We start from the raw sequence: 120,436 nt of genomic DNA on the forward strand, positions 1-120,436 counted from the left end.
TGTGTCTGTGTACATATACACATATATACACATATGGATCATATAGATATACGTTTGCACTCTAATAGCAAATGTCAGGATATATAAGAAACAATGGTTTTACCTTTGGAAATCTGAATAGGGAAGATCAGAGACAGCAAGACTTTTACTCCCTATTTTATGATCTTTTATACTAATATTACACTTTAAAAATACTGTCAAATTAAAACAGGGGATAGAAAAGAAGGTTGTGATTACAGTGTAGCAATTTTCTAACAAAGAATTAGCTATTGAAATATGCTTTGGAATCTTATTAAGCCTAGGTTGAAACATGAAGAACTATGACATTTATTTACTGGAGATGGAATCCATGGGAAAGAGCTATGATGGGAGAGCTTATATTATCACTGGCAGGTGGAATAGCAAAGCACCAGTATTTCGGCACTTAATGAAGAAACTCCAAAAGATAAACGAGTATATATGACTGTGGCAAAGGATATGGCGGTCATGGAGGCAGTGGAGGCTATCTATTTTCAGCTGAGACAGTTGTACATGTGTACCCTGCAAAAGAGTGTTTGTGGCATTTTAGGAGAAACCCTTTTACTTCTTCACAAGGTTGAAACAACCTGAGGGAAAAAGCCATACCAATGCAGGAAATACATGAGGTGCTCAGTCGACAGTGCAAATCTGAGAAGGAGGAACCAATCACTCCTGTTAGTGGATAGGGTGTCACCGCAGGAGGATGAAGCAAAAGAGGTGATAATGAACTCTCAAGTGTAACAGGTGGTGTGTCTAAGGGCTGTCCTGAGATGATCCTATATTCTTGGGGAGAATTGTTAGGAAGATGGCACAATAACCTTGGTGCACGACAGAAAGGGCTATCTGCTGTGGGAAAGAATGGTGTTTCTGAAGCACTGAAGGAAGAGGTAATGATTAGCAGGCTGCCATGACAACCGGGCAATGCTGGATAGATATCAATTTCTTATCACAATGAACTAAGCCCAGGAGAGTGATATTCATCACACATTTCCTGTGTATAATTAAAGATACCAGAGGACATGGCCAGGAATTGCTCTACAAGATCTGCAAGGCCTACTCTATGATGAAGACATCCATCAAGAACAGTTTTTTCTTGCTGCTGTATCACTGCTGCATATGTCAGAGGAATAGTATTCTCTGTTTTGGTGAAAATCAGGAATTAATATTTATAAGACTTCTGCAAAAACAGCTTTGAAGACCATTACTGCAAATTCTTTCAGTTAGAGAGACTAATGCAAGGGCAGTCACTGGACCTGCACAACTTTTCTGATCTGAACCTGGAAGCTCATATGTATGAACCCCAGTGGTTTCTCACTCCTTTCACTGTCTAGTTCCCACTCCGCATGGTCTTCCACATCATTGACTTACTGCTTTGTGAAGGACTGAACATAATCTTTCATGTAGCCTTGACTCTCCTAAAGACCTCAAAGGGAGATTTTCTGTAAGCTGAATTTGAAGGTACTTAAAAGTTCTTCAGAGCTCAGCTTCCTAGAGTTAATCAGAGATGGCAGAGTAGGAGGGAGGCTCAAGAAGGAGGGAATACATGTACCCATATAGCTGATTCGCATTGTTGGACAGCAGAAACTAATGCAACACTGTAAAGCAATAATTCTTCAACTATTAAAAAAATCAAGTTATTCAGAGATACAAGGCAGAGGAAAATTTAAGAAGGTTAATGGAGCAGGCTTGCGAGATTAAGGTATCAATCAACTAAGAGACTGAGGGAAAAAGAGAAAGAATATCAGACAATGTGAGAGTCATCTGCAACAGGAAGACCCAGTGGATCTATAGTTTGTATATTTGCAGGTAACTCTCCTCTTGGGTTTATACAAGGAATCTTCATAAGCTGAGAGAAAGGGAGGGAAAAGGAAAGAAAGGGGCTATCAACCACCTTCAAAAAATGAGAAAAAAGGAAAATGACAAAGTACTGCTTTAGCTGTGTATGGTCACATCCTAATCTACTTTATTCTTTTCCTTCATAGTGTATTATATCCTTCAAGATCCCAAAGAAAAGCAATGATTTAGTCAAATATTTGGTTAGATATAGTAACTAGTTATATTTGTTCAACTCTATCACTAGTAGTGTCAAGTTGAAAGCGCTCTAAATGTCCAATACTTAAATTTTAAAGCAGCTTAAAATGTTCATTGCCTCATACCAAGCTTCACGTTTACATGATGCATAAAAGTTATAAATGTCTGTAGTACTTGGAAACATTTAGTGTTGATCAATTTGCAAAAGTTTTTAAACAATTTAAAGAACTTTGCCAAACAAGCAAAGTATGCCTGATGGACTAAAAATGAATGAGAAAGGAAAAAAACTGAAATGGTAGAAAAAAATTTTCACACATTCTTTTTGTTGTTACTTTTCTTATATGAACTTTTCTTCATATATTATGAAAGCAAGGCATAACATTACAACAGAAAGCAAAACGAATATAATGTGCTCCCTAATTCTGTCTATCCACAGATATTAATAGAAGAATTTAACAATCTGGTAGAGCTTTGTTCCTAAACACACACTTTTCTTTCCTCTGAACACAACCATCTTTCATCCTAAGGAGTCCTGTCATTCCTGTCACCAGAGTCTTAATGTTATTAGTTTTTAAACCTGAAAGAGGAAAAGGAAGGCTGAAGGATCCAAAAGGAGCATAATATAAAGAGGAAAAATGACTGAAATGAAACTTCATACTTCACAATTTTGCTTTGGATTAATTCTGAGGCCTAAAAACTACCACATAGCTACTCAATAACTGTCAAACAAATAAACAAATATGTCAACAAGCAAAATCGGTTTAATACATATCTATTAATATTCAATGCTCAATTTCTCATAAGACTGTTATTTCTATCTTCAGGATAAAAATTCAAAACAGTTTTCAGCTCCTGACATATTTATCTTGGGCCTGACACTGTCCCTTTCTGTTTCGACTCTGTTATATCACCATACCTGAACCAACCACTCTGAGGTAACTAGCATGTTATCACTTTACACTTTCCTCACTTTCTTTATCCTGTAACAGACATGAATAATTTGTTTAATCCTATATACTTCAGTTGTTGCTCACGTGAAGAATAGATATTACTGGGATTTGGTTTGAGGGCAGAAATTCTATCACAGTAATTGGCTCAAAACATTAAGAATCTAGAAATGCCTTAAAAAAAAAAGCAGCCACTCCTCATCTATATCCCAAATATCACATGTTTTTATATAGTCTCCTTAATATTTTTAAACTTCTTTAAAAATGCTTTATTGTGCTCACATGGAAAAGAGAGGATAAAAAGTAACCCAAAATTAAGTACCACTGCTTCTTACCTCAAAGAATGTCCTCTAGATTTCCTATTGTTTGCAAACTGTATATATATAAAATACACATTAAATTCTCCAGTTATAGGAACAGTAACAATTATTTAAGAACTTCAGTAAGTAATACTTTTGCCTAATGTACAGTATAGCAATGTTCATTATAAATAAGTTTCTCCCTTTTTTAAAAAAAACCTTCATTTATTTATTTTTGGTTGTACTAGGTCTTCGCTACTGCTCACCGGCTTTCTCTAGTTATGAGAGTGGGGGCTCCTCTCTAGTGCAGTGCGCAGTCTTCTCATTGTGCTGGCTTCGCATGTTGTGGAGCACAGGCTTTAGAGAGTAGTTGTGGCACACAGGCTCAGCTGCTCCACAGTGTGTGAAATCTTCCCAGAGCAGGGACTGAATCCTGTGTCGTCTGCACTGGCACATGGATTCTCTCCCCCCCCGCCCCCGCGCATTTATTTTTACTAGTTGGAGGCTAATTACTTTACAATATGATAGTGGTTTTTGCCATACATTGACGTGAATCACCCATGGATTTACATGTATTTCCCATCCTGATCTCCCCTCCCACCTCCCTCCTCACCCCATCCCTCTGGGTCATCCCAGTGCACCAACCCTGAGCACTTGTCTCATGCATCCAACCTGGGCTGGTGATCTGTTTCACCCTTGATAATATACATGTTTCAATGCTATTCTCTCAAAACATCCCACCCTCGCCTTCTCCCACAGAGTCCCAAAGTCTGTTCTGTACATTTGCGTCTCTTTTTCTGTTTTGCATATAGGGTTATTGTTACCATCTTTCTAAATTTCATATATATACGCTAGTATACTGTATTGGTCTTTAGCTTTCTGGCTTACTTCACTCTGTATAATGGGCTCCAGTTTCATCCATCTCATTAGAACTGATTCAGATGAATTCTTTTTAATGGCTGAGTAATATTTCATAGTGCATATGTACCACAGCTTCCTTATCCATTCGTCTGCTGATGGGTATCTAGGTTGCTTCCATGTCCTGGCTATTATAAACAGTGCTGCGATGAACATTGGGGTGCACGTGTCTCTTTCAGATCTGGTTTCCTCAGTGTGTATGCCCAGAAGTGGGATTGCTGGGTCATATGGCAGTTCTAGTTCCAGTTTTTTAAGGAATCTCCACACTGTTCTCCATAGTGGCTGTACTAGTTTGCATTCCCACCAACAGTGTAAGAGGGTTCCCTTTTCTCCACACCCTCTCCAGCATTTATTGCTTGTAGACTTTTGGATAGCAGCCATCCTGACTGGCGTGTAATGGTACCTCATTGTGGTTTTGATTTGCATTTCTCTGATAATGAATGATGCTGAGCATCTTTTCATGTGTTTGTTAGCCATCTGTATGTCTTCTTTGGAGAAATGTCTGTTTAGTTCTTTGGCCCATTTGTTGATTGTGTCATTTATTTTTTTGGAATTGAGCTTCAGGAGTTGCTTGTATATTTTTGAGATTAATCCTTTGTCTGTTGCTTCGTTTGTTATTATTTTCTCCCAATCTGAGGGCTGTCTTTTCACCTTGCTTATAGTTTCCTTTGTAGTGCAAAAGCTTTTAAGTTTCATTAGGTCCCATTTGTTTATTTTTGCTTTTATTTCCAATATTCAGGGAGGTGGGTCATAGAGGATCCTGCTGTGATTTATGTCAGAGAGTGTTTTGCCTATGTTCTCCTCTAGGAGTTTTATAGTTTCTGGTCTTATATTTAGATCTTTAATCCATTTTGAGTTTATTTTTGTGCATGGTGTTAGAAGGTGTTCTGGTTTCATTCTTTTACAAGTGGTTGACCAGTTTTCCCAGCACCACTTGTTAAGGAGGTTGTCTTTTTTCCATTGTATATCCTTGCCTCCTTTGCTGAAGATAAGGTGTCCATAGGTACGTGGATTTACCTCTGGGATTTCTATTTTGTTCCAGTGATCTATATTTCTGTCTTTGTGCCAGTACCTTACTGTCTTAATGACTGTGGCTTTGTAGTAGAGTCTGAAGTCAGGCAGGTTGATTCCTCCAGTTCCATTCTTCTTTCTCAAGATTGCGTTGGCTATTCGAGGTTTTTTGTATTTCCATATAAACTGTGAAATTATTTGTTCTAGTTCTGTGAAAAATACCATTGGTAGCCTGATAGGGATTGCATCGAATCTATAGATTGTTTTGGGTAGAATAGACATTTTGACAATATTGATTCTTCCAATCCATGAACACGGTATATTTCTCCATCTGTTTGTGTCCTCTTTGATCTCTTTCATCAGTGTTTTATAGTTTTCTATGTATAGGTCTTTTATTTCCTTAGGTAGATATACTCCTAAGTATTTTATTCTTTTTGTTTCAATGGTGAATGGTATTGTTTCCTTAATTTCTCTTTCTGTTTTCTCATTGTTAGTGTATAGGAATGCAAGGGATTTCTGTGTGTTAATTTTATATCCTGCAACTTTACTATATTCGTTGATTAGCTCTAGTAATTTTCTGGTAGAGTCTTTAGGGTTTTCTATGTAGAGGATCATGTCATCTGCAAACAGCGAGAGTTTCACTTCTTCTTTTCCTATCTGGATTCCTTTTACTTCTTTTTCTGCTCTGATTGCTCTGGCCAAAACTTCCAAAACTATGTTGAATAGTAGTGGTGAGAGTGGGCACCCTTGTCTTGTTCCTGATTTTAGGGGAAATGCTTTCAATTTTTCACCATTGAGGGTAATGCTTGCTGTGGGTCTGTCATATATAGCTTTTGTTATGTTGAGGTATGTTCCTTCTATTCCTGCTTTCTGGAGAGTTTTAATCATAAACGGATGTTGAATTTTGTCAAAGGCTTTTTCTGCATCTATTGAGATAATCATATGGTTTTTATCTTTCAATTTGTTAATGTGGTGTATTACCTTGATTGATTTGTGGATATTAAAGAATCCTTGCATTCCTGAGATAAAGCCCACTTGGTCATGATGTATGATTTTTAAATATGTTTTTGGATTCTGTTTGCTAGAATTTTGCTAAGGATCTTTGCATCTATGTTCATCAGTGATAGTGGCCTGTAGTTTTCTTTTTGTGTGGCATCTTTGTCTGGTTTTGGAATTAGGGTGATGGTGGCCTCATAGAATGAGTTTGGAAGTTTACCTTCTTCTGCAGTTTTCTGGAAGAGTTTGAGTAAGATAGGTGTTAGCTCTTCTTTAAATTTTTGGTAGAGTTCAGCTGTGAAGTCATCTGGTCCTGGGCTTTTGTTTGCTGGAAGATTTCTGATTACAGTGTCGATTTCCTTGCTTGTGATGCATCTGTTAAGGTGTTCTATTTCTTCCTGGTTCAGTTTTGGAAAGTTATACTTTTCTAAGAATTTGTCCATTTCTTCCAAGTTGTCCATTTTATTGGCATAGAGCTGCTGGTAGTAGTCTCTTATGATCCTTTGTATTTCAGTTGTGATCTCTCCATTTTCATTTCTAATTTTGTTTCATTGGTTCTTCTCCCTTTGTTTCTTAATAAGTCTTGCTAACGGTTTGTCGATTTTGTTTATCTTTTCAAAAAAACAGCTTTTAGCTTTGTTGATTTTTGCTATGGTCTCTTTAGTTTCTTTTGCATTTATTTCTGCCCTAATTTTTAAGATTTCTTTCCTTTTACCAACCCTGGGGTTCTTCATTTCTTCCTTCTCTAGTTGCTTTAGGTGTAGAGTTAGGTTAGTTATTTGACTTATTTCTTGTTTCTTGAGGTAAGCCTGTAATGCTATGAAACTTCCCCTTAGCACTGCTTTTACAGTGTCCCATTGGTTTTGGGTTTTTATGTCTTCATTTTCATTCGTTTCTATGCATATTTTGATTTTTTTAATTTCTTCTATGATTTGTTCGTTATTCAGAAGCATATTATTTAGCCTCCATATGTTTGAATTTTTAATACATTTTTTTCCTTGTAATTGAGATCTAATCTTACTGCACTGTGGTCAGAAAAGATGACTGGAATGATTTCAGTTTTTTTTTAATTTCCCAAGGCTAGATTTATGGCCCAGGATGTGATCTATTCTGGAGAATGTTCCGTGTGCACTTGAGAAAAAGGTGAAGTTGATTGTTTTGGGGTGAAATGTCCTATAGATATCAATTAGGTCTAGCTGGTCCATTGTGTCATTTAAAGTTTGTGTTTCCTTGTTATTTTACTGTCTAGTTGATCTATCCATAGTTGTGAGTGGGGTATTAAGGTCTCCCACTATTATTGTGTTACTATTAATTTCCTCTTTCATACTCGTCAGCATTTGCCTTACATATTGTGGTGCTCCTATGTTGGGTGCATATATAATTGTTATATCTTCTTCTTGGATTGATCCTTTGATCATTATGTAGTGTCCTTCTTTGTCTCTTTTCACAGCCTTTATTTTAAAGTCTATTTTATCTGATATGGGTATTGCAACTCCTGTTTTCTTTTGGTCTCCGTTTGCATGAAATATTTTTTCCAGCCCTTCACTTTCAGTCTGTATGTGTCCCTTGTTTTGAGGTGGGTTTCTTGTAGACAGCATATATAGGAGTCTTGTTTTTGTATCCATTCAGCCAATCTTTGTCTTTTGGTTGGGGCATTCAACCCATTTACATTTAAGGTAATTATTGATAGGTATGGTCCCGTTGCCATTTACTTTGTTGTTTTGGGTTCGCATTTATACAACCTTTCTGTGTTTCCTGTCTGGAGAAGATCCTTTAGCATTTGTTGTGGAGCTGGTTTGGTGGTGCTGAATTCTCTCAACTTTTGCTTGTCTGTAAAGCTTTTGAATTCTCCTTCATATCTGAATGAGATCCTTGCTGGGTACAGTAATCTAGGTTGTAGGTTATTCTCTTTCATTACTTGAAGTATGTCCTGCCATTCCCTTCTGTCCTGAAGAGTTTCTATTGATAGATCAGCTGTTATCCTTATGGGAATCCCTTTGTGTGTTATTTGTTGTTTCTCCCTTGCTGCTTTTAATATTTGTTCTTTGTGTTTGATATTTGTTAATTTGATTAATATGTGTCTTGGGGTGTTTCACCTTGGGTTTATCCTGTTTGGGACTCTCTGGGTTTCTTGGACCTGTGTAACTATTTCCTTCCCCATTTTAGGGAAGTTTTCAGCTATTATCTCCTCGAGTATTTTCTCACAGCCTTTCTTTTTGTCTTTTTCTTCTGGGACACCTATGATTTGAATGCTGGGCCATTTCACATTGTCACAGAGGTCTCTGAGGTTGTCCTCATTTCTTTTGATTCTTTTTTCCTCTCTGCTTCATTTATTTCCACCATTTTATCTTCTACCTCACTTATCCTATCTTCTGTCTCTGTTATTCTACTGTGGGTTCCCTCCAGAGTGTTTTTGATCTCATTTATTGCATTATTCATTTTTAATTGACTCTTTTTTATTTCTTCTAGGTCCTTATTAAACATTTTTTGCATCTTCTCAATCTTTGTCTCCAGGATATTTATCTGTAACTCCATTTTGTTTTCAAGATTTTGGATCATTTTTATTATCATTTTCCTAAATTCCTTTTCAGGTAGATTCCCTATCTCCTCCTCTTTTATTTGACTTGGTGGGCATTTTTCCTGTTCCTTTACCTGCTGGGTATTTCTCTCCCATTTCATATTGTTTAGATTGCTGTGTCTGGAGTGGTCTTTCTGCATTCTGGTGGTCTGTGGTTCCTTTTTATTGTGGAGGTTTCACCCAGTGGGTGAGGTTGGACGATTGGCTTGTCAAGGTTTCCTGGTTAGGGAAGCTTGCGTAGGTGGTCTGGTGCATGGAACTGGATTTCTTCTCTCTGGAGTGCAATGGAGTGTCCAGTAATGAGTTTTGAGATGGGTCTATGTGTTAGGTGTGACTTTGGGCAGCCTGTATGTTGACACTCAGGGCTATGTTCCTGCATTGCTGGGGAATTTGCATGGTATGTCTTGCCCTGGAATTTATTGACTCTTGGGTGGTGGTTGGTTTCAGTGTAGGTATGGAGTCTTTTGGACGGTCTCTTATTACTTAATGTTCCCTGTAGTCAGGAGTTTTCTGGTGTTCTCAGGTTTTGGGCTTAAGTCTCCTGCCTCTGGATTTCAGTCTTATTCTTCTGGTAGCCTCAAGACTTCTCCAACTATACAGCACTGATAATAAAACTTCTAGATTAATGGTGAAAAGATTCTCCACCGTGAGGGACACCCAGAGAGGTTCACAGTGTTACATCAAGAAGAGGAGAGGGAAGAGGGAGATAGAGATGAGCAGGAGGAGAAAATGGGGGACTCAAGAGGAGAGAGACAGATCTACACAGTAATCTGTTCCCTAAGTGTTCTCCGTAGCTCAGACACCCGCAGAGATTCACAGAATTGGATTGGGAAGAGAAGGGGGAGGGAGGAAATAGAGGTGATCTGAGGGAGAAAATGGAGAGTCAAAAGTGGGAGAGAGTAATCAACACACACCTGAGTAAAAATGTGTACTGAATATTGGATTCTTAAATGTCCAAAATTGATATAAAATACTGAAAAACAAAGATTAAAAATCTAGAGCAGAGGTTAGACTCTTACAAATACAAGATTAAAAACAAAAACAAAAACACAAAAAATTTAAGAAACATATATGAAGTTCGGTTTAAAAATAGGGCCTCTTTTTTTTTTTTGCAAGGTTATAGTGAAATGAAATTGAAAATTAAGGTGCAATAGAGGAGTAATAGAGGACTTTAAAAGAAAATAAGAGAAAAAAAGAAAAAAATTTTTAGTTAAAAAAATAGTAAAGATATATGAAAATGAAAATGAAAGTTAAGGAGTAATAGAGGAGTAATAGGGAATTTTTGAAGGAAAATAAAAAGAAAAAATTTAAAAAAAGAAAAGAAAAAAAATTTTAATTAAAGAAACAAACAAACAGTAAAAATATATCTAGGAATTTCTCTGCAGCTGTTGCGGGCAGTGCCGGTTCGGTTCAGTTTCAGATAGCTCCTTGTTCCAGCTTACACTTTTCGATATCTATAGGCACCTTCCAGTGTAGTTGGTGTTACCCACAGGGATTTTAATCTGTTGCAGCAGTCACTTCTGAAGCGGTTCCCTTTGTTTATTTGGTTTCTGTTTGCAGGTCTTGTCAATGTCTAATTTCTGCCCTGACACAGGCAGGCGGAGGTGGTCTCTTGTTTAGGTTCCCTTGTTCAGTCGTGCGGCGGGGTGAGAGGGGCGCTGCAGACAAATGTCACTGGCCTGTGTGGGGAGGACCCGCAGTGTTCCGGCCATACTGGGTTTGCCCCTGCTCACGGGTGTGTGCTTTTCCTGTCTACACAGCTCTGTATGGAGCGGGCCCTGCGTTGTGTGCAATTCCAGTTTTCGGGTACTCCACAAAAGCGCATACTCGGTTGGGCCTGCATTTTGTGACTTCCCCGGCCCGAGCAGCTCAGGCAGCCAGGAGCTTGACAGGCACACTCTCCCCGGGTGTGGTGCATCTTATCCCCTCCGTGGTCCCAGCCTCAGTTTCCAGGCGGGCCGGTGCGGTGCACCTTGTGTCTGTTCTTGGAAGCTGGTCTCTAGCCGCGACCTTCCCAGCGGATGTCAACCATCCAGAATCTCAGGAAGTCTTTGGTTGGAAACTGGAAGCCTGTTTGCAGTTTGGTAGGGGGTGCCATCTCTGGGGCTGAGTTTACCCCTTTCCCCTCCCCCCTGCCTCTTGCCTCCAGTGGGGGATGGGCCAGTCTGACGCCACTGGCTAGCTCTTCTCTGGGATCACTCAGTTCTTCCTTTGTTCTGTGAACAGGCCCGCAGTGTGTTCCGGCCGGTTAATTTTTACTCTCTCTCTTGCTATCCCACAGTTTAAGTTGCTATCTCTTGTTAGCTCCCTCCGATTGCCCCCAGAGTATTCAGGCCCAGTCCTTGCCCTAAGCAATGCCGCCCGCTCCTCTCCGTTCCGCCCCCACTTGGTGGTGGCTGATGCGGGTGTCTGGGGTATTTTTCTGCTGGGAGTTGCTTTTAGGCATGTAATCTGTGGGTTTTATTTATTTTTCCTCCCAGTTAGGTTGCCCTCTGAGATTTGAAAACTTCCCCCAGACCTGCCAGTGAGAGGGTTTCCTGGTGTTGGAAACTTCCTCTATTATGACTCCCTTCCTGGGACGGGTCTCTGTCCCTAGCTCTTTTGTCTCTCTTTTTATCTTTTATATTCTGTCCTACCTCCTTTCGAAGACGATGGGCTGCTTTTCTGGGCGCCGGATGTCTTCTGCTAGTGGTCAGCAGTTGTTTTGTGAAGTTTGCTCAGCATTCAAATGTTCTTTCGATGAATTTGTAGGGGAGAAAGTAGTCTCCCTGTCCTATTCCTCTGCCATCTTAGCTCCTCCCCCCAGATGGATTCTTAACCACTGGGTCACCAGGGAAGTCCATGAAGAAATTTTAGTACAGAGGAGAACATTTTACCCTTCAGAAACTTTAAGAAAATATATTCTTCTTCAAGAACATTTAAGGTTTCTGAATGTTTGACTTTCAAACACCAAGCACAGATTTTAGCAGAACAGTTTTCAGTCTTTTTCCCTTGAGGATGTTACCTGGGAGTTCGTTATATATAGCCTTTATCATGTAGAGACAGTTCCCTTCTACCCCTAGTTTAATGAGGGTTTTTATCATGAAGAAACGTTGGATTTTGTCAATGCTTTTTCAACCTCAAATGACATACGATTCTCCTCCTTTATTCTATTAATGTGGTGAATTATACTGATTGACCTTTGCATGTTGAACTACACTTGCATTTCTGGGATAAATCCCCCTTGGCCATGGTGTGTGATCTTTTTAACATGCTGCTGAATTCTATTTGCTAGCATTTTATTGAAGAATTTTGTATCTACATTCACAAGGAATATTGGCCCATAGTTTTCTTGTAGTGTCTTTTTGACTAGCTTTAGTATCAGGATAATGATAGTTTCATAAAATGAGTTAAGAAGTATTCTTTCCTCTTCTAAATATTGGAATTTGAGAAGTAATTATGTTAATTCTTTAAATGTTTGTAGAATTCACCAATGCATTTATGTGGTCCTAGGCTTTTCTGTTTTGTGAGATTTCCAACTGCTAGTCCAATCTCCTTATTTAATATAGGTCTATTCAGATTTTTTATTTCTTCTTTAGTTAGTTTTGGTAGTTTGTGTGTTTGTTACAGGGGCTTCCCTGGTGTCTCAGATGATAAAGAATATACCTGCAATGTGGGAGACTCAGGTTCAATCCCTGGGTTGGGAAGATCCCCTGGAGAAGGGATTGGCTACCCACTCCCATGTTTGTTGTAATACTTTTTATTCCTGTAAAGTCAGTGATAATGTTCCCTATTTAATTTCTGATTTTAGAATTTGAGTATCTTCTATTTTTTCTTAATCTTTAGATTGGTCAATTTGTTGTTGTTGTTTTTAAAAGAATCAATTTTTTGCTTCATTGAGCCTCTCTATTGCTTTTCTAGTCTCCATTTCATTTATTTCTACTCCAGTTCTTATTATTTCTTTCCTCTTTATGGCTTCAAATTCAATTGAATATAATATACTCAGGAATTAATTTTTTCTAAAATGCCTAAAATGCAAGAATAAATAATAACCTCTGAGTCATCAGGTAAAGAGCAACCTATTTCTTAGATTTACTGTTTAAATCCATGTGAACAGCTCTTATGTAATTTGCAGAAGAATATTACTATGTCATTATGAAGATACTATATTTAGAAAAGGGTGAAGGTCAGGAGGGAAAACTACCATACTTTGAATGTCAAGGCTATCTTCTACTTTTTGAGACTTGTGCCAGGCTGAAAGAAACTAGTACCATGGGCCTCTGGGATGTTTACAGGAAAAACTAAAATCAAGCCTCTCATTTTTAGACCATCGTGTTATCATGAGACACATCAGAACATGGTCTGTTTCTGAAGAAAATAAGCATGACAAGGACTCTCATATCCCATGAACATTGACTTCTCCCTAGAGAGAAGAACATGGGTTGATGCCACTACTATAATATGGGTTTCACAACTCTCCCCCAAGCATATGGCTCCTATGTCCCTAAGACTGGCTCTACTCAGAAGAGTCACCTTCTGCCATGTATGACAAACCCACAGCTAATATCGTTTTTAACAGTGAAAAGCTGAAAGCATTTCATCTAAGATCAAGAACAAGACAAGGATTTCCATTCTCACCACTTTTATTCAACATAGTTTTGGAACTCCTACTCAAAGAAATCAGAAAAGAAAAAGAAATAAAAGGGATCTAAATTAGAAAAGAAGTAAAATTGTTTGCTTAAGACATGCTTCTTTACATAGAAAATCCTAAATGCTAACAGAAAACTATCAGAGGTAGTCAATAAATTCAGTAAAGTTGCAGGATACAAAATTAATACACAGAAATTCCTTGTATTCCTTATATACTACAATGAAAGATCAGACAAGGAAATTAAGGAAACAATCTCATTTACCACTGAATCAAAAAGCATAAAATACCTAGGAAGAAACCTATATAAAAAAGCAAAAGATCTGTACTCTGAAAACTATAAGATACTGATGAAAGAAATCAAAGATGACACAAACAGATGGAAAGATATACCATATTCTTGAAATGGAAGAATCAATAGTGTCAAAATGACTATACTACCCAAGGCAATGTACAGATTTAATGCAATCCCTATCAAATTACCAATGGAATTTGTACAGAACTAGAACAAAAACTAAAACATTTGTACAGAAACATGAAAGACTTCAAATAGCCAAAGCAATCTCAAGAAAGAAAAACAATGCTGGAGCAATCAGGCTCCCTGGTTTCAGACTATACTACAAAGTTATAGTAATTAAAAGAGTATGGTACTGGCACCAGAAAAAAGAAAACCACCAGAAATATATATCAATGGGACAGGTTAGAGAGTCCAGAAATAAACCCATACACCTATGGTTAATTAATCTATGACCAAAAAGGCAAGAATATACAATGGTGAAAAGATAGTCTCTTCAATAAGTGATGCTGGGAAAATTGGACAGCTACATATACAAGAATGAAATTAGAAAATTCTCTAACACCATACACAAAACTAAACTCAAAATGGATTAAAGACTTAAATGTAAGGCTGAACACTATAAAACTCTTAGAGGAAAACATAGGCAGAAAACTCTCTGACATAAACCACAACGGGATCTTTTTTGATCTATTACTCCTGGAGTAATGAAAATAAAAACAAAAATAAGCAAATGGGACAACTAAACTTTTTGTTTGCATAGCAAAGGAAATCATAAATGAAACAAAAAGACAACTGTTAAAATGGGAGAAAATATTTGCATATGAAGCAACTGACAAGGGGATTAATCTCCAAAATATACAAACAGTTCATGCAGTTCAATATCAAAAAATAACCCAATCAAAAAATTGGTAGAAGACCTAAACAGACATTTCTCCAAAGAAGACATACAGATGGCCAAAAAGCACATGAAAAGATGCTCAACATCACTTATTATTGTTACTCTATATTCTCTAAGTCATGTCTTACTCTCTCCAACCCCATGGACCGTAGCCTGCCAGGCTTCTCCAATCATGGGATTTCCCAGGCAAGAATACTTGAGTGGATTACCATTTCTTTCTCCAGTGGGTTGTCATTTTCTTCTCACTACTTATTAGAGAAATACAAATCCAAACTACAATGAAGTATTACCTCATATCAGTCAGAACTACCATTATCAAAAAAATCTACAATTAGTAGCACTATTTACAATAGCTCGGATATGGAGGCAAACTAAATGTCCATCGACAGAGGACAGAATAAACAAGATGTGGTACACATATACGATGGAATATTACTAAGTCACAGAAAAGAATGAAATAATGCCAATTGCAGCAACATGGATGGACCTAGAGATTATTATACTAAGTGAACTAAGTCAGAAATAGAAAGACAAATATCATATGATGTTGTTTATATGTGAAATCTAAAATAAATGATACAAATGAACTTATTTGTAAAACAGAAAGACTCACTGACTTCAAGAACAGACTTATGGTTACCAAAGTAGGAAACGTAGGGTGAGGGATAAATTAGGAGCTTGGGATTAATACACATGCACAAATATGTATAAAAAAGAAAATCAACAAGGACCACCTACTATACAGCACAGGGAATTCTACTCAATATTATGTAATAATCTATATGGGAAAGGAGTCTGAAAAGAATAAATGTATGTATAACTGATTCACTTTGCTGTACACTTGAAACTAACACAACATTGTAAACCAACTATATGCCAACATAAAATAAAAAATAAAGATTTTAATACTGCCCCCTCCCACCCAGAAAAAAGAATAGTGGCCTTCTCTCTGTTTTCATTTGCATCTCCCACTTGGCTGACATTTCACTTTACCTGACCAGGATCACCTCCATCACCAGGTATCTCATCCTACCCACTCACTTTCTAATTTTCCCAGTGTTTCCTATGCTTTATTAACTATGATCATTCAGAGACCCAAAGCCATACCTAATGGGTTGTAATCAGAAAATCACCATCTATGATTTTCTGTTATTCTCAGTAGATGATTTAAGGGAAATCAAGAAAAGCATGAAAGGATATCCTAAATGGTTAAGTGTGGTTAATAAATATCAATACTTACCCCAATTAGGAGGCTTTCTACAGAAAATAATGAAACATTGGTTTAAACAGTAAAGGCATTTATCACCTTAGATGACAAGAAGCTCATAGTAAGTATACTCCAGGTTTAATCCATCAGCTCATTAGCACCGTCTAAGACAGGTTCTTTTCATTTTCTTCTGTGTGAGCTCATTGCATTAGCTTTGTTTTCAAGCTGGCTCCTTTCTGGTAGCAAGATGATGTAGCAGGTCTAGTTATCTTCAGACATGCTTGTGTCCAGGGCATTTGCCTCCCCCTTGAGTGTATCTCTCTCATTTTAAGAATGAAGGTTTTTTAGATTATATTTAAAATTATTTACATCTTTGTGCTGCTGATCTTTTTCATCTTTCCAACCTTCAATGGCATCCATTAAAAACAAAATGTCTATGTAAAATACTTTAATAACATTCATGGAACTGTTGCTGAGTGAGGTGGGGGTTTTTAGGGGAGGGGTGGGCAGTGAGGTGCATAGGCTACTGGAAGGTGAGATGCTACTGGGGCTTAAGTCCAATAGGAACAGAATTTAGAACCAGGAACAAAAGTTTTGATTCAAAAGTTCTTGACCTCTCATTTTTCTTTAACCTCCTTACTTCTAAAAGATTTGTATTCTATAAATTACCTTGGTTAAGCTTTCTTAATCTCATATTCTAAAATGTCTCAATTAACCAATAACAACGACTGTACAACCTCCAAAATATCCCATTAAGCATTTCATTCACTAAATACCATTTTCTTTCCTTCCAGAATATTTTACTGTGCCAACTGCAATATTCCTCTGATTCAACAGAATCTCTAATCCATTGACCATTGACTGATCATCACTCCATCATTTGATTCTTTCTTAGACCCAAAAGAACTTTCCCAGAGACTTCCCAGTAGACTGACCTTCATATCTTAGTGGTTGGAACTGAATCATATGTTCTCCCTAAACTAAAACCATTAAGAAAAATAGAGTTACCAGGATTAGTTTAAACCAGTCAGGATGTTTTTCCCTGAGGTGGGACTAGTTTAAGCTTCCTGAGAGGCAACTACCTGCACACTGATTCCAAGAAAACATGGGGACTAAATGTTGCATAGTTAGCCAATAGTAAGTGCTCTAGTGGTGGTAGTGGTGGTTTAGTTGCTAAGGCGTGTTTGACTCTTGTGACCCCATGGACTGTCGCCCACCAGGCTCCTCTGTCCATGGGATTTTCCAGACAAGAATATGGGAATGGGTTGCCATTTTCTTCCGCAGGGGCTCTTCCCAACCCAGGGATCGATTCTGTCTCCTGAACTGCAGGTGGCTTCTTTACTGCTGAGCCACCAGGGAAGCCCAACAACTATGGTATTATACTATGTGTAAAATTTACTTTTTAGCCTCAGTTACAAGTGACACTCTTCACAGTCACTGTTCATTTGTCAGGAATATGATAGGCATTAAGTATAGCTCTGTTTCCATCAATCACATTCTAGAACTGGTTCTACCAAATGCTTGTCGGATGACTTTAGGTAAAGCATCTAACATCTTGATTTCCACACCCAAACATGATATAAATATTGTTCTTCATATGCCAGGGGATAGCTGGGGAAATAATTATACTGAACAAATGCAAAGCTATCTTATTTTAGCTTCCCATACTGCCTGTTCTATTTTAATTTATTTATTCATTCATACACCCTTAAAACAAATATTTGTTGACAGTATGCTTCATATAATATATGAAATAAATATTGGGGAAGCAAAAATGGTTTCACCATACCCCCTGCATCTAAGGTATTAACCAGTGAATGATTTAGCAACAACTACTTACTCCTGAAGTGCAGAAACAGTGAAGTATAATATGCCTTACAATGCAGTGTAAGATGTAAGACAAGAAAAGCAAAGTAGGATAATGAGAGGTGTTGTTTGTGGAACCATAATAGTTGCTTCAAATGGCATTTGATCCACCCTATTTACTAAAGTGACTGCAACCAAGTGTGTGGGTACAGAGATGCCTACATGGCTTTTCTAGCTTAAGTATTAACTGGGTTTTAATATTTACTGGTACATAATATAAGCAAAACAACAAGATGAGTTTAGGCTACAACAAAACAATGAACAAGAACTAACAGAAGACTGGTTATTACCTGGGCTAGTGAGAAAAAAATGAAATTTCCATTAATGGGCTAAGTAAAAAAACTGCCTTCCTGATGAACTAATAAACTTTTGTTCTGGAAGTTCCCCAGTTTGGAGCGATAAAAAAAAAACAAACTCATGGTTTCAAAGTCAGCTGACCAATTGTTTAAAAGATCCCACAGGTCAAAAATATTTTTCAATTTTGGAAAACTAACATTTCAGAAAAAATGTTAAAATACAATTGCTATTGTCTGTACTTGTTCTTAAAAAATATAAGGGAGAAGAATGTCAGACTCTTTTTGACCCCATGGACTGCAGTCTGCCAGGCTCCTCTGTCCATGGGATTCTCCAGGCAAGAAGAGTGGGTGACCATGCTCTCCTCCAGGGAATCTTCCTTAGTGTCTTTTGTCTCCTGTACTAGCAAGCGGGTTCTTTACCACTGGTGCCACCTTGGAAGCAATATATCAATATTTTGGATGGAGGAGACTTCTGGAGGGAATTATGCTTCTGGCATGTTGAAAGTTGTTACAGAACAGGACTAAAAAGTGAAAAGCTACAGATTCCCACTATTAATGGGAGTAGGAAAGCATAGAAAGAATACAGGCAATTTAAACTTATAATAGTTTTGTATCTGATTTCTCAAATAGTTCTGTGGATTCAGAACCAGTATTTGATGGAAGGGGAAAATTCCCAACATCAAAATCCTAGGATTTTGACAGGAGAACATCAGAAGAGAAGCTTTGCCACTGCCAAATAACTCCCTTAGCAGGGTATAATAGAGAAAGTAAAATAGCAAGTCACCTCCATTATTGCTGTGTCGTTCAGTGAAGTTCTATTCATCAGTTGAAACAACTTAAACAATTCACATTAGCTTTGCTATGCTGGAGAATAATATGGCGATGAGCTCCTTTAGAGCAAAGCTATCCTGCAGTCTGTGGAGCTTGTGATCCTTGCAGCATCTACATTCAAGCAAGGTTGAACGGACTGTGGTTGAAGCATGGACACCTCTTCTGTTGGCCTCTTCTTTTGCAGTAAAAAGCAAGTAAGCACCAAATCAATAACTGGCAAAGGAAAGATGAAACAGAAGGGCACTGAGATACTAGAGACAAAACTTTCTTGGCAAAGGCACAAGGTAAGTTGCTTGACGTAGCTGTGAGTTAATAGAAATCTATGAAAAACTGGCTACTTGTCAATTTACTTGATTAAAGGAGAAGCAATAATAAACATTTTAATTTTGTTTCCTCCCATCCAAGTACTAACCAGGCCCGACCCTGCTTAGCTTCCGAGATCAGACGAGATCGGGCGCATTCAGGGTGGTATGGCCGTAGACTTAATTTTGTTTCCTAATAGTAACTGATACTTATTTGGGGCCAAGAACTAATAAAGCATTTATGTAAACTGTTTCATTTAATCTTCTGGACAATCCGACGAGATAATTACTTTCCTCACTTTACAGAAAACAATTGAGGCAAAAGTTTAATTTATTTAAGATATCATAGATATTAAGTGATGGAGCTGGAATTTTAATAGCCAGGAATTCTAACTTTAGAAATCATATTTTTAATATTTACTGTCCTTTCAGAGACTATCCTTTTCCTCATAGAATTTAACTTTTTTTAAACCTTTACTTCACCAGAAAGCCATCTTTCATAACTTTTTTGGGAGGGGCTACACCTAGAGAATGTGGGATCTTAGTTCCCCAACTAGGGATCAAGCCCTCACCCCCTGCATTGGAAGCACAGAATCTTAAACACTGGACCACCAGGAAAATATTTTAATAACTTCTTTTAAAGTATAGTAGGTAGCTGTAATGTAAAATACTAAATATATGTCATCATGTAATCTTAAGAGTGGAATTACTTTGCTATTTTAAAAGTCCTATGTATAATCTGACAAAAATAACCTATTCTTTAAAGTAGTAGATTGATTAGAAAAGTTCTACTTAAGACAAATTAGAATAATGTAGAACAATAGAATTCAGGGTGTTTTTTTTTTTTTTTTCTTTTCCACTCTGACACAACAGATAATGTTCACTTCTGGATAAAATTGTATTCAGTTCAGTTCAGTTGCTCAGTCATGTCCGACTCTTTGCGACCCCATGAATCGCAGCATGCCAGTCCTCCCTGTCCATCACAAACTCCCGGAGTCTACCCAAACCCATGTCCATTGAGTTGGTGATGCCATCCAACCATCTCATCCTCTGTCATCCCCTTCTCCTCCTGTCCCCAATCCCTCCCAGCATCAGGGTCTTTTCCAATGTCAACTCTTCACATGAGGTGGCCAAAGTATTGGAGCTTCAGCTTCAGCATCAGTCCTTCGAACGAACACCTAAGACTGATCTCCTTTAGGATGGACTGGTTGGATCTCCTTGCAGTCCAAGGGACTCTCAAGAGTCTTCTCCAACACCACAGTTCAGTAGCATCAATTTTTCGGTGCTCAGCTTCCTTCACAGTCCAACTCTCACATCCATACATGACCACTGGAAAAACCACAGCCTTGACTAGATGGACCTTTATTGGCAAAGTAATGTCTCTGCTTTTTAATATGCTATCTAGGTTGGTCATAACTTTCCTTCCAAGGAGTAAGCGTCTTTTAATTTCATGGTTGCAGTCACCATCTGCAGTGATTTTGTACAGCCACATGCAATTCAAGTCTTTCATTTGGGTTGTCTCAGAGTCAACAACCCAAACTTCTGCTTGTTCCCCCTTTTCTGTTCACTACAAACCTAAGCCATTTCCACATTCCATGGGACTTAATTCCCATTCCCCCATCTCTTCAGACAATCTTGCCTCCTATGTCACTGAAGAAGGTGAGAGCATCAGGCTTGAAATCCATGAATTCTCTGCTGCTAGACTAACAAATGTATCCAACTGTGTATCCATCCTTCCAATCTTCCCTCAGAAGAGAAAGTCTCCTCTCTTTTTGGTCCAAATCAAATTTTCTGTCTGTGTTCTTGGTTCCACCCTCTTCCATCTCCTCAAGGAAGCAGAACCATGAATATTCCATTTCATCTCTTGTGGTAATTTGTCAAATACACTGCTGCCATGCCCACAGCCTCTTATGTGGGAAGGGAAACCATCCAGTCTTTAGGTGAGGTGAGTGGATTTTCTTTTTTTAGAAAAGTTATGAAATGATCTTTGATGTATGTCTTGTCTGTGGAGGTCATTCACTTTAAGATGAAAATTTATACTGCACAGTTGCTAGAGAACTAAGCATCTCAGCACAGGAGTAATAACAACATTGAACATTATTTATGGTAAAAATATCATTCATAGCAGTCTGTACGCTTTAATCATCTCTTATTCTCAAAGAATTCCTGCAGTGTAGGTTCTAATATTGCTATTTTCAGATAAGGAAACCAAGTCACAGAGAACTTAGGTAATTTTTCAAGGTTAATGAGTCACTGAGCTGGAGTCTGGATACAAAGCTTATGAAATTTCTGTTCTCTTCATGCTAGATTTTCCTAGCCAAAACATGAAGGCAAAAACAGTAACATGAAGTTAATTCTATTTTATCATTTGCCATTCTGGCTTGATATCAAAAATAATTGGAATTGGTTTATGTAACTATACAATCAGCATAAATGAACAGATGAATAATTAGAGAAAGACAAATAAAATCAAGCTAGGGGCAAATTTAGCATTTTGGAAGTTAAACAAGTTCTCTAAAGATTGTTGCATTAGGAAGGAGTGATGCTGTTAGAATTTCGTAGCTCCTGAGGACTCAAAAGATTGGTCATGAGACGTGATCATTATTTAGTTATTTATCATTGCACTGGGTCTTCAATGCTGCGCTTGGGCTTTCTCTAGTTGCGGAGGGCGTGGGCTTTTCATTTCGGTGGCTTCTCCTTGCAGAGCAAGGACTCCAGGTGCACAGGCTTAGTTGCTCTGCAGCATGTTAAGTCTTCCCTGAACAGGGATTGAACCCCTGTTCCCTGCGTTGGCAGGCAGATTCTTAACCACTGGACCACCAGGGAAGCCTGAGGTGATTATCAAATACATGTATGTATTAAGTAAATACATAATAAAATGTATGTATTTTATTAAGTAAAATACATTATGTATTAAGTAAAACATAGTGAGATACATCTGGCACAAATGTTTGCTTAATGGACCATAACTAACAAGGACCTACTGTACACCACAGTAAACTCTATTCAATACTCAGTAATGGCCTATATGGAAAAAGAATCTAAAAGAGTAGATATATGTATAACTGATTCATTTTGCTATACACCTGAAACTAACACAACACTGTAAATCAACTATACACCAATAAAATTTTTTTAAAAAAGGAAGTCCATAAAGAAAGAGTAGATGTTCGTTAACATTGATTTGAGCATAGCTCTGTGAAATATCACTGACATAAATATTCAGGCACTAACATTCCAAAACATGGTATAACAAAAAAGAATATATTCTAAAAATGGTTACCTGTCATGGTTCTTAAAATGTGAAGCATTCAAGTTGGAATCTATTCTTGATTTTACACCATTTTCCTTACTGCTTAACGTTCACAGGTACACGTTTCTGGACCAAAGGGGCACTTTTATGGATAAAAAGAATAAAGCTAGAGATGGACTTACCAAGAGCAATTACCAAAAGTGTCTTTGAAGGAAAAGCTACACTTAGAAAAATATAACCCAAACTTCCTCCTATTTGGATCATTCTATGATTTCTTGTGGAATCTTAGTTCTCAGACCAGGGATTGAACCCTGGCCCTTGGCAATGAAAGTATGGAGTGTTAATCACTGGACTACCAGGATATTTCCCAGATTGCAGTTTTAAAAATATACTTTATCACTATGGGATTCCCTGGTAGCTCAGATAGTAAAGAATTTTACTGTAATGTGGGAAACCTGGGTTTGATTCCTGGTTTAGGAAGTTACTCTGAAGAAGGGAATGGCAACCTACTCCAGTATTCTTGCCTGGAGAATTCCATGGACAGAGGAGCCTGGTGGGCTACAGTCCATGCGGTCGCTAAGAGTCAGACATGACTGAGCAACTAACCCTCATGACTTCTTTGGGCTTCCCTGGTGACTCAGTCACTAAAGAATCCGCCTGCAAAGCTGAAGACACGGGTTCAATCCCTGGGTCAGGAAGACCCCCTGGAGAAGCACATGGCAACTCACTCCAGTATTCTTGCCTAGAGAATCCCATCGACTGAGGAACCTGGCAGGCTGCAGTCCACAGAGGCGTGAACAGTCAGACATGACCGAAGCAACTGAGGATGCATACATAATTTCTTTAATACTCTTCTCTAGCTGGCATATAAACTAGGATTCAAGTGGAAAAGGACAGGGTCTGGTGGCTCAGATGGTAAAGAATCTGCCTGCAAGGCAAGAGACCCCGGTTTGATCTCTGGGAAGATCCTCTGGAGAAGGAAATGGCAACCCACTCCAATATTCTTGCCTGGAGAATTCCATGAACAGAGGCGCCTGGCAGGCTACAGACCATGGGATTGCAGAGTCAGACACGACAGACAGACTAACAAGTTGAGAAACCAAGGTACTGTTCAGATTTATGATTTCTGGAGTGAGTTCTGAGCAATAACCTACAAAAAACCTAGGGGTTGATTTGAGTATGTAATTATGTGGGAGGAGAGTCTGGACTCAAAGTGGCGGTAAATACAGACCTCGTTTGCTTCACAAAGATTAGCTCATACTTAATAATCTGTTGAACCATGACTCAACGCGCCTGAGTTATCAGGATTGCTGTCTCTACTGGCTAAACCTTCGCTATCAAGCCAGTACTTCTGGGATGCTGTCTCGCTGATGTCAGCTTTGCCGCTTCATGTCAAGAAAATACCAAAGGTTCAGGAATTTCCAGGAGAACTGAGCCTCTTTCCAGGTTCTTCTCTGCCTGCTGTAAAAGGGAAACTCAAATGCGGGAAAACCTTGGGCTTGGGAGGTATGCTGGGGCAGGATCCACGAATCTACATTTTCATCAAAGGCTTTAGGCAGATTTGATGCAGCTGGTTCAAACTACATTTTGAAAAACACAGTACAATGTTAAGAATGATGACACAAGAGCCAGCCGTTAAAACGTGTCCTGTTTTGGCAGCTTTGGAGACTAAGCCTGAATCTGGCTTCATTCACAACCAAGAGAATGAAAACAGCGGGGGAGTCTTTGAGTCAGTCCCTGAGGCGCCAGCTATGAAGAAACTCGCCCACATTCCAGGGCCAGGAGATGCAGGCTCCACCTTAGCCACAGGTCTCCGAAACTCCTCGGAGATTTCTGCCGGCTTCACCTGAGCCACGGGTCTACTGGGCTCCTCGCTGCATCTCGCTCGTCCTCCCGGTGCTCGACCACCCACTTCTACCTCTTAAGAGTCGGAGTGCCGAAAACTCTCAGTGAATCCCGGGGGCAGCGGCCGGAAGCGCCCTTCAGGCCCGCCCCCTGCCCACCGGAGCCGGAAGTCGGCGACCCAGTCGGTACGTCACCCTCCGCGGGTCGCAGCGCACCATGCCCCGCGGCCCGTGCTGCCTCGTCAGGGTCTCCGCAACGCCCGTCGCGGCCCTGGCTGTGGCGCTGGTCTCGTCGCTCTCTCGCTGCTCCCTCCTGGAGCCGGAGGACAGTGTGGTCTCCGCGCTCAGCCCCTACTTCGGCACCAAGACTCGCTACGAGGATGCCAACCCCGGGCTACTGCCGGACCCTGAAGCGCCGCGGCGGGACCCGGAGTTGTTAGAGGAGACCTGCACCCCAGTGCAACTGGTCGCCCTCATCCGCCATGGCACCCGCTACCCGACGACCAAACAGATCCGCAAGCTGCGGCAGCTGCACGGGCTGCTGCAGGCCCGCGGGGACAAGGATGACCGGACCCGCGCTGCCGGCCGCGGAGACCTGGGCGCCGCGCTGGCCGACTGGCCGCTGTGGTACGCGGACTGGATGGACGGGCAGCTGGTGGAGAAGGGGCGGCAGGACATGCGACAGCTGGCCCTGCGCTTAGCCTCCCTTTTCCCAGCCCTCTTCAGCCAGGAGAACTACGGCCGCCTGCAGCTAGTCACCAGCTCCAAGCACCGCTGCGTGGACAGCGGCGCCGCCTTCCTGCAGGGTCTCTGGCAGCACTACCATCCGGGGTTACCGCCACCCGACGTCGCAGGTGACCACCCTGGGCCGACTCCACATCCTGGACTTCCCCGACTCCAACCTCTCCTCACTTCCCTCTGACCCCAGGCCCCCGTCCTTCCCCGCCCATCCCGCGCCCATCCTTTGAACTGTTCAGCACTTGACTCTCTCCCTTCTCATACATAATATTCATTTATCCTTTTATCAGGGATGAATTTGGTACCTTCTACGTACAGGAAGCTGTAGTATACGTTGGGGGATCCAATAGTAAAGGAGACAGGCCAGGGCAGTTTTTGATCACCCATTCCCAAAATGAATTTCTCTCTGAGCACCAACCCTTGTTCCTTTCCTCTCTGACAGCGAGTTCTACAGTTGGGCAGGCTTTTTTTTTTTTTTCCTTAATTTAATACAATCTGAGTTTTTTCCTCAGGCTTTACCTCTGATAGTATTTGGATTTTATTTTATTTTTTTTATTAACAATTTTTTCTGATATCAGTTCTAGACCTACAACCTATTTTAGGAAGCTGCTCTAGGACTTTCTTTTCTGCTCTGCTTTTTTCTCTTTTGTTCTTGCATGTACTGTAGAGTTACTCTCTTTGTAGCTGTGGTCCATGGTCATGGCACAGTACTTTACTACTTTATTCCATTACTTATGCGTTTGGAAAGTTTGGGAGATCATCTAGCATCGCTCTTATTTCACAGGTCATGATGCTGAGCCCAAGAATATCCCTTGCTGATAGTCCTTTCTTAGTCTTAAGGACTGAGTCAGGCCCAGAATCCAGGCCTTCTGTTTCTCTGGAATGATGCTTTTCTCCTTAGAAAATGTTTTAATAGTCATAGACAACAACAAAAAATAATAATAGCAAGCACTTAATGCTTGCTGTGTGCCAGGCATGCCTCACACTTATTTCACATAATTTTTTTTTTTTTTTTTTTTTTTTTTTTTGCTGTTTTTTTTTTTTTTTTTTAATATTATTTTATTAGTTGGAGGCCAATCACTTTACAACATTTCAGTGGGTTTTGTCATACATTGACATGAATCAGCCATATAGTTACATGTATTCCCCATCCCGATCCCCCCTCCCACCTCCCTCCCCACCCGACTCCTCAGGGTCCTCCCAGTGCACCAGGCCCGAGCACCTGACTCATGTATCCCACCTGGGCTGGTGGTCCGTTTCACCATAGATAATATACATGCTGTTCTTTCAAAACATCCCACCCTCACGTTCTCCCCCAGAGTTCAAAAGTCTGTTCTGTATTTCTGTGTCTCTTTTTCTGTTTTGCATATAGGGTTATCGCCACCATCTATCTAAATTCCGTATATATGTGTTAGTATACTGTAATGTTCTTTATCTTTCTGACTTACTTCACTCTGTATAATGGGCTCCAGTTTCATCCATCTCATTAGAACTGATTCAAATGAATTCTTTTTAACGGCTGAGTAATATTCCATGGTGTATATGTACCACAGCTTCCTTATCCATTCATCTGCTGATGGGCATCTAGGTTGCTTCCATGTCCTGGCTATTATAAACAGTGCTGCGATGAACATTGGGGTGCACGTGTCTCTTTCAGATCTGGATTCCTCAGTGTGTATGCCCAGAAGTGGTATTGCTGGGTCATATGGCAGTTCTATTTCCAGTTTTTTAAGAAATCTCCACACTGTTTTCCATAGTGGCTGTACTAGTTTGCATTCCCACGAACCTATGGACAGCTTATCTTTGACAAAGGAGGCAAGGATATACAATGGAAAAAAGACAATCTCTTTAACAAGTGGTGCTGGGAAAACTGGTTAACCACTTGTAAAAGAATGAAACTAGAACACTTCCTAACACCATACACAAAAATAAACTCAAAATGGATTAAAGATCTAAATGTAAGACCAGAAACTATAAAACTCCTAGAGGAGAACATAGGCAAAACACTCTCCGACATAAATCACAGCAAGATCTTCTATGACCCACCTCCCAGAATATTGGAAATAAAAGCAAAAATAAACAAATGGGACTTAATGAAAATTAAAAGCTTTTGCACAACAAAGGAAACTATAAGTAAGGTGAAAAGACAGCCCTCAGATTGGGAGAAAATAATAACAAATGAGGAAACAGACAAAGGATTAATCTCAAAAATATACAAGCAACTCCTGAAGCTCAATTCCAGAAAAATAAACGACCCAATCAAAAAATGGGCCAAAGAACTAAACAGACATTTCTCCAAAGAAGACATACAGATGGCTAACAAACACATGAAAAGATGCTCAACATCACTCATCATCAGAGAAATGCAAATCAAAACCACAATGAGGTACCATTACACGCCAGTCAGGATGGCTGCTATCCAAAAGTCTACAAGCAATAAATGCTGGAGAGGGTGTGGAGAAAAGGGAACCCTCTTACACTGTTGGTGGGAATGCAAACTAGTACAGCCACTATGGAAAACACATAATTTTTACAACAGTTCTCTGAAGTTGATGGCATTTTCACCCATCTTAACAGGTGAGAAAGTTGAGACATAGAAACAATACTTTACCTAATTTCAAATGACTGGGTGTGGACCCAGGGAAAATGATTTAGAGCTTGAGCTCTTAACTGTTGCACTGTATGTACAACTTCTATTTGTCCTGTAACTTAAGGATAAGAATGAAAACACGACATTTTTGTGCCAGAGAGATGAACGAGTGTTAATACTTCTTGATTAGCTTTAAGGTCAAAGTTGAGGTGAGGCATCATTTTGCTTTAAAAAGCCCAAGTGAAAAATAAGTTAGAAGTAGACTGGTTTGTCATTTCTCAAATAGCACCCTCTCTTCAGCTGTTCAGCCATCTTCAAGGAGTTCTTCCATTGACACTGTCATGTCACTGCTCTGTGGGTAACTTATTTTGCTGACTTGTGTTTAGTCACTTGTTGAATTGCGCTTTTTGATTAAATAGCTAGACTTTTCCCCATTAATATGAGTGAAAATTTCTCACAATTTTTTTAAATTAGCTGAATGTTGGTATACACTAGTGTATACCAGAAAGGAACCACTGGACCTTCTGGGATGAATGAATTTTTGCCCTTAAATGGCATTGTGAGAATTAGCATTTGCCAGCCCTGGGTCAAAATAGTTCAGGATAAGCCACCCCTCACCATTTTCAGTCTCAGAGATTAAACCTTTTGCTTAGCTGCGTTATTATTATCTACAGACAATTGTTTTGCCTGTTTTGTACATCTGGGCTTTGGAGGGAAGCCACTGAATTGGATTTTGTATTCTTACAGAAATAGAACAATGCCTTTGTTTCTGTTTAAAGAACAGCAGTAATTAGATAATAGCAGGGGCGAATTATCCAGATCCACTTAGGAAATTCTGAGGCCACAGAAAAAGATGAGAAAGATGACTTATTTTCCTAGTCAAGATGTTTCTTAAGAACTGTAATCCAATTGCCAATTCAGTGGGCTTAATTATTCATTTCAGGATTTGAAATGAATACATACACATACATAGAGATATTTTCACAGACACATCCAAAAGACATAATTTTCTCATTTTAATTACAGAAACAATATTATATACTATTAGTACTTAGTGTTCTTGTCATAGTAAATTTTTGGAGAAATGACTGAAATCTGTGTATTTTAAATATGACTAAGAAAACTTAAAAGGCACCCCAGTAGTTGGAGCATGATTATGAATGCTTTTCTAGTATGTATTTGCTCCTTAATTGGGGAAATAATGTAACATATAAAATTCTAAATGGAAAGTTATGTAGGAGCTCCAATTAGAAAATAAACCAAATCAGAAAACATCTAGCACAATGAAATACATAATACCTGAAACTTTAATATATCTTGTGTTGTTGTCAATAGTTTTTGTCCAAAGTAGTCTTTTGTAAAGTAACACAGGTTTGAGAAAGTTAATTGAGAATATGAAATACTCTTTATTTAGACTTTGAATTAAAGTAGTAAAACAGAGTCTACCTTGAATTCTCTCTCACCTTGTTATTAGAAGCTTTGCTAATTTTTAGTTTGATTTCTCAAATTTTCTATGCCTGATAGAAACAGTACCTATGTAATACATTTTTGCACTTCTTATGACTTTCATGTCAAATCATTTTTTGTTTTCTTTAAGAATACATTCATTTCAATTTATTCCATAGTGTAGTATTGCTCTAACATTTTATTTTTACCTTTGATGTTCTCTGTTTCTTTAGTCTTTTTTTCTGTCTTTTTTTCCATCCTCTCATGAACTAACAGTCTTTACAATTGGGAAATAGTTTTGACCCATATCTTTCATAAGCAGTGTGTTTACTTACTTCAGATATGTTGAGGTGTGAATAGGTTTTTAGTGTTCCTTTTTATACTTGAAACAAAATTTTCATTAGTTTGAAATTGTCATTCCTGTCAATGGATGTGTGTGTGTATATATATATGTATATACGTATACACACAATATTTTTTTCTCCTTTCAGATATGGAGTGTGGACCTCCAAGAATTAATGATAAATTAATGAGGTTCTTTGATCATTGTGAGAAGTTTTTGACTCAAGTGGAAAGGAATGCTACTGCTCTTTATCATGTAGAAGCCTTTAAAACTGGACCAGAAATGCAGAACATTTTAAAAAAAGTTGCAGATATTTTGCAAGTGCCAGTCAACAACTTAAATGCAGGTAATGTGCCTATTATGTTGCATTTGAACTCTGAAGTAATTTAAGTGATTTTTAAACTCTAAATATGGAAAAATATGGAAGAATAAAGTTATTCCTTTTAAGGGACCACAATTGATTTTACATTGAGAAAATAATGTGTTCTAGGTCAAGAAGATTCTATATCTCATGCTTACTATTTTTAGGTTCAGATTTTTCTTTGAGTTTTGTGTAAGTTAATACACAGAATTCTTGATATATACTGGATTTGTTTTTTTGTGTTTTTTTTTTTGAGGGCAAAGTTATATGAAGCTTTACCAGCAAGCATTATTTACAAAACAGCAATTACTTTTCTGAATTATCTCCTCCTATGGGAAATAGATGGGGAGACAGTGGAAACAGTGTCAGACTTTATTTTTTTGGACTCCAGAATCACTGCAGATGGTGATTGCAGCCATGAAATTAAAAGACGCTTACTCCTTGGAAGGAAAGTTATGACCAACCTAGATAGTATATGATGGCATATTAAAAAGCAGAGACATTACTTTGCCAACAACGGTCCATCTAGTCAAGGCTGTGGTTTTTCCAGTGGTCATGTGTGGATGTGAGAGTTGGACTGTGAAGAAAGCTGAGCACTGAAAAATTGATGCTTTTAAACTGAGGTGTTGGAGAAGACTCTTGAGAGTCCCTTGGACTGCACGGAGATCCAACAAGTCCATCCTAAAGGAGATCGGTCCTGGGTGTTCATTGAAGGACTGATGCTGAAGCTGAAACTCCAATACTTTGGCCACCTCATGTGAAGAGTTGACTCATTGGAAAAGACCCTGATGCTGGGAGGGATTGGGGGCAGGAGGAGAAGGGGACGACAGAGGATGAGATGGCTGGATGGCATCACCGACTCGATGGGCATGAGTTTGAGTAAACTCCGGGAGTTTGTGATGGACAGGGAGGCCTGGTGTGCTGCTATTCATGGGGTCGCAGAGAGTCGGACACGACTGAGCGACTGAACTGAGCTGATCTGAAAGTAATACAAATGGAAAATCATATAAAAATTCTTTAGCTTTTAAAGCAGTTCAGAAGTATATGTTAAAGTTTGCAAGGGGTTAAATTTTAGAAAAGAAGTGTGATTTTTTTTTTCCTTTGAGGCTTTTATCCTAGAGATTTTGAGAAAGTGAACAGACATATCTGCCATAAGCTGTTGCAGTGGGTGGGTTGGCTGCAATTTATCATGCAACCTGGGTAAAAGGAAACCACTATTAATAATTGTGCTGGGAGAGCAGGTGGAAAACCAGAATACATGCTCACCTAGCAATGAGAAATTAAGAAAAACAATAAAAAATTTTCCCGTTTTCTAGGAATGTGTAATCCATACAGCAGATACTGATGAATCTATATATAGAGTATGATTTCTTTATAGTGTGAATAAATTTCCAAGGACCAGTGCAGGAGATGTTGGGAACAAATTAAGTAGACTAGCATCTGTTGATTTGGTGTCTTAATGCTTTATGTGAGTGCATGCTTAGTCATGTCCGACTCTTTGTGACACCATGGACTGTAGCCTGCCAAGCTCCTCTGTCCATGGAATTCTCTGGGCAGGAATACTGGAATGGGTTGCCATTCCCTCCTCCAGATGATTTTCCCAACCCAGAAATCAAACCCCAGTCTCCTGCAGTTCCTGCATTGGCAGGCAGATTCTTTACCACTGCACCACCTGGAATGCCAAAGGATCAGAAAAGTGAAGATGTCTAGACTAGCATTTAAAATTGAGTTTTTTCTCTTTCTTCAACTGGCTATGCATTGGAGTCATTTGCAGAGCTTTAAAAATTACTTATTTGGGAAATAATTCAAGTACATAGATAATAATAAAGGGTAATATAATGAGTATCTATATACCCACAACTTAGTTTGATCAGATTTTAAAATTATGCTTCAGTTAGTTGCTTTAAATAAATTGAGGGCCCTTAGGCCCTCTCCAGGATCTCATTCCTTTCCTTTTCTCCCCACAGGTAACTATTGTTATGAATTGAGCATTTAAGTCATCCTATGCCAGTTTTTAATGTTTATATTTGTGTGCCTAAATGGGATATAATTTGCAGATTTTTAAACTTTTAGGAATGATGTCAAACTATGATATCAGTCTGGAATTTAATTTTAATTCAACTTTGTATTTCTTTATTTAATGTGTGTAATTCTAGTTCTACATTTATACTTATGTATAGAATTACATTATATAACTACCAGTATCTAACCATTATTCTGTTAGTGGACATTTAAGATTGTTTAAGATTTAAAAAAAAAAAATGTTTCTAGTCTCTGAATTGACAAGGATTTTTGTGTTCTGGACTTCTGTGGTGGGTCAGTGATAAAGAATCTGCCTGTCAATGCAAGAAACATGAGTTTGATCCCTGAGTTGGGAAGATCCCCTGGAGAAGGAAATGGTGATCCGCTCCAATGTTCTTGCTTGGGGAATCCCATGAACAGAAGAGCCTGGTGGGCTATGGTCTGTGGGGTTGCAGAAGAGTAAGACACGGCTTAGCAACTGAAAACAACAATAAATTTGTGTTTTACTGATTGGGTGAGAGCAACTTTTTGGAGGCAGTATTAACATAATGGTTAAAATCATGGGTTCTGGAATTGGACTGTTTGCATTTGATTCTTGACTTTGTTATATTTTTGAATAACTCTCTGATCTTTATACATCACAAGTTCCTTATAACTATGTCATGGTTTCTTTCTGTGTAAAACAGATACAGAAATTGTACCTGCCTCATAGGATTATTGGAAGGATTATATTAGATTTATTCATGCAAAGCATTAACACAGTACCTGGCACAGAGTAGCTGCTCGAAAATACTTCAGTTATTTAAATACCTTTTTTTTTAACATAGAAAGGTGAAGTTGAATGTATTTTTTGTAATTTATTCTTATTTAGAAATGTAGCTGCATAATTTTTTTTAATTGTGTTATTTCAAAAATATATATGATACATTTTTAGGTCAATACTAGTTAAAAGTTATTTACCCCATCATTAAGTTTTACTGGTCAGAGAGGCTGAAGCTAATACAGTCCAGATTCTTTGTATAGGAAATTACTTTTCTATTGAAGTTTTTCTTAGTTTTTAGCTCTTTCAAATAATGCAACAGTGAACATCCTTATAGTCTGCTCTTTGCACTTGAGAGTTTATAAGATAAACAAATATAGGTAGACTTATTGGATTAAGGAGCATGAATATTTTACATCTTGACATATACTTCCAAATTGTTCTCTGAAAGTGTATAAAAATTTATATCAGCAATATATAAGAATGCTCATTTCCCCTAATTCATCCAATAGTGGATATTATTAGTCATTTTGACTTCTACCAATTTGAGTAGTGAAAAATGATATCTAGCTTTAATTTGTGTTTCTTTGGTTACTTGTAAGGTTGAACTTCCTTTCATAGGTTTATTAGTTATTTCATTCCTTTTGTGAATTGCCTCTTTATAAACCTTGGCCATCTTCTGTGGGATTATTGTTTTTTCTCATTGAACATAGGTACCCTTTATGTGTTATAGATATATTAATTATATATTCTTTACTATTGTTTGACCAAAGGATAAACGCTTTGCCTATTTTGTGTCAAGATCCAGGGAGCCTAAAATGAGTTGCCCGAGATAGTTAGTGGCAGAGTCAGGTCGCATAGTGTGATTTTTCCCTCTTTCTCTCCTTGACCCTTTGTTTCAACTTCCTCTTGACTCCTCACTTACTCTGCCCTTTTTCTTCTCTCCTTTTTTATATCCTTCTCTGTACTTTCTTCTTAATAGTTATAAATTAAATTGTTGTGTAGTTAAAAGAACTGTTCAATAAATGTCCCTTGTTATTGCTAATTTTCATGTTGGGGATTAAAACCTTTTATAACTTTATCTCCCCTCTTCCAACCCTCTAAAATTAACAGAATCAAACTATGTTTTATGTAGTAAGTCCTTGGCATTCTGTAGATATTCAGCCTTTGGAAAACTGCATAAAATAGTAACCCACAAATTTTACTCTTTTTTTTCTCAGACTTAATTCAAGTAGCTTTTTTCACCTGTTCCTTTGACCTGGCAATTAAAGGTGTTAAATCTCCTTGGTGTGATGTTTTTGACATAGATGATGCAAAGGTATGTATTACTTTTGGAGTTTCTTTGCCTTCTTTGCATGGTTTTCATTGTTGTTATTTGAAGCAGCTTTTCAGAAAAGAGTAGGGAACATTAAGTGTCTTGGACTATCTCATAATTTTCTTAACAAAGATTAATTGTTCAGATAGGACCTGTCTATTTGTAAATAGTTTGTGTTCATAAAACTCTGGGAAACATTTTTCATTGTGATTTGATTTCTAGGTCCACCCGTTTGAAAACCTACTTAACCCATCATCAAATTTTACTGCCGTGAAGGATTGTAGAGCTAATATAATCCAAATTCTTCTTTTTTTAGGGTGAATGGATTTCCAAAGTTCAGTGAGGATGAATGGATTTCCAATACCTATTCTTTTATAACATTTTCATAATATATGGAGTTCTGTGCTCTACCTGGTGATGGCAGTGATTCATCTACAGTTTCTGCCTGCCTAGTTGGTATTCCTTTCTTTCCTCTTCATTTGCATGGCTTCTTTGTAGAAGCCAGCTGTTTTTGGAGCTGTTCCAGTGTATATTTCTATCTTTAGGCTTCTTCCCATATCTTTTTTTTCTCATTTTGTGTACTCGTTTTTAAATGATTATTTTATTTTCTTAAGTCTTTAGAATTCATGATACTGTATTTAATTATAGTTTTCATCTGCTTTGTAGAATTTCTAGAGTGAGGGTGTTTTTTTTTTTTTCTGGCTGTTTTATCTGTGTAGCTGTCTTGTTTTTAATTTGTATGTTTGTATAGACACTAGCACCTTTTTAATTACTCATCTTTGCAATGAGTTCAGCTTTTACTTCTCAAGTGGCCAATAGGGATGAGCCTATTGGTTCAAAGATAAGTATTGTGCCTTACAATTTAGAGTTTTTCTCTGAGATTCTTTGCAGAATACTTCATGTAAAGATGGATGGTCAGTATGTTTCCTGTAATGGTGTTACAGGCTGTCCAGGAAGGCTCCTCTTAGACTTCATTGTTTTAAGCAAGGATTGTTGGATTTACTTCTGCAAGTATACCATGTGCTTTGAGGATCTGTCTTCTGCTGGTTTTATCTGAGATGTTTTGTTTGATTTTTACTGCATTTGGCAGTCCTTCCTCATTTACGGTGGTGGCTCAGGATACAGAGGATTTCTAATCTCTTTGAAAGGAGCATTTGCCTTTCTCTTTCTGATTCTTGTTTTTTACAGTGATTTCTGAGAGAAAAGAGCAAATATATATTTTCTATTTAAGAGCACTGCCAGTTTTTCATTATAAAATATGTTTGGCATAGTCACCAGTAGTTATCCTTACCAACTTAAGGAAATTTCTGTTTCTTGTCTGCTAAAACTTTGTTTATTGTTTTTAAAATTAAGAATGTGCTGAATTCTTGTGCTGGCATCTAGGAAAATGACTATTTTTTCTTCTTTAATCTTCTAGCATAGTTAATTACATTAGTACATTTTCTAGTATTGGATTGTGCTTGTATTCCTTCTTTCTTATGATAGATTCTTTTATTGACTGATTTTCCTCCTAGTTAATGTTATGTTTCTTGTTTCTTCGTGTATTTCTAGTAATTATTTATTAGATAATGGACACTGTGAACATTACGGTGTTGAATACTTGGATTTTGGCTTTTAAGTGTTGAATTTTGTTTTATTATGCAGTTAAGTTACTTGTGGATCAGTTTGATCCTTTTGAAACATCATTCTTCCTGAATTTCATATTCTAGACCTGGCCTTACAAAACTCAGACATAAGACTTTACTTATACACATCTTTACTATTAAAGTATGACCCTTTGGCATCCAGATTGAAATCCTGGATCTCTTGGTGTCTGTGGAAGCTCTCTACTTAAGCTGCTTGGAAGGTGAATATCTTCTAGCCTTGTGAATATCTCCTAGTCTCTGCAATTGATCAGCTTACAAATCCCATAACATTAGCAACATAGTCAAGGGGATTCCCCCTCGCGCCCATTCCCCGCCCCCCCCCATGATTTTTGGAGTTCTTTTCCTGTGTTGCTTCTTCCTCTCTTCTCTAACCTGCTAATTCCAGTCACTTCAGACTTACTAAACTCTGAGTACTGACTCCTTGGCTCAGCAAGACTGCTGCATTCTGCTTGACATTCTTTTCCCCGTGTCAGTTTCAGAGTGCCTCTTCTTTTTCATTTCTGATACTATTTTTGTTTTATTTCTCGAAAAGATTTGGCAAAACTTTGTCTAATTCTTTTTATTTTCATTAAAAAAATTTTTACATTGCCCTTTTTGTTAACTTCTTGGATTTAATTACCTCTTTAGCAACCCACTCCAGTATTCTTGCCTGGAGAATCCCATGGATGGAGGAGCCTTCTAGGATAGAGTCCACGGGGTCGCAAAGAGCTGGACACAACTGAGCGACTTCACTTTCACTTTTAATATTTGTTGAGTTTTGTTTTTAGTACATAGCACTGGCCTGTCCTTGCTCTTGCTTTTAAATTTACATCTAGCACTTAATTTCTCTAGGGACTTTTCTGGGAAGAATGGCTCATAACAGCTACATAGTCTTCTCTTGTACCTCTTTTGGATTGCAACTTTTTATCCTCTACTTTTGGTGTTGGATCAAATGATACATGAATACAAGTTTTAACATTCAGATAAAGGCTACCTTAATCACCAACTCCAAGTTAAGAGCTCTCCACAGAAAATCGACTGTTCTTGTCAATTGGATGTGTACTTTTCAATCTTTTAATGTATGTGTGTATTTTGGTAGTAAATGGTATTGAACTGTATTCTACTTTTTTTCTTTAGCAAATGTCTTTTACAAAAATACAGAAATTTACAAAATTTACAAAACAACTGGCATTTATTGAACAGTGTCTGTGTGCTAAGGGCATTTTTGAGAACTTTGCACAATTCTGAGGAGGTGCTGGAACTCTCAGCAGATAATGAAGTAAATCTCAACTAAATTATGGAATGTGTCCAAGATTTCAAAACTCAAAATGAAAGAAATCCAACATTTTTAATAGATCTGTGAAAGGCATAAGGCTCCAAACATTGAAAATAACTGCATAAATTATAGCTTTCAATTACTTCTCAGGAAAATGAAAAAGAAGATTAACATATTCTACTGCTAGTCCACACTTAAGATGTCAGCAGGACTGGTCTCCTCTGAGGGCTGTAAGAGAAGGCTCTGTTCCAGGCCTCTCTCAATGGCTCACATTTGACCATCTTTCTTCTATACGTATCTGTGTCCCATCCTTCCCCCTATCTTGCTCTTCTCTCATTACCAACAGTAGTTAAACAACATAGACTGGGCTACATTAAAAAATTCCGGTAGGGTAAGAATACTCTGGCCATGACAGGTTCAGAAATGCCTAATATTGCCCCATCACACTAAAATGGGCTTCCCAGGTGGCTCAGTGGTAGAGAATCCACCTGTCAGTGCAGGAGCTGCAGGAGACACAGGTTTGATCCCTGGGTCGAGAAGATCCCCTGGGAGATGAAATGGCATCTCCAGTATTCTTGCTGAGATAATCCCACGGACAGAGGAGCTTGGCGGACTACAGTCCATAGGGTCACAAAGAGTCGGACATGACTGAGCAACTGAGCATGCTTGCACACTTTAACAGTGGTTGGTGGTCTGATCTGTTGCCTGTGGTGAGGCCATCAAGTATTTATTATTCTTAACCTGCTGTTCTCATTCGGCATTATGTCTTGGAGATCTTTCCACGTCAGTTCATGTAGATCTATAATCTCATAGTATCCATAGTATGTGTACATGATAGTTTATTTAATTATCTACCTTTTAATGAAGTTTAGGTATTTCTAGGATTTTTTTTTTTTTGGTTCCTATAAGCATTGCTATTCTAAGATATTCTTGTACATTGTCTCTCATGTTCCTCTGTGATGATTATTATAAATGGAATTAATAGGTCTTAGAGATGTGTGTCTTTTGTCAGTTTGTCCTTTAGAATGTTTTATTATATTAATACATTCCTTCTAGTACCAATTTTCCATAGTCTTGGTCTACTTTTATTGCTATTTTTATTACTGTTTTTGGTTAATTGAACCAAAGTAACTAATTTTCTATCTGGTTTCTACCTTCCTAAAGTTCTTTAAAATCCCTGACTCACTGTGAGCAGCTTTCTGTGCTATAATGAATCTTTTTCTATGTATGTTTTCTTTTTTCTGTATCTATCTTTGCTATCATTTTAATATAATTTTAGAAGAGAAGGGAGGCACTTACCCGTCTTTATCCCACTCTTCTGAACTGTCAAGGATGCTGGGATTGTTGGCTGTGAATACTATTGACTTGCTCTTGCAAGTCTCTACATTCCTATTCAGGTTTGTGTCTCAGCATAAATCTCTGGGTCTCACCCTTAAATGCTTGAAATGGTTAAAAAAAAAAAAAAAAAAAAAAGAAATGGTAAATAAAAACTTTGTAGCTGCTAAGATTCTCCTGTACTTTGTGTAGAACAGTGATTAAACAGTGTAACCTTTTCTGAGAGCTCATTATTAAATCAGAAAATCTGTTACATTAATAAAAATGTAAAGATTTTTGAAATTTTTGTTTTTAGGTTTTAGAATATTTAAATGACCTGAAGCAATATTGGAAAAGAGGATATGGGTACACTATTAACAGTCGATCCAGCTGCACCCTGTTTCAGGATATCTTTCAGCACTTGGACAAAGCAGTTAAGCAGAAACAACGGTAAAAACTTCTTAAAAAAGCTTTTTTTTAACAGGATTAAAGCCCAGTTAAGCTTCTGGAAAATGTTTTATAATGGGTGATTTTTAAAAATAGATTTTGCTTTTATGTTTTTAAAAAATAATTTTACTTACAAAATAACTAGATGACCTATGTAAGTTATAAGGCATGTACACCCTCCATTCAACCCAAGAACTGGAACATTAGTAATAATTTGCGTTTGCCTATTTATGTACTTCTCCGTGATTTCATTTTCCACTCTCCCCTGGCCCTATTTACTTCCTATCCCCTTTGCAGACTATTCCCCATTTGGTCCATATTATTCCTTAGTCTCTATAAAATTTTTTTTTTATTGTGAATGTATCTGTGCCCAAATGACATGCTTAGTTTTGCTTAGAGACACATGCTTACTGTATTTTGGGATTGTTTCTTTCCCCCTCCAACATTACATCTATAACATTTGTCACGTTGTTACATATACTATAGTTTATTCATTTTTATTGCAGTACCATATTCAGTAATGTTCAATATTCAGTAAGTAAATACCATAGTTTATATCATCTTGTCAGTGAGCATTTGGTAGTTTCTAATTTTTGCTATATTTTAAATAGTGAAATTGTACATGATTTCTGGTATGAATTTTTCTAAGTTTTATTTTAAATGAGAGTTTCTCATCAAAAAGTCTCTTTAACATTCATACTTCTCAGAGTTTAAAAATACTTTTCATAATTGGAACCTTTGATAGAATCTAAACTGTTTGACAAATAGGCCTCCATGAAAGCTTGTATATTCACAGTTGGAAATGAAAATCTTGTAGTAAAAGATTGTGACAGAAAGACTGAAAATGGTGCATTTGATTGAGTTTGTGGTATTAAGTTTTGTATACATATAGAGAGAAGTTGTGTGTGTGTGGATGACTTTAGTTTGTGAAATTTCCTTGGGTTAGATGGAAGTTAGGGAAGAAAACCAGATTAAGTACACGTGGTTCCTAATTCATGATTTATGATGATGCTTTGACTTAAGTGTTTGACTTTATGATAGTGCAAAGATGATACACATCCAGCAGAAGCTGTGCGTTCCCCAGGCTGGCTATCTGCAGTATGGTGCTCTCACCTTGCTGGGCAGCGGCAGCCTGCTACAGCTCCCTGTCAGCAACTCAGCCACAAGCAAAACACCGCCAGTGTTCTTAGAACCATTTTCGACCCATACAGCCATGCTGCTTTTCACTTTCAGCACAGTGTTTAATGTGAAATATTCAGCACTGTGTTATAAAGTAGGCTTTGTCTTAGGTGATTCTGCTCAGCTGTAGGCTAATGTCAGCATTTTGAACACATTTAAAGTAGGGTAGATTTGAGCAAACTCCAGGAAATAGCAGGACAGGGAAGCCTGGCATGCTGCAGTTCATGGGGTCACAGGGAGTCAGACACAACTGAGCAATTGAACAACAACAAAAGGTTAAGCTGTGATGTTTGGTGGGTTTCTGACTGGATGTTTTCAGTTTAATGAAGTGTTCACTGAGATGTAACCCCGTCATAAGTGGAGAAAGAGCTGTACTAAGTTTCTGCTACCAAACACTGATTTGGTAGCACAAACAGAATAGTCAAGGCACGTTCCCTCTTTGAGATAGGGATTAATTTCTTTCCTACTTGGTTTTATGAATGTTTTAAAACCCTTAAATTTTATGAGATAACAGATCTTTGCTGTTTTTTTATTGTTTAATGTTTATCTCATTGATGAATGTGAGGTATGGCAAACTTAAAATTGTATCTGAAAGATTCTTAAATAACTTTTGCAAAATTTGCTGTTACAACTTGTTACCAGACTCAGAGCTTAAGTAAGAAGTTTATCATTGGTGTTTTAAAAATGAGCATTTCTGTACACTGAAAACTACAAAGCATTACAGAGAGAAATTAAAGATAACCCAAATAAATCCAGAGATATACTATCTTTATAGATTGGAAGATTCAGATTGATCATCTGTAGACTGACTGCAATCCCTGTCATAATCACAGTGGATCTCTTTGTAGAAATTGAGAAACTTATTCTGAAATCTATACAGAAATGCAGAGGATCTAGAAGAGGTAAAACAACTTTAAAAAAGCAAAAGGACTTAATAAATACCTGACTTTAAAACTTATAAAATTGTAGCCATAAATAAATGGATCAATATAATCAGGTCAAGAAATAAATTCTGATATACATGGTCAGTTTTTTGCACAGATGCCAAGGTAATGTATTGGAGTCCTTTCAACAAATGGTGCTGGAATCCAGTTGGATACCCATATGTTAAAAAAATGACACTCAGACCCTTCCCCATACAATACAGAAAAATGGATTATAGATTTGTACAAAATCTAGAATTAGAAGACTTCTAGAGGAAAATGTAGGATCAAGCAGCAAGGATATATTGTGCAGTGCAGGAAAACATAGCCATTATTTTGTAATAATTTAGAGTATAATCTTTAAAAATATTGAATCACTGTTATACACTTGAAACTAGTATAGTTGTACTGCAATTTTTAAAAAGAAACAAACAAAATGTAGGACCAGTGACCTGGATTTAAGAGCTAAAACGCTGAGAAGAAAACATAGTAGTAAGTCTTCATCATCTTGGATCAGGCAAAGATTTCTTAGATACAGAAACAAACACATAATCCATTAAAAAAAATTGAAATGAACTTCATAAAAATTAAAAATCTTTGTGCTTCAAAAAGCACTATTTGGAAACTGAGAAGACAAGCAACAGACTTGGAGAAAATAATTGCAAACCATATACATGTGATTAAGGATTTGAATCCAGAATATATAAAAAAGTTACATCTCACTGATAAGGTGACACATAGTCCAATTTTGAAAAAGGGCAAAAATTTGAACAGATACTTTACTAAAGAAAAATATATGGATGGCAAATAGTGAAAAGATACTAATAAACTGTCTGATAATATCATTAGATATTAAAATCACAATGCTGCTGCTGCTAAGTCGCTTCAGTCATGTCCGACTCTGTGCGACCCCATAGATGGCAGCCTGCCAGGCTCCCCTTCCCTGGGATTCTCCAGGCAAGAACACTGGAGTGGATTGCCATTTCCTTCTCAAATGCATGAAAGTGAAGTCACTCAGTCATGTCCAATTCTTAGAGACCCCATGGACTGCAGCCTACCAGGCTCCTCCATCCATGGGATTTTCCAGGCAAGAATGCTGGAGTGGGTTGCCATTGCCTTCTCCAAAATCACAATGAAATACCAGTAATACCCCTAAGTTGACTGTAAAACAAGAGAAAAAATATATATGTTGGTCTCTGCCCTGGGTTCTTGACATTGGGCTCTTGAAACCTTTGTACTGTCTCGGGTGGTAAGAGTGTCTTTTGTTCTAATGAGATGACTGGATGGCTCCAGGATGATGGCTGTTCACTAGAAATAACAAGCCATGATTAGAAGCTTGGAATTTTCAGCCTTATTCTCCCCCTGCCCCCAATCACCACCACCATTCCCCACAGTTCTCTCGAGAAGGGAGAGGGGCTGGAAATGGAGTTAATGATCAGTCATGCCTGTGAGGTCCACGGGACTTCCGGGTGGTGCACAAGCAGAGGAGTTGAGAAGGAGGCATGTCTGGAGAGGACATGGGGACTCTGTGCCCTCCCCACATACTTCCCCTGTGCACCTTTTCCATCTGGATTTTCATCTGTCTTTTATCTTGCCCTTTTATAGTAAACTGGTGAGTGCAAATAAGTATTTTCCTGACTTCTGTAAGCTGCTCTAGCAAATTAAACCTAAGGGGATCATGAGAGCCTTCTATCTGTAGCCATACTGGATAGAAGTTGTGGGTGACCTAGGTGAAGACCTACTACGTACAGTTGGCACCTGAAGTAGGGGGCAGTCTCGTGGGACTGAGCCCTTAGCCTGTGGGAGATAATGCACAGAACAGCCATCTGGTGTCACAGAGTATTGCCTAGAGTGGAACAACGCTCCACACATGGTAACCGGAAGGGTCAGAAACATTAGGAGCATGAGAGGAAACGAGAAACATAGGAGGAAAGGACTAAGTATTTTTCCTATTCACTGGCTAAAATAAGAAAAAAAAAAAAATGTTCTTAAGTATTGATAAGATGTGGAGCAATTGAAAACCTTATGCATTTTTGGTGGGAAAGTAAAATCGTTTAAAAAGAATCTTCTTAAACATATACCTTATATATGATTTATGTTACAGTGAAATTCCAGGTTTATTTTGTTATGCTTTGCTTATCTTACTTACAAGTGAAGTACAGTGGGAAAAAAAATTGCAATGGACTGACTACTCCATTATGTTAGGTAATAGCTGATTGTGTTTTTTACCTACTCAGAAGCTAATGAGACTAATTTTCATGTCATGGATGTCTTGTTGAATGAGATGCGGTAATATAGAAGCGTAGTAGGCAGATGCTTAGATTTGGTTTTGAGTCCTAGTTCTACTTTATTGATGCTGCAGATTCCTCACTTCTGAAAAGGGGAATTACTGTCCTGACTCACAGGGTTGTTAATCAAATGAGATAATTTCTATTAAAGCACTTCGTATAATGTAGGATACAGATATGGTATTGTTACCATATGTGAGAGCTCTCTGGTCAAAACATGTTCTTAATGTCTTTGTCAGATATTGACACACCTTTCCTCCTCCTGCTGCCATGATTATTCAAATAGTAGAAACAAATACTTTCTAGTACTTAACCTTCTTCAAATTTTCATGTTCTTGAACTCATTACGTAAATTAATTCCTTTTCCATCAGCAAAATAGAGAACATTTTTACTTGTTTTGGAAGATTACTCTTGTATTTGTGAACTGAAAAGAAGATTCATTCAAAGTATTTTAAACATCTACTGTGATACATGTCAGACAGTATCATCTGAGCTGGACAAAGTCATTGCACTTGTGACTCTTACAGTCTAGAGAAAATAGAAATGTATAAAAAAAAAAAGCCATGGGCTGTGATATAACTATTTATGTAAGATTGTAAAAGAGTATGGTTATTCCCTTGTGGTTCAGCTGGGAAGGAATCTGCCTGCAATGCAGGAGACTGGGTAAAACAGTATAAAAGTTAAAGGAAGGAGAATTTGATCTTGTAAGACAAAATTTTTTGGGCCACTGCCTCCTTTTCTAGCTAAGGAAGGAAAGTCAGCACTTATTGTGAAGAAACTGGCAGGTACTTTTCAGGTACTAGTTTTCTCTATACTAAAAGACTGATTAGGGATTTTTTAATTTGTTTAGCTGCATCAAGATGAAATCTTCTTGAGCAGGTAAAGGGGAAAACTGAAGTTAGAGACTTCTGTCAGACTGCTTTCCAGAATGCTTTCCAGAATGATACTAAGCAATTTTATTAGCAGTGCCAAAATTTAGGATACTTCTCAAGAAAACCAATGTATACTCAGTACAGAGAGAATAACAGGTTTAAAAGCCCCAAAACTAATAGACTTTATTTTTTAGAGCACTTTTAATTTTACAACAAAAATGGGTGGAAATACAAAGTTCACATGTTTTATCCCTTCCCTCAAAGACCTAGCCTCCTCCACTACTGCTATCACACACCAATGTGGTATAATAATGTTTTAACAGTATTTTATATTTGTATTTTTTATGAACTGTTCTATCAAAATATTATTTTTACTTCATGACATTTTTGTATTTGCATTTAGAGTTCATACTAAGTGAGTGTGTTTATATGTATATTTGTATACATATATACAGAAGCAAGATTTTGTCCTTAATATTATCTGAAGAAATGTCTTCACTCATTTCTAGAGCTCTAAGGCTACTTTTGCTTTCTCTATTCCTCCTCCACCCCATATTGAGATGGTCCTATGTACACAGGTTGTGATCTTTTTTTGTTGTTATCTTTTTATAAGAATGTTAAAGATATTCTTCAATGTTTCTGAATATTTTTCAACATAATTCTAATAGTGTGATTTTACTTCACAGAAAAATTGGAGATTGTAAATAATGTTAATTTGATAGGTATCAACATTTTGGTTAAATATAACCAGTCCTCCAGATCCATCGTCCTTGACACTTATTAGGATCTTGACCTTATTTTCCTTCTTTAAACCATCACTACAGTCATGGGATTAAAGTTAAAACCAGTAAATTTAGTATTTAAGCAAATTTAAACAGCTATTGCTGTTTAAACAGCTGTGGTTAGAAAAGCAGGTTAGGCTTATTGAATACGTAATATTTATCTGCATTTTATTCTACTTTCCCATTCCCCATTATCTGTTAGTATATTTTTATTTTTATTTAAGACTCAGTAAGTCACTTCCTGCTTTTTCACAGAAAGGTTTATATTTCGAGCTATATAATTGCTTACCTCATGAGATCTTCCATTTTGTCAGGGATACTCTCAGATATGCAAATTAATTATTGTAAATATGTGTTACAGTCATTAAATAACTCATTAATCTTTTTTCAACCTTTTCACTCACTATTGAATAAGGGTATGGCTTTTTAAGATTGTGTAGTTCCACGTGTTAACCTAAGATGGCAGTATTGAAATAAAAGTATAGTGGCACCGAGTGTTTACTTAGCCAATTGTAGCCTGTGAGCTTTGTCTTTTGAGTTTCTTAGAAGTGTATGCAGATTCTAAATTCTCCAAACTTGTTACTGTTCTGAAGTTATTGTTCCATGAGTTTAACTAGGTACCACAGACTCTTCTAGTGCTAGCCGTTGAAAGATACTGGCTAAAGTAAGGTAAAAGTTAATATAACTAGCGTGCCTATGCTTTGAATTCAAATTCAACTGTCCATTTGTCTTTTGGAAAGACATGTTTTGACTTTCAGTAGACTGTAGGTCTGTGATGGCTAGAACTTTTATTTCCCTGGTCTGTCCTCAGTGTCTAGAACATACCTGTGATACAGTTGGTGCTCAGTATATATTGAAGGAATATCCACAGCTCTGTAGTCATTTATCCTCCTAGGCATCTCAACTGCAAGCCCATGTATTATTCTTGACTCTGTCTCCCTCACCTTCTACATCTACTCACCATAATGTGGTATTTTTTTGTTGTTTCTCTTTTCCAGTTTTACATCAAGTTCTTTTACTTTTCTTCACCCCCACTGCTTCCACCTCAATTCAAACTAATATCGTCTCTCTTTTTGATTTTAGCATTACCTCTTAAGTGCTTCCCTGAGTTTAGTTTTACTTCTACTCAAATTCAGTACAGCTAATTATGTAGGCAATGGAAGGTATATACAAAGATGAAGACATTTAAATTATTGTCTCAAGGCATGCATGTCCTATTTTGGAGCATGTCTATATAACAGCACTAAAACGGGTAAAAAAACAATACTGAAGAAGAATTGATTTGAGCCATTGGAGTTTGGTAAAATCTTTATGGGAACAGTAGTCTTTGAGGTTGGTCATATCAACCCTTAACACTTAACTTTATTGAAGTACAATTGATGTGAAATAAACACATATTTAAAGTACACAACTTGATAAGTTTTTGCCTGTTTATACAGCCATGAAACTATCATCATAATCAAGATAATGAACTATCCATAGCCTGCAAAAATTTCCTTGTGACTCTAATATAGTTCCCACCCCTCATTCCCAGGCAGATCCACTGATCTGCTTTCTGTTACTATAGATTATTTTGTATTTTCTAGAATTTTATATGATGGAACCTTATAGGATATATGTGTACTTTTTTAGGGGTTTGGCTTCTTTCACGTAGCATAATGGTTATAAGATTCATTTGTGTTTTGAGTATCAGTCGTTTATTCCTTTTCATTTAGTATTTTACGTGTTGTTCAGTCGCTCAGTTGTATCTGACTCTTTGCAACTCTGTGAACTGCCAGCACTCCAGGCTTCCCTGTCCTTCACTGTCTCCTGGAGTTTGCTCCAACTTATGTCCGTTGAATCAATGATGCCATCCAGCCATCTCATCCTCTGTTGCCCCCTTCTCCTCTTGCCCTCAATCTTTCCCAGCATCAGGGTCTTTTCCAGTGAGTCAGTTCTTCACATCAAGTAGCCAAAGTAATGGAGTGTCAACTTCAGCATGATGAATATTCATAACTGATTTCCTTTTGGATTGACTGGTTTGATCTCTGTGCTGTCCAAGGGACTCTCAAGAACCTTCTAGAGCACCACAGTTTGAAAGCATCGATTCTTCGGTGCTCAGCCTTCTTTGTAATCCAGCTCTCACGTCCACACATGACTACTGGGAAAACCATAGTTTTGACTATCAGAGTTTTGTCAGCAAAGTGATGTCTCTGCTAGGTTTATCATAGCTTTTCTTCCAAGGAGCATGCATCTTTTAAGTATTTTACTTAATGTTCCATTATATGGATATAATGGGTTTGTTTATCCAATTTGTTTATCCATTCTCTTTATGGTAGACATTTGGATCATTTACAGTTTGAGGCTACTGCAAATAAGGCTGCTGTGAACATTTGTGGTCTTTGTGTGAACATATGCTTTCAGTTCTTTTGGGTAATTAATGCACTGGAAGGACTGATGCTGAAGCTGGAGCTCCAGTACTTTGGCCACCTGATGCAAAGAGCTGACTCATTAGAAAAGACCCTGATGCTGGGAAAGATTGAAGGCAGGAGAAGGGGATGACAGAAGATGAGATGGTTGGATGGCATCACCAACTCAATGGACATGAGTTTGAGCAAACTCTAGGAGATCGTGAAGGATAGGGAAGCCTGGCAAGTCAAAGTCTGAGTGACTGAAAAACAATAATACCTAGAGATGGAATAGCTGAGTCATATGTAGGTGTATGTTTAACTTTTTTAGAAACTGCCAAACTCTCCCACCAGTGTGTGAGTTACAGTTAGTCTATTTCCTGGCCAACACTTGGTATGGTAGGTATTGAATATTTTTAACTTTGGCCATTCTCATGGGTGTGTTGGAGCACTTCATTGTAGTTTTAGTTTCATTTCCCTAAAAATTAGTGTTGGAGGATGGATGGAATGAAAAATGCCAACCAAACTGAGAAGTCATCGTGAAAATGAAACAAAAGGTGGGCAACTAGTGGATCAGTTTATTATAGAATAACTTACAAGGTGGGATCAGGATCAGGCAGACAATGATCTGGAATCTTTCACAGCTGTACTTGGCACTGCTAATTGGGCATTGGGACAGTTTTACAGTTAACCTAGGATGTGAGGGTACAGGCTTGGGTATAGGATGCATATTTCTAAGTCAAGACTGGCAGATGGGGTAACTAGTTCCCTGGGCACTGGAAATACATCAGTGAAAGTTTTTATTGTTTGGAGACTAACAGAGCATTGAGGCCACCTGGTCCTCATGATTATTAAACAATATCTTCAATGACAAAACCCTCGATGGCAGAGAAGTGATTCAGTAATACACATCACAGCCCTGGCAGGGACAGGAAAAACAGTTAAGAGCTCAAGATAATATCAGTTATGCTAACAGCCATACAACTAGTGACCCTGAGCTTATTTACCATCCATATGTTTACTTTGGTTAAGTGTCTGTTCAAATCTTTTGCCATTTTTTAGTTGGGTTATTTATCGTTTTTATTATTGTTGTTTTAAGAGTTCTTTAATGTATATTCTAGATACAGAGTCTTTCTCAGATTTATACTTTGCAAGTATATTCTCCTAGACTGTGGTGTGCCTTTTTTGTTTTTATAATAATGTCTTTTATGGGCTAATTTTGCGACACTTTCGAGGCAGTTCCTCCTGAGCATCTGTTTGGTATCCTGTATATTTTGAGATTTTCCTGTAATGGCTTGTGTGAACACAAACTATTCCTGGCCTTGTGTTAGCGTTGGGGGTTCTTTCCAATTCTTTGTGTTCAGTGCTTTTTGCCTGGATTTGGATAGTTTTCTCACAGACCGTGAGTTGATCAGGACTAGCTGAAATCATGAGAGGAGTCACTGCACACCTCTCTTCTCTGGTATCCTAACCTGTAAATTCTAGTCAGTTGGGCCTCCATGAATGTCCAGTTCTGTCTCATCTTCTCAGGAAGGTTGCCATACCCTGTTTGGGTTCCCGTGCCCTGCGCTGCAGCCTGGAAACTAGGCAGTTAAGATGGGAGAGCTGTGGGGATTGGCCTCCCCCCACTCTTATTCTCACTGTTGTTGAATATCTGGAAACTGCCTTTTCATATCTTTTGTCTGGCTTTATAGTAGTTTAAGGCAGGAAGGTAAATCCAGTCCCTGTTACTACATCTTGGCTGAAAGCAAAAGTTATTTCTATGTATTTTTCTTGAGAAAAAGCTTTATGCTTAAATCATTTCATTCTATATTTGTGTTAAAATGTCAAATTTGATACTTCTGCAAATGCCTCTTTGGAGCTGATGCTTCAATCTGATATAAAATAGGATTAAATTCTTTTTCCTTGTAATTTTCTTCCCAAAGCATCTCATATCTCTGGCAGTTCATGTTGCTTATTTGTGCACTTACACAATTGTGGGAATTACACAAGTCATCTAAAGCTCTATTTGATATTCTCAGATCATGTTTAAAAATACACTTTGTGTAACATTAGTTGAGTGTGAAACATGAATTAAGAGCTTAGAAAAACCTAAGCTGAGTACATTTAGGAGAAAACATGCAATTATTAGTTGTTTTTCTGGTTGAGCTTTTTTCTGGGTGTTTTATCTACTTTGAACACATGCATAGTCATCAAACCTCATTCAACAGCATAATTTTAGACTTCAACTTAACTTTCCTTTTTAATGGAAGATTTGATAAAATCTCCGTACCAATTTATGTAAGTAAAAAGAGGGCTGAAATTTGGAGAACTGCATTCTTACTTGCTAGATGACATTAGTTAATTCACTTGTCCTTTCCCTGTTTCTAAAATGAGAAGTCATGACCAGATTTCAACCTGAAAATATTAGAATTCCAACTGTGTATTTCTACATAGAATTCATATAAGTTATTCATTTGTTTTCTTGTATTTATATTGATAGTTAACATTTTCTAGGGTTTTAAATTTTTTAAAGCTAAAATGAACCTCTGTTAAAAGTGATTTTGTCACTTTTTGGAAAATGTGATATCTCAAATTTAATGCATTTGTATCAGAGGGATAGGATAGAATTAAAGGTACATTACATGCCTTTTTGTTCTTTGTTGGTTTTTTTTGAGACATTGTGCTGCAAGTTCTAAATATCATTACGAGTCAGGGATGTAGTTAATATGAGAAATGTGACTAGTAGAAGTCTGTGTTTGTTGGAGGGTTGGAGTATGCAGTCAGAATATAAAGAAGAGAAGCTACATGATTCAAGAAAAAAAGAAATGTTCAAAGCAAGTTATAGAGTGTCTGCATTTTCCTCAATTGGGTGTTGTGTGTAAATTTAAAATGTAAATTAATCTATTTAGACATTTTTAATGCAGAGCTCATTAGGACAAAATTATTAGACTTCTCTGAAATACACATAATGCAGGATATAAAAGCTAATGTGGAACACAATTGTAGATGCACTGTTCCTCAGGATGTCAGATTGTAATATACAGCAGAGGGATTCTTAGGATGTGTAGAGTCTGAACTCCCAAAACTGTATGCAAGTTTTTATGGGTTTGAGCATTTCTCTGGGATGAAATCTCATTCCTTTAGATTTTCAAATGGTTTCATGTCCCCAATAATTATAAAACTATAGACACAGTGAGTATTGAATACATGTCATTGCTGATTGCCTTGGCAGTTCTTCTTTTAAAAAAATTCTGCATCTTCCTTCCAAAAGACAGCAGTTTTTAGTTAAGGGTAAAAAGCTAGTTCTTTCTGTCATGGCATCCTGAACCTCACAACTCTGTTTATTGAATGGCCATATGATACAAAGAAAACTATGTGGGATCCCAGGTAGAATGGAATGTAGCGGTCTTTATGGTCTCTGCAATTTTCTGACAAAATTATGTGCAGCACACACACACACACACACACACACACACACACACACACACACACACCACACACACACACAGAGTTGTGTATTCCCTCATCCTGGTCTTTCTAACCCTCCAACCCCTGGACAGGCAGACACACACACACACACACACACACACACACACACACTTCTGTATTCCCTCATTCAGGCATACACACACACACACACACACACACACACACACACACACACACACCACACACACCACACACACACACACACACACACTTCTGTATTCCCTCATTCAGGCATACACACACACACACACACACACACACACACACACACACACACACACACACACACACACACCACACACACACAGAGTTGTGTATTCCCTCATCCTGGTCTTTCTAACCCTCCAACCCCTGGACAGGCAGACACACACACACACACACACACACACACACTTCTGTATTCCCTCATTCAGGCATACACACACACACACACACACACACACATACTTCTGTATTCCCTCATTCAGGCATATACATGCACACTGTAACCCATTGACTGATGCCAGTGTTTTGGACTTAATCATAAACCAACTTTGCTTTGAATAAGCTTGGGAATAAAATCCAGAAAATTTCCCATGGCATCCTTGAAACTTGGATATATTTAAGAAGAAGCTGGGGTTTTGGTTCTTTCAAACAGCAGTTGGACTTGTACTTACAGAAGTAAATCAGTTCCTAACAGATAGCTTAGAGGGAGGTTCACTGTGAGGATCTGGCAGACTTCACATCCCCTATGACAGGTCCCCTGAAATTTTTAACTCTTAGACTTGTCTACACCAAGCCTCTAGCAACTTGTCAATTTACAGTTTTAAGTTTTCTGAGCCTGGCATGGGCTCCTGTGGAGGTTTCTGCTCCTGTAAATTATGCTTCTCTGTGTCTGCCTGTCTCTCCAATTTAGGGGGCAGCAGTTTGACCTGTGACCTCACCTCTCTAATGGATCTAAGATGAACCGTTAAGTTTTCATTTTGTTTGGCTCTTTGTTTTTAGGATGGAACGGCAGTTTCTAAGCTCCTTACAGACTGAAAACTGAAAGTTTGAGGTTTTTTTTATACCCACAGTTTGATATTTTCTCAACTGAGTTTCAAACAATAAAGTATAAATCAGTTTACATATTGCTTGCATGCATGTGCATAAGGCAGAAGTACTGGAGTGGGTTGCCATTTCCTCCACAAAGGGATCTTTCCAACCCAGGGATCAAACTTACGTCTCCCGTGGCTCCTGCATTGGCAGGCGGATTCTTTACCACAGAGCCACTGGGAAGCCCAAAATATGAGATCCACATATTGCTTGGTCATTGTTTATAAGTGAAGAAAAGCATTCTCACATTCTTAGCCCTAAGTAGGCCCTTGATTTGAAGTGTGTGGTCTAAGAGGACTGAAAAATTATTAGGTAAATTCTTTTGAATTATGTACCTCATAATTATAAGTTAGATGTTTTACTTCTGCTTTTCTAGGGAGCCTTGAAGAAGATTACATGAAGAATAATTATATTTATTCTAGTTTTGGCACTTGAGCCATTAAGGATTACCAAATTGAATTCCAGCTAAGAAAAACAAATAGTGAAGAAAAAGTTTTGTTTGGGTCTAGTGATTTATATTCTGAGGTTTTATCTGTTGGGAATACTTTTTGAGTTAATGCAAAAATTACTTAACCTTTTTTTTTTTTAAATCTTGTAACTTATTTAGGAATGTGTTAAATTCTGCATTTTACCCTTAAAATCCAGCCTATACATTTTGTGAGCTCTGAATTTATTTTGAAATAAAATCAAGAAGAAAGATTTTTAGAATTGTATAAAATATGGAGGTTCAGTTCAGTTCAGTCACTCAGTCGTGTCCAACTCTTTGCATCCCCATGGGCTGCAGCATGCCAGGCTTCTCTGTCCATCACCAACTCCCACACTTTACTCAAACTCATGTTCATTGAGTCGGTGATGCCATCCAACCATCTCACCTCTGTCATCCCCTTCTCCTCCTGCGTTCAATCTTTCCCAGCATCAGGGTCTTTTCCAGTGAGTCAGTTCTTTGCATCAGGTGGCCAAAGTATTGGAGTTTCAGCTTCAGCATCAGTCCTTCCAGTGAATATTTAGGACTGATTTCCTTTAGGATGGACTGGTTGGATCTCCTTGCAGCCCAAGAGACTCTGAAGAGTCTTCTCCAACACCACAATTCAAAAGTATCAATTCAAAGCATCAAATGTTGGATCCCGCCAAGGAAAGATACCCCACGTCCAAGAGCAAAGGAGAAGCCCCAACAGGATGGTAGGAGGGGCAAAATCATGTTTAGAATCAACCCCCCCCCCATCGCTTCTCGGCCTTTTGGCTAAGATCAAGTGTAGAATCAAACCCCATACCCGCCAGAGACACTTGGAGGGCTCAAACAAACATTGTGCGCACCGGGACCCAGAGGCCCCACAGAGCCTGAGCCAGAACTGGGTTTGAGTGTCTCCTGCAGAGGTGCGGGTCAGCAGTGGGCTTTGCAGGGGCAGGGGCTCTGGGTGCAGTAGACCTGGGTATGGCACAAGCCCTCTTGGAGGAGGTTGCCATTAACCCCACCATAGAGCGGCCAGAACTTACACAGGACTGGGGAAACAGACACTTGGAGGGCACAAAGAAAAACTTGTGTGCCCCAGGACCTGAGAGAAAGGAGCAGTGACCCCACAAGAGACTGACCCAGACTTGCCCATGAGTGTCCAGGAGCAGAGGCGTGGGTCGGCGGTGGCCTGCTGCAGTCTGGGGGCACTCAGTGCAGCAGTGCGTGCATGGGACCTTTTGAAGGAGGTGCCATTATCTTCATTACCTCCACCATAGTTTGGCCTCAGGTCAAATAACAGGGAGGGAACACAGCCCCACCCATCAACAGAAAATTGGATTAAAGATTTACTGAACATGGCCCCGCCCATCAGAACAAGACCCAGTTTCCCTTCAGTCAGTCTCTCCCATCTGGATGCTTCCATAAGCCTCTTATCCTTCTCCATCAGAGGGCAGACAGAATGAAAACCACAGTCACAGAAAACTAACCGGTCTGATCACATGGACCACAGCCCTGTCTAACTCAGTGAAACTATGTAGGGCCACCCAAAACGGACAGGTCATGGTGGAGAGTTCTGACAAATCCTGGTCCACTGGAGAAGGGGATGGCAAACCACTTCAGTATTCTTGCCTTGAGAACCCCATGAACAGTATGAAAATATGGAGGTGGTTAAAGATAATTTTAGACTACTTTAGAGATTTAGTTTTATGTTCATGTTGATAGCATATTTTACAAAGTTTCATAAGGCATTCTTTTCTATTTTTTATAAAAAAGCTTTCTCTGTGAGATAAAATTTCTCTAAGCTAGATTTTTAATACTATTCCTTGGCATTTTAAAAATAGATATAAACCAAACCAAGGCTTCCCTGGTGCTTCAGATGATAAAGAATCCACCTGCAATCCAGGAGACCTGGGTTTGATCCCTGGGTTGGGAGAATGCCATGGACAGAGGAGCCTGACAGGCTACAGTCCATGGGGTCGCAAAGTCAGACTTGGCACACACAAAGTCAGACTTAGCGACTTAGCACACAGAACACACAAACTAAACTAGTGAAGTACCTTCTTATTCTGTGCTCAATAAAGATTTGTGTACATACATTTAGGAATGATTTACACGTAATTCTTAAAGTGGTAATCTGTTTCAAGTGATAGTATGATACACACACACACACACACACATTTGTGTGGTTTGTAATACACCCAACAAGGGGTGATATTGCTATCAAAAAACAAGAAGTCAGGGACCAAACTAGTACCAACTGATGCAAACTAGTACCAACTGATGCAAACTAGTGCCGTATTTTGTAATTAGGTGTCTTAGAAATAGGCAAAGTGATTTTAATTATGTCTGGAAAATGAGAGATAAAGAGGAGGAGATTGGCTGGCAAGGCAAAGAAGTTCATCTATAAAGGAGAAAGTGTTTAGGAAAGTGTTTAGGAAATTGTATCCATTGGATCTGGATACAACTTCAGTACAGTGTTCCAGATAGCTATTACTTACTTATTGGAGTTGAAACATTTGACCTAGATACAGGTTCTCTGAAGCTAAAAATTGTCATTTTTTTGACATATTCCCTTTCTTCTGTGCTACAATAAAAATGTAGTTGCATACACTCTATTACTCAGCAAACTGAATTCAAGGTGTAGAGTATAATTACTATGTTGCAGAAAATTGGGCACATCCATTTTTGTCCAGTGCTTTTTGTGTGTAAATACGAGGGACATCAGCCCCCTTCTTTTTCTGGAGTAGCTATAGCATCTGCTGTATGTGCGGGACACTAAGGCACAAAGGGTAAAGGTAAGCAAAGAATAATTATGAGGGAAATTGTGCTCATTTCTCCTTTATATCTGGCATTATTGTAAAAATATGTAACCTACAAAGAATTAGAAGTTGCTTACTATTTTCTGCAAGCACATTTAATCTCTAAGTCAGCTGATGTTTTAGTTTTTTACATTGTTTTGAGGAAGGCTATGTTAATTTTGACCCTCTAATATGTAGTTACCTTTGTCTTTCATTATCACTATTGTGTTTATGGATTTAACCAGACCTTTAAAAATACTGTTTTTTGTATATTTCATCCTTTTGTAATGGAGATTGATCTGTAATAAGATAATATTTAGGGCATTTATTTTTTAAATTGTGTTTTTCCTTTCTGTTGAAAATTTCTTGAAATTCTAAAATATTTTCTTTAATTTAGATGCATCATATGGCACAGTCATTTATTTTTGTTGATTTGGCTTCCCATGTGAATCTAATTATATATAAACTTGATTTCCCATAAAACTCCCAATAAGCATTTTTAAACCAGTTTTTCTCAACTTCTCAAAAATAGCTGATTTTAATATATAACTGAAAGTAGGCAGTCAGAAGAGAAAGTGGGATTTATCGCACTTTATATAAATCTAAGGAATCTTAGGTTTAAAACTTAAATTTGGGTAACAATCTAGATTTAATTTCTTCTGTAGCTTGTATGTGTGAAGTTAATAGGACTTTGAACTCATCATTTGTACACAGCCCTGTTAGTCTGTTCCCCTTCCCCCAGCACATGTTTTTTTTGTTTCATATGTGTTTGTTGTTTGTCTATTATCTTTTTTTTCCTATTTTCTCTTTGATTGACTTTTGAACCCAAGTATGTAGGTAAGTCTGTTCACTCCACTGCCTAGCGAACGCTTTTGCACACAGTAGCCGCCAGCCACGTGTGGTTATTCAGAACCTGAAAATGGGGCTGGTCTGAATTGAGATTGCTGTAAATGTAAAGTGCACATGACATTTCAAAGACTTGGTAGAAAAAAATAAAATAGTTGTGATTGTTTCCCTTGGGCTTTGGATCTGCTATCCATTTGCTCCATCTATTTTTATGTGAGGAATCAGGAGGATTCAGAGACTGCTGCAAATATTGCTGTCCTCCCAGAAATTTGTAACCTAATGTTTGGTTAACTGTGTTTGAATAGTTTTGTTTTTTTAATTGAATATAGTTGCTTTACAGTGTTGTATTAGTCTCTGCTGTACAGCAAAGTAAATCAGCCTCACATATACATTTATCCTGTCTTCCTTGGATTTTGTGTTTGAATAGGCTTACAAATTATATTTAAGAACAAAAGCCATAGTCTTTTTATAAAAGTTGGAGAAAAGGCTAAATAGCCATTTGCTGCTGTTTTTAAAAAATTGTATATTTATTTGTTTATTTTTGGCTGAGCTACGTCTTCTTTGCTGCTCAGACTTTTCTCAAGTTGCCTCAAGTAGGAACTATTCTTTAGTTGCAGTGTGAAGGCTTCTCATTGATGTGGCTTCTCTTGTTGCAGAGCACAGGCTGTAGGGCACACGGGCTTCAGTAGCTGCGGCGTGTGGTCTCAGGAGTTGTGGCTTCTGGGCTCTAGAGCCAGGCTCAATAGTTGCGGCACACTGGCTTTGTCACTCTGCAGCATGTGGAATCTTGCCCGGATCAGGGATCTAACCCATGTCTCCTGCATTGGCAGGTGGATTCTTTACCACTGAGCCACCAGGGAAACCCTGCTGCTACTTTTAAAAGAAGTGTTTATCAGAGAAAAATCATAGAAAACTTGAAAGAAAATGGTGACCTAGCTCATGTGTTGAAAGCTATTGTTTCTGGCAGTGTATAAACTCCATTCCCAACCACAGATCTAGTTTATCAGCTAGAATAGGTTGTGTCTTTACCCTTTTGTGACTCTCCCACATTTGGTGACCAAGTCAGGTCTCATAAAACATTGAAAAATTATATGCATTACCATTCACTGTTCAGACTTGGTTTTAACCAAGAAATTTACTGAATAGTGTCCTAATTCGCTAAAGATGAAATAACATTTGAAATTCATTCAGAAGAGCTCCAGAGAGTAATCAATATTTACTAAGGACCAAGTGCTCAGATTCATTCACAGAAAGGCAATACAGTTTTGAAATCCATATCAACTTGAAGTTCCCTTATCTACCAGTAAAGACTCAGCTTTCTTTAAGCTTAAAGAATAATGTGTATGTTTTAGATAGATTTACAATATTCAGTGATCCAAAATTTTAGCCATATTGTTATTTATATAAAGATTTTTAAAAGATGAGAAAGTTGTGTGTTACTTCTAAGTGTGGTTATTATGTTAAATTACTATGTATGTAGAAAATGTTTATATGTATCTTTTTCTCTATTTCTCTTTTAAGTTCTCAGCCAGTTTCCTCTCCAGTCATCCTCCAGTTTGGCCATGCAGAGACCCTTCTTCCTCTGCTTTCTCTCATGGGCTACTTCAAAGACAAGGAACCCCTAACAGCTTACAATTACAAAGAGCAGATGCATCGGAAGTTCCGAAGTGGTCACATTGTACCCTATGCTTCAAACCTGATATTTGTGCTTTACCATTGTAAAAATGCTAAGACTCCTAAAGAAGAATTCCGAGTGCAGATGTTACTGAATGAAAAAGTGTTACCATTGGCTCACTCACAAGAAACTGTTTCTTTGTATGAAGATCTAAAGAACCACTATAAGGACATCCTTCAGAGTTGTCATACCAGTGAAGAATGTAAACTACCAAAGGTGAACACATCTGATGAGCTATGAGTAACTGCCAAACATTTTTAATTCATCAGCAATCTCCAGGGAGTGATTCCATGCTTGGAATAGGTGGGCAGTCCCTGGGTACAGAAAGCTTTAACATTTCTTGGGTATTTCTGTTTATTCAAAGAAAAATGTTTCTTTTTGAGTCTGGACATGGATGTGTAAGAAATGATTCTTCACTGAAGCAGCTCTCTTATGGGAAATCTATTCAGAGATAACTGGCATTACATATGTTTACAGAAATCAAATTCTCCCTATTTATGTAAGAAATCTCACACTGAGATAGAACATGATTTGAAAATGATACACAGAAGTTTTGAAGTAACAAAATATTTTGTCAGTTGAACAGTCCATAACTTGACTGGACTAAGTCTAGGAACTTTACGAGTTGTGCTGCCATTCTTTCTTTTTTTCCTCAGGTAGCATAGTTCTAGTATTATCTTCTTAATCAGAGCTATTATGATTTACTGGGAGTATCACTTTGGAAGAAATTAACATCTCTAGTTGAGAATTTGAAACAATATTAAGAAACAGTAAAATTTAAAAGAACACCTTCACTGAAGGAAGACAAAGTATAATAAAATATCTTTGTTAAGAGTATTTATAAAGTATTTGAACACGATTTCAATAATTCCTTTTAACCTCTTGAAAGGCCGTGATTTAATTATCATACCTGTTTCACATATATAACTGGAAGAACATAGAGGACCATTAGCAACAAGACAGAAGAATAGAATCAAACTTAAATCCATTGCTTTATGTGGTTTTTTTTTTTTTTTTACTTTATGTGTTTTTAAAAATTATCACTTTGCTTGTATTTGTATATTTTGCTGTTATGTGAGATATATCTTTTGAGGTTTAATTTCTTGTTTGTTTTTCATTTTTGTAAAGACTGACTTCATATGGGTGGGCTTTCAGATTCACACATGCTGCCGCTTAGTCACTCAATCATGTCCAACTCTGTGAGCTTATGGACTGTAGCCCACCAGGCTCCTCTGTCCATGGGATTCTCCAGGCAAGAATGCTGGAGTGGGTTGCCATGCCTTTCTCCAGGGGATCTTCCCAACCCAGGGATTGAACCTGGGTCCTCCCACATTACAGGCAGATTCTTTACCATCTGAGCCACAAGGGAAGCCCTTTCACAGATATGAACCCATTTCAAAGCAATAGTACTGAGTTCTATCAAATGCCATAAAAGTAGTTTCTATAATAATAAACATAATTCTTATAACTTTACTACCAGGTTTTTTTCTGCTTTCCATATTGATACACACTCAATAATTGATAGTAAAAGGATAGCATTTCAGGCAGCTTTGACTAATCAGGTGATATAAAGACATTTTCTTCCAATAAAACTTTCTGGGGAGGAAGGCTCAAGAGGAAAGTAAATATATTTATATATGTATATGTGTGTATATATATATATATATAAAATTATAGCTGAATTGCATTGTTGTATGGCAGAAACCAACACAACATTGTAAAGCAATTTTCCTCCAATTAAAGAATAAAAAATTTCTTAGGTTTTCACTTATTAAGAATGGAAATCCATTTTGTTCAAAATCTAAATAAATTGTTACAACTGTATATTGAAATTATAAAAAGATGCATAGATCATTTATCTATAGATCATTGATCTTCAAATGAGTGATGTTCACAGAATAGATGATTGCTGATAAATATTACTGATGCATCAATACACTGCTGATTATTCCTACAAAGATCTGATGTTAATAATTTTCTAAGAATTCGTCTAAGGCAGACAAGAAGAGAACAGTATATTCATGCCCATCATACTGTTTTATCAAAATTAACATTATATCATTTGGTTTAGATCAAATAAGAATTGAAGACTTTTGTATATCTTCCTGATGCTTTTCCCTCGCTGCCTGCCTGTTGGTAACCACCAACATGAAGTTCAGTATTCACCATTCCACTGCATGCTTGACTCTGAAATTTTATAGTATTGTGGGAATTTAAACTTTTCTATAAAAAGGACTTCACTGTGCATATCATTCTTGAATAATTGATTTAATTGCTATATTTGTTTTTCAAGACTTTTTGATCGTTTATCACAAATCAACAATATCAGTTCATGAGTCATGTACTTTATATGTACAAACACTAGACTCAGACTGTGAACATGTTAAAAGTTGAATAAGCCTAGTTTTTCTTTCAAGGGGGTTATCTTAAAAGACCTTAGAACAAATTTACTTGATATCTGGAACATTAAATAATTTGATTCATGAAGTTTTCATAGAAATTGTTTAATTTATTATTTATTTATTTATTTATTGTTAAGTAAAACCATATAGTTATCATTGTAGTCTTTGGTAAACTATTTCAGGATAGAGGGTAAGTATGGTCCATTTTCATTAATGTTACAGAGGCTGTGACATTATTCTGGTGCTATTATTCTCACTTAGGAAATACCTGACACTGAAGAATCTTATGATAAAAGCAAAAGATCTTATCTTAGATAGGATATATAAAAAGTTGAATGTTGAAAAATAATCTTTGGCCACCAAGATTTCATTCATGATAGGTGGCCACTTTACTCAGTTAAGCCAAAATGTAATCACTATCGGTTCTGAGGTTTTGGTCAATTAATAAATAGCCTATGAACAGTAGTCATTTTTCTGTCTGTAGTCTACAACTTGATGTGTGCAGTGCGTTGGTCTTTACTCTTTTTTTATAGTCATTTTATCATTTTGAAGTTTCTGCTCTCCAACATAAAATCCTGCGCTTGAAACTGTCTTTGTATGTAATCTTGATCTTTATTTTAACGCTGAAAGCAGAGTTCAACTTGTAAAGGAAAAGGAGCTTCATTTTTTTCAGGCAAAAGTCAAATTTTATACCTTTGAGTGCTTTCTTTTATAAACTGCGGAACTGATGCATGACTTTAAATATCTGGGAGCTACATACAGCCAAATCAGAATTTGTAAATATAAATTTTTGGAATGTATTTCTTTAAGATGGTATTTCATACAGTTCATTAATGATCCTTGGAATTTGGACTATTCTGCCAAATGTAAGCTGAAAATAAATATTTGCATTACAATGTAATTTGCCTTTTATCTAGCTCTTCTCCTGAACTTACCCAGTCACTTAATTCTCATAGAATCACAGATCACTGAGTTTTCTATTCTTTTTCTCATTTAAGCATTTCCTTCCACTCACCTATCAGCTTAACCTACCCTTAAGCACATTCACATCAGTCTGTTAAGCTATTTTTAAATTGGTGTACGTGTATGTGTGTGAGGAGAGAGAGAAGAAAAAGAGGGAGTGAGTATTTTTGAGAAAATTCCATAGCAGGAAAAAAATTGTCATATTATTCTAGTTGAAAGAATTGTAGTTTGGGCTTCCTACCTGGCAGATTAGGAGGCAGTTAACTTTCAGACTTCATTTTATCATTACTGGAGTAATGAATTTTAAGATAGAAGGATTCTTAAATTTATTATTTAAGAATAATTTATTAAAACTGGTTTCAATTTAACATCATCCATTGTTTTGCTGTATTCAAATGCTGTATAAGTGGTAACAGTGGAATTTTGACTTCATTCATTTGGGGCACTTTGGCATGCAGATTGTTTTAAGTAATGCAGCTGATTGTAAACCACTTCAGTCTCTTGACACTGCCCACCACTGGGGGAAAACGTGCTTTTGAAGATGCTGCCACTCTCTGTCCTTCTCTGTAGCCATTAGCTATAATTGCTTAGGTCAAAAAGTTGTATGCTTAGCAGGAAATGGAAAGAAGATAAATGTCTAGGCAGAGCTTTGTATGTGACCATTTCCAGGACAAATCAAATTGTATCTCCAGGCTCAGCTCACTGTACAATGTGCCTGGTATACCAGGGTGGGGCAGGTTAGTAGCTGTATTACAATCCATCCCTTAGAATTGCATTTGTAACATTTCCCAGTGAAACACATTCAGGCCTTAATGGAGATTCTAAATTGTATGAATTACAGGGTAATGGTAACTACGATTATATTGTGTACTTACTTTCCATTCCACTGCTTTAAAGCAGTTCCTTAGCCTCATGCCCTTGACCCATCCCTGGAGTCCATAAAGTCAGGCTCATTGACTGCGCATTGAACAGTGGCGACTGGCAGATGCTTTGGCTGATATCCATGATGAGGAATTCGAGGGAATGAAAAAGGCAAGGCTTTGCTGCAGGTTGCACCTGTGTCATGCCATGTCTATGGTCTGCCCCAATCCATCATATAATAACCACCACTGCAATAACAATGTGTTTTACAGCAAACACCACATGACCAATTCTATGTCAGTAGAATCTTGTTAAATACAAATGCTGCCCGAAAATATCTCCCAATCTGAGGATCTGAAGATAAAACTTAACCCCTGTATGGTTGTTAGCATAACTGACGCCACCTTGGGCCCTTAAAGTTTCTCCCTCCGCTGACCCTACCCAGGACTATACTGTACAGTGAACCACTTCTCTGTAATCAAGGGCTTTGTATTAAATAGTTAATGGGTATTGTTTAATAATGATCGGAACCAGGTGGCCTCTATGCTCCGTTAGTCCCCAAACAATGATGAAAACCTTCACTGATGAATTCTTGGTGCCCAGGAGACTAGTTGCCCATTCATGAATCTTGACTTAGGAATGCTTGTCCTGTTTCCAAATACCTACCTCATATCCTAGGTTAACTATACAATTATCCCAATGGTCTCCCGATGATGCAGAGTACAGCTGTGAATGTTTCTGGATTATCCACCTGATCCCCTCCCACCCTGTAAGTTACCCTACAGTAAAATGACCCGTTGATTACACAGAGCTGCCTGCCTGGCATTTTGTTCTCAAGATGCCTTCTGTTTGGTGGACACTTTGCGTTCCTTCCCTCCTCCAGTAATTGGCAAGCCAGGCAGTAAACTGGAAACAACGCAGGAATGAGTAAAGGGGCCATGCTAGGGGAAAGCCATTATTCACAGGGAAAAGCCCAGGCTGGCAAGTCACTTCCATGGAGGGTGACCTGCTAGGTTTATGGAACGCCAGGCATTGCGTGAGTACAGGGATGCCCGGAAAAGGCTCCAAAGGGCAAATAGCTAGAAACATTAACGGAGACGGTGGGAAATCAAAATGGGAAAAAAGTGAGCAAACTCCTGGTTGTTACATGGCTTTGTTATGGGTTCTAAGTACTGACACAGAAAAGGAATTACAGCTCAGCAGGAAACTAGATAAGACTAAAGGCACTGCCTTTAGGGAGGGATGTCTGGACAGCATGTTCTGCCACCTGGGCCATTACATCAAAATAATGACGGGAAGAACATATTGAAATGCTTGCATGTAAAATGGTTAAAGTGCAGAGTTGTAGGCTGCCCCATTCACAGGTGAGGACTATTATTTTGCAGGAGAATTGAGACCCCAGTTCAGTTCAGTCACTCTGTTGTGTCTGACTCTTTGCAACCCCATGAACCGCAGCATGCCAGGCCTCCCTGTCCATCACCAACTGCCGGAATCTACGCAATCCATTGAGTCAGTGATGCCATCCAACCGCCTCATCCTTTGTCATCCCCTTCTCCTCCTGCCTTCAATCTTTCCCAGCAGCAGGGTCTTTTCAAATGAGTCAGCTCTTCGCATCAGATGGCCGAAGTATTGGAGTTTCAGCTTCAACATCAGTTCTTCCAATGAACGCCCGGGATTGATCTCCTTTAGGATGGACTGGTTGGACCTCCTTGCAGTCCAAGGGACTCTCAAGAGTCTTATCCAACACCACAGTTCAAAAGCATCAATTCTTCAACGCTCAGCTTTCTTTATAGTTCAACTCTCAAATCCATACGTGACCACTGGAAAAACCATAGCCTTGACTAGACAGACCTTTGTTGGCTAAGTAATGTCTCTGCTTTTTAATATGCTGTCTAGGTTGGTCATAGCTTTTCTTCCAAGGAGTAAGCGTCTTTTAATTTCATGGCTGCAATCACCATCTGCAGTGATTTTGGAGCCCCCCCAAAAAAGTCAGCCACTATTTCCACTGTTTCCCCATCTGTTTGCCATGAAGTGATAGGACCGGATGCCATGATCTTAGTTTTCTGAATGTTGAGCTTTAAGCCAACTTTTTCACTCTCCTCTTTCACTTTTATCAAGAGAAAAAGCAACAGAGTTCCAGAAAAACATCTATTTCTGTTTTATTGACTATGCCAAAGACTTTGTCTGTGGATCACAATAAACTGTGGAAAATTCTTCAAGAGATGGGAAAACCAGACCACTTGACCTGCCTCTTGAGAAACCTGTATGCAGGTCAGGAAGCAACAGTTAGAACTGGACATAGAACAACAGACTGGTTCCAAATAGGAAAAGGAGTACGCCAAGGCTGTATATTGTCACCCTGCTTATTTAACTTATATGCAGAGGACATCATGAGAAACACTGGGCTGGAGGAAGCACAAGCTGGGATCAAGATTGCCAGGAGAAATATCAATAACTTCAGATATGCAGATGACACCACTCTTATGGCAGAAAGTGAAGAAGAACTAGAGAGACCCCAGAGGGGTCATAACTAAATGGCCTGTGTTTTAGGACATAACTAAAACATAGGCTCCTTGGAATCTGGGAAATAATTGAGGTGAGATCCTTAAGAGCTGAAAACAACGAAGTGGGAATATTCCTCTGCTGAATTAGTAGCATTAGCTGTCAGGTTTAAAACAAAATTGTAGGGGAAAATTTCCAGCTTTAGTGTTCCGTTTATAGGATGCTTGGGGAGGTGGTATTAAACGGATCAGAAGTGTCTCCAGTGGCCTGGGTTACAGTGCTTCCTGCCCTCTGGCAACATTTGCATGCATTTGGGGTGGGCAAAAACTGACAGCACATAGCCAACTTGATTGAATGGGTATGTGCAGGTAGTATATACCTGGCTTGGCCAAGTGAGGGAGAGATGCTATTTCTCCCTTTCTGGGCATTTATGGAAGAGTTACAAGGAATAATGAGTCCCTCTTTTGGAACTCCTGTTAGATGTATGTTGGATCCTTTCAATCTATTCACCTGTAAATTGATCCTCCAGGTCTCTTCACAGCCTTTTTATTTATTTTTCAACCCTTTGCCTCTTGATGCTGCTTTCTAATTTCCATACTAGTGTTGTCTAGAGTTTATCCAATATGGTGAGGTGTTTTTGTTTTGTTTTTTAATTTGATTACTACTTTTTAAAAACCTCAAGACTACTTTAAAATAATTTCCAGTACTTCTAAGTGGTTATTTTTCATATTCACCTCTTTTATTTCTTTTTGTTTTATCTTTTGTTCTTTTAAAATGAAAATTAACCTTCAGTTTGTCTCTTTGGGCATTCTAAATATCTATTTTAAAGTTTTTGTCATCCTATAACATAAAATTATTTTTAATTTTATCCAGGATGAATTCATGTTCTTCTTGTTGGTTTTATTGTTCTTTTTTCTTTTCTAAATTAGATTTCTTTTCATTTGAAATGACTTTAGCACTCTTATTTAGCATAGAAGTTGTGTTTATTTGTCTTTTTCTTCTTTTCCTCTTCTTCCTTTTTTCAGTCTTTCTATCCTTACCTCTGTTTAGTGATTCTGCAGTTGCTGTAGTCTAGATACCCAGCCCAAATCCATGTCTCATAATGATATTTGGGGATCTCCTGTATCATCAAGCCATTTGTAGGCATAGGCATTGTCCTCCTGATTCCTGAATCCGTTGTTCCCTGTTCCCTGACCTGCTACAGCCTACTGCTTCCTCTTAGGCCATGTCTTCTAGAAATGGCTGTACCAGAGTTTGTTTGTTTTTTCCATCTTTTGAAATCCTTTGTTTCAACCAGTAAATAATTAATTTCCCATCTCATTTAGGACATTTTTAGTCTATGTACAATAGGAAGGTTGTCATGTGTTTGAGAACAGAACAAAAGCCCTATATAGAAGTCCAGTCCTGCGATCTAGTGTGACCTCTGCAACTGACAAACTATTGACTTGAAGAGGGTCACAGCTTCTTCACATTACACCTTGTTATTCTCACCTGGGAAGTGAAGAGAGTTCCAGAGAGAGTATGTTCGTGACAGAACAGGCAAGAAAACACATATCATGAAGTCTGGAGGGTTTTGTTTTTTCACCCTCTGAATTCTGTTATTTGTTTTTACATACGAAGTGTCCTAGTTGGTTGAATTTCAATTTCCCCAAGTTAAAATATAAGCATGTTACTATAAGTCAATTTTTTTTTTTTATAGATCACGGGGATAAATGAATAGGAATCTTAAGGAGCAGCTCAAAAAAAAGCAGGCCCTATGATGATGTAGTGGAGTCTGTCCTGAGCTCTCTGTGGATTCTGCAACTCCATTTGGGGACCAACATTGGTATAGCTGATGACTGGGACTGGTCTGGAAAGTGTCTGGTGGAGCATCTTTTTGTTGTCTCTAGAACCTGGCCTCATCTCAGCTCATGACTTTTGAGTGGATTATTATTGCTCTCAGCTACTCTTGTATGAAAATATTCCTGCTTGGGATGTCAAGCAGGCAAATAATTTCCTAAAGCAAACAAGTACAGACTATCTACCTGAATCTGTTCTGTCTGGTGCAAGCCACTTTTTCCCCAATCAAGATCAAAACTTAATTTTTTATTTGGGGTCAAAGGACAGTCCAGTGACAGAAATATGAGGTTTGTAATAACTTGGAACTGAGAGGGAAAGCCTGAAGCTTTGTGTCTTGAGTTAAAATCTAAAGAGGCTTTGGGAGAACAGAACCCACTGGGGTCAGCAGGGCCACTGCTTTTGACCTTGATGCTGACAAAAGTGAAACTAGGAAAAACAATCAAAACCATCATCTCCTCTCTTGATAATCCTCTGTTATTTGCCAGCTCTGGAACCCTAAACCTGTCTTCTGGTCCCTCTCTTCCCCTCTTTCACACTCTGTCCTCAGGAAGCTGCAAGGTAGAGGGCAAAATCATTAACATGAAGGGAAGGAGTTAAGTTCTGAGGAAAAGGGCAAGTTTGAGGTGCACAGGGTCTAGGGCTTGAATGCTCTTTTTGGTTATCATTGACTTCTAAACTGGGGTGGATGGGTTTCAGCATCTGGAATAAGTGCCTAGCACATAATAGGAACTCAACAAATGAAGAGAATAGAAGAGGTTAAAGTTCTGAGCCAGGTGTGGTGATTACTCTTGACTCTGTCTTCTGAGGGTTTCCCTGGTGGCTCAGATAGTACAGAATCTACCTGCAGTGCAGGAGACCCAGGTTCAATCCCTCGATCTGGAAGATCCCCTGGAGAAGGAAATGGCAACCCACTCCATTATTCCTGCCTGGGAAATCCCAAAGATAGAGGAGCCTGGTGGGCTATAGTTCATAGGATCACAAAGAGTCAGACACGGCTGAGTGAATAGCATTGTCTTCTGACTTTTTCTCTTCCTTCAATGAGCATTTATCTAGGCCAGGAATCCCGGGGCTCACACTCACCTGCTGAGAAAGCCTGGACCAGGTGAGCACCAGGTGAGGGATGCATGGTCTCTTGAATGTGTTGCTTCTCTGCTGACTTACTCGTTCTTCCCACATCCGCCTTTCCATGCTGTTAGAGTGGTCAGATGCAGAGAACCCTGGATATGGGCTTAGGGAGGAAAGGGTTGCAAGGAGCTCCTTTGCTTTTAGGCCCTAGGCCTGCCTCTAGCCACGTGAAACAGATCTTCCCCAAAGGCCAGCTCAGCTTACTCTAGTCTGCATAGGGATTTAGGCCAAAGTCTTTTAACGTGCATTTTCCTGACCTGTTTTTTGTGCATCTGTTTTTGTTTCCTTCAAGAAATAAGGTGGGAAGGAGGCCAAGGGGAAAGAACAGGAAGAATAGGGGCATTTAAAATCCTGAGTCCCTGCCATCTCTTCCTCTTTGTAATCTCTGCTCCTTTCAAATGTGATTTACATCATTCATGGAAATCAATCTAGAGGAAGTTGTGGTCAGAAGCTGAAACATCGTCTGCCTGCGTGCCAATGGACTGTTCCACTGATTTCCATCATTCTGACAGACAGGAAAGGATGAACAGATTGTGTGCTTACCTTGCTGGGCCTTGAGCTGAATCATCCACCTGTCTCACTGACCCTCACAGTAATCTATGAGGTAGATAACTGTTATCATTTTCTCTTTTATAGTTGAAAGAAATGAGGCTCAGAGCACACTTGTCCAAGGTCAGGAACCCTTAGATCTGGGAGACAAATTCCAGCAGTCTGACTCTGCAGTCAGTGTTCTCACCTGTTATATGCATCTCTCTCCTTCCCCCACGTGTACAGGGGAAGAGCCAGCAGAGTGCTTACCTCCATCGACCTAGGAGGAGTTTGCTTTGGCTCCCAAGATGCTGCTTAGACTGCATGGTTGATATTTGGGATTTCACCATTAGACAGAATTCCTTGTGACATAAAGCTGTGTCCAGTACATGAAGTCACACCCTGGGTTGCATCAGTCACTTCCTCAGCATAAAAGAATAAATTCCGTTTTCTCTAATGGGCTTCTGCCAAAGAAGAGTTGCCATTTGGGTCTAGTCATTATTTGTCTTAACAGAAATTATCTAAATTTGAATTTGTCTAGCATTCCTAAAACACTTATTGACTAGTATAAATAGCTGCCTTTTATAGTATTTACATATCATTTTGGAACAGGCATCAACCCATCATTATTCTTGTCTGGAATATTTCAGAAAAAGAGCTACAGGACCTGGATGTATTAGGTAAACTCAAAACCAGAGGGAATGGATGTATTTCTGTTCTCAGTGAAGTAGCACTTTGTTGGCACTAAATATGTGTTTCAGTTTGAGATGATGAGCAGGTCAGCCACGGGACAAGAGTACTGTATTTCTTTTCAATAATCTAATTGGGAGCCTTTGGAAATCACTGAGTCTGTCCACAAAGGAGGACTGACATAAAGAAGCCACATATTCACCATGGTTATAATTCATTTTTAAATGATCTTTTCAAAAAATATTTGGAATATATTCAAGGGAATATATTAAGGAATAACATCCTTATATGTCAAAGAACATGTATATTTAGCACATAAAATGACTTCATTTTTCACAAAAAATTGGCTTTTTAAAATGACTGATTTGGACCTGGTCAAGCTAGGAAATGAGACTGATCTTTGCTTTACTCCTCTCTCCTGCTTTTTCAGATATTTATGAATGTTAACTAAAGCTGATTCATGCTTAGATGTTCCATTCAAGATAATTGTGCAACAAAAAGCTTAAAACTATGTCAAAGGTGACAGCAAAATAGGGTCATTAAAAAAAAGTGTAGTTGATAAGGTTCTTCTCAAGTCAAATAGTAAAGTAACAGATACGGTTTTCTTGTCCATATCTATATAGGTTGGAGCAGGAAATGGCAACCCACTCTAATATTCTTGCCTGGGAATCCTATGAACAGAGGAGCCTGATGGGCTGCTGTCCATGCGGTTGCACAGAGTTGGACACGACTGAAGCAACTTAGCAGCAGCAGCAGCAGCAGATAGGTTAGTTTCTTTTATGATTATTATTACACTAATGCTGTATTTATTTTTGTTGTTGAAAAAAAGTACCCTTAGAAAACTAAGATATTAAAGTCTTGAAAAATGGTTTATGGACATGTCTAACTACTATCAATATATTTTCATAAGATACTTAAAATGTAGACATTTAGTAGACTGTATTATGAACATATATTTGGCTGTTGGACTATAACAATTCAAATAGAACCATTTGCAACTTTATGGAGTGAATAGATGTACCTCCGTAAAGATTTGCATGATTCAGATAAGTTAGTTTCTAAACTCCATTTTCTGATGTCTTTTTTAAAAAACAGCCAGGAGATCCATTGTCTAACAAGTCAGTAATCTCATATGTGTTTTAGGCAGAGTTTATATAAATTGGATGCCCAGGATTTGGGCTTCAACCTTTGGGCATTTACTGAAGCTCTACTTCCATGCTGGGCACTGGAAAAATGACATGGTGCCCACCTCAGGAAACTCATGGCCTTCTGAGGGAGACAGACCCTTAAGAAGATCCATGCAATGTACTGTACAAGTGCTGAGAAGATACATGAAATGATCAGCTTTGATGATCAAAGAAGCTTCCTCAATGAGGTAACCTCTGAGCTGCGTCATGAAGCCTGAGTAGCACTCACATGGTGAGAAGGAGCAGATGATGCCAAGTCTCAGCACGGTGAAAAGCTGTGTTTTGGGAACTGCAAAAGCGTGTCCTTAATCTCACATTATAATAATCTATAATTATAATAATCTATAATAATAATATAATCTCACATTAATCTCACATTATAAAACTTAAGCTTGATTCAGCTTTGGACAAAATGGTTGTAACAATTACTGGTTTTCTTGAGAAGTATGAAAGCAGGGCCTTCATGTTTGAACACACCTAGCTTAACATCCTGATTTTACCACATGCCAGTATAATCTTGAGGGTGTTAATATTACTGTCTCTCTCTGAATATCAGTTACCTTATTTATAAAATTAGCATTTTAAGCATTTAAATTTTAAATTTAAATTTAAATTTTTTAAGGGGTTATGAGAAACAGCATAGGTAAAGACCTATAACAAGTCGGATTGCCTGATCTGGTGAATAAAAATACAGGGCACCAAGTTAAATTAGAATTTCATACAAAAACAGATAATTTTTAAAATATAACTATGTTCCAAATGGGCTTCCCTGGTGGCCCAGATGATAAAGAATCTGCCTGGAATGCAGGAGACTGGGGTTTGATCCCTGGGTCAGGAAGATCCCCTGGAGAAGGAAATGGCAAGCCACTCCAGTATTCTTGCCTGGAGAATTCCATGGACAGAGGAGCCTGGCAGGGTACAGTCCATGGGGTCACAAAGAGTCAGACACAACTAAGCGTGATTAATGCACATATTCCAAATATTGCATGGACTATGCTTACACTAAATAATTATATGTGGTTTATCTGAAATTCACACCCAAAGGGGCATCCTGTATTATTTAATATTAAACTCATAATTGAAGAATAGATGCTTTTGAATTGTGGTGCTGAAGAAGACTCTTGAGAGTTGCTTGGACTACAAGATCAAACCAGGCAATCCTAAAGGAAATCAATCCTGAATATTCATCTGAAGGACTGCTGCTGAGTCTGAAGCTCCAATACTTTGGCCACCTGATGTGAAGAGCCCTGATGCTGGGAAAGATTGAAGGCAGGAGGAGAAGGGGGTGATAGAGGATAGGATGGTTAGATAGCATTACCAACTCAATGGACATGAATTTGAGCAAACTGTGGGAGATAGTGAAGGACAGGGGAGCCTGGTGTGCTGTAGTCTGTGGGATGGCAAAGAGTCGGACATGACTTAGTGTTCAACTACAGCAACAACAAATGCATAATAAATGAACTGTAACTGTAAGTTATTGGCATAATGGGTGTTTTTTGCACTGGAAAGCACTGACTTGGAGGAAATGGGAGATTTGATAAAATTATAGACTCTACATAGTGTGTAAATGCTCTACACTCTACATAGATGTAGATACACATACATGGGGTGGGATGGTGGGGTAATAGTGGGCAAAGTGGAGGGTTTTAGTTAATATTAGGAATCCAGAAACTTCTCCAGGATTAATGAACATATTCTGTTAAGAAAAAAAAAATTTTTTTAAGTTGGTTAACAACAGTAACAAAATCAACACACTTATAACAATCACTTGTTTAAAGGCCGTGCCTGCAGGATCTGAGTTTTGGTACCACACAACTTCAAACTTTTCAGCAGTCTGTAGCGGTAGAAATGTTGGCCTTTTTTCAAGGCATATAGATAGTTTTTAGGCCCTCAATGTATTAGACTTTACATTTATTCTCTTCTTTCTCCTAATAGTGCTGACAGGTCTCAGAGTCCTTGGCTACTGAGAGGATGATGCACATTGGACAAGTTAAAAGGTCACTGAGTCTAGCACTTTACAGAACACTTAATTTATGTAAGGAACTGTGGGGAGGGATTCAAAAAAGGATAAGTCCAGTGCCCTCCAAGAGTGTGCAGTCCTATTGAGTCTGGAAAAGAAAATTGAGAAATTGAGTTTCCTCCTGTAACATATGTTCTGTGAAGGTCAAGTGGACTTTACCAGTGTATCCCCAGAGTTGAGGATGGTACCTGACAAACAGTAGAGGGCCCATAAACATTTGGTGAGTAAAAGAATGTGTGGGCTGGATTCACTAAGGAAGATTTAATAGCAGTTTAGTCAGTGGCTCAGACAGTAAAGAATCTGCCTGCAGTGCAGGAGACCTGGGTTTGATCCCTGGGTCAGGAAGATCCCCTGGAGAAGGGAATGGCTACCCACTCCAGTATATTGGCCTGGAGAATTCCATGGACAGAGGAGCCTGGCAGGCTCCAGGCCATGGGGTCGCAAAGAGCTGGACACAACTGAGCAACTGACAGTCAGAAATGGAAGAAGATCTGGCTGAGCAGAAAATCATTTGCATCATCATCATAGCAGCTGCCATTTACTATGAACCAGGCACTGAGCAAAGGGCTTTATGTGAATTCTGTTCAAATGTTTCCGGTAGCCCTTAAAAGTTTAGGTACATGGCTCCAAAGACCATTTTGCTTCTGCAAATCGGCTCAAGTGTTCCCTCGTCAGGGAGATCATCCCTGACCATACTGTCCAGAAGCATTCCTTCCTGTTACTCTATCTCAACTCCCTGGCCTTTCAGAGCACTGATGACACTTCATGTGAATCTATTCAATATCTTTGGTTTATATTTTTCCAGTCTCTGAGGACAGAGGCTGTGTCTGGTTTTATCACAGTTGTGTTCCTTGTGTCTGCCAGCCAGTTCATTCCCTGGCAGTTGGAAGACACCCAATAAATAATTATTGAACAAGTACATTCTTCTGCACAGAATCATCTTCTCAGCTCAAAGAAATAAAAAAAAAAAACCTCCAGAAAACTAAAAACAAACAAACAAAAACATAACCTACCAGGACTCCAGTCGCTGGGTCCAAACATCCATTAGTGGGTCAAAGCATCTATTTCTTTTCTTTTTCAAAAACAAAATCTGTTTGTGCATCTGATACACAGCTAAAGAAGAGCACTCTGATGAGGGCAGGATACTGTAAGGAAATTCACTATATGAATTCATGTTAAAATCTGATGGATACAGTTTCCTCCATGCAATATTTCAAGTAAAGCTTCATAGAACTTTCTCTAAGAAACATATTGGCCATTACCTTTGGCTCAATATAAACTGGTTTCATACCTAATCATACCCATCCTGTTCTCTCCAACTTTAAAAAGTGGAAAATACTACATAAGCAACAAATACATTGAAATTAAAATGTATTTGCCATGACCCTTACACATGATAAGATGGTCAGGCTTATTCAAAATAAGAGACGTGAAAATTATAACTATGTTGGTATCACTTCTCATCTATCAGATGGCAAATGTGCAAAAGTTTGACAACATTTTATTGGCAGAACCACAGAGAGACAATCACTTTGATACATTGCTGTATGTTAGTCACTCAGTCGTATCTGACTGTGAAACCCAATGGTTTCACACCAGGCTCCTTTGTCCGTGTAATTTTCCAGGCAAGAAAACTGGAGTGGATTGCCATTCCCTTCTTCAGGGGATCTTCCCAACCCACGGACTGAACCTGGGGCTTCCATATTGCAGACAGATTCTTTCCCATCTGAGCCACCAGAGAAGCACAAAAGAAAATCCAGAGAAGTGATGATCAAGATTACAGACTCTTGGTCCACAGCAATAAAACAAACACAATGTCCATGGCAGCCTTTCCATGCTGAATGTATCCAAAGGAGAAATAAAAAAAATATTTTCGGGATGATGGGGAGGAGAAGAGAAAGATGGTAGCAAAAATTTTGTGAAATAGTGACTCCTGTGTCAAAATGGATGAAGGACAAAACTCTGGGAGCCATGCTTTGAAGGAACCTAGGGTATCAACTTCAGATTCCACTTAATCAAAGGCTCTGGGTCAAGTCTGGGGTAGAGAATCTCACATATTTTGTCTGACTTAATATTAGTTCTTTATTTTAGGCATGTGTTGTTGCCCCCTCCTTCATCAAACTCTTATAAATGAGCGTTAACATTTACTTTTTTTATATCGCCAATCTTCTCTGGAGGTGCTAATGCATAGTTAAGGTGTGTGTGCTCAGTCACTGAGTCATGTCCAACTCTTTGCCACCCCATGGGCTGTGGCCTGTCCTCTGTTAATGGGATTTTTCAGGCAAGAATACTGGAGTGGGTTGCCATTTCCTCCTCCAGGGGATCTTCCTGACCCAGGGATCAAACCCAAGTCTCCCACATCTCCTGCATTGGCAGGCAGTTTCTTTACCACTGAGCCATCTGGGAAGCCCCATAGTTAAGGTAGCCAGAAGCAAAACCAGAGAAACCCGTTGTAGTAGAAAGAATAGTGGAACTCCAAAGATGGCAGTGTTCTACTTCCTAAAACCCATTAGGTCATGTGGCAAAAGGGAATTAAGGTAGCAGATAGAGCTAAGGTTACTAACAAATTGACCTTAAGAAAGAGAGTATACCCTGGATCATTCAGGTGGGCCCAATATAATCACAAGAGTTCTTAAATGTAGAAGAGGAAGGCAGAAGGGAAGGTCAGAGTGATGCAATGTGATGAGAACTCAGCCAACTGCTTTTAGTTAGTTTTGAAGATGAAAGGGGGCCATGTTCCAAGGGATGTGGGCAGCCTTGAGAAGCTGGAAAGAGCAGGAAAACAGGTTTTCACTTAGAGCCCCCAAAAGAGACTGCAGCCTTCATGACACCTTGATTTATCCCAGTGAAACCCATCTCAGACTTCCAGCATCCAGAAAACTGTAAAATAATAAAGTTGAGTTGTTTTAAACCACCAAGTGTGTACTAATTTGTTATACCATCAATAGCAAACTATTGTGCTTGTTTATGGCCACACACTGAAAACAAAACTCACCACAGATGATCCAACAGATCAGGTGCCTCAAAGGGGTGATGACGGATGAGTTCGGGATGGTCAACCTGATGATGGCCTAGTGCTTACTGAAGCTGATTGTGAAGATACAGTTGTACTAGCTGACAACAGCATTGGTGAAAGGTCATTCATTCTTGGCAGAGCACAGAGGGAAAGGATGAGCAGCTCAAAGAAGCCTGAGGAACTGCCAGATATAGGGGCTGTAACTCCAGTCCTAGATCCAGGACTTGCTGTGACAAGCAATTACTATAATAGTTCAAACTGTGACACCCTTGTTCTTTCTACAGCCCTCCTTCCTGTCTATGATTTCATCTCTACATGAGTGGTCAAGAATACATCTCATTCTATGCTTACAGTTTTTCTTGTACATCATGTCTTTCTCCTACATGTAGCACACTTTAAAAATTTTTGAAACTAAAAGAAAATTTTAGTAGGACATGTCTAGGTGTTCAATTTTTTCTTACCATTCATGTTTGGGTATATGATGGGCTTTTTAATTCCATGCACTGTGATACATCTTCATATCAGCAGAATTTTCTATTAATTAATTTTTAATAATCTATTTCTGTTAATTTATTGCTTATGGTTTTTTCTGCCTTGGATCTTAAGAATAATTTTTATCTGGAATTATTATCTAGTCTCTGCCCTACCTATTTATCACATTTTCACTGTCAGCATTTCCATTTTCCTTTTTTTTTTTAATCTTGAGTAACCTTCTCTAATCTACTCCCTCCCATGTTCTGAGAACCACAGAGTTAAGATAATAGATATCCAAGGGGATGGCACTGCTGATGGGCCATTCTGAAGGTAACAGTTCAACATTCTCTTTTGTGCATGGTGAGAAAAACAGATGCCACAGAGTAACGTTTGATTGATAGTTGTAAAATCAAGGGGGTGAGAGCACAGTGCGAGTAAATTCTGAATTTCCAGTCAGTGGATCTTTTAGGTAGAAAGCAGATGAAAACAATGAACAAATAAACAGATGAAAATCACACTACTCAGAATAAAATAGGTTGCTTCCCTGTATTTTTTCTAATGCTTCTTTCTTCTCAAGCTAATTCTCCAAATCACTGCTTCAGCTTTCTTCTCTGTCAGTGTGTGACTATTTACGTGATTATATTTTAACTTTTTTTTTTTTTTAACAATAGTCCCATCTGATAGAGTTTTTGATTTCTGATTCCTTCTCAACTAGCTCCTTTTAAAAAAATCAGTTTGTTGGAGGAGCTAAGATGGCAGAGGAATAGGACAGGGAGACCACTTTCTCCCCTACAAATTCATCGAAAGAACATTTGAACGCTGAGCAAACTTCACAAAACAACTTCTGACCACTAGCAGAGGACATCAGGTGCCCAGAAAAGCAGCCCATCATCTTCGAAAGGAGGTAGGACAAAAGATAAAAGATAGAAAGAGAGACAAAAGAGAGGGACAGAGACCTGTCCTGGGAAGGGAGTCGTAATAGAGGAAGTTTCCAAACACCAGGAAACCCTCTCACTGGCGGGTCTGGGGGGAAGTTTTTGAATCTCGGAGGGCAACCTAACTGGGAGGAAAAATAAATAAACCCCACAGATTACATGCCTAAAAGCAACTCCCAGCAGAAAAGTACCCCAGATGCCTGCACCCACCACTAGCAAGTGGGGACTGAACAGAGAGGAGCGGGGGGGGGGGGGGGGGGCATTGCTTAGGGTAAGGACCGGGCCCGAATGCCCTGAGGGCAATCAGAAGGAGCTAAAGTGAGATAGCAACTTAAACTATGGGATAGCAAGAGAGAGAGAGAGAAAATTAACCGTTTTGAACACACCGTAGGCCCATTCGCAGAACAAAGGAAGAACTGAGCGATCCCAGAGAAGAGCTAGCCGGCTGCGGACCCGCCCATCCCCTGCCGGAGGGGGAGGGGAAAGGGGCAAACTCAGCCCCAGAGATGGCACCCCCTACCAAACTGCAAACAGGCTCCCAGTTTCTAACCAAAGACTCCCTGAGATTCTGGATGGTTGACATCCGCTGGGAAGGTCGCAGCTAGAGAACAGCTCCCCAGAACAGTCACAAGGCTCACCCGACCTGTGCACCCGGAACTGAGGTTGAGACTGCAGAGGGAGAAGGTGCACCGCACCCGGGGAGAGTGCGCCTGTTAAGCACCTGGCAGCCTGAGCTGCCGGGCGGGGAAGGCACAAAACGCAGGTGCAGTCGAGTTCACGCTTTTGTGGAGTACCCAAAAACTGGAACTGCATGCCACTGCAGGGCCCACTCCCTATAGAGCAGCCTGGAGCCTGAGCTGTGTAGACAGGGAAAGCACACACCCGTGAGCAGGGGCAAACCCAGTGTGGCCGGAACACTGTGGGTCCTCCCCACACAGGCCAGTGACATTTGTCTGCAGCGCCCCTCCCGCCCCGCAACACGACTGAACAAGGGAACCTAAACAAGAGACCACCTCCGCCCGCCTGTGTCAGGGCAGAAGTTAGACACTGACAAGACCTGCAAACAGAAACCAAATAAACAAAGGGAACCGCTTCAGAAGTGACTGCTGCAACAGATTAAAATCCCTGTGGGTAATACCAATTACACTGGAAGGGGCCTATAGATATTGAGAAGTGTAAGCTGGAACAAGGAGCTATCTGAAACTGAACCAAAACCACACTGACTGCAACAGCTCCAGAGAAATTCCTAGATATATTTTTACTTTTATTTTTTTAATTAAAATTTTTTTCTTTTTTTTTTGTTTTTTATTTTTCCTCTTTTATTTTCTTTTAAAATTCCCTATTACTCCTCCATTACTCCTTAACTTTCATTTTCATATATTTATACTATTTTTTAATTAAAAATTTTTTCTTTTTCTTTTTTTTCTCTTACTTTCTTTTAAAGTCCTCTATTACTCTTTAATTTTCATTTTCATTTCACTATAACCTTGCAAAAAAAAAAAAAGAGGCCCTATTTTTAAACCGAACTTCATATATATTTCTAAAATTTTTTGTGTTTTTGTTTTTAATATTGTATTTTTAAGAGTCTAACCTCTACTCTAGATTTTTAATCTTTGTTTTTCAGTATTTGATATCAATTTTGGACATTTAAGAATCCAATATTCATTAGGTCCAAAAGCTTTGGGACCTAATGAAAATTAAAAGCTTTTGCACAACAAAGGAAACTATAAGTAAGGTGAAAAGACAGCCCTCAGATTGGGAGAAAATAATAACAAATGAGGAAACAGACAAAGGATTAATCTCAAAAATATACAAGCAACTCCTGAAGCTCAATTCCAGAAAAATAAACGACCCAATCAAAAAATGGGCCAAAGAACTAAACAGACATTTCTCCAAAGAAGACATACAGATGGCTAACAAACACATGAAAAGATGCTCAACATCACTCATCATCAGAGAAATGCAAATCAAAACCACAATGAGGTACCATTACACGCCAGTCAGGATTGCTGCTATCCAAAAGTCTACAAGCAATAAATGCTGGAGAGGGTGTGGAGAAAAGGGAACCCTCTTACACTGTTGGTGGGAATGCAAACTAGTACAGCCACTATGGAAAACAGTGTGGAGATTTCTTAAAAAACTGGAAATAGAACTACCATATGACCCAGCAATACCACTTCTAGGCATACACACTGAGGAATCCAGATCTGAAAGAGACACGTGCACCCCAATGTTCATCGCAGCACTGTTTATAATAGCCAGGACATGGAAGCAACCCAGATGCCCATCAACAGATGAATGGATAAGGAAGCTGTGGTACATATACACCATGGAATATTACTCAGCCGTTAAAAAGAATTCATTTGAATCAGTTCTAATGAGATGGATGAAACTGGAGCCCATTATACAGAGTGAAGTAAGCCAGAAAGATAAAGAACATTACAGCATACTAACACATATATACGGAATTTAGATAGATGGTGGCGATAACCCTATATGCAAAACAGAAAAAGAGACACAGAAGTACAGAACAGACTTTTGAACTCTGGGGGAGAACGTGAGGGTGGGATGTTTTGAAAGAACAGCATGTATACTATCTATGGTGAAACGGACCACCAGCCCAGGTGGGATGCATGAGTCAGGTGCTCTTGCCTGGTGCACTGGGAGGACCCTGAGGAGTCGGGTGGGGAGGGAGGTGGGAGGGGGGATCGGGATGGGGAATACGTGTAACTATATGGCTGATTCATGTCAATGTATGACAAAACCCACTGAAATGTTGTAAAGTGATTGGCCTCCAACTAATAAAATAATATTTAAAAAAAAAAAAAAAAAAGAATCCAATATTCAGTACACATTTTTACTCAGGTGTGTGTTGATTACTCTCTCCCAATTTTGACTCTCCGTTTTCTCCCTCAGATCACCTCTATATCCTCCCTCCCCCTTCTCTTTCCAATCCAATTTTGTGAATCTCTGTAGGTGTCTGGGCTATGGAGAACACTTAGGGAATAGAGTACTGCGTAGATATGTCTCTCTCCTCTTGAGTCCCCCCTTTTCTCCTCCTGCTCATCTCTATCTCCCTCTTCCCTCTCTTCTTCTTCATGTAACTCTATGAACCTCTCTGGGTGTCCCTCACGGTGGAGAATCTTTTCACCATTAACCTGTAAGTTTTATTATCAGTGCTGTATAGTTGGAGAAGTCTTGAGGCTACCAGAAGAATAAGACTGAAATCCAGAGGCAGGAGACTTAAGCCCAAAACCTGAGAGCACCAGAAAACTCCTGACTACAGGGAACATTAAGTAATAAGAGATCATCCAAAAGCCTCCATACCTACACTGAAACCAGCCACCACCCAAGAGTCAATAAATTCCAGGGCAAGACAAACCACACAAATTCTCCAGCAATGCAGGAACATAGCCCTGAGCGTCAACATACAAGCTGCCCAAAGTCACACCTAACACATAGACCCATCTCAAAACTCATTACTGGACACTCCATTGCACTCCAGAGAGAAGAAATCCAGTTCCATGCACCAGACCACCTACGCAAGCTTCCCTAACCAGGAAACCTTGACAAGCCAATCGTCCAACCCCACCCACTGGGTAAAACTTCCACAATAAAAAGGAACCACAGACCACCAGAATACAGAAAGGCCACTCCAGACACAGCAATCTAAACAAGATGAAAAGGCAGAGAAATACCCAGCAGGTAAAGGAGCATGAAAAATGCTGACCAAGTCAAATAAAAGAGGAGGAGATAGGGAATTTACCTGAAAGAGAATTTAGAATAATGATAATAAAAATGATCCAAAATCTTGAAAACAAAATGGAGTTCCAGATAAATAGCCTGGAGACAAAGATTGAGAAGATGCAAGAAATGTTTAATAAGGACCTAGAAGAAATAAAAAAGAGTCAATTAAAAATGAATAATGCAATAAATGAGATCAAAAACACTCTGGAGGGAATTCACAGTAGAATAACAGAGACAGAAGATAGGATAAGTGAGGTAGAAGATAAAATGGTGGAAATAAATGAAGCAGAGAGGAAAAAAGAAAAAAGAATCAAAAGAAATGAGGACAACCTCAGGGACCTCTGTGACAATGTGAAATGCCCCAACATTCTAATCATAGGAGTCCCAGAAGAAGAAGACAAAGAGAAAAGCCATGAGAAAATACTCGAGGAGATAATAGCTGAAAACTTCCCTAAAATGGGAAGGAAGTAGTCACACAGGTCCAAGAAACCCAGAGAATCCCAAACAGGATAAACCCAAGGTGAAACACCCCAAGACACATATTAATCAAATTAACAAAGATCAAACACAAAGAACAAATATTAAAAGCAGCAAGGGAGAAACAACAAATAACACACAAAGGGATTCCCATAAGGATAACAGCTGATCTATCAATAGAAACTCTTCAGGACAGAAGGGAATGGCAGGACATACTTCAAGTAATGAAAGAGAATAACCTACAACCTAGATTACTGTACCCAGCAAGGATCTCATTCAGATATGAAGGAGAATTCAAAAGCTTTACAGACAAGCAAAAGCTGAGAGAATTCAGCACCGCCAAACCAGCTCTTCAACAAATGCTAAAGGATCTTCTCTAGACAGGAAACACAGAAAGGTTGTATAAACGTGAACCCAAAACAACAAAGTAAATGGCAATGGGACCATACCTATCAATAATTACTTTAAATGTAAATGGGTTGAATGCCCCAGCCAAAAGACAAACACTGCTGAATAGATACAAAAACAAGACCCCTATATATACTGTCTACAAGAGACCCACCTCAAAACAAGGGACACATACAGACTGAAAGTGAAGGGCTGGAAAAAAATATTTCATGCAAACGGAGATCAAAAGAAAGCAGGAGTCGCAATACTCATATCAGATAAAGTAGACTTTCAAATAAAGGTTGTGAAAAGAGACAAAGAAGGACACTACATAATGATCAAAGGATCAATCCAAGAAGATATAACAATTATAAATATATCGGCACCCAAAATAGGAGCACCGCAATATGTAAGGCAAATGCTAACGAGTATGAAAGTGGAAATTAACAGTAACACAATAATAGTGGGAGACCTTAATACCCCACTCACACCTATGGATAGATCAACTAAACAGAAAATTAACAAGGAAACACACAAACTTTAAATGACACAAGGGACCAGCTAGACCTAATTGATATCTATAGGACATTTCACCCCAAAACAATCAATTTCACCTTTTTCTCAAATGCACACGAAGCCTTCTCCAGAATAGATCACATCCTGGGCCATAAATCTAGCCTTGGGAAATTCAAAAAAATTAAAATCATTCCAGTCATCTTTTCTGACCATAGTGCAGTAAGATTAGATCTCAATTACAGGAAAAAAATTTTTTTATTTCAAACATATGGAGGCTAAATAACATGCTTCTGAATAACCAAAAAATCATAAAAGAAATCAAAATATGCATAGAAATGAATGAAAATGAAAACATAACAACCTAAAACCTATGGGACACTGTAAAAGCAGTGCTAAGGGGAAGGTTCATAGCATTACAGGCTTACCTCAAGAAATAAGAAAAAAGTCACATAAATAACCTAACTCTACACCTAAAGCAACTAGAGAAGGAAGAAATGAAGAACCCCAGGGTTAGTAGAAGGAAAGAAATCTTAAAAATTAGGGCAGAAATAAATGCAAAAGAAACTAAAGAGACCATAGCAAAAATCAACAAAGCTAAAAGCTGTTTTTTTTAAAAAAATAAACCAAATTGACAAACCGTTAGCAAGACTCATTAAGAAACAAAGGTAAAAGAACCAAATTAACAAAATTAGAAATGAGAATGGAGAGATCACAACAGACAACACTGAAATACAAAGGATCATAAGAGACTACTACCAGCAGCTCTATGCCAATAAAATGGACAACTTGGAAGAAATGGACAAATTCTTAGAAAAGTATAACTTTCCCAAACTGAACCAGAAAGAAATAGAAGATTTTAACAGACCCATCACAAGCAAGGAAATCAAAACTGTAATCAGAAATCTCCCAGCAAACAAAAGCCCAGGACCAGATGGCTTCACAGCTGAATTCTACCAAAAATTTAGAGAAGAGCTAACACATATCTTACTCAAACTCTTCCAGAAAACTTCAGAAGAAGGTAAACTTCCAAACTCATTCTATGAGGCCACCATCACCCTAATTCCAAAACCAGACAAAGATGCCACACAAAAAGAAAACTACAGGCCACTATCACTGATGAACATAGATGCAAAGATCCTTAACAAAATTCTAGCAAACAGAATCCAACAGCATATTAAAAAAATCATACATCATGATCAAGTGGGCTTTATCCCAGGAATGGATTCTTTAATATTCCCAGCAAGGATTCTTTAATATCTGCAAATCAATCAGTGTAATACATCACATTAACAAATTGAAAGATAAAAACCATATGATTATCTCAATAGATGCAGAAAAAGCCTTTGACAAAATTCAACATCCGTTTATGATTAAAACTCTCCAGAAAGCAGGAATAGAAGGAACATACCTCAACATAATAAAAGCTATATATGACAGACCCACAGCAAGCTTTACCCTCAATGGTGAAAAATTGAAAGCATTTCTCCTAAAATCAGAAACAAGACAAGGGTGCCCACTCTCACCACTACTATTCAACATAGTTTTGGAAGTTTTGGCCACAGCAATCAGAGCAGAAAAAGAAGTAAAAGGAATCCAGATAGGAAAAGAAGAAGTGAAACTCTCGCTGTTTGCAGATGACATGATCCTCTACATAGAAAATCCTAAAGACTCTACCAGAAAATTACTAGAGATAATCAATGAATATAGCAAAGTTGCAGGATATAAAATTAACACACAGAAATCCCTTGCATTCCTATATACTAACAATGAGAAAACAGAAAGAGAAATTAAGGAAACAATACCATTCACCATTGCAACAAAAAGAATAAAATACTTAGGAGTATATCTACCTAAGGAAACAAAAGACCTATACATAGAAAATTATAAAACACTGATGAAAGAAATCAAAGAGTACAAAAACAGATGGAGAAATATACCATGTTCATGGATTGGAAGAATCAATATTGTCAAGATGACGATATTACCCAAAGCAATCTATAGATTCAATGCAATCCCTATCAAGGTACCAACGGTATTTTTCACAGAACTAGAACAAATATTTTCACAATTTCCATGGAAATACAAAATACCTCGAATAGCCAATGCAATCTTGAGAAAGAAGAATGGAACTGGAGGAATCAACCTGCCTGACTTCAGGCTCTACTACAAAGCCACAGTCATCAAGACAGTATGGTACTGGCACAAAGACAGAAATATAGACCAGTGGAACAGAATAGAAGGCCCAGAGATGAATCCAGGTACCTATGGACACCTTATCTTCGACAAAGGAGGCAAGGATATACAATGGAAAAAAGACAATCTCTTTAACAAGTGGTGCTGGGAAAACTGGTCAACCACTTGTAAAAGAATGAAACTAGAACACCTTCTAACACCATGCACAAAAATAAACTCAAAATGGATTAAAGATCTAAATGTAAGACCAGAAACTATAAAACTCCTAGAGGAGAACATAGGCAAAACCCTCTCTGACATAAATCACAGCAGGATCCTCTATGACCCACCTCCCTGAATATTGGAAATAAAAGCAAAAATAAACAAATGGGACCTAAGGAAACTTAAATGCTTTTACACAACAAAGGAAACTATAAGCAAGGTGAAAAGACAGCCCTCAGATTGGGAGAAAATAATAACAAACGAAGCAACAGACAAAGGATTAATCTCAAAAATATACAAGCAACTCCTGCAGCTCAATTCCAGAAAGATAAATGACCCAATCAACAAATGGGCCAAAGAACTAAACAGACATTTCTCCGAAGAAGACATACAGATGGCTAACAAACACATGAAAAGATACTCAACATCACTCATTATCAGAGAAATGCAAATCAAAACCACAATGAGGTACCATTACACACCAGTCAGGATGGCTGCTATCCAAAAGTCTACAAGCAATAAATGTTGGAGAGGGTGTGGAGAAAAGGGAACCCTCTTACACTGTTGGTGGGAATGCAAACTAGTATAGCCGCTATGGAGAACAGTGTGGAGATTCCTTAAAAAACTGGAGCTAGAACTGCCATATGACACAGTAATCCCACTCCTGGGCATACACACCGAGGAAACCAGATCAGAAAGAGACACGTGCACCCCAATGTTCATCGCAGCACTGTTTATAATAGCCAGGACATGGAAGCAACCTAGATGCCCATCAGCAGACAAATGGATATGGAAGCCATGGTACATATACACCATGGATTATTACTCAGCCATTAAAAAGAATTCATTTGAATCAGTTCTAATGAGATGGATGAAACTGGAGCCCATTATACACAGTGAAGTAAGCCAGAAAGATAAAGACAAATACAGTATACTAACACATATATATGGAATTTAGAAAGATGGTAACAATAACCCTATATGCAAAACAGAAAAAGAGACACAGATGTACAGAACAGCCTTTTGGACTCTGTGACAGAATGTGAGGGTGGGATGTTTTGAGAGAACAGCATTGAAACATGTATATTATCAAGGGTGAAACAGATCACCAGCCCAGATTAGATGCATGAGACAAGTGCTCGGGGCTGGTGCACTGGGAAGACCCAGAGGGATGGGGTGGGAAGGGAGGTGGGAGGGGGATCGGGATGGGGAATACATGTAAATCCACGACTGATTCATGTCAATGTATGGCAAAAACCACTACAATATTGTAAAGTAATTAGCCTCCAACTAATAAAAATAAATGGAAACAAAGAAGAATAAAAGTTTGGGAAGCCCCCCCACAAAAAAATCAGTTTGTTATATCTATTTCAAAGTTCATCTTTTATTTGAAACATCCATGTTTTCCTTAGTCTTATTCAGAGTGCAAAGCTGATGGTTTCTAAAATCAATTAGGTCTCCTGTAGAAATATTGTCCAAACACATATTATTCTGAAAACCTCAAGGGCCAAATTCTCTATCATTTATATTATGTAATGTTTCATAGACTTCCCCTACCACATTTTAAATATTGATTATCCTTGAAAAGGGAGAACTGTATTCAGCTCTGGTGAATGCCTGTAATCATGGGGCAACGGTGAGTGTTAGAATCCTCTGTTTGCATCTCAGACTGGAGGACTGGATGGACAAGCCACCTAGACCATCTTAGTTAGCCTGCGGATTTCTTTTTATTCTGAATCTGTTCACTCTAAAGGATAGATCCCCTGGTCCTTACAAGAGAGGACTTCTGATCTTCAGAATTTATTCCTCTGCCCTCATGGGGGCAGTCATCTCTAGCAGTCTGCAGTTCTGCCCATATTCACCATCTCACTTTTCACTACTTAGAACCCCTCTAAGTTACATCCCCCAGCTTCTCATTCCAGGCTTTGCTACAAAAACGTCCTTCCTGACATCTGGCAGATAGCTGGGGAGCATTCCTAGTTGGTAACGCCAGTGTGGCTTTTTCATCTTCTCTCTTTGTGTTCGTGAGTACTTTAATAGGAAACAGGAGAAGGATAACCAGTCTGCTTGGTTTCTGCTCTCTGGGAGCTCTGGTTGAGAATCAATGGAGACTTTCCTGCTGGACTTTCAGAAACTTGCCCCACTTGCTATTTTGCCTCATCTCCCAAGTAGGAATCCTGTGCTTCAGCTCTCCTAGTTTCTTCGCTTCCTCTCTGAAACACTACCCTCATTCATAGCCAGCCTCTTCCTAACAGTTTCACAAGATGGCCTCTGCAAAGCCAGCTCCAAGATGGAGATTAGGGTGCAAAGGCTTCCTAAAGGGAGGTTGAGGTCAACGCCTGTGGAAGGACGCAGGGAAGCAAGATTAAACAGAAACTGAGCTCCCATTGAAGGCCTTGGGCATGGAATGGTCCTTTAGATATCCCACCCTGGGAAAAGAGGGGCAGTATTTTATATCTCAAGCAAGAATTCTTCAGATGTGGACTGCCTCAGAGAAGATATGAATGTGAGGAAGGCAGTTTCAATGGGGTTGACAGCTGAACACATCTTCCAAGAGCACTCCCAACATCTGAGGGAATAAACTACTCATTCCTCAGAGTCATCTGGGTAGCATAGCCCATGGTCTACCTCAGGCAGTCAGTGGATAAGATGGCCCAGTACCTTAGCCTCTTGAGTCTTAAGAAACTGAATTGAAATACTAATAACACAGAGTGCCATCTTTCATTGGGTTGATTAAGGGAAAGGGCAAGATTATAAACTTCCTGCCATCAATTAGAGTAAGATGACAACCAGATGGCCTTAGATTAGAAACAGAATTGTTTAGAGTATTTCAACCTAAAAAGATTTTTTTTTTAATTTATGAGATATAATTGACATATAACATTATATTGATTTCAGTTGTACAACATATGATTCCATATTTGTATATATTGCAAAAAGATCACCACAGTTTAGTTTAACATCCATCACCTTACATAGTTACAAAACCTGTCTTTCTTTTGATGAGAACTTTAAAGATACACCCCCATAGCAACATTCAAATATGAAATACAGTATTGTTGACTATATTTATATTATTATAACTATATATTTATTTTATTTACTAAAGATGGTTTATGACAATTGATAATGAAACTACAGAATAGTATTAAATAAATCCTTTAGTAGTAAGCAATTAAAACTAGGAGTTGTCTGTTTTGAGAGAAGACCAGGAATTAATACAAAGACTCCTGATTTTGTGAAGAGAATTTATGCTGTCTCTATAATTTTCCTTCCTATAATACAGGAGCCTGAAAGTAAAATGATCACAAGCTTTAAATACCTATGAAAGAGATTTTTGTTTCATTCAACTGTGAAGCAAAACCCTCATTTATGTCCTGTCACCTTATATGTCAGCAAGGCCATGAGTAACTATGACTTAGAAACTTGATATTTGCTTCCTCAGAGACAATTGAAGACTAGAGATGGAAAAAAATTGAATCAGTGATTACAAAACACATGTGTGCAGGGGAATGGGAGTGGAAGGGCAGTGCCTTTCATTTTCCAGGAGAAGCTAAAAATTCAGATTTCTGTGTGAAGTTTCCAGATTTTTTAGTGTGGGAGACTAATTCAACTTAAAAAAATTATCATGTGAGTCAAACAATAAATGTTATAAAGTCAAATCAGGCCTGTGGGGTGCCTGACTGTAACCTATGAGTTCAGTGTTTCATCAGAATCCTCTTTGGTGAAGTCAATGAAAGTTGCGATACAAACAGAACAGTGCTGTCATTTATTGCAATAGCATTTTCCTCCAAAACTTTGTTATAATGTTACATTGGCCCCAGAATATTGCCGTTTAAGTAGACAACCAACATCAAGAATATCACTAATATACAGTAAGAGTATAACTATATATTCCTTTATATTTGGCAATAGTTCAGGTGAGTAAAAAATTTAAGGCTTTTGACCAAAGGCCATTATAAAACTTTTAGAGACTATAAGTCTAGTACCTTTTGCTCTTCAAAGTCAGTAGTGACACGGACGCATAGTATTTCATATTATCAGTTTCTCCTCTTTCTGTTGGAAATAGTATTTCCCTATTTGAGTCTCAGTGGTAAAGAATCTACCTGCCAATGCAGGAGACATGGGTTTGATCCATAGGTCAAGAAGATCCTCTGGAGAAGGAAATGGCAACCCACTCCAGTATTCTTGCTTGGGCAATCCCATGGACAGAGGAGCCTGGTGGGCTACAGTCCATGGGGTTGCAAAGAGTTGGACACGACTGAAGCAACTGAGGGCGCGCACAGGCATTCTTGAGAATCACTCTTCCTTTTTAGTCATGTGATTCCTTTGGGAGCTGCCATGCTGTGGTCTTATGTTGGTTTCCTGTTCACGATTAACTGATCTGGTCCTGAGTGTCTGACCCAAGGCAGATGAATCAGAGCGTCCTGAGAAAAGGAGTCAGGCCCTGTTTGATGGCAGGAACTTACAGGAGCCATGTGGAAGGAGTTTGTCTCTAATGAAAGAGACGAACACTCAGCTCACCTGCCAGGAAAAGCAGAGCAGGTAATAAGGAAAGGGAGAGGGAGTCTTGGCTGCATTGGTGACCCTGGCTCCAGTTGTTTCTGAGACCTGGCTGTATCCCTACATTACTTTCAGTCTGATTGTTCATGGAAACATGCTCAACAGCACGTCATTAGGTAGTACAAATCAAAACCACAATGAAATACCTCTTAACAAACACTAAGTGGCTATAATAAAAAAGACAATAGCAAGTATAGATGAGGATGTGCAGAAATTGAAACACACATTATGGTAGGATTATAAGACGGTACAGTGACCTTGGAGAACAGTTTGGAAGTTTCTCAAAAAGCTTCTTGAAAATTGGATTGGTATGTCTGCCCAAAATTCATGAATGTTTATAGAAGCATTATTCATAATAGCCCAGAGGTGGAAACAATCTATATATATCTAACAGCTGATGAACAGGCAAATAAAATGTGATAAATTCATACACAAGGGGCCTCCCTGGTAGCTCAGACAGTAAAGAATCTGCCTGCAGTGCAGGAGACCTGGGTTCAATTCCTGGGTCAGGAAGATCCCCTAGAGATGGGAATGGTTACCCACTCCAGTTTTCTTGCCTGGAGAATTCCATGGACAGAGGAGCCTGGTGGGCTACAATCCATGGGGTGGTAAAGAGTTGGACACCTCCGAGCAACTAACACTTTCACTTTCAGGTTCTCTATAAACAGAGAAAGAGTGATTCAGGTAGTGGGTATTTTTTATTTGGCACACGGTCAGGAGAAAATCCTGGCCAGTGAGTGCAGTAGGAAAAAAAGTATGACTGGAAGTACTTTCCTATGTGAATAAAACTGCTTAGGAACTCTACTTGGAACTCTGAGGAATGTTAGACCTAGGAAATCAGCTCTCTGAGGTTGATTTATTTCATGGCTATTTAATTGTCCCCAAGTTATCATCTCAGGTCAAACTGAGTATGAAAATACTCTATAAATGGCATAACCTGTGTTTCATTTTTGCTTAATTTTGGTGGAAGAAGTTGATTTTTTAAAAAATTCTTTTTCCAACAAAAGATCGTGTGTCCCAGACTCTGAGATGAGAAAACAGATGGCATCTTTCTGCAGGGCTAGGGAATGGCAAAGTTGAAATATTGAAAACCCAGAGAAATGAGGAATCTAGCAATGGGTGAATTTTTTTCACTATTTATATCCTGTTAGTTTTCAAAAATAAATTTTAACACACTGTGGGAAAGTGTGAGCATTTAATTCAGTATGAAAAGGAAAGCAAGTGAAGCAAAAATATGGGTGATGAAATGAAGGCTGAATTAATTAAGATGCCTTGGGATGGATTCATGTGGTAAAAACCCATCTAATCTAATTTTAGCCAAAAGGGTGACTGAAAGACAAGTAAGTAAGAAGTCCAGGAGTGCATCCTGAGTCAGGCAAGGCTGATTCCAGGAGTTCAGACAATGTCACTAAGGCAAAGTCTCTTTCTCTTGACTCTCCTTTTTTTTTTTTTTCCATTTCTTCTCTAGTCCTATCTTTTACTGTATTGACTTGACTGCATTTTCTTTTTTCCACATTTCCCACTTCTACTGTTTTATATATGTGTATGCTTGTGTGCATATAAGTGGTTGCTTTATTTAAACACATAATTTAATCAAAATCTCTATTCTCCAAGCAAAAAAAAGACACTTGACTTACTTTTATTTCTCTCTACACTATTCTTCCCAACTTCTATGTTACTACTCTCTGAAATTTTGTTTCCAGCTTGTTTTTAAACACATAATTTTTAAAACATTACTCATTTTGATTTACTACTATATTTTTGATTTATTTGTTCACTGTGACTTTTTACACCCTTCCTTTAGATTCACTTTTTTTTTTTTCTTGCAAGAGTACACCCTAGTGTAGTTTTTTTCAGTGAGAGTCTTTGGATAGTAAATTTTTCAAATTTCATATGTATGCAAATATCTTTATTTTGTCTTTCCACTTGGATGATAATTTGGCTAGATAAAGAATTCTGTGTCCAAAATTATTTTCCTTTAGCATATTGACTGATGATCTCCAGTGTTGTTGATAATTTCATTGTCATTCCTTTCTTGCATTATTATGTCTTTTCCCTCTGATAGCTTTTAGAATGTTCACTTTATCTCTGATGCTCTGGAATTTTACATGATATGCCTACAGGTGTGTTATTATTCTCCTATACACTTGATAGGAATTTTCTATTTGAGAACTCGTTTCTTCCCATTTAGCTTTGGGTTGTTCTTCCTAGTATCTCTTCAATATTATCTTTTCACTATTCTTCTATTCTCTGCTTCTGACACTGTACTAAATATATAGATTTGTTCTCTTTGACCTTTCTTTAACATTTTCATTCTCTTTATCTTTTTGAACTTCATTCTGGGAGATAAACTTTGTTTGACCTTCCGGTTTACCCATTCATTCTTCAGCAGTAAAGAAGTTGATATGAAGCTCATCTATTCAATTTTTATTTCAATACTATATTTTCATTTTAACATTCCTAGTTGATCCTAGTTCTAGCATGTCCTAGTTTCAAACTTTCTCTTGTTTCTTGGATTTTATTCCCATTTAAATTTGTTCCCTTGAGGATTTTGAGACTATCCTCACTGGGGAGTTCCCCCTCTTAGTATTCATTGATACTAAACAATAAAAGTACATTTATGAATAGATTACATTGAAATAAATGTCCCAAGAACTAGAAGCTTCTAAGGGATGAAGAACCAAGAATATTCTCTTCTCTCTTTCTATTTTACATCTTCCCAAAAGATAGCATTTGGGAATGAAATGGATTTATAAAATGCATTTGACCCATTTAGAAATACTTGTAAGAAATTATATTCCTGCAGAGAAGAACCAGGAAGTTTTTTTTTTTTTTTCTCTTCCCTTTCCAATCTTGATAAAAAGTGCTAAGGACACATAAATCAAGATCAAAACTTTGCTTCATCAAAAGCTTGCAAATGAAATATAGCAAGGCAGTCTAAGACAACAAACATAGAGGATCAAAATGTCTAGGACTCTCAGCATCTTGCAATCTAAAGCTTAAAGGGTGGCACAAAACCAGTTACAGGAAGTGAGAGTGTACTGTGTCTTTAACATTTGCAATCTGAGATCAATAATCAGGTAAAATTGTAACTGGATTTGGAAGAGATTTAGCTTCTCCTCCTTTAATGATCCTATTTTGAAACCTGAACTTTGCTGGGAGGGCTAAGTAATTTGAGTTTCTTAAGGCTACATTGAGAAGCCTTGAGTTTTGCTTAATTGTTTCTAAATATGACAGAAAACAAAACATGAAAAGACTGGTTCTGACTAGGTAGAGTGAACATTTAGACTTGCTAACCTGGAAACATCCTATCACAGGCCAATAAAACACAGTGTCGCTTAGATAATTTTATCATTGCTAATTTTATTTTACATTTTGCCCCAAATAGTATTTTACTCTCTAAAGTTTATTTTTCTTATAGTTTGATTTATCCCTTCTTTCAGAGATAAAACATTTAGAAAAAAAATCATTGATTATAAATATAAATTTGTCTGATGAATTGGAAATATCATGGGGCAAGATGGAAAACCTCTGAACTATTTAGTTTGCTGAGTGTTTCTTAGCTTATATGTTTTCTGAGTAACTTACCTCCTGCCATCACTTTAAAAAAGTAATGCATTTTGCCAACAATAAATTTTCAGTGTTAAGTGACTGACTTAAGTAATTTTTCTTTTGTTTCATTTTGTTTTCCATGTGTCTTTTGCAAGAATTTTCTTTCACGATGTCATGGAAGAGAAAACAGATTTATCAAGAAGCTTGGAAACTTGCTTTGAGTTATAACTAGAACCACTATCATAATATGTTTCTTCACTGGATAATCTATTTTACAAGTGGATTTTCGTTGTGTTTTGGGGAAACCTTTTGTTCCAAATGAATCAGCAAAAACATTTTCTAAATCCTGTTGGAACCACAAATGCAAGTTACTAGTGATATTTCAAAATTCCATTTTGTTAGATAATACCTTGTATAGTAAAAATGATTTAACCTATGTTAAATATATTTTTGATTTTCATCTATTTAAATGAACTGCTGTCCTATACAACTACTGGCTTTAGGCACCAGATTAAAGCACAGCTTTTCAAAAATTTATTTCAAAGCCTGAGAAAATCAAACATACCCACTACTGAAATCTATCCTTCCAGTCCATGAAATGAATTGCTTCATTGAAACCTAGTTGTTTCTACCAAATCCCCTTGTTATACATTGGCTCTACATGGATAGACAGTTTTAGAATTTTCCAAAAGTGATCACAGAGCTGACTCAAGCTTTCTGAATCTGTAGGACTCAGGGTGTTTTGTGGTTTGGCTCATAAACCTGAAATTACTCCAGTCTTCACTAGAACCATAAGTCTTGCCCTTGGAAGATTAAATATTCAATTCAATTTTTCAGACATGTGTTAAATGGAGAAGGGAGAAAGATGGTAGGAATAATCACAGCCCAAGATCCACAGTTATCACTCACAACATCTTGTTAAAACAGAATCTCCTTCTGATTTTGGCAACGTGATGGACTGTGCTAATGCCCGATTAAAAAAAAATTCTGTTACCAGATAAATTTCCTAATTAATATTTGATAGTATAGTCCTTATGACTATCTAAATATTTGCCTCTCTAGAATGTGCAGGTATAGAGGGGCCACATTATTTTTAAAACAAATAAGCAAACAAATAAATAAATAAACCTATGGGATTACCATGAGAATCTCAGTAAGCACTAATGTATGAGCATAGTGCTAGGTACTTATTAAGCACATAATAATTGATTAAATACCAGTCCAATGCCTTATACTTTATTTATAAGTGGTATCAATTAGCTATTACTTTATAAAAACTCTGAAAACTCAGTGGGTTAAAACAATGACCATTTATTGTTGCTCAGGGGGTTGTTAATCATCTGAATGGTTCTTCTGGCTGTAGATGGACTCACTCATGCATTTGTAGGTTTATAGGCAGCTTTTCTGATTTTTGGACTGGCTTATTCATAGGTTGAGTGTCAATGGCATTCTGGTCTAAGATGGGCCTGGCTGGAATCAATCAGTTCTGCTCCATGTGGCCTCCCATCCTATAGTAGGTTAGCCTGGGCTTGTTCACATGGCAGTCACAGGGCCCCACAAGATCGATCAGAAGCAAGCACAGCCATTTAAGGCCTGATATTTGAACAGATGCCTCATTGCTTTGACCGCATTCTGTTGTTCAGAGAAAATCACAAAGCCAGTCCATTCCATATTCAATAATGGGGAAACAGACTCCATCTTTTAGTGAGAGGAGTGACCAAGTCATTTTGCAGAGTTACATGAATACATGGAAAGAGAGATAATTGGAGCCAGTTTTGCAATTAGGCTGCTAAATAGATTTTCAATTAATGTCAGAGAATATGTAAAAGTAAGGGATTTCACTTATATATATTTCACTGCTGGATAATATTATCTATGTTTAGGATTTCCATTTCCTTTAAATTCTGGGTTTGAAGTTTGAGTTCTTTGATTCGTTGGTGATATACAACAGAAATTGCAGGTAACAGGCAAAAAAGAAAAAAGAAAGTAAAGAAAGAAAAAAATATAAAGAATATAGGATAGCTCACAGACTCTAAGGATAAGCTTCAGCAAGGACAGGGACCGTGGATCACTCAAAATTTAGACAGCAAGAATTAATCTATTCAGGGCACTGCCTTGGGATTCAGCTTTCCTGGAGAGAAAGTCCAATTGCTCCTGGGTTGATTGCCCAGAACTTGGTCATCGGAGGGTCAGGTACCTTGATTCTAAAGTGGTAGCAAGAGTGCAGGCGAAGAGTCTGGACAGTTCTCTAAGATAAAATGGAATTGACTACCAGATGAAGGGAATTCAGGGCAGGTAGATACAGCACTGTTCTCTACAAAGTTTAAACAGCTTGATCCTAGAAAAGAAGATCCAGTAGTGGTTAAATTCCCACCAGTGAGGGCATAAAGAAGTCAATTGTCTTGTCCTTTCATCACTTTTCTCAGCAAGTAAAATTTAGAAAGTAGCCAGAGGCAAAAGATGCAGATTATGCAGGTAGAGAAAGTAAATTAGAGCTGTCTTTCCTCTACCCATTCAACTGCAAGCAACAGCTTACTTCTTTAATTAGTTCTTCATCTGCCCTGGCTTGATCAAAGCATAGTCCACAGATTATTATTAAGCCATTCTCTGCTTCAGAGAATGTGGGAAATGTATGGGCAAAAAGAGAAGATACATTTTTCAGAGTTATAGAAGTTAGGAGTGCTTCTGGCCACTGTGACTTTACTCACGGGATGTTTATTGTTTACTGAGCAGTAAGTCCTAAAGTAGTGGGTCCAGAAACTCAACAGAGTCCTCCAAGGACCCGGTGTTCAGTGTAACTGTAATGTCTCCTCATAGCTACAAGATGGCTGCTGCATCTCCCAGCATTATATTTTCACAGGACAATATCTCTAGCAGAAGGGAGAGAGGAAAGAGCAAAAGAAAACAGCTTTGCTTTGCCCACTTCCCTTTACCCAATACCCTGCAGTGTTATTCTTTAACGCTCTTACATGTTATTGGCCAGGACATGACCATCCTTAACCCAATCGCTCTAGAAGGGGAATGAGATCACCACAATGCGCTTAGACCAATTTTAGTTCAAACTCTCAAGTTTGGCACATTGCCTATGGCACCAATGTTGCCTCCACTCACATTTACTTGGCTTTGTCCCTAACTCCAGTCCCAAATGGGGTCAGGACTGGGTTCGTGGCGCATAGGACCTATGTAGCTGCACAGGCGTCTTGTTTAGAAGGGCTTGGTTTAGTGCTCTTCTTTTGCTGTCTTGAAATCCTCAATAATTTTTAAACAAAGAAGCCAGCCTTTTCAATCTTGAGAAAAGAGAATGGAACTGAAGGAATCAACCTGCCTGACTTCAGGCTCTACTACAAAGCCACAGTCATCAAGACAGTATGGTACTGGCACAAAGACAGAAATATAGACCAGTGGAACAGAATAGAAGGCCCAGAGAGGAATCCAGGTACCTATGGACACCTTATCTTCGACAAAGGAGGCAAGGATATACAATGGAAAAAAGACAATCTCTTTAACAAGTAGTGCTGGGAAAACTGGTCAACCACTTGTAAAAGAATGAAACTAGAACACCTTCTAACACCATGCACAAAAATAAACTCAAAATGGATTAAAGATCTAAATGTAAGACCAGAAACTATAAAACTCCTAGAGGAGAACATAGGCAAAACCCTCTCTGACATAAATCACAGCAGGATCCTCTATGACCCACCTCCCTGAGTACTGGAAATAAAAGCAAAAATAAACAAATGGGACCTAAGGAAACTTAAAAGCTTTTGCACTACAAAGGAAACTATAAGCAAGGTGAAAAGACAGCCCTCAGAATGGCAGAAAATAATAGCAAACAAAGCAACAAACAAAAGATTAATCTCAAAAATATACAAGCAACTCCTGAAGCTCAATTCCAGAAAGATAAATGACCCAATCAACAAATGGGCCAAAGAACTAAACAGACATTTCTCCGAAGAAGACATACAGATGGCTAACAAACACATGAAAAGATGCTCAACATCACTCATTATCAGAGAAATGCAAATCAAAACCACAATGAGGTACCATTACACGCCAGTCAGGATGGCTGCTATCCAAAAGTCTACAAGCAATAAATGCTGGAGAGGGTGTGGAGAAAAGGGAACCCTCTTACACTGTTGGTGGGAATGCAAACTAGTACAGCCACTATGGAGAACAGTGTGGAGATTCCTTAAAAAACTGGAACTAGAACTGCCATATGACCCAGCAATCCCACTTCTGGGCATACACACCGAGGAAACCAGATCTGAAAGAGACACGTGCACCCCAATGTTCATCGCAGCACTGTTTATAATAGCCAGGACATGGAAGCAACCTAGATGCCCATCAGCAGGCAAATGGATAAGGAAGCTGTGGTACATATACACTATGGAACATTACTCAGTCATTAAAAAGAATTCATTTGAATCAGTTCTAATGAGATGGATGAAACTGGAGCCCATTATACACAGTGAAGTAAGCCAGAAAGATAAAGACCAATACAGTATACTAACACATATATATGGAATTTAGAAAGATGGTAACAATAACCCTATATGCAAAACAGAAAAAGAGACACAGATGTACAGAACAGACTTTTGGACTCTGTGGGAGAAGGCGAGGGTGGGATGTTTTGAGAGAATAGCATTGAAACAAGTATACTATCAAGGGTGAAACAGATCACCAGCCCAGGTTGGATGCATGAGACAAGTGCTCGGGCCTGGTGCACTGGGAAGACCCAGAGGGATGGGATGGAGAGGGAGGTGGGAGGGGGGATCGGGATGGGGAACACATGTAAATCCATGGCTGATTCATGTCAATGTATGGCAAAATCCACTATGATATTGTAAAGTAATTAGCCTCCAACTAATAAAAATAAATAAAAAAGAAAAAAAAAGAAGCTAGTCTTTTCATTTTGCCCTGAAATCCCACAAATTATCTAGTCAGTCCTGGCTGGGGTGGGTATTCCACACAGGCCTTGACTCAGTTCTCCCCAATAATCCATTCAGTTCAGTTCAGTCGCTCAGTCGTGTCCAACTCTTTGTGACCCCATGAACCTCAGCACACCAGGCCTCCCTGTCCATCACCAGCTCCTGAAGTCCACCCAAACCAATCTTCATTGATTCAGTGATGCCATCCAACCATCTCATCTTCTGTTGTCCCCTTCTCCTCCTGCCTTCAATCTTTCCCAGCATCAAGGTCTTTTCAAATGAGTCAGTTCTTCACATCAGGTATCCAAAGTATTGGAGTTTCAGCTTCAACATCAGTCCTTCCAGTGAACACCCAGGAAGCCATCCATGGGTGTACTCAATAGGCTAATGGAGGGACTTCTCTGGTGGTCCAGTGGCTAAGACTCTAAGCTCCCAATGCAGGGGTCTGAGTTAAATCCCTGGTCAGGGAAGTAGACCGCACATGCTGCAACTAAGAGTTCATATGCCTCAACTAAAGATCCTGTGTGCCACAACAAAGATTGAGGATGCCCTGTGCTATAACTAAGACTCTCTGCAGCTGATAAATGAACCAGTGTTTAAATAAAAAAATAGGCTGGCAGACATGGGTAACTTGGAAGTGTGGGGGACTAACACAAACTCTAACCACAGCAACACAGGACCAACAGAGAAGTGGTTGTGCGTCTCATCCTTCAGGGGCATTCTGCATGCTTCGTAGAAGGTCCAGGTGGAATCCACCTCCATTGTCCACAGCAGTGACCTTGATCACATACTCTTCAATTGGCCTGTCTTCCTTTTCTGCCCAACTCTCCTCAGACCCTCAATCCTAGTCCCTGGAATCACCCTCCGAATAAACATGTGCAACTTGCACACTAGCCTTGTCTCAGGTTCTGCCTTGAGGAGAATCCAAGCTCAAACACCATTCAAAAAAAAATCATGGTTTCCTGTCAAGGAAATGTACATGACTGTCTATTGGTTAAGCAACAATAACAATGTCACCATAGTGCTCATGGGATAATAAGGGGGAAACACCAGATCCTGTCCCCTTGACTTGCACAAAAGAAATCTAACACTTATTGAGTACCTACTCTGTGTCAGATATTGTGCTGTTTTCGGATATATTCTTTTATTTCAGCTACACAATAGCCATACGCAGTAGTTGCCCTCACCTCCATTTTAGAGATAAGAATACCAAGGGTCAGAGAAGTTGAATGGTTCTCCAAGGTCAATAGGTGGAAGACCAGAAATTCAAACACAAGTTACCTGAGCAGTCTTCTCACAGTGTGGCCCTCCTGAAAGAAAAGACTCTTGCTTTATGGGCCAACTCGCTGGCAATGTGGGAAGATGAGTGCAGACATGCTCTGAGGTTTGTGATCACTCATAAAATACAGAGCACTTCCTGAAGAACAGCTAGTGGGCAGGAATGCTAGCAAACGGGCAAACTTTCCTCTCAGTTTCTGGTGCTTCTATAAAAGTGTTCACAGCAGTGTTTCAGGAACAGAGTGTGGTGGCCAGCACATTGCTCAGGCATTTTCTCTAAACCAATAACAACCTGGCAACTGTATTTTCCAAGCCTGGCTGGACAGATCATTCTATTTTGCTTTGTCACTTCCAAGGCAGTTTTCTGCTCCTTCACAGACTCGGGGCTGTGTAGCAGACTACCTTTATAGAGTGTTCTGGATAACGAGGTCAGGCGAACATTTGAAGAGACAGATCACAGACTACAGGGACACCACTGTCTTTTTCCAGGGCAAGCAGAGAAAAGAAGTCAGACGCTGGACCAGACAGCGTCTGCGGTACCCACTGAATGGGTAAAGCTTGCCAACGCCTGGCTAGCAGTCAGGGACAGTAGTGAAGAAAGAACTGTAATGTTATTATTCTCCAAGAATATTTTTGGTACACAGTATATAAGGTGTGAGTGACCCTCGTCTGCAGAGCAACACAGAATGGAAATTTGCTTAATACCAAATTACCACCATATGATGAAGAATTGAAATGAGTTGAAATGATAATTTCAGAGGACTTTCCAGTAGAGACTTTCAGATTAGGTTTTATTTTAATCATATATATAAATTCCTTTGGTATTCTTAATATAAACTAAAATTCGATATGTCAGTACCTCTTGCTGATTTTCTTATATCCATATCCCTGGGTTTGTTTGTTTTTTTTCCTGTCATCTGACAAGATGCCAAAGCAGTGATCTATAATTTTGTTGATTGTGCCCCACATCAAAAAAAACTTTGTGCATTAATATCCAATATATGGGAGGGGGGATTAGAGGAGGGTGGGATGGAATTGGGAGAGTAGCGCTGGCATATATACACTGCTGCTGCTGCTGCTGCTGCTGCTAAGTCGCATCAGTCGTGTCCGACTCTGTGAGACCCCATAGACGGCAGCCCAGCAGGCTCCTCCGTCTCTGGGATTCTCCAGGGAAGAACATTGGAGTGGGTTGCCATTTCCTTCTCCAATGCATGAAAGTGAAAAGTGAAAGTGAAGTCACCATGTGTAACATAGAGAGCTAGTGGGAAGTTGCTCTACAGCACGAGGAACTCAGCTTGGTTCTCTCTGCTGACCGAGGGGGGTGGGATGGGGGCTCCGGAGGGAGGGGGGTATGTATGCACACAGCTGATTTGCTTTGTTGTACGGCAGGAAAGAATACAACATCATAAAGCAAAGGTACTCCAATAAAAAGAAATCCAATATGTGTATATTTACAATTTAGAAATTTTATCTCTATACTCCTGCACTGCTATTTTATGTACTCTATGAAATAGGCCAGAATTAAAATGTAAAGGGTAAGATAAAGATTAAACTATTTTAAAGGTATTTTTAAATCACATTTTAATTAATAACAGTACAGGGCTTCCCTTGTGGCACAGGGAATAGGAATCCACACGCCCATGCAGGGAACACAGTTTCCATCCCTGGTCTGAAAAGATCCCGCGTGCCATGGAGAAACTCAGCCCCTGCACCGCAACTGCTGAGCTCATATGCCGCAGCTACTGAAGCCTACGGGCCAGGAGCCTGCGCTCCACAAGAGCAGCCACTGCAATGAGAAGTTCATGCACTGTCCGAAAGAGTAAACCCCACTCGAGCCCTTAAAAAAAGAAAGAAAGAAAGAAAGCCCTTGCAAAGCAACAAAAGCCTGGTGCAGTCAATAAATAAAATAAAAATAAATAAATGATTTTAAAAAATTTGGTAATGGTCAAAAAAAAAAAACAAACTGTGTTTTTGCTACTGAAAGCAGTATGATTAAATATACTTTTTTCTTTAAAAAAAAAAACAAACAGCTTGTCACTCTGTGATACTGCAGTTCAAATTTTTGGATTAGTCCAGCTTATTATTAATATGGTATTTGTATTTTTAAAATCTTTTACAAATTGAGATATAATTCACATACCATAAAATTCACCCTTTTAATGTATACAATTCAGTGATTTATAGCACACTCAGCAAGTCATAGAACTATCACCACTATCTAATTTGAGAATATCTTCATCAACACAAAAAGAAACCCCATACTCATTAGCAGTCACTCCCACAGTCCCTTCTGGCCTGACCCCTGGCAACTACTAATCTAATCTGTCTTTATGGATTTGGCTATTATGGACATTTCACATAAGTGGATTCTTATAATATGTGGCTTTTAGTGTCTGATTTCTTTCACTTAGCACAATGTTTTCATTGTGCTAATGATTCATCCATGATGTAGCATGCATCAGTACTTCCTTCTGTTTGATGACTGTATATAATATTGCAGTGTATAAATAAACCACATTATCTTTATTTGCTGATGCACATTTGTGTTGTTTCTACTCCTGGCTATTATGAACAATGCTGCTATGAACATTCATGTACAAGCTTCTGTGTGGACTTCAAAAAAAATTTTTTTTCTGGATATTTACTTAGGTGTAGAATTGCTGGGTCATATACTAACTTAATGTTTAACCATTTGAGGTTAAATGCCAGAGGGTTTTTCAAAGTGGATGCACCATTTTACAATCCAACAATGTAATGAGGGTTCCAATTTCTCTATACCTTTACCAATACTTGTTATTGTTCATCTTTTTGTTATAGCTGTCTTAATGAATGTGAGTGATTTTGATTTACATTTCCATAATCACTAACGATGCTGAGCATCTTTTCATATGCATATTGGTAGTTTGTATATCTTTGGAGAAATGTCAGTTCAAATTCTTTGTTCATTTTCAAGTTGAGTTATTTATCTTTTTATTGTTGAGTAATAAGCTCTTTATATATTCTGGACACTAGACCCTTCTTGAATATATGATTTATAATTGTTTTTAAGCTTATGGGTTACCTTTCTCTTTTCTTAATAGTGGCCTTTGAAGAATAAAAGATCTTGTTTTGATGAAGTCAATCACCTTTTATATTTCTTTGGTTGCATATGCTTTTGGTGTCATATCTAAAAAGCCAGTGTTTCATCCAAGGAGCCAAAGTTTTATACTTATGTTTTTCTCTGAGGTTTTATAGTTTTAGCCATTACATCTAGGTCTTCAAACAAGTGAGCTCATTTTTATAGATGATGTGTGGTAGGGGTTCAACTTTATTTTCTGAATATGGATAGCTAGTTGTCCCAGTGAATTTATTGGAAACACTATTCTTGCCTTCACTGAATTGTTGTGGTAAGCTTGTCAAAAATCAGCTGACTGTAAATGTATTTTTTTAAACTCTCAATTCTATTCCATTGGTTTATGTGTCTCAATGCCTGGTTCTTAATGTATACCTCTGATGAAATAGTAACTCACAAAGATTCTGAGATCAGTTGGGGGGAAAATGCACCATTGGCTCCTTTTACTCATAATTTTTTAATTGCATAATTAAAAATTATCCAAATGTTTAACTGACTACCTAAGGTGATTTTCCATCTTTCTGATGTCTCTTAAGTTATTCTTGCAAACAAATAGCTACAAGCTGCATTTCCCCCCTTTTTAACACATATATGCAAAACTCACTAAAAGTCTTCATTTAGAAGATTTTAAAAATAGGTTAGCAAATTCTTCTTTCATATTTTCAAAAGTAGCAACTATGAGAGCTTTTAATACCTTGCCCGGAGAACTCACTGAAAGTTCTTGTGATTATGGTTGATTAGAAGTAAAAGATATAGATTAAAATCAGTCAAAGAGACACCTTGGGCAGAGTTTGAGGGGTCCCCAATGGAGAGCACCTATTGGCCTCTCCTTTGGAGCCAGGATACTTTACCCTCTTGGCTTCGATGTGTGACAATGTACATGGAGTAATGTCAACCAGGCAAGTTCATCTGAGTCTCAATGTGCACAGATTTTTAAAAATTCCAATTTTTGAAAAAGCTTCAGGTATACAATGTATTGATTTAAGAAGTATTCAGGGAGTTGCCTGGTGGTCCAGCAGTTAAGATTCTGCACTTCTACTGCAGGAGGCATGGGTTTGATCTCTGATGGGGGAACTAAGATCCTGCATAATGCACAGTGTGGCCAAAAAAAAAGTATTCAGAGTTTTTTTTGGCTCCATTATGTAGATGTGATTGGTTGATAGATTGCCCCTATAGTTGAACCCAGTCTCCTGGTCGACTTACACCATGTGACTCAAAACCCCAACTCTCCAGGTTCTGTGAAACAATAGGAGTAAAGCTTAAGAGTTAATTCTTGGAATTTTCTCATTTCTGGAAACCTCTATTCAACCAACTGAATCTGACCCAAGTTTTCTTGGCCCAGGTCCTACTCTCCCCAGTGGGTAAAAAAGTCTCTTGAATTCTTAACTACTCTCGGTTTGAGGGCAGACTTTTCTTTTGTAGGCCTGATCAATTAGGAAACCAGGTCTTTGTAAAAACTGCCTTCTCCATTCAATTCTTTTAGCTTTCCAGCAAACCTAAAATAACACTTTCTCCTGTGGCCCTTTTTTCTGACTCTCAATTTGAATAATTCCCTCTTCTCTGTATGCTTCATAAAAACTTTGGTGCTAGGTCAGAGTACTTATTGAATTCTGTTTTACTTTGTTGTTGTTTATTTAGTCTTCACTAGACTGTGAGTTGGAGAAGGCAATGGCACCCCACTCCAGTGCTCTTGCCTAGAAAATCCCATGGACGGAGGAGCCTGGTGGGCTGCAGTCCACGGGGTCGCTAAGAGTCGGACAGGACTGAGCGACTTCACTTTCACTTTTCACTTTCACACATTGGAGAAGGAAATGGCGACCCACTCCAGTGTTCTTGCCTGGAGAATCCCAGGGACGGGGGAGCCTGGTGGGCTGCCGTCTATGGGGTCGCACAGAGTCGGATATGACTGAAGCGACTTAGCAGCAGCAGCAGCAGACTGTGAGTTCCTTGTTTGTTTATTTTTGTATCTGCAGTACAGTCTAATCCAGAGCAATCACTGCTGTACTGAATGAACAGGAGCTTTGAGATACAAAGGACTGGCAGGAATTTTAAAAAGGCACAGAGTTAGTACAAAGTTTATCTGGATCAAGTCACTAGTATTTCTGTAAGAAGGTGGACTCCAAGATAACACAGAGAAATTATCTTTAAATATGTGTCACAATTTAAAGAAATATTTTTGCTGTATATCTGGAACTAACATGATATTATAAATCTACCGTACTTCAAATTTTGAAAAGGAGGGAATGGAAAGGGCACCTCAAAAAAATCAAGAAATAAAAAATAAAAAGAGCAGAGATTCCACAGTGACCTCTTCCTGGGGTTAATGATTGCCTTATCTTCTGTTCTCCTTGGAAATATTTTTCCAGTTAATGTTTTATCATTTGTGTTGTTATAACACTTGATTCCTCAAAAGTGTATAAACAACAAACACTTATATGAAAAAATATGTTTTTAAAAATAAATAAATATTTTGGAAGAAGCAGCAAGCAGATTGTCCAAATTCTTGAGGTTAACTCATAATTTCTTCAATCTATCTCTTTAAAAAAATATCTTTACAGCAAGAAAAGACTGTGTAGACTCACTTGAATTTGCTTTCCATTCTGTAAAAGGAGAGAATAAGTTCTATTGTTTGTTAAAATACTTTCTTTCCAATAATTTCTTGTATTTTAAGGGCAATTTTTAAAGTTTTTGTTTAGGAGTTTAGGAGATATGGATCAAATAGTCAATGTCTGACTACATGCTCAGTTTGCACAAATGTATCATTATTACTAATAAATTTGATGTGTAAATTTGCACAAAGACAATAGCATAGTTTTTCACCTATATGCAGTACTCTCCAAAGGGACATAAGTACACAGGCCTCAGTATGGATGAAAAACACCCTCCGAGGAGAACATTTGTAGTGTAAATGCCTGATAGTAAAGTTTTTGATTGCAATGTAAGTGCCTGACATTAAGCTTTTGGTTGCAGGAGCATCAGTCTCAAAGACATTCATCTCAGATAAACATATTTCCAGCTGTATGATGAAGTTATTATAGAAAAAACTAGATAAGGAACCAAGTTGAGTACCACCTCAATATCCATGAATTCCCGACTTCAGAAAACCCTGGGTGACCTAGGTAATTGACCACGTTGGTTTCAGAGGGAGAGAAGTGAGCGGTTCTGAAGAGAGATCTTAGTTTTTTGCCCAGGAATTAATGCTGTGTAACCTGGTCATGTATGGATGTGAGAGTTGGACTGTGAAGAAAGCTGAGCACCGAAAAATTGATGCTTTTGAACTGTGGTGTTGGAGAAGACTCTTGAGAGTCCCTTGGACTGCCAGGAGATCCAACCAGTCCATCCTAAAGGAGATCAGTCCTGGGTGTTCATTGGAAGGACTGATGCTGAAGCAGAAACTCCAATACTTCGGCCACCTCATGCGAAGAGTTGACTCATTGGAAAAGACCCTGATGCTGGGAAGGATTGGGGGCAGGAGGGGAAGGGGACGACAGAGGATGCGATGGCTGGATGGCATCACCGACTCGATGGACATGAGTTTGAGTAAACTCCGGGAGTTGGTGATGGACAGGGAGGCTTGGCGTGCTGTGATTCATGGAGTTGCAAAGAGTCAGACACGACTGAGCAACTGAACTGAATTGAACCTGGATGAAAACTAGGAATCTTAGCCACCAAACCACCAGGAGATAGAGGTTAGAGACAAGTGGCTCTGGTTCTTGTCCCTGTTTAAAAGCTAGAAAGTTTCAAGGAGGTAAAAACTGTAAAAAGAAGTACAAAGTTTATTGTTAGAGATACAGTACAATGAATGGGAAAGCACATAGGAAAACAGGTTGTTTACTTAAGATAGAAGCAAGACAGAAACATACACCCAGAGAGAAAGGGTATGGGAAGCCTCTCTAAAGAGGAGGAGGGCAGTAAGTCAGAAGGTAGACAGAGACACACACCCAGAGAGGAGTGTGGCGTCCTGAATGAGGAGGAGTGCAGTAAAGAAGTGATGTAAGTTACTTTGATAGGATCATCCTCCTGGATCTTCATTTACCTTTGACCAATTACCTTGTTTCTTTCTTCACATCCAACTGGCCCATGGACCCTGCCAAAGATGTGTGAGCAACTTTTTGCTAAGATGGATCTCACCGCAGAGGCCTATGGGTGCATGTCCACACTTATTATGGTGTGGTGCCCCCTCCCTTTAGGAGCCCCAAGAAGCCTTCCTGAGCTTGTGCAGACAGGGAAATCTTCCTTGATGTCAGGAGAGGCCACCTTATCTTTTTGTTTTAGCAGAGCTCAGCTTTTGCCACTAGCCTTGTCCTTGGAGCGTCTGGGTTAGAACAAAGGGTGAACTTTACTCCACTTGGCAAACACCAGGTGTCCGGCCCAGAGGCCCACTATCTCCTACCTCAGCTTGAGTGGCCTGCTTCTTCCTCCTTTCCCACACCCTCTGTGTGTGTGTGTTAGTTGCTCAATCCTGTCTGACTCTTTGTGGCCCCATGGACTGTAGCCCTCCAGGCTCCTCTGTTCAGTATTCCAAGGCAAGAACACTGGAGCCGGTTGCCATTGCCACACCTTATTCCTACTCTTCTGCCTTAACTTAGCCAAAAAAGAGTGAACCCATGAAACCTTATGTACCCCACCTTTGCATGCTAATAAACAGAACCCCAGGCCCGTGCTCCCTCCCTCTCTCACTACCCAAGACGCTGTGTCACCCTCTAGCATGTCATGTACCCTCCAGGACCTGTGAGTAATAAATCTCATTTGTCAAAATTCCCTGATGGCTCTGCTGAGATGTGGGCTGCAGTCATAATAAACCCCCCCAAAAAATGAGTCACAGCACTGACCCTGGTGGTGGGGGTGGGGGGAATGTCTGGCCAATGTAGAGGCTGAGTTTAACTATGTGGGTGAGCAATCAATCAATCAGTCATGTCTACATAATGGAGCCCCAGTGAAAACCCTGAACACTGAGGCTCAGATGAGCTTCTCAGGTTGGCGTTACTCCATGCTCACTGTCACACATCAACACAGGACTGTAAATGCAACAAGCAGCAAAAATACAAAGTTAGGTCCTAGTCAGGGGTGATTCAGGCCCCCCTTCCAGATCTGGAGCCAGGCGATAAACCCCTGGGAGGACCCCATAAATGCAAGTTTCAGAGCTCCTAGGGGCATCAGGGTGACACCACAGGCATAGAGCAGAGGCCAGAGAACACTCCACAGAGAAGAAAGCAGATATATGGCCAAGTGAGTGTCCAGTTCCCAGACTGGAAATGTGTCCAGTCCACTTTCCAAAGGGACTTAGAAAATTTCAAAGAAGGCACTTCAAAGGGTAGCAGTCTGAAGAGGCAGGGCTGGGGTGGAGGCCCCTCTTAGGGCAGTTACCACGACCGAGAAAATGTTTCTTTCAGAAATGCTTGCCTTTTGCACCAGTTAAGTTCTAATAGCACCATTCCCCACTTCCGCCTTGGAATTTCTGTGACCATAGGCCAATTAAATTGGAAAGCTGAGTATAGCAAAAATAGAGATTTTTTAAAGACCATGCTATAAAATCCTCCTCTTCTCTAATTCTTTGAGCTGTTAACCTCTAGACAGCTCTCAAACTTTCAGTTGTACTAGGGCCTTTCACAGCTGCAAATCCTCTTTCTAGAACCTTTAATGCCCTAAACAGATCAAATTTCCCTAGAAGATATTCCTCCTTGCCTGTGTTATTAATATTTCCATTTCCGGGAAGTATTTTACATCTGCGTTGCAAAACAGCAGCCATGCCTCCTTCTCACTTATCATGGCAGGATAAATGTTCCTTCCCGACAAGCAGTTTGGATGCCTTCCAACCCCCAAGGTTCTGTGCATCAATCCCTATGGAAATCCTTTCCCTTTCCAGACAAATTGTCCTCTCCAGTACAAAATGGATCTTGAGCTTGCCCTAACTCATACTACCTTCCCCCATACTCTCTAGCAGTCCAATTCTTCTAGCAAGGAGGTGGAATAAACCATTTCTGTCCTGCCACACCCATCTTCCCCTACACCCCTGCTGGATGAATGTCTCCTCTGTTTCCCTACTTTCACTTTGATCGTGTTCTTTCCTGCACCTGAATTCCCTGTCCATCACTATCCTTCCCCTCATGTTACCTCAGAGAAAAAGGAATACCAGTTTCATCACAAGGCCAAGTTAAAGGACCGTCTTTCCAAAAGCACGATTGTGGCCATTTGCCTTTCAGAAGAGTCTAAGAAAAACAGCACAAAATTTCTCCTCCTGTCAGGCTTTCCAACTTTAACTAGTACTCAGGCTCCAGGCCGGCAGATGGAAGTAGAAAGGGACACAGCGTTTTACCCAGCTACCAGCTGAACTCAGTGGCAGGCTGTTGAAAAAAATTAAATAAAAAGGAACAAATTGCATGGAAGGATGTGGGGGAAGGCATAAAAAATAAATAAAACACTGCCTGCAAATGGAAACATGTTTTAAACTTTCTACAGGTAGAACCATCAGAACAGCATATCGACTTTCATGGGCCCTACACATTTTGGGCCTACAGGCCACCGCCTAAACAATGCCTTTTCATGGGCATGAAAACTGTAAGAAAAATAGTTAAACACTTTCTTCAATTCCAAGTTCATTTTTTTTTCTCTTGATTATAGAAGGTATTTAAACAATTTGGTGAGCCTCTAAAGTATTATGGGCATCTAGAAATTATCCATAATGGATAGTCAGCCCTTAGACTATATCTTATAATGCAGCATAAAAGACATGATTCGTTATAGTGTTTAAGAGTGGTAATCCTAGAGCCAGGCCCTCTGGGTTTGTATCCTGTTTCTGCTCTTCTCTAGCTGTGTGACCTCAGGGGAGTTGTTTAGTATGTGTCTTCGTGACTCAGTTTCCTCATCTGTGGAATAGGGATAATACTATTGTATAGTTTATTGGGTTGTGGTTAAGGTTAAATGGACTAACGTGAGCTAAGACCAAAGACTGTATGAGTACTATATGTGTTAGCTGTTGTCATGATTAATTATTGTCAGTGTTAGGTACTTAATCAACATATGGATTCCCTGGTGGCTTAGTGGTAAAGAATCAACCAGCAATCCAGGAGACTGCCTGCAATGCAGGAGATGCCGGTTCAATCCCTGAGTCAGGAAATTCCCCTGGAGAAGGAAATGGCAACCCACTTCAGTATTCTTGCCTGGAGAATCCCATGGACAGAGGAGCCTGGTGGGCTACAAGTCCACAGGGTCGCAAGAGTAGGACACAGAATATAATAAACATATATTAAATGAAACAATGAATACTCTTCTTATGCCAAGATATTATTTTGAGCAACATCAAGCCACCTTAAAAGAAGGATTTTAAATCTGGACATAGTTATTTCTATTTTTGAGAAAGAGGAAGAGAAAATAAAACCTTCTGGGAAATGAAACAAATCCTTGATAATATATGACTACATCTTGTTCTACACATTATTGAAATCCTAAACTATTTTCAGCTGGAAGCATTTAAAAGGCCATCTAACCTAGTGCTTGAAACAGTGAAAAGAATCTTCTATAACAGGCTCCTTGATCAATTTCTGGAACATGGAGTTGAATCTTTCATCAAGCATCTCATTTCACTATGAATTAGATCAAGTTTGAGAATGTTCTTCCTTACATGCTAACTAAAATATTGCCTCCTTGCAACTTTCATCCATTGACCTTCCTCTTTGAAGCTACTTAGAATAGGTCATTCTTTTTCAGAGAGCAAGCTCCCAAGTATCTTTAGATGGAATTCAAGTCTTCTTCTGTCTTTTTTTGCAGTTCAGGGTAGTATCCATTGTTTTCATCAATTCTCTAGGGCCCGTGTTACCAAACTGATCTTTCTCCCCAAAGCATAATCTAATGCCATTTTTAATTCTTGGCTCCCCATCATGAACATGGTACTATAGCTCTGCTCTTCAGGAACCCTGAAGCTGTGGCCTTCTTTGTTGTAAATCCTAGAAATATAGGCTAAGATCACTTGAGATGTTTTGGTAGTTTCATTGTACTGTTGGTTTATGTTAAATCAGTGAGAAACTAAACTTTCTAGGCTCCTCTTGCATAAAAAAGTGATCAAACCAGGTTTTCTCCAATTTTACTTTCACAGTTCATCTTATAAATCTGACTGGAGAGCTTTGCCTTATTATGACTACTTCACATCTTACTACTTTTAACTCAGTTTCTTAGCCTATTGAATCTTGATTTTCTTGTAGCAATCACATTAATTTTCCCAACCCATCATTTCACCATATAAAAACTTGGTAAGCGTATTTTCTGGGATCTCATTTAAATCATTCACATATACCCTTTTTTTTGGCTGTACCATAAGGCAGACATGTGGGATCTTAGCTCAAACCCATGCACCCTGCATTACAAGCACAGAGTCTTAACCACTGGACCTCCAGGGAAGTCCTTTTTCACATACATTTTGTTTAGTGCAAAGTAAGACCACTAATCTAAGAGATTGCCTCTGGGTTGACATATTTTGGGGATATAGTTTTCCAAATAGTTTAACCCTGGACAATTCCACGGACAGAGGAGCCTGGTGGGCTACAGTCCATGGGGTTGCAAAGAGTGGGACACGATTGAGTGACTAACACTTTCACTTTTCATTTTCAAACAGTTTAAAATGTCCTGATTATCATCATTTACCGTGAATGTTTTGATCTCAGCTGCAATATAAACAGAGATGATTCAATTAGTATTTAGCTCATCTAGACCAGTAGTTTGCCTCAACATCAGAAGCATCTTTCAGAATCTCCTTCTTTAAAATATAGATTCCCAGGCCCCACCACTCTGATTCTGAGTTGGTAGGTCCTAAATGAGTCCTGAGAATTAGTACTTTAAAAATAATCATTTCTGTTGTGGCTAGACCTGGGAACCAAATGACCTTCTTAATCCTAGTGTGGCTTGCTGATCAGCAGCAGTACCTAGAAGCTGGTTGGAAAAACCTTAGACCTATTGAATCAAAATCTACAAGATCCCCAAGTGATTCATAGGCACATTAAAGTTCGAGGAGTGCTATGTAGGTCATTCCCATAAATTACCTCTCTAATTACTCAAGAAGAAGAAGGAGAAAAGGAAGGGGAAGGGAAAGAAGTTCTGCCTCCTCCATTTATTTTACGTTTGGATTTGGACAAATTATTCTACCTTCCTCTACTTTTTTCTGTCAAATGGGCATGGCAGTCGTTCCTGTCTCACAAGGATGCTGTAAAGATTAAATGAGTTAATGTGAAACACTGGGAACAGTCTCTGCACACAGTAAGTTCTCAGTGCATCTATTCTGGGTTAAACTGGATCTCCCTCCCCACCCCCAACAAAAAAAAATTTATATATTGAAGTTCTGACCCTTGGAAATAGTCTTTGCAGATGCAGTCGACCTAAGATGAAGTTGTTAGGGTGAGCCTTTCTGGTGGCTCAGACGGTAAAGAATCTGCCTGCAATTCAGGAGACCCAGATTCAATCCCTGGGTTGGGAAGATCTCCTGGAGAAGGAGATGGCAACCCACTCCAGTATTCTTGCCTAGAGGATTCCACGGACAGAGGAGCCTGGCAGGAGCCAGTTTCCATGGGGTCACAAAGAATCAGACATGACTGAGCAACTAACATTAACTAATTCAATATAATAGGTGTCTATTGGAAAAGACCCTGATGCTGGGAAAGATTGAAGGCAGGAGGAGAAGAGGACAACAGAGGATGAGATGGTTGGATGGCATCATCGACTCAATGGACATGAGTCTGAGCAAGCTCCAAGAGTTGGTGAAGGATAGGGAAGCCTGGCATGCTGCAGTCCATCGGGTCACAAAGAATTAGACATGACTGAACAACTGAAGTGATAAGAACAGGAAAATGCCATGTAAAGGCATGGGGAAGTGATAAGAACAGGAAAATGCCATGTAAAGGCATGGGGAGAATGATGTGACAACAGAGGCCAGAATTGGAGTGATGTAGCCTGAAGCAAAGAAACCCCAAGGATTGACAGCCACCACCAGAAGCTGGTAAGAGAGGATTCCCTACAGTCTCAGAGGGAAACTGATCCTGTCACCACTTTGATTTCAGACTTCCAATGTGCAGAACTGAGACAAGACTGTGAGACTCAGTTTGTGGGACTTTGTTACAATAGCTTTAGGAAACAAATACAGTATCTTAGGTGTAGTAATTATGGTTGTTACTATTATTTTTTGTTATATGTTTTTAAACCTTTTATTTTGTATTGGGTTGTAGCTGATTAACAAACAATGTTGTGACAGTTTAAAGTGAAGTGCCAGCACTGGGGGAGCCTGTGGTGAACAGTCCCCACAGAGACTGTTACCTCTGAGATAATCTAGAGAGAAATAATCTACTTCTGCCCTCAAGCAGATTATAGCCCGGAGCTGTTCCAGGAAGATAGTGGTAGCAGCATGATACCCTTCTGGGGCTTTGGAGGAGGACCACAGTGGGAGAACAGGGGGAAGGCACTGAGCAATCTTGAGGGTCCAGACCGACTTTCAGGGGAGGTGTGATCTCTGGGGGAAAGATAAGGTCAGGTAGGCAAGAAGCCTACATATACTGTTCCAGGTGGAGGGACCGTGTTTGAAGACGTCTCTGAAATCACATCGCCATTCCTTTCAGCCTTTGGTCTTATACATCACCTGGAGATGAAGAAAATGAGTTCTTCTTACATGGCCAAGTATACTTACTTTTCCTTCTCCACCTGGAGCATAAGTTCCCCTCTTTAGTGCAAGTGCCTTTCACACTTCATTTAAACACTTTGTTGGAAAGGGGACTGTAAAATGGTGCTTGAGTGGTTCTGTTATCCCCCTTTGGCCCTCCCTCTTTCTCTCTCTTGTTCCAGCATCCTGCTGACATGGTCCTTCTGTCCACTTAATATTATATGTTCATGCAACCTGCATTATAGTCTCCCCAGTACTTTTCTGATAAGGGAGATTGGTTTGGGGGATTTGTCCTTAATTTAGCTTTACATCTTGCCCCCTCTAAGTTTCTGCTGTGCGTATTCTTTCAGAAATGTTGTCTTATCAGAAAGCTACCTATGTGGCCACACTTTTTTCTTTAGAACTATCAAGAAAGTTGCTTTTATTCTCATTGGATTCATTTGTAGCTTTATTTTTAGTATTTTCGTTTTTAGAGCCTCGCATGCCTGTCGGACAGATTCTCTCTGGGGGCTTCCAGCCCGTAGATTCGTATTTGTCTTCTCTATGAACTTTTAAAGTTTTTTTTTCCTAAAGTTGGAGACATGTTTGTTCATTCATTCAGTTAACCTTACTGAGCATCTAGACTGTGTAACAGGCACATAGAACCCTGAACAAAATGATCCACATCTTTGAGGAGTTTACAGCCCAGTGGCAGTTTGTGTCTGATTGACTCATGCATTCCGGGAGGGGGGTGCGGGCATGAGTTGTTTGTTTGCTTCTCAATATTATGAACCCTAAGGTGACAGAGAGTCTCTGTCAGGATCCTAATAGCCAACAAATACAATAATGAAGAGGTGTCAAGAGGTGTCAATGATAGTCACAGACTATCATTGAGGATAGTCTGTGAAGGGACTGTTTACAAGGTGTGGACAGGGTTTAAAAAAGGATAAGGACGAGCAATGACAGGATGTCTGTTCCTACCCCTGCATCAAGTTTAAGGAGAGAGCTGTAGCTGAAGGTCAGTGCCAGCCAGCTGGAACAGGACACGCAGTACTAACCTGCAGCTTGGCAAGGAGGAGCATCTGTGATGGTTAACTTCATGTGAAAACTTGGCTAGGCCATGGTCCTCAGTTTTGAGTAAAACAGCAGTCTTTTTTTTTTTTTTTTCGTAACTTTTTATTTTATATTGGAGTATAGGCAGTTAACAGTGTTGTGGTAGTTTCAGGTGAACGGCAAAGGGACTCAGCCATATAAACACACAGATCCATTTTCCCACCAAACTCCCTTCCCACCGAGGCTGCCACATAACATTGAGCAGAGTTTCCTGGGCTGTACTTGTTGGTTATCCATTGTAAGCAGTGTGTACATGTCCATCATAAACTCCCTGACTATCTCTTCCCCCCATTCTACCTCCTGTCAACCATTAAGTTCATTCTCTAAGTCTGTAAGTCTATTTCTGGCTAAAACAGCAGTCTTGATGTTGCTATGAAGGTACTGCTTTGTTTAGATGTAGTTAACATTTAAATCTGTAGACTCTGAGTAAAGCAGATAACTCTCCATAATGTAGGTCGGCCTCATCTGAGCCGCTGAAGGCCTTGAGAGGGAAAAAGACTGAGGTGCTTGGAGGAGGAAGGATTTTGCCTCCAGACAGCCCACAGACTCAAGATTGCACAGATTTTCTCTAGTTCTCCTGCCTGCTGGCCTGCCCTGTAGATTTTGTATTTGCTGGCCCCCACAATTATGTGAAACTCTCTCTCTCCATATATATATATATGCATATACTTACACACACATACAAATAAACAGGACTTCCCAGGTGGCTCAGTGGGAAAGAATCTGCCTGCCAATGCAGGAGACACAGGTTCAGCTTCTGGGTCAGGAAGATCCTCTGGAGAAGGAAATGGCAACCCACTCCAGTATTCTTGCCTGGGAAATCCCATGGAGGTCACAAGAGAGTCAGACACAACTTAGCGATGAAATAACAACATACATATATACATATATAAGCACACATATATGCATACATGTATACATATATGAACTCTACACGCATATTAATATATATAATTACGTATTTGCACACGTGGTTCTGTCTCTCTGGAGAACCTAAATAACTCGGTACCTAACTGCTCCCGCGCCCTTTGGTTTCCCACCAGTGCTTGTCAAACACAGCAAGTGAGCCTGCGGATGCTATCTGCAGAGGTCAGCCTCCTGGGGCACAGTGTAGGGAGGAGAGGGTGGTTCTGGAGGGGCAAATCAAGGTTGTCAAGACAGCTACCTCCCCACAGAGAGGTTTTCAAAGTACAGATCTGGTCATGCAGCTGATGGCTTAAGCACCTTTCGCTGAACGGAGCAAGGCTGAGGCTCCCGCCCACAGGACGGGCTGCGTCTTTTACGATCCAGCCTTTCCTTTCTCACTAGCCTTGCCTCCTTCTGCTCTATGTCTCCACGGCAATTCCCTGAAGCACTAATAACTCCCTTGCCTGAGCAGGTTTTTCACGCTGCCTGGCCTCTCTGTACACACCACTCTATCTGCCCGGGCTGCCCTTTGCCCCCATCCACTCTCAACATCTTGCTTATCCTACCATAATCCAGCTCACGTGTCACATGCCTTGTGAAATCTGTGAAGTCTGTCCTGTTTGCTTGGTCCTAGAATTCCCCAAGCTTTCCTCTCTGTCACCTCTGTGGGATACACAGGATTCCCTGATCACCCAGAGCTCAGTTATCTATAGAGTGCTCTGCCTTCACCTGCCCTGGTGGAGCCACAAAGCCAGTGATGGCTGTGAGCCCTCTCCACGTCCAGCCTCCAGCCCACAGCATAGAAACAACAGAGGTGGTGAGCGCAAGTGCCTGGGAAGAGGTTCTTGGGCTTCTCATTGAGATGTGAACGTGCCCCTCTTTCTGGAAGAGTTGCAAATGATAACTCTGGCTTTTTATAACCCACCCATTCTGAATATACCTGCATTTCTGCACATCTTCCATTTTGAGGCAGCCTAGGAAATGTCCTGCAGATTTCTTCACTGGCAAGTATCTGATGTCAACCTCACTCATACCAGCTACCCACAGTGTGTAATGAAACACACTGAGCTACATTCTTTGGCTGCTTCTGGCAGCATGAAGTGCATAAAAAGCAATTCAACAGTTGGACAAGGCTCTCTTGGTTCATCTCGACCTGAGGTCTCAGCACCGAGTCAAACTGTTCTAAAGCCCTTTTCAAAATGGTTTCGTCAGTTAGACGCTAGATATTCATTTCATGGGGTTCTGTTAAGGGAAGGATTGCACTTGACACAGAGATATTTCTGTATGTGTTGGGAGAGTGTGAGGGGAAACATAACATATTTATTTAGTTCAATTTTTTAAAATACAAGCCTTATTCATGTTTCCTTGAAATAAAGAATAATGTCCAATTTCCAATCGGTTTCCAGAATCTCTCTAAGCATAACATGGAATTTCCCACTGCCAGTAAATGCTGAAAGGCTGTATTTCAAGCTGAAGTTCATTACAAACACCACCCCACACACCAAGAATGAACTCTCTTTGATTGCTTAGGAAGATTGGATTAAGAACAGAAGGGCTAAGATAATGACATAATGAAGGAGAATAACTTAATTAAATACAATCCTGCTAGATTAGTAAACTTTGTACCATTTCACATGTTTAATATTGATACTATTCAAACATTTAATTATGTGCATGTGCTAGGCACAGAGCTGGCTGATGAGAGGATGTGTTTCAGGGCAGAGGGTCACGTGGTGCCTCCCAGGCAAGTATAACTTAAACAGAAGGAAAGAGAGACTTGTGGGGAGAAGCTTGGAAAGCTTTGCAGAGGGAGTGACATTTGGGCAGTGAAAAATGGTAGTGTTTCAACAAGTAGAGATAGGGGAGAATGTCATTCTAGAAAATAGGAACAACGTGAACCAAGGCATATGGTGAGTCATGTGTGGGGATCCCTCAGTGAAACGTGGCCATGTCTACAGCATCAGGTGCATTGGGACAGGTTACTAGGGAAAACTAAGGCTTGAAATACAGTTTTGTAATCACATCTTAAGGGATTTGAATGCCTCTATAAAGAGACAATAGGGAGCCATGAAAAAGTTTGTGCAAGGACATGGCATGGTTTGATTTGTGCTTGAGGTCAGTGACTGGGGATAGGCAGTATAATGGATGCATTTAAAGAAGGTTAAGTTGTGGAGTTCTCTGGTAGCCTAGTGGTTAGGATTCTGGGCTTTCACTGACAGGACCCAGGTTCAATCCTTAGTTGGGGAACTGAGATGCTGCAAGCCTCATAGTGTGGCCAAAAAAATGGATGAGTTGAAGAACTCTCATTGTGTTTGTAACGTTTCTTTTTAATACCTTACTGCTTAGACTTTATAGCATGTTATACATTAACAGGTACAAGTGGTGTATCCACGTCCCTCTTTCTCTCTCCAAAGGCAGGAATTCTGGCGCTCAGCTTTCTTTATGGTCCAACTCTCACATCCATACATTACTACTGGAAAAGCCAAATCTTTGAGTAGATGGACCTTTGTTGGCAAGTTAATGTCTCTGCTTTTTAATACACTGCTTAGGTTTGCCATAGCTTTCCCTCAAAGGAGCAAGTGTCTTTCATTTTCATGGCTGCAGTCACCACCTGCAGTGATTTTGGAGTCCAAGAAAATGAAATCTGTCACTGTTTCCATTGTTTCCCCATCTATTTTCCATGAAGTAATGAGACCAGATGCCAAGCTGAGATGGTGGGTCAGCTCCATAAAAGAGTTGTGTACAGGGTACCCCAAAAGAATTCTAGGCTTAGAGTCAGATTGAAGACCTATATTCCTATGCTTTCGTTGGTCTAGCAGTTCTCTTCTGTACCTTAAGAGTAGGCATGGGAACCCTACTTAGCCCCAAAGCTTAGCCCCAAAGCAGCCCTGGAACCAATTCAATCCTTTTCCTGGATTTTTCTTTTGGAGCTGTGGAAGGAAGTCTTTTCCTTCTTGGTTAGGAAGTAAAAGCACCATATATAAACCCAGAGATGCTAGTGGCCACATTGCTCCCAAGCGATGACGTCTTTAGTTCAGTTCAGTTCAGTCGCTCAGTCGTGTCCGACTCTTTGCGACCCCATGAACCCCAGCACGCCAGGCCTCCCTGTCCATCACCAACTCCCGGAGTTTACTCAAACTCATGCCCACTGAGTCGGGGATGCCATCCAGCCATCTCATCCTCTGTCATCCCCTTCTCCTCCTGCCCTAAATCTTTCGCAGCAGCAGGGTCTTTTCCAATGAGTCAACTCTTTGCATCAGGTGGCCAAAGTATTGGAGCTTCAGCTTCAGCATCAGTCCTTCCAATGAACACCCAGGACTGATCTCCTTTAGGATGGACTGGTTGGATCTCCTTGCAGTCCAAGGGACTCTCAAGAGTCTTCTCCAACACCACAGTTCAAAAGCATCGATTTTTCTGCGCTCAGCTTTCTTCACAGTCCAGCTCTCACATCCATATATGACCACTGGAAAAACCATAACCTTGACCAGACGGACCTTTGTTAGCAAAGTAATGTCTCTGCTTTTTAATATGCTATCTAGGTTGATCATAACTTTCCTTCCAAGGAGTAAGCATCTTTTAATTTCATGGCTGCAGTCATCATCTGCAGTGATTTTGGAGCCCCCAAAAATAAAGTCTGACACTGTTTCCACTGTCTCCCCATCTATTTGCCACGAAGTGATGGGACCAGATGCCATGATCTTAGTTTTCTGAATATTAAGCTTTAAGTCAACTTTTTCACTCTCCTCTTTCACTTTCATCGAGAGGCTTTTTAGTTTCTCTTCACTTTCTGCCATAAGGGTGGTGTCATCTGCATATCTGAGGTTATTGATATTTCTCCCGGCAAACTTGATTCCAGGTTGTGCTTCTTCCAGATCAGCATTTCACATGATGTACTCTGCATATAAGTTAAATAAGCAGGGTGAAAATATACAGCCTTGACCCACTCTTTTTCCTATTTGGAACATGGAATAACTTCCATGTCCAGTTCTAACTGTTGCTTCCTGACCTGCATACAGGTTTCTCAAGAGGCAGGTCAGGTGGTCTGGTATTCCCATCTCTTTCAGAATTTTCCACAGTTTATTGTGATCCACACAGTCGAAGGCTTTGGCGTAGTCAATAAAGGAGAAATAGATGTTTTTCTGGAACTCTCTTGCTTTTTCGATGATCCAGCGGATGTTGGCAGTTTGATCTCTGGTTCCTCTGCTTTTCTAAAACCAGCTTGAACATCTGGAAGTTCTCGGTTCATGTATTACTGAAGCCTGGATTGGAGAATTTTGAGCAATACCTTACTAGCATGTGAGATGAGTGCAATTGTGCAGTAGTTTGAGCATTCTTTGGGATTACCTTTCTTAGGGAACGGAATGAAAACTGACCTTTTCCAGTCCTGTGACCACTGCTGAGTTTTCCAAACTTGCTGGCATATTGAGTGCAGAACTTTCACAGCATCATCTTTCAGGATTTGAAATAGCTCAACTGGAATTCCATCACATCCACTAGCTTTGTTCGTAGTGATGCTTTGTAAGGCCCACTTGACTTCACATTCCAGGAGTACTGGCTCTAGGTGAATGATCACACCATTGTTATTATCTGGGTTGTGAAGATATTTTTTGTACAATTCTTCTGTGTATTCTTGTCACCTCTTCTTAATATCTTCTGCTTCTGTCCTTTTCTGAGCTTCTGTCCTTTATTGAGCCCATTTTTGCATGAAATGTTCCCTTGGTATCTCTAATTTTCTTGAAGAGATCTCTAGTCTTTCCCATTCTGTTGTTTTCCTCTATTTCTTTGCATTGATCACTGAGGAATGCTTTCTTACCTCTCCTTGCTATTCTTTGGAACTCTGCATTCAAATAGGGATATCTTTCCTTTTTTCCTTTGCTTTTCACTTCTCTTCATTTCACAGCTATTTGTAAGGCCTCCTCAGACAACCATTTTGCCTTTTTGCATTTCTTTTCCATGGGGATGGTCTTGATCCCTGTCTCCTGTACAATGTCACAAACCTCCGTCCACAGTTCATCAGGCACTCTGTCTATCAGATCTAGACAGATATCTAGACAGACATCTATCAGATCTAGAATGACATCTTAGAGAATGACAAAAATTGAGGAAACCTCCTAGCATCTTTTACTTTAAAAAATGCACAACATGAAAGTTGTGAGTTAAGTCCTATTTGGGGCAAAATGAGGACTGCAGCCCGGGAGACAGCACTTCAGATAGCTCTGAGAAACTGCTCCAAAGAGGCACGGGGGAAAGATCAGTATAGATGTGATTTTGGTGAAGGGGAATTACATGCAATCAGTCACACATTTTTTGTAGAATGTTTCTGCTGGTCTTGTGAATATTTCTGCTGGTCAATCACTCAATTGTATCTGACTCTTTGTGACCCTATGAACTGTAGCCTGCCAGTCTCCTCTTTCATGGGATTTTCCAGGCAAGAATGCTGGAGAGTTTTGTCATTTCCTCCTCCAGGGGTTGTTCTCAATCCAGAATCGAATCCACGTCTCTTGTGTCTCCTGCATTGGCAGGCACATTCTTTACCACTGAGCCACCTGGGAATCCCCAGTTATTCTTAATAGAGTTTATCTAAAGCTCTTATTTAATTTACATTTTCCTTCCTTAAAAGTTTCTTCACATTGAGCTACTTCCCTTGCTGACAATTTTGCAACAGATATAATAAGATCTTATTTATTAATAGCTTATATTATACGTAGGCACAATGTAAATATTACACTGATTATTATATTGATGACTCCAAGACATGTCTATATTAAGTAGATCAACAAGTTTAACTATTAATACTAAGTATTAATTTAATATTGGGTATTTCCTTGAAAAATTCATTTAGCTTAATTTCTCTTGTATTTAGGATTGTTTGATTTTAATTTGTACCTTTCTTTAGGCCATTTAAATTAGAGCTCACTAACAAATTAACCTCAGTAATTGTACTCAAAGACAAAGAAAGACACATACTGAGACATACATATATTCAGACAGACCCAATGAGAGATCTAGCTTAAAGTTTCTGCTGGTCTCATGAAGCTTCTGCTAGTCATGAGGAACAGTAGCCATTATGAAAGATTTTTGAGTTTTTCAAGATATGAGGAAATACAAGAACTGAGCTCATAAAATCAGCTCCTCAGAATATCTAACTATCTGAAGACCTGTGCTGCCAGTTTTTCCCTGATTTCTGCTCTCTATCCTGAACTCCTTCAGGAGGTGTTGAAGGTCAGCAGCTGCAGCAGCATATGATTTAATCCTTGTAGAAGCAGATGGCAAGCACCCATGTGTGTGCAGGCTCAGTCGCTTCAGTTGTGTCCAACTCTGCGACCCCGTGAACTGTAGCTTGCCAGGCTCCTCTGTCCATGGGATTTTCCAGACAAGAATACTGGAGTGGGTAGCCATGCCCTTCTCCAGGGGATCTTCCCAACCCAGGGATCAAACCCAGGTCTTCTATCCTGCAGGCAGATTCTTTACCATCAGCCACCAGGGAAGCCCAACGATAGTGAGTTGGTTTGAGAGGTGTTTCTTAACATCTGCTGGGCCACTGGGGAAGCCCGGCAAGCATCCCTGGCAAGTGCCAATTTGTAGTTGACAGGGTCAAGTTTTTAGATTCTCCCTCAGCACTACCATGCTTCTGAAGGCTCTTTTTGTGGTCCTGTGAGTTACCCCAAAAGCCCATTCAACAAATAGCAACTGTTTATTTTGACTAAGATACTTTGAGTTGGGTGGTCTCCCTTGGAACCAAAATAGGCCTGAATTATTTAATAAGCACATTTTTGGACTACTGTGAAAACCCTATGATGCAGAATTAGTGTGAAATTTCCATTACGGTACCAAGCAATGCTCAATAAATCTACCAAACTGAATTGAATCAAGTATGATAATTTGGAATTGCTTTTACTTGCATGACATTTCAAGGTTCAAGACTAATAGAAATTTTTATTGTAACTCTCTAGGCTTATTTCACATTTTAAATGTATAGATTAAAAATGATCTGAATCTTACCTCTCAAATTTGAAAATGCTCCAACATATGGAAAACTGATGAAATTTTCAGGTAATTATGCATCTAGCCTCAGAATTGCTAATTATCATAGCCTATATTA

General features: G+C 39.0%; 1 protein-coding gene and 1 pseudogene across 1 annotated transcript; both read left to right on the forward strand.

Moving 5' to 3' along the window:
• The first annotated feature begins 205 nt into the window (after positions 1-205).
• Positions 206-24,226, forward strand: LOC136157265 (rab GTPase-activating protein 1-like; annotated as a pseudogene).
• A 160-nt stretch (positions 24,227-24,386) lies between these two features.
• On the forward strand, positions 24,387-60,507 carry MINPP1 (multiple inositol-polyphosphate phosphatase 1). The gene is made up of 5 exons (XM_065922852.1): positions 24,387-25,074; positions 29,486-29,683; positions 33,701-33,798; positions 38,327-38,460; positions 57,051-60,507. Exons 1-5 carry the CDS (start codon positions 24,438-24,440, stop codon positions 57,442-57,444), a joined length of 1,461 nt encoding a protein of 486 aa, XP_065778924.1. The 5' UTR covers positions 24,387-24,437; the 3' UTR covers positions 57,445-60,507.
• The last annotated feature ends 59,929 nt before the right edge of the window (positions 60,508-120,436 follow it).

The sequence above is a fragment of the Muntiacus reevesi genome, chromosome 2 (genome assembly GCF_963930625.1).
Source record: "Muntiacus reevesi chromosome 2, mMunRee1.1, whole genome shotgun sequence".
NCBI classification, from domain to species: domain Eukaryota; kingdom Metazoa; phylum Chordata; class Mammalia; order Artiodactyla; family Cervidae; genus Muntiacus; species Muntiacus reevesi.

Coding starts and splice junctions, on each gene's coding strand:
- MINPP1 (XM_065922852.1), top strand. CDS start 24,438: ATGCCCCGCGGCCCGTGCTGCCTCGTCAGGGTCTCCGCAACGCCCGTC. Junction 29,684..33,700: donor AGTCAACAACTTAAATGCAG/GTAATGTGCCTA, acceptor TTTTTTTCTCAG/ACTTAATTCAAGTAGCTTTT. Junction 33,799..38,326: donor TTGACATAGATGATGCAAAG/GTATGTATTACT, acceptor TTTTGTTTTTAG/GTTTTAGAATATTTAAATGA.